Source organism: Oncorhynchus mykiss, chromosome 14, assembly GCF_013265735.2.
Source record: "Oncorhynchus mykiss isolate Arlee chromosome 14, USDA_OmykA_1.1, whole genome shotgun sequence".
NCBI classification, from domain to species: Eukaryota; Metazoa; Chordata; class Actinopteri; order Salmoniformes; family Salmonidae; genus Oncorhynchus; species Oncorhynchus mykiss.
Window position 1 is genome coordinate 11,370,820 of NC_048578.1, and position 143,151 is coordinate 11,513,970.

The 143,151-nt window shown below is 43.3% G+C and overlaps 7 protein-coding genes and 1 non-coding gene across 20 annotated transcripts; 4 read left to right on the plus strand and 4 right to left on the minus strand.

Annotated features, from left to right (window-relative positions):
• The first annotated feature begins 4,205 nt into the window (after positions 1–4,205).
• On the plus strand, positions 4,206–14,424 carry setd7 (SET domain containing 7, histone lysine methyltransferase). 2 transcript variants are annotated; one of them, XM_021561190.2, is made up of 8 exons: positions 4,211–4,926; positions 6,098–6,227; positions 6,348–6,549; positions 6,712–6,901; positions 6,996–7,077; positions 8,657–8,774; positions 12,422–12,579; positions 13,125–14,424. In XM_021561190.2, exons 1-8 carry the CDS (start codon positions 4,890–4,892, stop codon positions 13,312–13,314), a joined length of 1,107 nt encoding a protein of 368 aa, XP_021416865.2. In that variant the 5' UTR covers positions 4,211–4,889; the 3' UTR covers positions 13,315–14,424. The 2 variants fall into 2 exon arrangements, with proteins under 2 accessions (XP_021416866.1, XP_021416865.2); XM_021561191.2 differs by lacking the exon at positions 13,125–14,424 and having other exon boundaries at positions 4,206–4,926; positions 12,393–12,579.
• A 211-nt stretch (positions 14,425–14,635) lies between these two features.
• On the plus strand, positions 14,636–19,170 carry zgc:113425 (CD20-like domain-containing protein). 2 transcript variants are annotated; one of them, XM_021561195.2, is made up of 6 exons: positions 14,636–15,076; positions 15,216–15,275; positions 15,434–15,565; positions 18,121–18,267; positions 18,397–18,457; positions 18,594–19,170. In XM_021561195.2, the coding sequence occupies exons 1-6, from the start codon at positions 14,912–14,914 to the stop codon at positions 18,698–18,700; spliced, it is 672 nt and encodes a 223-aa protein (XP_021416870.1). In that variant the 5' UTR covers positions 14,636–14,911; the 3' UTR covers positions 18,701–19,170. The 2 variants fall into 2 exon arrangements, with proteins under 2 accessions (XP_021416870.1, XP_021416871.1); XM_021561196.2 differs by having other exon boundaries at positions 18,597–19,170.
• A 65-nt stretch (positions 19,171–19,235) lies between these two features.
• Positions 19,236–22,509, minus strand: LOC110488801 (ras-related protein Rab-33B). The gene is made up of 2 exons (XM_021561194.2): positions 21,994–22,509; positions 19,236–21,585 (listed from the first exon to the last, which is right to left on the minus strand). The coding sequence occupies exons 1-2, from the start codon at positions 22,222–22,224 to the stop codon at positions 21,085–21,087; spliced, it is 732 nt and encodes a 243-aa protein (XP_021416869.1). The 5' UTR covers positions 22,225–22,509; the 3' UTR covers positions 19,236–21,084.
• Positions 22,510–28,055: 5,546 nt separating this feature from the next.
• Positions 28,056–42,702, minus strand: LOC110488803 (N-alpha-acetyltransferase 15, NatA auxiliary subunit). Its single transcript, XM_021561197.2, has 20 exons — positions 42,257–42,702; positions 36,148–36,232; positions 35,718–35,822; positions 35,176–35,333; positions 34,959–35,093; positions 34,537–34,690; positions 34,314–34,433; positions 34,039–34,134; positions 33,782–33,888; positions 33,595–33,667; positions 33,351–33,520; positions 33,069–33,221; positions 32,833–32,961; positions 32,373–32,586; positions 32,009–32,202; positions 31,652–31,760; positions 31,462–31,560; positions 29,985–30,128; positions 29,651–29,748; positions 28,056–29,009 (listed from the first exon to the last, which is right to left on the minus strand). The coding sequence occupies exons 1-20, from the start codon at positions 42,308–42,310 to the stop codon at positions 28,800–28,802; spliced, it is 2,607 nt and encodes an 868-aa protein (XP_021416872.2). The 5' UTR covers positions 42,311–42,702; the 3' UTR covers positions 28,056–28,799.
• On the minus strand, positions 31,837–31,972 carry LOC118938776. The gene has a single exon (XR_005036033.1). It is a non-coding gene; the product is annotated as a small nucleolar RNA SNORA18 (small nucleolar RNA).
• Positions 42,703–55,598: 12,896 nt separating the features above from the next.
• On the plus strand, positions 55,599–75,985 carry si:ch211-235e9.8 (protein MGARP). 6 transcript variants are annotated; one of them, XM_021561199.2, is made up of 8 exons: positions 55,599–55,855; positions 58,742–58,842; positions 59,072–59,177; positions 60,354–60,374; positions 66,229–66,621; positions 72,555–73,128; positions 73,846–73,894; positions 74,148–74,936. In XM_021561199.2, the coding sequence occupies exons 1-6, from the start codon at positions 55,780–55,782 to the stop codon at positions 72,998–73,000; spliced, it is 1,143 nt and encodes a 380-aa protein (XP_021416874.2). In that variant the 5' UTR covers positions 55,599–55,779; the 3' UTR covers positions 73,001–73,128; positions 73,846–73,894; positions 74,148–74,936. The 6 variants fall into 6 exon arrangements, with proteins under 6 accessions (XP_021416874.2, XP_036798842.1, XP_021416875.2 ...); XM_036942947.1 differs by having other exon boundaries at positions 72,555–73,121; XM_036942948.1 differs by lacking the exon at positions 55,599–55,855 and adding an exon at positions 56,592–56,704 and having other exon boundaries at positions 74,148–75,985.
• A 344-nt stretch (positions 75,986–76,329) lies between these two features.
• On the plus strand, positions 76,330–82,885 carry LOC110488806 (ETS-related transcription factor Elf-2). Of its 2 annotated transcripts, none has more exons than XM_021561202.2 (9): positions 76,330–76,661; positions 77,331–77,414; positions 77,710–77,932; positions 78,809–78,922; positions 79,128–79,244; positions 79,367–79,456; positions 79,562–79,754; positions 79,993–80,220; positions 80,422–82,885. In XM_021561202.2, the coding sequence occupies exons 2-9, from the start codon at positions 77,340–77,342 to the stop codon at positions 81,029–81,031; spliced, it is 1,650 nt and encodes a 549-aa protein (XP_021416877.2). In that variant the 5' UTR covers positions 76,330–76,661; positions 77,331–77,339; the 3' UTR covers positions 81,032–82,885. The 2 variants fall into 2 exon arrangements, with proteins under 2 accessions (XP_021416877.2, XP_021416878.2); XM_021561203.2 differs by having other exon boundaries at positions 78,812–78,922.
• An 8,310-nt stretch (positions 82,886–91,195) lies between these two features.
• nocta (nocturnin a) lies at positions 91,196–118,367 on the minus strand. 5 transcript variants are annotated; one of them, XM_036942950.1, is made up of 4 exons: positions 102,086–102,164; positions 101,524–101,751; positions 93,222–93,533; positions 91,196–92,457 (listed from the first exon to the last, which is right to left on the minus strand). In XM_036942950.1, exons 2-4 carry the CDS (start codon positions 101,726–101,728, stop codon positions 91,562–91,564), a joined length of 1,413 nt encoding a protein of 470 aa, XP_036798845.1. In that variant the 5' UTR covers positions 101,729–101,751; positions 102,086–102,164; the 3' UTR covers positions 91,196–91,561. The 5 variants fall into 5 exon arrangements, with proteins under 5 accessions (XP_036798845.1, XP_036798846.1, XP_036798849.1 ...); XM_036942951.1 differs by lacking the exons at positions 101,524–101,751; positions 102,086–102,164 and adding an exon at positions 118,307–118,367; XM_036942954.1 differs by lacking the exons at positions 101,524–101,751; positions 102,086–102,164 and adding an exon at positions 94,915–95,163.
• Between the last annotated feature and the right edge of the window lie 24,784 nt (positions 118,368–143,151).

Sequence of the window (143,151 nt, forward strand, 5' to 3'; positions counted from 1 at the left end):
TTTTAATTCCTCTGCCTTTTGTAGCCTTTGTTCCATGTCCATATTCTTGTTTTTGTCCGCGTGTTTCGTTTCATAATGTCGTCTCAGATTATACTCTTTCAGTACCGCCACACTTTCTCCACACAGAAGACACACAGGTTTTCCAGCTACCTTCGTGAACATATACTCCGACTCCCACCTTGTTTGAAACCCCCGGTTCTCAGTATCCACCTTCCGTTTTGCCATTTTTGATGGGTATCTGAAAGTTAATTTTACTGTGATGCTGACGACTGCTGTGCCAATAAATATTGAAATGAAGCAGCCTACTGCTCGGTGCGTCACCTTTGCATTGTGGGAAATGTAGTATTGGTGCGTGTAAAAGATCTGCGGGCTGCCGGCTTGCTGCGGGCCGGTTCTAATAATAAATCAAGATCATCCCAGGGGCCGTAAAAAACCTTCTTGCGGGCCGGATGTGGCCCGCGGGCCTTGACTCTGACATATGTGGCCTACAGGGAGGAGGTGAGGGCCCTGGGAGTGTGGTGCCAGGAAAATAACCTCTCATTCAACGTCAACAAAACAAAGGAGTTGATCATGGTCTTCAGGAAACAGCAGTGGGAGCTCCCCCCTATCCACATCGACAGGATCGTAGTGGAGAAGATGGAAAGCTCCCAGTTCCTAGGCGTACATATCACTGACAAACTGAAATGATCCACCCACACAGATAGTGTGGTGAAGAAGGCGCAACAGTACCTCTTCAATCTCAGGAGGCCGCATAAATTTGTCTTGGCACCTAAAACCCTTACAAACTCTTACAGATGCACAATTGAGAGCATCCTGTCGGGCTGTATAACTGCCTGATATGGAATCTCCACAACCGCAGGGCTCTCCAGAGGGTGGTGTGGTTTGCCCAACGCATCACCGGTGGCAAACTACCTGCCCTTCAGGACACCTTTTTTATTTTTTTTTATTTATTTCACCTTTATTTAACCAGGTAGGCAAGTTGAGAACAAGTTCTCATTTACAATTGCGACCTGGCCAAGATAAAGCAAAGCAGCTCGACACATACAACGACACAGAGTTACACATGGAGTAAAACAAACATACAGTCAACAATACAGTATAAACAAGTCTATATCCGATGTGAGCAAATGAGGTGAGATAAGGGAGGTAAAGGCAAAAAGGCCATGGTGGCAAAGTAAATACAATATAGCAAGTAAAACACTGGAATGGTAGATTTGCAATGGGAGAATGTGCAAAGTAGAAATAAAAATAATGGGGGTGCAAAGGAGCAAAATAAATTAATTAATTAAATACAGTAGGGAAAGAGGTAGTTGTTTGGGCTAAATTATAGGTGGGCTATGTACAGGTGCAGTAATCTGTGAGCTGCTCTGACAGTTGGTGCTTAAAGCTAGTGAGGGAGATAAGTGTTTCAAGTTTGAGATTTTTGTAGTTCGTTCCAGTCATTGGCAGCAGAGAACTGGACGGAGAGGCCTACAGCACCCGATGTCACAGGAAGGCCAAAAATCATCAAGGGCAACAACCACCCGAGCCACTGCCTGTTCACCCCGTTATCATCCAGAAGGCGAGGTCTGTACAGGTGCATCAAAGCTGGGACCGAGAGACTGAAAATCAGCTTCTATCTCAAGGCCATCAGACTGTTAAATTCTGTTAAATAGCCATCACTAGCAGATTAGGGGCTGCTGCCTTATATACATAGACTTGGAATCCCTGACCACTTTAATAATGGAGAACATTATATGAATATGTATACATATTTTGCATTACTCATCTCATATGTATACACTGTCTTCTATCCTATTCTACTGAATCTAAGTCTATGCCGCTCTGACATTGCTCGCCCAATATTTATTTATTCTTAATTCCATTCCTTTACTTTAGATTTGTGTTTATTGTTGTGAAATTGTTAGATATTACTGCACTGTTAGAGCTAGAAACACAAGCATTTCGATACACCTGCAATAACTACTGAACACGTGTATGTGACAAATAAAATTTGATTTGGGTTTGATTTGAGAGTCTGAATACTAAAGTAAATGTAATAGTTCCATTTTTTTATTTTATACATTTGCAAAAATGTCTATACCTGTTTTTGCTTTGTAATTATATGGTATTGTGTGTGTATATTGAGGGGGGAGATGTAATCTATTTTAGAATAAGGCTGTAACAAAATGTGAAAAAAGTTAAGGGGTCAGAGTGCAGTCGTGGCCAAATGTTTTGAGAATGACACAAATATTATTTTTCATAGTCTGCTGCCTCAGTTTGCATGATGGCAATTTGCATATACTCCAGAATGTTATGAAGCGTGATCAGATGAATTGCAATTAATTGCAAAGTCCCTCTTTGCCATGCAAATGAACTAAATCCCCCCAAAACATTTCCACTGCATTTCAGCCCTGCCACAAAAGGACCAGCTGACATCATGTCAGTGATTCTCTCATTAACACAGGTGTGAGTATTGACGAGGACAAGGCTGGAGATCACTCTGTCATGCTGATTGAGTTTTAATAACAGACTAGAAGCTTCAAAAGGAGGGTGGTGCTTGGAATCATTGTTCTTCCTCTGTCAACCATGGTTACCTGCAAGGAAATGCGTGCTGTCATCATTGCTTTGCACAAAAAGGGCTTCACAGGCAAGGATATTGCTGCCAGTAAGATTGCACCTAAATCAACCATTTATCGGATCATCAAGAACTTCAAGGAGAGCGGTTCAATTGTTGTGAAGAAGGCTTCAGGGCGTCCAAGAAAGTCCAGCAAGCGCCAGGACCTTCTCCCAATGTTGATTCAGCTGCGGGATCAATCACCAGTACAGAGCTTGCTCAGGAATGGCAGCAGGCAGGTGTGAGTGCATCTGCACGCACAGTGAGGCAAAGACTTTTGGAGGATGTGCAGAGGTGTCAAGAAGGGCAGCAAAGAAGCCACTTCTTGGCCTCCCGGGTGGCGCAGTGGTTAAGGGCAGGGTACTGCAGCTCCAGCTGTGCCATCAGAGACTCTGGCATCAGAGACTCTGGGTTCGCGCCCAGGCTCTGTCGTAACTGGCCGCGACCGGGAGGTCCATGGGGCGACGCACAATTGGCCTAGCGTCGTCCGGGTTAGGGAGGGCTTGGTCGGTAAGGATGTCCTTGTCTCATCGCGCACCAGCGACTCCTGTGGCGGGCCGGACGCAGTGCTCGCTTGCCAAGGTTGCCAGGTGCACAGTGTTTCCTCTGACACATTGGTGCGGCTGGCTTCTGGGTTGGATGCGCGCTGTGTTAAGAAGCAGTGCGGTTAGGTTGGGTTGTGTATCGGAGGACGCATGACTTTCAACCTTCGTCTCTCCCGAGCCCGTATGGGAGTTGTAGTGATGAGACAAGATAGTAGCTACTACAACAATTGGATAACACGAAATTGGGGAGGACAAAAAAGGGGTAAAAAAAAAAGAAAAAAAGAAGCCACTTCTCTCCAGATGGACAGACGGATATTCTGCAAAAGGTACAGGGATTGATTGGTCTGCTGAGGACTGGGGTAAAGTCATTTTCTCTGATGAATCCCCTTTCCGATTGTTTGGGGCATCCGGAAAAAAGCTTGTCCGAAGAAGACATGGTGAGCGCTACCATCAGTCCTGTGTCATGCCAACAGTAAAGCATCCTGAGACCTGTGTGAGGTTGCTTCTCAGCCAAGGGAGTGGGCTCACTCACAATTTTGATTAAGAACACAGCCATGAATAAAGAATGATACATCCTCAGAGAGCAACTTCTCCCAACCATCCAGGAACAGTTTGGTGACAATGCCTTTTCCAGCATAATGGAGCACCTTGCCATAAGGCAAAAGTGATAACTAAGTGGCTCTGGGAACAAAACATTGATATTTTGGGTTCATGGCCAGGAAACTTCCCAGACTTTAATCCCATTGAGAACTTGTGGTCAATCCTCAAGTGGCAGATGGGCAAACAAAAACCCACAAATTCTGACAAATTCCAAGCATTGATTATGCAAGAATGGGCTGCCATCAGCTGCCATGTGGCCCAGAAGTTAATTATCAGCATGCCAGGGAGGATTGCAGAGGTCTTGAAAAAGAAGGGTCAACACTGCAAATATAAATAAAAGCCTTTGACACGTATGAAATTCTTGTAATTATACTTCAGTATTCCATAGTAACATCTGACAAAAATATCTGAAGACACTGAAGCAGCAAACTTTGTGAAAATGTATATTTGTGTCATTCTCAAAACTTTTGGCCATGACTGTACTTTACAAATGCACTGGATGTAGACAGGAGGAGTATTATATACCAGCTGAGCCAAAATGCTGCAATTGTGTTGGTAAACATCCACCCAAATTTCTGAAGTGTCCTGTTAGGGAGAAGGAGATGGAGGTGGCAAGAATAAGGGCTGTCCAGAATGTCTCCCATCCGTAGGCATTGAGAAGAGTGGAAGAAAGGCATGAAGTTGAAGAAGTAATAGTAGTAGGAGTAGAGACACAAGATGATGTTCCTTTTCTACAGAGGGATCCTGACATGTTCCATGTTAATTAAGAAGGTGAACTTTGTTGCGTTTACTTTGGTTATCAACTGCACAGAGCAAACGGAAATAGAATCGGAGAAAATTGGCATGATTGTGAGTGCAATTGAGCGTTTTTTGGGACTTGCGAACTTTTCTGCAGAGGCATTACAAGGAATCTTGTTGATGAATGCTCCGTCTCCCCGCAATGTAATATATTATTTTTTGTTTTCTTTCAACACCCGGTACAGTAGGTGGCGGCAATACACCTATAGGTGTATTCTGTCATAACACTTTAAAGAAGAAGAAGAAAAGAGCTGAGGGAAGCAGTGTAGTGGTTGATGAAGTGCAGAATATTACAAAATCGACCGCAACACGTCAATTCTCTGCGCGTGTAATCCACGGAAAGGGCCACTATGGACAGCGATGATGATATGGAAGAAGTGGTTGAAGGTACGGAAAAGGCTGACAAACGCATATGCGTCGTTTTTTGTGTATTTGTTACATATTTTCCGGTAAACTCTCCGCATAATATACCATGAACAAATTGATATTATGGTTTTTGACAGGGGTTGTGGGCCCGTAGCGCCCGGGACTTTATTTCCGATGGAAGCCCACTCTTCGGGCGAGCGAGGCAGCAGTAGCGACACAAAACTGGGCTGATGTGCTTTGACACTCACGTAGGCTACGTCGATGCGTTTGCCAAAATTGTAGACTTGACCTAAAGTTTGTCATATTAGGTGCTGCGCTAAATCCGTGACACTTTACTAACCGTAGGCCTACTTTCTTTTACATCACAAAATTGTTACTTTTAGAACATAGTTTTGTTATTGACGCAGTAACATTGTTTTTAGTGAATATCAGGGGTAATTCGATATGCATAGGGTCAGACGACCGCGTGCGTGCGAGTTCTTGTTATGTTGACATGTTGACAATTCCATATGTAGCTGCTGGCACCTGGTTACTTATATTTTGTTTGGGGTTGAGTTAAACTAAAATAATTAAATATAGCAGACAACCGTTAGGTTCGGCTGCAACACCCTGAGAACCAACTAGTCTTAAAGCTCCTACTCCATGGCCCAAATAGTAATTCATAGCAGTTGATGTGGTCCTGATAGCTCGCATAAAAAGGGTTCGATGGCATAGGCTACCCATTCAGTTAAAATGATCACAAGAGCAGAGAAAGGCCAGTGCATTTCGCAAGGTATAGTATTACCAACCCTGAAGTGGTGCTGCCATGGCACCAAGTGGTCAGGTTGCCCGAATATCATCAGACTTTGATCTGGATCAGGACAGCAAGCACAGCGAAGGGTGCATTTATCATCTGGACTCAACTTTTGAAAAACTATCTGGTCGTTTTCGCCAATTGGATAGGATTAAATGCATAGGAATAGAACAGGTGTCGCCATTCAAGTCGATAAGTCATCCATTCTATTTATTCTATGCATTTAATCCTATCTGATAACTTTTGAAAAACTGGGCCCAAATACAGTGAATTGGCAATAATGCAGACTCCTAAATGTGTGGTTCTTTTTCCGAGACGATTTGTAGCAATGGAGGCTGTTGAACTCCAGTGTAAACTGTCTTGTGCCTCTGTCCAATCCTGATGTGTGTGCGTATCCAGGCCCTCTGGATGAGGATGACCAGCCTCACGGGTTCTGTACAGTCACCTTCTCCTCCAGTGATCGCTTTGAAGGACATTTTACACATGGAGAAAAGAATGGGAAGGGCAAGTTCTTCTTTTTCGATGGCAGGTATGACAGAAAAGCATACACAGTCCATTCAAGTGTGACTGATCTCACTCGCTCGGTCAGGCTCTTATCAAGCTACGTTGCCTTGCCTTAATTAAACCTCTCCCTTCCTCCCCTCCACAGCACCTTGGAGGGGTTCTATGTGGACGATGCGTTACAGGGTCAGGGGGTATACTCGTATGAGGATGGAGGGGTCCTCCGTGGGACCTATATGGATGGGGACCTCAACGGCCCTGCACAGGAGTTTGACTCTGAGGGCCGGCTGATGTTTGAAGGCCAGTACAAAGACAACAGCCGCTGTGGGGAGTGTTGGATCTACTACCCTGTGAGTCATCATACTCACCTGTAACTTATGTTACACTACACAAGTTACATTGAGATGTTATAGGGAGGAGAACCTACCACTAAACTTGGTTGCTTTTCCATATTCAATAATGAAGAATGAAATGATTGAACACTCAACTAATTGCTGTGTGTGTGTGTCCAGGACCGTGGCAGTGTATTTGGGCAGGTGAACGAGGATGGCGAGATGACCGGTAAAGCGGTGGCGTATGTTTACCCTGATGGCCAAACGGCTCTCTACGGGAGCTTCGTGGAGGGGGAGCTGATCGAGGCTCGACTCGCCGCCCTCGTTTCCATGGAGACCACCAGACCACACTTGGACGTTTCATCTGACAGTAAGTGACATGAGACACAGCACAAGTAAACTGGTAGTCAAATATATAATGCTATATGGTTTCTAAAATTTCAGCATTTCCTGTTCTTTCTTAGGCCCTGTGTACTCCTATGATAAATCCACTTCCACCTGTATCGCTACCCACACTCTTCTTCCAGACCCCTATGAAAGCAAAAGGTAGGTACAGTGCATTCAGAAAGTATTCAAACCCCTTGACTTTTTCCACATTTTGTTGCGTCACATTCTTATTCTAAAATGTATTAAATAAATAAAAAGTCCTCATCAATCTACACAATACCTCACAATGACAAAGTGGAGACAGATTTTTTGACATATTTTTTTTAAACATTTTAAAACACCTTATTTACATAGGTATTCAGACCCTTTGCTATGAGATTTGAAATTGAGCTCAAGTGCATCCTGTTTCCATTGATCATCCTTGATGTTTCTACAACTTGATTGGAGTCCACCTGTGGTAAATTCAATTAATTGGATATGATTTGGAAAGGCACACAGTTGACAGTGCATGTCAGCGCAAAAACCAAGCCATGCGGTCGAAGGAATTGTCCATAAAGCTCTGAGACCGGATCGTGTCGAGGCACAGATCTGGAGAAGGGAAGCAAAACATGTCTGCAGCATTGAAGGTCCCCAAGAACACATTGGCCTCCATCATTCTGGGCCGGCAGGGCAGCCTAGTGGTTAGTAACCGGAAGGTTGTCAGCTCGGGGATTTGAACTTGCAAGGTACAAATCTGTCGTTCTGCCCATGAACAGGCCGTCATTGAAAATACGAATTTGTTCTTAACTGACTTGTTAAAGGTCAAATAAAAAAAATCTTAAATGAAAGAATTTTGGCCACGAAGACTCTTCCTAGAGCTGGCCGCCTGGCCAAACTGAACAATCGGGGGAGAAGAGCCTTGGTCAGGGAGGTGCCCGAGAGTGACCCACTCTGTGGAGATGGGAAAACCTTCCAGAAGGACAACCATATCTGCAGCACTCCACCAATCAGGCTTGCTTGGAGTTTGCCAAAAGGCACCTTGAGAAACAAGATTCTCTGGTCTGATGAAACCAAAATTGAAAACCTTGGCCTGGATGCCAAGCGCCACGTATGGAGGAAACCTGGCACCAATCCTATGGTGAAGCGTAGCCTGATGAAGACAGCCAATAATTAAATTTAATTAAATAGGTAATTACATTTTTGCATCTGAGCTCCTATTTTCAAGCGTAGCGGTGACCGCATCATGCTGTGGGGAAGTTTTTCAACGCCAGGGACTGGGAGACTAGTCCGGCTCGAGATCCTTGATGAAAACCTGCTCCAGAGCGCTCAGGACCTCAGACTGGGCCGACGGTTCACCTTCCAACAGGATAACGATCTTAAGCAAAAAGCCAAGACAACGCAGGAGTGGCTTCAAGACAAGTCTCTGAATGTCCTTGAGGGGCCCAGCTGGGCTCCCCATCCAACCTGACAGAGATTGAGAGGAACTGCAGAGAAGAATTGGAGAAACTCCCCAAATACAGGTGTGCCAAGCTTGTAGCGTCATATCCAAGGAGACTCGAGGCTGTAATCAATGCCAAAGGTGCTTCAACAAAGTACTGAGTAAAGGGTCTGAATACCTATGTAAATGTGATTTCTGTTTTCCATTTTTAATACATTTGTTTGTGCATAGACATCCTATGGGTTTACCTTCGGCTATCGCATAATAGGGAGAAGCTGATCTGAAGTCAGTTTTGCTGCTTCATTCCCTGTTGTGTCACAGGGTATTTGTGGCAGACTCACTGATCTCAGGAGCAGGAGAAGGCTTGTTTGCCAAGATGGATGTTGAGGCCAATGTTGTAATGGCCTTTTACAACGGAGTACGCATCACACACTCAGAGGTAAGAGGGAGACAGAGCTGTGTTTGTGTGTCAAATCAAATGTTACTTGTCACATGCTTTGTAAACAACAGGTGTAGACCAACATTGAAATGCTTACTTACGGTCCCTTGCCAACAATGTAGAGGGGGAAAAAATAGAGAAATAATAACGCAAGGAAATAATAGACCATGTATAATGATAACTTGGCTATATACATGGGGTACCAGTACCAAGTCAATGTGCAGGGGTACAAGGTAATTGAGGTAGATATGTACCGTGGTTTCTCCTTTAAAAGTTGCGAGCATACACCGTGAGATTTAGGTAATTTGTGGTTTAGTACCTGTACTCTTCATCACCACTTCATTGCTCCAGACCAGCGCAATGGGGAGTTAGAGCACTGATTATACTTTTGAGTGGCGCAACGGTCTAATGCAAGCTGTGTTGCTACAAATGCTAGTTCAATACCCGTGTTGGCCTCATGAGATGACTGTAGGTTTTTGGTTTCTATGCCTATAAATCATTCTAAATAACTATTTCTGTTTTTAACTGGCTTTATTTACAAATTAGTAACAATGTCTCACCCCATGTCCAAGAATGGCCTTTTTCTCGCTCATTTTACGTTATTTGAAAATGAAATAATCTCAAATATTTAAGGGGCATTGCACTAATAATGGCACTGACTAGGGAAACGTTCCTGCTGTTCTATTCTTAGTGCCAGTCTGCACATTCAAACTAAAACAATGTAACTACACTGCTCAAAAAAATAAAGGGAACACTAAAATAACACATCCTAGATCTGAATGAATGAAATATTCTTATTAAATACTTTTTTCTTTACATAGTTGAATGTGCTGACAACAAAATCACAACAATGATCAATGGAAATCAAATTTATCAACCCATGGAGGTCTGGATTTGGAGTCGCACTCAAAATTAAAGTGGAAAATCACACTACAGGCTGATCCAACTTTGACGTAATGTCCTTAACAAGTCAAATGAGGCTCAGTTGGTGTGTGGCCTCCATGTGCCTGTATGACCTCCCTACAACGCCTGGGCATGCTCCTGATGAGGTGGCGGATGGTCTCCTGAGGGATCTCCTCCCAGACCTGGACTAAAGCATCTGGACAGTCTGTGGTGCAACGTGGCGTTGGTGGATGGAGCGAGACATGATGTCCCAGATGTGCTCAATTGGATTCAGGTCTGGGGAACAGGCGGGCCAGTCCATAGCATCAATGCCTTCCTCTTGCAGGAACTGCTGACAAACTCCAGCCACATGAGGTCTAGCGTTGTCTTGCGTTAGGAGGAACCCAGGGCCAACCGCACCAGCATATGGTCTCACAAGGGGTTTCAGGATCTCATCTCGATACCTAATGGCAGTCAGGCTACCTCTGGCGAGCACATGGAGGGCTGTGCGGCCCCCCCAAAGAAATGCCACCCCACACCATGACTGACCCACCGCCAAACCGGTCATGCTGGAGGATGTTGCAGGCAGCAGAACGTTCTCCACGGCGTCTCCAGACTCTGTCACGTCTGTCACATGTGCTCAGTGTGAACCTGCTTTCATCTGCGAATTTTCCAATCTTGGTGTTCTCTGGCAAATGCCAAACATCCTGCACGGTGTTGGGCTATAAGCACAACCCCCACCTGTGGATGTCGGGCCCTCATACCACCCTCATGGAGTCTGTTTCTGACCGTTTGAGCAGACACATGCTTATTTGTGGCCTGCTGGAGGTCATTTTGCAGGGCTCTGGCAGTGCTCCTCCTGCTCCTCCTTGCACAAAGGAGGAGGTAGCGGTCCTGCTGCTGCGTTGTTGCCCTCCTACGGCCTCCTCCACGTCTCCTGATGCACTGGCCTGTCTCCTGGTAGCGCCTCCATGCTCTGGACACCGCTGACAGACACAGCAAACCTTCTTGCCATAGCTCGCATTGATGTGCCATCCTGGATGAGCTGCACTACCTGAGCCACTTGTGTGGGTTGTAGACTCCGTCTCATGCTACCACTAGAGTGAAAGAACCGCCAGCATTCAAAAGTGACCAAAACATCAGCCAGGAAGCATAGGAACTGAGAAGTGGTCTGTGGTCACAACCTGCAGAACCACTCCTTTATTGGGGGTGTCTTGCTAATTGCCTATAATATCCACCTGTTGTCTATTCCATTTGCACAACAGCATGTGAAATGTATTGTCAATCATTGTTGCTTCCTAAGTGGACAGTTTGATTTCACAAAAGTGTGATTGACTTGGAGTTACATTGTGTTGTTTAAGTGTTCCCTTTATTTTTTTGAGCAGTGTAATAATGGCATCTTTAAGCTTTCATTAATAAAATAATGATACAAATTTAGTTATGGATCCATAATGATTTACTATGGGAATAAATATCACTGAATTACAGAAATATTCTCATCCTCTATATGTTATTGTTGGTGTAGTCACGTATTTTTCGATATACTGTAGACCTACCGTAGGCGACATGAGTCTGTGTTGAGTAATGTGCTGTTAAAAGTGGTTTAGGTTTTATTTATTTAAAGAGCATATTGACGTTAGAAGCAATAGCCTACAACAATTTCACTACCGTTTCGCACTGCTCTGAGACAAGCAATCAATGAGAATTATTTTCACTGAATCTCCGTTTGGGTGTTGGTTAGACTAGAATTACACAATTAGGTTGTAGAAATGTTATGCTCTTAGTGTAACTTTTATTTAACTAGGCAAGTCGGTTAAGAACAAAATCTTATTTACAAGGACAGCCTATTCATTCCTCCCCGTCAGGGAATTGAACCCCGGTCTCCCACGAGCGTGCCCTACCCGCACGACACTGATTCTTTAGCTAAATAGCCAAGTAAAGTACTCCTGACCGTCACATTGTACAGCGCCATATTTTCCGTTCCATCCTAGAGGGTTTTTCTTGGAATAGAAATACCATAATATTAATCTAATGAATTAAGCAAGTACCAGTCAAACGTTTGGACACACCTACTCATTCCAGGGTTTTTCTTTAGTTTTACGATTTTCTACATTGTGAGGTCTTCCCTATTATTCTACAACTATGAAATAGCACGTATGGAATCAGTTAAGAACAAATTCTTATTTACAAGGACAGCCTACTCCTTCCTCCCCGTCGGGGAATTGAACGCCTGCGTGTCCGCATTCTCTAGTACAGTCATTATTGAAGGCTATCAAATGCTTCTCAAAGATGCCTTCTGGTGGTCAAACTAGCACCAACTAGCATTAATGGTACCAGTGGTTCACACTTAAATAACGTGCCATAGAATTCTGCGGCAACATGCAAGCTGCGCCGCAGCACGCTGCAACTTTTAAAGGAGGAACCACTGTTGGTAGGGGTAAAGTGACTAGGCAACAGAATAGAAAATACACAATAGCAGCAGTGTATATGATGAGTCAAAATAGTTCATGCAAATATGGTCAATGCAGATAGTCTGGCTAGCTATTTGGTTAACTATTTACGTGTGTGTTCATGCAAAACCAGCTTAAGCTCTAGGCGATGTTATGTAAAATTTTCACAAAGACCAGGTATGGGCAATAATCATTCACATGGCAAACCAAATACTGTGTATATAGATGTCTGTGCTAAACACAACTTAATTTTCAAATTAAATACTTGTTGTTTTTGTTGTTGTTGTTTGTGGTGTTGCCAACGGTGCTTCCCAGGTAGACACTAGGGATTGGTCCCTGAACGGGAATACCATCTCCCTGGATGAGGACACGGTGATCGACGTTCCACAGCCCTTCCACCAGATGGACAGATACTGTGCCTCGCTGGGACACAAGGCCAACCACTCCTTCACCCCAAACTGCAAATACGACCCGTGAGAATAATCCAAGCATAGCAGGAACAAATATGACCCAACTTGAGAGCAACATGATGTTCAGGAGGGTACAATGTTCTGAAGAGTAAAGATAGAAATGTAATGTATTCTATGGTTGGACGGTATGCAGATTTTCATACCATTTCTGTACCACACCGGGGTATACGGTGTAACCGAAAGTACACACAAGGTGTGCTATTAATAATAATTAAACGCACAAAACAATTTTGGCAACAGGGATCTTGAGATTGAATGTCTGCTGTAACCATGAAGCTTGATCTTTACATCTAACCACTTCGCAAGTAAGGTAGCAAACCAAATTCATAGCTGGAGCCCTGTGCTGGATATAATTGATTTCTTAGTTATACATCCCCCGTGAGGCGTGGGTGCCCCAAACCCACAATGTTTTTTTTTTTTACAGTATTAAAAATCATACCGTTGGTATAAACGATATATATCGTCCAAGCCTAATCTATTCTGTCATGTTCTATTCCAGTATATGTTCCATTATTAAAAACGCGTCTGTTGTTCATTTGTTTTCTCAGATTCGTCCACCCTCGTTTTGGACCCATCAAGTGCGTCCGCACCCTGCAGGCGGTGCAGAGGGATGAGGAGCTGACTGTTGCCTATGGTTACGACCACGAGCCATCGGGGAAGAGCGGTCCGGAAGCACCAGACTGGTACAAACAGGAACTGCAGGCCTTCCAGCAAAGACAGGCTACCAACGGGCAGTAAAAAAAACACACTACTACTCCACTCAATCTACCCCAACAACAACAACAACAACTACTACGATTAAGCACCTACTACTCCAGTCGTATAACTGCTACCCACCTCCCTGCCCTTTGCACAGGAGCAAAATGTAAAAAATAAAATAATTTCAAAATACCGACCCAGTTGGGGCAACTTTCCCGACCTGAACTAATGTTACCCTTACACCCAAACACCCTCTACCTTAACAGTGCTCTCAATGAAGCCCTGCTTCAACCTCCACCTACTCATTGATAACCGCCCTCCTCTAGACTGAACCCCTCTGCCTGAGCCCCCAGTCTTGCTACGGCTGCTCCTTGAGGACAAATAGCACAGATTCTTTCCAAACATTGAAGGATTGTTCCAGAGCTTGGCATCACAGGTGGAAGGTGTGATATGTCGCTTTGTACGGTATAGGAATGGGACACTGCTGTACGTGGGTGAGGATGTTATGGTGCTATGGAGATCAGCACTAACCCGGCCACACTTGTACTTAAACACAGGAACATATGGTTCACGTCAAGAGACCAATCAGATGTAATGTACAAGGTTTACTGCTGTATTTGCTGCTTTGTGAGTCTTGTTCTCCTCAGCCTGTCTTTTATACAACCTATGGACATGAACTGGTATGTGGAGTGTCCTTGATATTAGTTTGGTAATTGTGATGAAGTTAGACCCCTATTCCTTTTACTCTGCTGTGACAGGATGTGTACTGGCTGTTTAAACCTTGTTCCTGTGTCAATCTAAATAGGTTTCAAGACATTGGTGTTGCCAAATAATTTCCCCAACATCACCTGAGTATAGTTAGTATAAATTAGATTCTAAATGGCCTCTTGTGCCACTTAGAGTAAATTGACATGGTTGGCCTTCTAACCTTTTTTTGACATGCATTAAATACTAACCAATGATGTCTAGTTATTTAGTTACATTTATTTATCAACACTTTTCTCACCTTTTGGTTTGTGTTGTCAACTCTGCACATGATTCAGACCAATAAGTGAGCTCATCTTTGGAGACTGCTTCTCTTTTGGATAAAAAGGTAAACTGTGATGAAGTAGCCCAAACTAAACACAAATAAAGACTACATGAACCATCCCACTGTGACTTGCAAATATTTCTTTATTCTAACTTGCTAGTTTTAACAAAGAGTATGTGTAAATTATTAATGTATTGATTAATCTCGATTGGCAATAGTTAAGTAGTATTCAAAACCAGATTTGTGTTAGCTCATGAAACGCAACATCGCGAGAAGGAACTACCTCCTACCTACCAGAATGATGGCCGAGAAGGGGTTAAATATTTGCATTGTATTTCTTTGCTGTGCACCTGCGCGTAGGCGGGTTAATGGTTAACGCGCTGAAGTTCACCTGTCGTGCGTGAGTCAACAAACCAACACAACAGCCCGGAAGAAAGTCAATGAGCGGGCAGGGTGAAAGGACAGTTGACCTATTTAACAAAAGTATAATACATTATAAACATGTTGCAGTGAGAGAACTTATTGTGGAAGTCGGACTGGGTGTTTTTCTGTGAACTCGATAGGACAAAGGACTTTGGAAGCGCCAAAGTGAAAGTGCGTTGTGAGATGGACCGCTACCGGTATTTCATCTTTAACCAGCGCAGTGTCGTCGTTCTGGGCATTCTGCAGGTAGCATGTGCGGCGCTGTGCTTGGTGTGCGGATTCATTGATGCGTTTTTTCGGAAAAACACCACACTCAGTGAAACTAGGGCACCTGTGTGGGCGGGTTTGGTGAGTATGAGTGTTCTTTCATCGAAACAGATTTAATAATTCATCAAAATATAGAGGATGACACTTGACTATATTGATTTTGTGGTGACACATTGGACTGTGCCTGTTTGTCGTCATTCATAATGACTTCCTCCTATAGATTATGGCCTGCCCAGGTGCGCTGGCGCTCTTTGCTTCCCAAAGGAAAAACCCAGTATTGGTAAGTGTGATAAAGGTAGCCTTGGCTTGATGCTACGTTCCTCCTATTGAATTATAATTAAAGCACACCAAACATGACTGTTAATTTTGTCTGACTGAATGCCACAAAGGTGACAAATAATAATAAATCCTCTAATAGCGTGGTTTGACCCTGTTCAGGTGAATGTAATGATCGCTGTCTCAGTGTGCTCCTGTGTTTCCGTGGTGATGGTGTCAGGTTACGCCTTCCTAACTTTGACCTATGGCGAGAATGACAACGAGGTGTTCCACCATCACAACAACCTTGAAGTGGTAATACCCGACCCTACCACAAACGATCAACGAACTCTTTCACACACAGCCCCTAGTCTGGTCTGTGTGTCAGTCAGTTTCTGTCACAAAGGATTTAGTCTGGTATATCCAACCTGGTCTCACAGCATTTTGTATAGTTCTGTACATAAATTTGAGGCAATCTATTTTAGCCAAACTCAACGGCAGAAAGAAACAAAGATTTGAACGCGATTGAACTGTAAATATCACAGATAAGAGCTTAGTTACTAGTATATTTGTTTATATGGCTGTTTGTTTGTAAGTTGACCCTGAAAACCGTATTTTCAAAGACGAGTGGACGGAACAGTATTTATTCATTTTCCCCGCAACTAGCACAAAAACAATGTGCCTGATATGCAGTGAGTCCGTAGCACTCTTGAAAAGTGAGTGTTCAAATCAAATTTTATTGTTAAGCGCCATTATGACACCAGGCATAGTAAATTCGATCAGATGTATCCCCTGAACACAGAGGTGAGAACAAACTAGATTAACCAACTCAAATCCCAATATGAGAGGTCCACCAAAGTCCTTGTCAATTCCCTGACAGCCCAACAATGTGCAATGGAGTGTTCACTGAGGATAGCTTGGGTTTTGGGAAAACACAAAAAACAATTTTCAGATGCTGAGATGGTAAAATAATGCATGTGTGAAGTTGCTGACACCTTGCTTGAAGGTAAACAAAAAGATGAGCTCAGGGAAAATATCAACCATATCCCACTGTCAGATTCCACAGCAATGAGGAGATCTGGAATATTAGCTGAAGATTTAACTTCACAAATTGATGAGGCCATTCAGAATGCACCATGCATTTCATTAGCTGTGGATGAATCAACAGATAACACTGATAATACCCAGCTTCTGGTGTTTGTCAGATTTTATAACGAAACAAAGGAATTCTGTGAGAAGCTGTTGGGCTTAACAAATCTAGAAGCACACACACACAGGGAGAGGATATCCATGAGGTCATCAAAGGGATGCTGACAAGAAGGGGGAGAGATCTCAAGTCACTGGTCTCCGTCACCACAGATGGAGCTCCAGCCATGATAGGAAGAGGGAGGGGACTGGTTGCATGTTTGAAAGAGGACCACCCTGACCTGAAATATCACCACATCATTCATCAATCTGTCCTGTGTGTCAGTCTGGGAAAAGAGTATTCTGAGGTCATGACAACGATGATGAAACTGTTAAACCTTTTTGAGAGCAACATCACCCCTACAACACCACTTGACATAACTTTATTGTTGGAAGAGAACTGCTGCTGCTCATCCAGAACCCCTTCTTGGTCACAAATGTGACAAAGTTGTCTGAAGAAGGAAAACAGATCTTTAAATAAGGAGATGTTGCATCACTGCAAATGGAGTCGATTGAGCTGCAAGAAGATGTGGCTTTGAAGGAGCAGGCTGGTGATTTGTGATCCTGTCACATTCCGGGGAAGATGGTGCCCGCAGCTGATGTCCCTGTTCTCAAGAAACTGGCACTATACATCCTGACCATGTTTGGCTCCACATACAGCTGTAAATCAGCCTTCTCCACAATTAAGTTTATTATTTAAAAAAAATACAGCACCAGGCTCCCCAATGAACACTTGCACCAGTGTCTCAGAGTTTCTCTAACATCATTTGCACCAAAGTTCAAAGCAGATTATTTTTGTTAATATCCTTTGTTCTCCAGAAAACATGCACTTTATTTGATTTAAAAAACATTTAATTCAAGGCCCGTGTACAATGGTTCAAATAGTAGTTGAGTAACCCTGCTCTATTTAGTATGATATGTTACGTTTTGGCTGGTGTTTATTAATTTGTGATTGTCCATCACGCATTTCGTATGATATGTTACGAATTACAATTCATATTATATGTTACGAATTTGCCAAAAGTATTATGTTATGAATTTCAGCTAGGTGGCTAACGTTAGCTAGCTCGCTAGGTTAGGAGTTAGGGTTAAGTTTATGTAACCAGTGTTAAATGGCTAGCTGGTTAGCGGGGTGCGTGCTAATAGCATTTCAATCGGTGATGTCACTCGCTCTGAGACCTTGAAGTATTTGTTTCCCATGCTCTGCAAGGGCTGCGGCTTTTGTGGAGCGATGGGTAACGGTGCTTCGAGGGTGACTGTTGTCGATGTGTGCAGAGGGTCCCTGGTTCGAGGAGAGGGACGGAAGCAATACTGTTACATTTAGAAGTTAGGTTAAAGGAAGGGTTAGCTAACATGCTAGGTAGTTGCACAGTAGTAAGTAGTTGAAAAGTTGCTGAAATCCTGAAGTTGTATTGCTAGACGTTCGCGTTGTACATTTGCCTTAAGTAACCATCGAAAAACCAAGAATGTCAGATTGACATACAGAATAATACGAAATGCTCTGAGACCAGGTTGGTATCTGACACTTCCTCCCTGATAGCCTGGGGATGAGGTTACAAAGGATTTGACTAAAGCAGAAAGTACTCTCTCTAAATCCTAAGGAGGTACCTAAATACCCGTCTTACACCCCAAACACACCTTGGATGGTTCATCAATAATAATGTGTGTTTCTGACTGCTCTACAGAGGTTTATGCTGAGCCGGATGGTGAAAGGGGCCAATGCCACCATACTGTTGGTCTGTATCGTCAGCCTGGTCCTCTCCTCTCTCATCGCCTTTGTAGGCTGTCGCAGTCTGCCCCTCTGTGGCTGCTACGATGGTCTCACTGGCCTGGTAAGAACATGTAGTAGTGCTAAACTACACTAAACCATTTCACAGCACTAGATAATCATACCTGCTAATCATATGCAGTTGTCTGCCTAATCCTCCCATGTTTTCAGACTGTGTATGTGTGTGTTTCAGGAGATATTGGTCCCTCAGAATGACCCCAGCCCACAGACTGAGCTTGTGTGTACATGGCAAGGTAAGTTATCTAGGTGAGTGAGGAAGAGGGAAAGCTAGGTGGTCGAGCTCTGGCTAGTCTTAGGCTGAGAGTTTGCTACTGTATGTTGAGACACTTGTTTGGTATTGACTGTAGTGATAGTTGCTCTCTCCCCCAGCAGGTGGCGAAGACAGTGTGTTAAACTCTCCAGTGAACTTCAGTGACAGATGTCCTGAGGAAGAGGAGGCGCCTTCCAAACTCCCCCCCTACAGCAGACTCACCTGAGAGGAATCCTCTAGGCCAGTGGTTACCTAACCTCGTGAAAGGGGACTTCACAACGTTAGGATGAAAACCAGCAAACCCAGCTATAGAGGATTGTTATGTTAAAGTGAGTAGCTAGTTATATTATTGTCCACTAGCATTTCACCAAACAGAGAACCAAGAGGAGGCAGAATAACAGATGCAATATACCAAACATTTAAAACTGCCATTTCAAATATGTTTATTTTTTACCACTTATTACCCATCTACTTGTATGTGTAAATCCCTGTGTAATATACACATAGTTAGTGTAAATATGCCTTTTTTAATGAATTTGCCAAAGTTTCAGCTTGGAAGTGCCTTGTGGTATCCCATGACTGTTGAAATGTACATGGTCCTTCTGTGAGGCTGCTCACGTTTGGATTGTTGCCCTGTTTTATAGGTGATTTTTATATGCCATGTTATATTCAACTAAATAAATCTTCTGTAATGTTTTTTTTTGGTGATCTTTCTTTAACCGTCCCGTACCGCAGACATGTTTTCATGAAATAACAATGCCTTGAAATGTACAGAATGCTTTATTGTAAGGCTACACAACATTTGTAATGCAATCCATAAATCATTGCAAGGCTTCACTCCCTTTTTTGTGTTCCCAAAAGTTCAGACCTGATGTGTTCTGTCTCTCAACGCAATAAATGGCGCCTTTCTCAAACATACTTATCGGGGCACTTGAAAAGAGCTATCACGCAGTACACATACCTCTATCAAAAAGTCCAAAAAAAATAAACTTAAATGTATGAACTGCAGAGCACCAACACATTACAAAATAACACTAAAGACCATATGAAAGTAGAACAAGAGTGCAAAGCAATTGATAAAGCCTACAATTTTCTGTGTCTAGTGTTGTAGACCAATCTAAGCGCAACAGGTCAGAGTGAATATTAATCTTGTAATTAATTTCTAACTGTATCCTGAGAAAAGGCCATCTATCTGAGGCCACAGTACTTTAGAGCAGCTGATTAATGTGATGCGGCATCTGTGTTCTACTGGCTAGTCATTTTATGACAAGACTTACTGGTAATCTGACATACAGTACATAAACACAGTCACAAGTCTTCATTAGAGGGTCATTTCACTGGTGGGTTTTCATTGCAACTGTCCCATGTTCAAACAAGCAGAGGGGTTGTATTACAAAGCAGGATCAAGGAGTTAGCTAGCTAACTTGCCTAGATATCCTGAAATAATGTTAGAAGGATAATCTTGAAATGTGCCTGGTCTAAATGACTCAACTAAAACTCTTAGTTTAGCTTTCTTAAGTAACAAAAAGTAAATTGTAAAAAAAAAAAAATAATCAAAGTTAGCTGGCTAACTCATTGATCCTTATTTGTCGTATACCCCTCAGGTGTGTTAGCTAAGCTTAATAGGCAATGACACAGGTACTGTTCTTTAAACTCTTTTTGACACATTTTACAGACTTACTGTAAAGATAAAGATGCATTGATAGCAGTCATCCAATTGTGCACTCCGTCATCCATTTAGTATGATGTTGCATCCTGCAAAAAAAAAATATCTATACATTTTGGGGGGTCCAATTCGTACGATATGTTGCAAATTTGTTGTGCTTAAGATCCTGGACTGCATCTTTAACCAAAGCAGATTATGAAGAGGTAATAATGACAAGTTTTGCCCCATATCAACAATGATCTCATCAGGAGGAGTGGTAAGTGCAGCATCACGTTGTGTTTCACTCACAGTACTTTACTGCACATTTCTCTGATGTTATGCCACACATCTTTCTCACAGTCACACACGTAAAGCTGAAACTCACACACTTGCGATGGACCACAGGACCGGCTGTGATCCAAACACACACAAAGCAATGATGATGATAGTAAAGGCATTTGGGATGACAACACACTAGGGTAGAGCGGATTGAATACGTGTGTGGTTACTTAGAAATGTATTTGTTGTATTTTGTAATAGTTGTTTTATAGATGTGAGATATGTAAGACATGCAGCATAATGTAACTTTGCTTAGGAAACCATTTTATAGTTGTCTGCTTTATGCAGGGGCACAATTATAAACCCTATGGATGGGAATTTTGGTACAGAAACACCTGAGTGATGTGCACTGATATAGCCTGCTGTAAACTATGAGAGGTATGTGTGCATTATTCCTACATGTAAATTGAGTATATTGTACATCAATCAGGCAAACTCACAGTATTCTAGCTCAAACACAGTTCAGTGGAACCAGTCAACAATATTCATTTCAAACAAGTTCCCTTTTGATATTTTTCTTTCCCATATCACTGAGATGTTTACGTTATATGATAATAGTCCTTCCTTTATCTCCCCCTAACCTCCCTCTCTTGCTTCCTCCGATGCTCTCTCTCACCCCTCCTCTCTCAGCAGCTGCAGGTCCAGCTCACCTTCTCCTCGCCCTCGTCCCTCCCCCTTATCAGGGTTACCGTGTCCCCCCCTAACACCCCCCTGGGCAGCTGGCTAAGTATCAGAGGCTTCTGGGACTTCAGCTTGTGGGCCACCGTCATGAAGATGGCCTCCACGTGATCGCTGCTCCCCCGGATACTGTCACCGCTACCGTCGCTGCTGGGGTTCTTGGCGGACGTCTCGAACAGGGGCATAGAGTGGGCGTCTGCAAACTGCTGGGCCAAGTCCGTGCCCACCTGGACAGAGTTCTGCAGGTCACACTTGTTCCCCACCAGGATCCTCGGGACCTCCTGGCCCAGGGCGTGCTGCTTACACTCCTCGATCCAGGCCGGGAGGCTGCGGAAGCTGGCGGAGCTGGTCACGTCGTACACAAACACCACAGCGTGCACGTTGCGGTAGTAGTGCTGTACCATGCTCTTACGAAAGCGCTCCTGGCCCGCCGTGTCCCATAGCTGGACCTGGAGAGGGAAAGAGAGAGAGAGGGAGGAGAAAGAGAGTAAAAAAATATGACACTTAACAGCTTCTTGGATGTATTGAAAGTCCTCAAAAACTGAAACACAGTAGCTAAACCTAATGTCCAATGTGAAGGTGCTAGAGGATGAACTCAACTGTAATATGTGTATGATTCTACAGAGAGCAGTCGGTGCATCAGACAGATAGCTAGTTCTCTCTGCTGCCACTGCCCTTGAGATCAAATATATAGACGTATGAAATTGATGCCACAACAACAACCCCCCCCCCCCCCCCCCCCCCCCCATGTGTATGAGGTAACCTGCCTGCGTTCATGCCCATGGTGTTAAATATTGTGCGGTTTTAGAATAATCCAAACAAAAATGTTGCATGTTTTATGTCAACTAACAATTCACCTTGATTGTCTCGCCGTCAATCTCGATAAGTTTCTCCCGAAAGTCCACCCCGATTGTGGCCTCTGTTTTCTCCGGAAACTTGCCAGCACAGAATCGGTAGGTGAGGCAGGTCTTGCCCACCCCGGAGTCCCCAATCACTATGATCTTGAAAATCCGTGTCCGTGGTGGCGGGAGATGAGACGAGACAGTCAGCGAACTGGTGAATTCCATTGACGACTCCACACTTGCCATATTGATTAGTTATTAATTTTCGAGGGTATACTAGCTAGCTAGCTAACTGCCTAGAAACCAACAGAGCTGTTGTGGCTTGCAAAACTGCCCCTCCAAATGCTAGCTGGATGGGCTGTTAAAATTAGACAAGGAATCTCGGCCAATACAAATGCAACTGGACATTCGTGACAAATCTGTGAGCTCCAAATATAAATGTATGACCATGCATTAGTTTCGTACTGACAATTTCACGTTGCTAGCTAACGCAATCTTCTAACTCCCTCCCTGCCCTACGTTAGATATAAAGTCTCGTACAATGTTGACAGAAAACAAGACTCTCGCGAGAGGGAACCAAGAAAGTGAAAGCCTTTCTTGATTGGATCAGATTCGACACAATGGGCGTTGCTTACAACACCAGCCCGCCTCCCACCTCCCTACCAAGCCCAGTCAAACACTAAAACAAGCATTACACAAGTGAGAATAAATAAATTAACTACAGTGCTAAATATTTATACAATTAACATGAAATTATAATAGTTATTCAGATGTTTGAAAATATATAAAAGTGTGAAATCCTGTTAATGTTTCAGAAAGTGTCTTTTAACCTCAATTTCAAACAAACAGTGTGTCTGGCCAAACAGTGGTCAGTGCTCCTTACCAAAGTCATCTCCTGTAGTGAAAAAGGCATCAACATGTCCATGAGTACTCGTTCCCTCCTATTACAGTTTGAAAAAATGTTATAAATGACAACATTATCTTTATTGTCATGACTGGTGAAAGTTCACTAATTTCCACTCTGTCCTTGTTTTTATTGATGTTGAGTTGCAGTGACTTTTTGAACCATTTTTGAACCAACCACATTATTATTATCGACAGACAGACAGTAACCAACTAGACGTAAGGGGCAACAGGGTAGCCTAGTGGTTAGAGCGTTGGACTAGTAACCGGAAGGTTGCATTCTTGAAAATAAGAATTTGTTCTTAACTGACTTGCCTAGTTAAATAAAGGTAAAATGAAACGTACTTGAGTACAGTACTTCGTATACACACTATCATATCCCAGTTGAGTGATTTCTTTGCATAGACCCATGAGTTGAGGCGTGTTATTATAACTCTAACAGCATGGAGCTGGAGCTGAGTATCTCCCTACAGGAACTGGTCTCAAGATTTTATGGCAGGATACAAAGCAAAGTAATATTTGATTTATTCCACATTTTGTTGTGTTACAACCTGAATTCAAAATGTAATAAATAAAACAATTTCTCACCCATCTATACACAATAAAACGAGAAAACATGTTTTTAGAAATGTTTGCAAATGAATTAAAAGTTAAATACAGAAATATCTCATTAACATAAGTATAAGCAAGATTTGGCCTTATGTTTAAGGTTATTGTCCTGCTGAAAGGTGAATTAATCTCCTAGTGTCTGGTGGAAAGCAGGCTTTTCTCTAGGATTTTGCCTTTGCTTTGCTCCATTCCGTTTATTTAGTATCCTGAAATACTCCCCAGTCCTTAACGATTACAAGCATACCCATAACATGATGCAGCCACGACTAAGTTTGATGTATTGGACTTGCCCCAAACATAACACTTTGTATTCAAGAAAAAAAAAGTTAATTGCTTTGCCGCATTTTTTTGCAGTATTACTATTTGTGCCTTGTTGCAAACAGGATGCATATTTTGGAATATTTGTATTCTGTACAGGCTTCCTTCTTTTCACTCTGTCAATTAGGTTAGTATTGTGGAGTAACTACAATGTTGTTTATCTATCCTCAGTTTCCTCCTATCACTGAAATTAAACTTTGTAACTGTTTTAAAGTCATCATTGGCCTCATGGTGAAATCCCTAAGTGGTTTCCTTCCTCTCCGGCAACTGAGTTAGGAAGGACCCCTGTAGCTTTGTAGTGACTGGGTCTATTGATACACCATCCAAAGTGTAATTAATAACTTGCTCAACACCATGCTCAAAGGGATATTCATTGTCTGCTTTTTTGTTGTCATCTACCAATAGGTGCCCTTCTTTTCAATGCATTGGAAAACCCCCCTAGTCTTTGTGGTTGAATTTGTGTCAGAAATTCATTGCTAGACTGAGGGACCTTACAGATAACTGTATGTGTGGGGTACAGAAATTAGGTAGTCATTCAAAAATCATGTTAAAAACTATTATTGCACACTGAGTGAGTCAATGCAATATATAATGTGACAGTCAGATCAAACACACTGAGTGTACAAAACATTAGGAACACCTTCCTAATATTGCGTTGCACCCCCCTTTTGCCCTCTGAACAGCCTCAATTCTTCAGGGCATGGACTCTACAAGGTGTCAAAGCGTTCCACAGGGATACTGGCCCATGTTGACTCAAATTCTTCCCACAATTGTGTAAAATTGTCTGGATGTCCTTTGGGTGGTCGACCATTCTTGATTCAAACAGTAAACTGTTGAGCGTGAAAAACCCAGCAGTGTTGCAGTTCTTGACACACTAAAACCAGTGCCCCTGGCACCTTCTACCATACCCCTTTCAAAGGCACTTAAATATTTTGTCTTGCCCATTCACTCTCTGAATGGCACATCACGTCACAAGGCTTAAAAAGCCTTCTTTAACCTGTCTCCTCCCCTTCATCTACCCTGATTGAAGTGGATTTAACAAGTACCATGAATAAGGGATCATAGCTTTCACCTGGATGCAACTGGTCAGTCTATGTCATGCAAAGAGCAGGTGTACACTATATAAACAAAAGTATGTGGACACCACTTCAAATTAGTGGATTTGGCTATTTCAGTCACAGCCGTTGCTGACAGGTGCATACAATCATGCACACAGTCATGCAATCTTCATAGACAAACAGTATAATGACCTCACTGAAGAGCTCAGTGACTTTCAACATGGCCCCGTCACAGGATGCTATCTTTCCAATAAGTCCCTTTGTCAAATTTCTGCCCTGGTCAACTGTAAGGGATGTTCTTGTGAAGTGGGAAAATCGTCTGTCCTCGGTTGCAACAGTCACTACAGTCACCAAACTGCCTCTGGAGGCAACGTCAGCACAAGAACTGTTCATCGGGAGTTTCATGAAATGGGTTTCCATGGCCGAGCAGCCCCACACAAGCCTAAGATCACCATGCGCAATGCCAAGCTTCGTCTGAAGTGGTGTAAAGCTCACCGCCACTGGACTCTAGAGCAAGTGGAAAAGCGTTCTCTGGAGTGATGAATCACGGTTCACCATCTGGCAGTCCGATGGACGAATCTGGGCTTGTCAGATGCCAGGAGAATGCTACCTGCCCAAATGCATAGTGACAACTGTCAAGTTTGGTGGAGGATGAATAATGGTCTGGGGCTGTTTTTCATGGTTCAGGCTAGGCCCTTTAGTTCCAGTGAAGGGAAATCTTGACTCTACTGCATACAATGACATTCTAGACCATTCTGTGCTTCCAACTTTGTGGCAACAGTTTGGGGAAAACCCTTTCCTGTTTCTGTATGACAATGCCCCCGTGCACAAAGCGAGGTCCACATAGAATTGGTTTCTCGAGATCGGTGTGGAAGAACTTGACTGGCCTCCACAAAGCCCTGACCTCAACCCCATCGAACACCTTTGGAATGAATTGAAACACCAACTGCGAGCCTGGCCTAATCACCCAACATCAGTGCCCGACCTCACTAATGCTCTTGAATGGAAGCAAGTCCACGCAGCAATGTTCCAACATCTAGTGGAATGTCTTCCCAGAAGAGTGGAGGCTGTTGTAACAGCAAAGGGGGGACCAACTCCATATTAAAGGCCAATGTTTTTGGAATGAGATGTTTGACGAGCAGGTGTCCACATTCTTTTGTTCATGTAGTGTATTTTCCATGGAAACTAAGGGTTTGTATGGGACTACAAAATGTATCTATTCTATCTATTAGAGCAGACAACTTTCAGATTTCAATCTTTCAACCAAAAGTGTTGTTTTTTAGATTGTGACCATTCTGTCCCAAACCGCTCAGTTTAGCCTTCTTATTATAAAACGGAATGCACCAATTGTTTTAACATGGGAAATCTCTTTGGGTATATCGTGCTCCATCACTAAACTACTAGTTTACACAAAGCCGTATGATTCTCTCCTAGGTGACCACAGTAAGTACGTCAACACGGAGAAGTTATTCCAGACGTGTCATCGTAGAGGAGCCCTGGCTACTGGGGGAATGGCAGCCCTGCTGCTGCCTCAGGACAAGGACCCCTATAGAGCAGCCTTGGTAAACATCACCAGGCAAGGACCTGTTCTACACAGTCATTTCAGACTGAAGTTACTGGAGATCAAAGCTGGTGTTGATGGCTTCATGGTGTATGACCTAGGCTTGATAGAGCCCATGCAGAAAGTAAGTCCTTGATGTTGGACTCATTGAGCTGTTGTGCACAAGCTATACCTTTCAAGGAACTGTTGTCCTTCTCACTTGTCAGTCTCACACTATCTGTATCCCCTCTTTCTCTCCCACTTCCTCCTCAGCCCTTCCAGCTGCATACTCAGGGTGACAACCAGATGCACCTGCTTAGAGATGACCTCCTGGTTACCCCTGATGAGCTGCTCTGGATTCCAGCGGATAGTTACTCAATAACATTGTGCTACTCTATATTTGTACTACACAATGCTATACATTTCTCTGGAATACAATTCCACATCTCATGTACTGTCCTGCTCAAAACGTTATTCTAGGGTGGAGTAACCCTGACCGGCTTGAAGTATATTGCTGTAGGAAACCTGTTCATAGATGCTTGGCTCACAGGTGAGAATTCAAGGGTATGCATCATCCTGATGAACCATCGTACTTATTTGGAACGGATATGTGATTGAGTAATGTTGATGTAATGTTCCATGGCTCTCCCCTAGGCAGAGGTCACTTATATTACAGGGGACAGGTGGAGGATTCTGCCAGTGCAGAGTCCATGGTCCATTTCATCAAAGATGTCTGTGTAGTATTTTGTGACCAGGTGTGGCAATGGATCTGCCATCAAACACGGCTGGAGGATGATGGGAGGGTGGTAACCTGGGATCTGGTGACAAAGCTGACCCAGGAGGTCATGGGGAAGCTGAGGAGTGTCACACACTGTCAGGTAGGAGTGTCACACACTGTCAGGTAGGAGGAGTAGGACAAGCGCTTGAGGTTTCCAAAATAACTTTGAACTCCTTTAACATTCCACCATCCTAGAAATTTCTTCTGCCGTTCTCTTCCCCCTCCTCTAAGGAGGAACAGTGGTTGTTGATGGCTACAGACATGGGGAAGAGAGGTTTCCCAGTTCCTCACCACCGACAACACCAACCTCACCTCACAAGCCAAAAGGCTGGAGGGTGGGGCAGTAAGGGACGTGCCCAGGCTGAAACTTAGCATGGTATTTACACCCCTCATCTCATCCATGACCTCCTGGGTCAGCTGTCACCAGACCCCAGGTCACCATCCTCCGCCAGCTGGGTTTGTAGGCAATCATTGTAAATAAAAATTGTTCTTAATGGACTTGCCTAGCTAAACAAAGGTTCAATTAAAAAAACACCCCTCATAGTTCGTACAGCCCATGCATGTGTTCCTCTCTTCCTCTTGTTTTCCTCTCAAACTATGTCATCTTTCTTGGCATTTGGAATGCTGATCCTGAATCCTACAATAAAATACAAACTTCTGCAGGAAAAACAATCAGGAAATATATTTTTATTTAACTTTAGTTTTATTGAGAACTCCTTGGTGTTAGATTGGCGTGGTCTATGTGCAGAATTCAGTATGATTGAGAAGGCGCCCCCCCCCCCCCCCCCCCCAGAAAAAAGGGGGGGGGGGGAATAACTTGGATTAAGCCTTTTTTCAACATTTGATCAACAAACAGATCCCAAAACAAACATTTGTTTTATCATGGTGGTTTTATGAGACTTTCACATGGGTACAACTAGAAAGGAAAATACTGAGCGGAAAATAAAATAAAACCCAATAAATCTGCACATCAGTCATACAGCAGTCCAGGTGAGCTTTGAGTTCTGTCTCCCTGCATTCAGATCAGCTGTCCTGTCCCCTCCTGCAGGCCACGCCAGGAACTACCACTGCGCCCTCGTGGCCAAGCAGAGGACCGTTTGAGCTCAGTAACTGAGTGCATCGCTCCTACGCCTCCCCCAAATAAGTGATGTCTCCTTTTAAAAGTTCCACCTTTCTTTATTGGCACACGCCAGTCCACAAGTACAACCACAATCCTCCATCACCACCACTACAATTGATATCTTTCAACTTTTGCAAACTTTTTTATTCTTTGTCATTTTTAATATATAAATTACCTTTAAAAACGTGAGAAGCAGATGCACATACAGGAGAAATACAGGCGTGAAAACACAGGAGTAAAAACCTGACTTAACGGCAGCCACCCTAACCACTTTACACTCTTCTCATACTGTTTATTTTGTTTCAGTTAAAGAATAGAGTTGTCAACAGGGTTTAAAAAAAGTAAAATAGGCATTCGTTTTTTCCTCCTCTTCCCTCTGCGGCTCTCAGTCCAGGTCAGTGCACTGCAGGGGGCATTCACGAACAAACAACCTTTGCTGGGGTTTGTCACTGCCGACTGGCAGCGTGTGTGCTCCTCTACTCTCTCGCTCTCCTCTCACATGTCATTTGCCATGTCGTCGTGCTCGCCGGCTGACAGGTCTCCGTTGGCGTTGATGGTGGAGGCGTTGTCCTCGTAACCAGGGGGCATGAAGGCCAGGGTGTGGGGGTACAGCTTGTTACATGCGGCGCGGTACACCTCCGCTGCCTTCTGATGCCCGTCGCCCAGATTTCCATCACGCAGCGCCTCCAGCACCTCTGTGCAGATCTGATAGGAAAGACAATATTGGGTGTCTGCTTAGACTTGGGTCACACCACATTCACAATTGTTCCTTGCCTTTGTTTTTCCCGAATACTGTTTCAGGCATAGATGTGGTAAAGAGGTCAATGGAACTCGACCAAAACAATGGAAAATGCCATGGAAGCGAGTGGGGTAAAGATCCCAAATCTCCATTGCTCCCCAGCCAAATTAGCCTATGTTGAGGTAAAAATCGGAGTATTGGATGTCAACCGCAAGACATGTTCATGTCATTTTAACCAATCGACTGCATTATAGTTAAAAACAACAACTGACTACCGCCACTGATTTCTGTATGCTAGCTATTCAACCAGTTTATACGAACGGGAGCTAGCATTTAGCAGTCACTTCTCGTAAACCTAAAAAGTGACAACTTATAAATGTTATGCAGCGAAAACAGACAAATCAGACTTCAGTAACCACATTGTGGGTCTGTCAGTCATGACAAATTTGACGAATATCTACTATGTTAGATCAGATTTGTTGAATGTGCACCAATCCGTTGTCCTATCCCCCCTGGTCTGCGTTCCATTGACCTCTTTACCGCATCTATGGGACTACCATGCCAAAAGGTACTTGTTCAAATAAAAGCGCAGTGAGTAAGTGCTCACCGTGATGCTTCTCCCATTGAGGGACTCATCCAGCGCTGTAGCCAGCTCAGAGGCCATCTTGTCCGAGGACGGGTCCAGATAGAACATCATCTTAGCAGCTGCAGGAGGACAACATGGTGCTGATCAGTCACAAGTTCACACTGTGTGTGAGTGGTAATGGTACAGTCTCATGTGGGCTTGGTTGGGAGTGTTGGCTCAGGTAGTGTGTGTACGTACCAGCCACACGGTGTGGTATAGAGTTGGAGTGTTGGCTCAGGTAGTGTGTGTGTACGTACCAGCCACACGGTGTGGTATAGAGTTGGAGTGTTGGCTCAGGTAGTGTGTGTGTACGTACCAGCCACACGGTGTGGTATAGAGTTGGAGTGTTGGCTCAGGTAGTTCTTGTTGAAGCTCTGTGGGTTGCTCTCCCCAAACAGCCGCGATATCTCCTGCTTCAAAACAGTCCGCACAGCCTGTGGTAGGTCCTTACTGTCCGACACTGAGGAACACACCCATTACAGTGGTCACCAATCGGAATCAAGATTACTTTCGCATTCAAAAAGTAAACTTAGATCTACCGCTCAGACACATTTTTTTATCTTTTTTAAAACAATAACCTAATAAAAACAGTTCTGTACAAACCTCGTTGTTAAAGTAGGCGTAATACATTATCACAGCATATTGGCTATATGCCCGGTCTATTGTTGTTCTCAGACCAGATTATATTTCAAAACAAGCTTTGATTAGAAAATAGATTAATGTAACCTTTATTTAACTAGGCAAGTCAGTTAAGAACAAATTCTTATTTAGAATGACGGCCAACACCGGCCAAACCCAGACGGCACCGGGGCCAAATTGTGCGCCACCCTATGTGGACTCCCAATCACGGCCAGTTGTGATACAGCCTGGAATCGAACCAGGGTGTCTGTAGTGACGCTTCAAGCACTGAGCCACTCAGATCAGTTGGGTATAGCACTTGCGAAGCACAGCTGAGCATAAATTGAAATTAGATTTTTTTTTTACTGTACTGATGGTACCTGCATCTGAGGGTCATGGTGCTTTCAAGACAACAGGGAACTTGGGGAAAAAAACGAGGTCAAAACACTATGTCAATAGTCTTCAGGTCGGAGGTCTAGAAAGATGCCAGTTTCCGAGTTGTATAACCGTTCAAAACTATTTTTCCCAGTTGGACCTCATTCTTCACAGAGGTCAAAGATTTCAGATGTCCCACTTGTTTTGAACAGTCTCAGCAGAGGGAGGGAAAGAGCAGCAGAGGGTCTGCCTCTCACGGTCCCTGCTCTCTCCTTCCTTTCCTCCGGTGAGACTGACCAGAGGGGAGACACAGTCTTCCACCTCATGCACAACGCAGGGCTATCGATACACTTGGCTACTCATTCATTGCAGTGCAAGTGAAAGCAGGGAGAAGCATGTTGTTTTGTAATAGTGTTGAATAAAAACAGTGCTGGATATAAAAGTCAACAGGAACTTTTACGTTATTAAATCTTATGTAGGCTAGTATCAAACTTTGTCATGGCAGCGGCCATGGAAGCTCTGTGGGCACGGTGATTTGAGCCGTACGATTGGCCAGCGCAGTAGGCACACTCGATTTGGCCACAGATCTTAAAGTCCGCCAGGAAGTTGAGGAGTTTGTCTTTTCATTTTCCACTAGGAATGCCTCGCGATCGACCGGTTGGTGACCACTGCATTACAGCATAGAATCGTGTAGCAGAACACAGACAACTATTCAACAAAAGGGTTCAGAGACAGAGAGTTGTGGGTAATGACAAGGCCCCTCAGCCTGGCCGTTTGACAGAAGACCTACTCTACCGTACCTCCTTTGAAGAAGCGCACTAGACACTGGTGCAGCCAAGGGTGGGAGGGCTCCATGGAGAACGCTCTCTTCACTGACTGCAACATCAGCAGGTACTTCTCTACGAGAGGGAAAGAGACTTTGTTTTCACTGACAAAAGGTACCGGGATTCTTTGTGTGTCAGAATGTCAATCCGCGTCTTGTTCCTTTACCTTTCCTGAAGTAGATCTCAAAGGCCAGGAGGTGGGTCTCAATCTTGTTCTTCACCAGGTTTTTCAGGGGGGTTAAAAACTTCACTGCCTCCTCGAGTGGGTTCTCTACCTACAGGGGGAAGAAAACAAATGGGTCTTATTCCAAAAACAAACAAACACTCAGTCTCCTAATTGGTGTAATATCACCATGTTCTGCAGTGATATCCCACAAGGCTAATGGTAGTAGCCATGCGGGTAAAGCGTTAAACCACAGGTTTGTTCTTTCAGACATTTCCAACGACTAGGGCTCACTGGGAGGAGTCTGCCGGGATAGGCCTCAGTGATTCCTTCCATCTTCTACAGGCTCCACACACGCACCTTGGCTAGTTTGTCTGGTATGAGCTCCTCCTTGGGTCCTCCGATCTCCTCGTCGTCGTCCTCTTTCTTCTTCTTCTGGTTCTTCAGCTGTTTCTCCTTCTCAGCGTTCTTCTTCTCCTCCTCTAGTTGGGCTTTCTTCTGGGCTCGTCTCTGCTTGTTCCTCAGCTTCTTCAGCTCTTTGTCATTCAGGTTCTCTGTGCGACACATGGGTTCACTCAGAGATCACAACTACACCAAACCCCCCAAAAATAAAACATTGTAGGAAACATCAAATTAGTGATAATCAAAACAAGTGGCGGTTTGGGGTATCGCAGACAGACTCCCCCTCTCTCTCGCACAAACTGGCGCTGACACACACACGTACCGGCGTCGGCCTGGTGTTCCTTGTTGTCGTCGGTGAGGGGGTTGTCGTGCAGGCCGAGGTAGATCTGGATGGCGGTGCGGGCAGCTTTGTAGTAGAAGGGATGCATGCGCAGCACGTCCTCCAGCTTGAGCAGGTCCACGTAGGATCGCAGCGTCATCTTCCTCATGCAGTACGTGTGGAAGTCAAACTGGTCGTCCGTGATCTCCACAAAATGCTGATGGGACACAGAACAGAGATGGTTTATGATGAAATCCAAACAGAGCAGACCTGCACTACCACTGAGCCATCTATACAGGTTTAACCCTCAGTGAATCTGCATGAGCATCTCTAAAAACAGGGACCACATTGCTCTTTTTAATTTGAGCACATTTTAAGGGGGAGGAAATCTAACTTACTAATCACCTTCATCATAAAAAAATAATAATAAGTGCCTGCTTCCCACCCAAGTTAGAAAACGTACCCTCTCGATCTCATGGCACTTCTTGAGAGCGTCTCCAAACTTGTTCATGGACTTGTAGGCCAGAGCACATTCTGTCTGGTACCACATACACTGCATCTCATTGAGATTCTCTACCGCCGACGCACCCTCCTGAAACACAGACAGATAGATAGATAGATAACCCTTTGTGTGTGGCGCTTCAAGGCAACAAGCATTATGTGGAGTCTACACAGACAGCTTAACACACACTGACTGACCCGTGTGAACTTTGAGCACATCTCCTCAGCCTCTTTGACCAGGCCGGCCTTCAACATGTACTTGGCACATTTTGAGTTGATGAAGCGGTCAGCAGTGTCCAGAGCCTGGGCCTCGTCCATCCACCTGGCTGCTTCCTTTATGTTACCTGCATGCTAGAGACACAAAGATGGAGAGTAATAGTCAAAATCAACAGAGATACCTTAGCAGAGAAGAGCGCTATAATCACGTTGAGCCACACTAAAGTGTTCACCATGATGGCAGCTCTAGAAAGTGTGTGTTACCTTGTATATCTTGGCCTTGATGAGGAACAGTTCTATGAGCGTGGGTGTGCTCTCGATGGCGGTGTTGATGTAGTCCAGGGCTAGCGTCTGCTGGCCCACGTGGTCAAAGTGCTGCGCCAGGAAATACTGGACCCACAGTAGTGTGGTGGGGGGCTCCTCCTTACCACCATCTACACAGACACAATGACATTCTAATACTACTCCGATTAGATTTCATAACACATGAAAATCTGATTGCACTCACCATTTTGATTGAACATTCGACAGCTTTTCAAACACGTCTCGTATCCAACCACTAATTCTTCAACGATTGACACCTACACGGATGGGAACAAGGATACGCAAGATTACCCAGACTTCTCAGCCCAGGGCAGGCATGTTATTTCAGTGACTTGCTGGGGCCAATGGAATGGCGGTGGTTCTCCCTTTACCTTTTCCTTGTCGTGATACAGGGACTTCAGAGTGGTGAAGACAGGCGGACAGCCTTTACTGAAGTTGGTCCTCAGATAGCAGTCCAGGCATTCACGGAACTTCTCACCTGAAAAGAAAAGTGAACGGAGCTCAGACCCCATTCTCCAGCGTTCCACACACCACACGTTTCAACATGCTTGCGTCTACCCACCGTCGTCTTGAAAGGTCCTCATTCCAGGGATAATTACACAGTAATGATAACGGTAGGCTTATGTACCTGTGAGGAAGGTGAGAGGCAGCCTCCGGGGAACCAGTCCTTTGGGATACTTCACCCATGCCTCCTCATAGAGCTTCTGCCTCTCCTCTATGCTTGCTGGGGACACACAACAAGCCAACAGTCAGAGCATGGCATTCATACACCGATTCAATTCTGGTCACAAAATCTACCAAACACATTAGTCAATGTAGTGAGATGACTCATGCTAAAGAGGGGACTGGTGAGAGGGTCCAGTGGGAATGGGGTGGGTAGCAGTGGGGGGGTTCAAAGGTTACCTGGTTTCAGTGCTTTCTCCAGACCCTGGTAGTAGGCCCAGTTCTCAGGGTTCCTCTCCTGGAGTTGTCGGTAGACTTCTGTGGCCTCCTCCGAGCGATCTAGCTGCAGCAGCAGCTCTCCTGCAATGATACAGAATCATGTTAGATCTACACATCTCTTCCCCCCCCAGATGCAAACACTCAACACACAGGCATTCTTTCACACACCCATACACACACACACCTCTGGTCTCCTCCACAGCAAGCTTGTCACAGATCTGTTTCTCGTAGGTGGTGAGGTGCTCCAGTGCTTCCTTGAACAGCCCCGCCTCCCTGAGCACCTGGTTCTGGTACAGCAGCAGCTCACTATACTCGTAGTCCACTTTGTCTGGCGATGTCTGAAACACAGCACCACCAATCACATTTACTGAAACAGGCAGTGACCAATCAGATTTGCTGATACAGGCAGGGGGACGAATGAGATTCACTAATACATAACCAACAAATAAATTACTGACAGACAAGTTAAAAATCAGGTGTACTGCTCCAGGCAGGGTGCCCAATCAGAATAATTGACAGACAGGTGATACAGGAACACCACAGAGTAATCAACGATACTTCTTAGACTCAAAAACAGAGGTCAGAGAGAGGTCAAGGCCAGCTCACCTGTTGTGTTTTGCGGAATTCTTCGACGATCTTGGCGGCCATCTCAAAGTCTTCCAGCAGGTGGTAGGCCACGGCGTAGCCGATCCACGAGGCCCTCTGCGCTGGACGCAGCTGCAGGAGCTGATAGCGGGTCTCCTGCAGAGAGAGCGAGAGACAAAATTATACACAAAGCAAGAGGGAATAGTTCAGAGGAGACAGACTCTCTCCCGGTCCTCACCCTGTAGCCCTCCAGGTCTCTCATCTGGATTTGGAGCAGTGAAAGATCCCTGAGGATCTGCAGGTTGTCTTTGTCCCACTTCAGAGCGTTGCGGTAGCACTTGATGGCCTCGTCGTACTTCTTATCCGACCGCTGCAGCAGACCGTACACATGCCAGCCTGGGAGAGGATGGGTTAAGGAGGCAAAACAGACACCCTCGGAGAAAAAAAAAAATCCTTGCAAAAAAAACAAAAAAACATTTAGAGGACTGAAAGGACATGGGAACAGAAAGAACGTAATACTTATGGTGACAAATCAAAACAGTGGACCCTGTATTAATGCAACCAGGCCTAGACTATTAGCCTCAACAGTAACAATCAGAGCCAATCTAGCTCTCTCCCATTCCCTGACTGAATTACGTGGAGTAGACATGGCGCAGTAAGGGCTTGTGGGATGCAGTAGAAAGTTTGGGCTTATTATGAGCCTTTGGTGCATGTCCTCACGCCTCTGAGTAGGAACTTCATACAAAACCTCACCTCATTAGCCCTAGTATAGAAGGATACAGACATGGCTCTTGAGGTCGTTGCGCAGGCCTCGTCTCACCAGCTCATACGCATCCTCCTTCTTCCCCAAACAGTTCAGGGTCAGGCCTTTCATCGCCAGTGTCTCTGAGGGACAGATGATTGAGAGAGGGATTAGTGTTAGTCACAGCCTAAACACTACACCAGAAGAGGATTTACCATCACTCATGTTCTAAACTGAGTAAAGGATATGAAAAATGTCCACGGTCACCCAGTTTGGATATCAAACCTGGACCAGACGGTTGTTGAGTCATTAGCTAATACAGCCTGATAGCAGTACTGGTGGATGCTTAAAATCAGCATGTTGTTTGTACAACAGTATCTTCTAAATCAAAGAGGAATAGTCAACCACGAGACACTTTCCAACTACTGAATGACAAGTGAGAGTAGCAGCTGTTGAAGCGGGCCTCACCTCCATGCTCTGTGAACTTTGGGTTGGAGAGGATCTGTTTGCAGAACTTGAGTCCATTTCTGTACTGCTTGTGCTCGTAGCATCTCTGCAACAGGGGAGAGGTGTTGTCATCAAGGTTTTTGTAAAGCTTGTTCTTAGAGTTCTGATCTGAGGAACCCCCCAAATATATGGTTACAAAAATGTACGCAAATATTCTAGAGGGGTTGACAGTATACCGATGTTTATGCACAGATCGGTCTATAACGGCATTTGAATGTTTGGTTTGCTAAATGTGATACGCCGTGTGTAATGTCAATTTTTACAGTTTACTCTACTACAAGTCAGCTCTCTCTCCCCACAGACATGGTCCCACCCACTGTCACTGAAGGAGCGCATTTGTTGTTGCTTGACCACGAGACACTTTCGTTCAGTCTGCATGGTCAATGCAGCACATGCAACAATGTTGATGACAACGATGTTTCCACTGATCTTAATATAAATCCGCAAGCATTCTATAATTACTATATTAGTTTGTTTCTTACATCTGCAAACGGCTAGTTTGTATTTTCTTAGCAAGTTAAGCTAAATCGTGTTAGCCACTAAAGCTAATCGCTAGTTAGCTGGCTAGCGAACAAGCTTAATAAAAGTACTGAGTCAGAGCAAACGTAGCTAGCTAATACAGCCTGATAGCAGTACTGGTGGAGGCTTAAAATCAGCATGTTGTTTGTACAACCGTATCTTCTAAATCAAAGAGGAATAGACGAAGCATGAATATGTTGGCTATATGAATAAAGATTTAATGTAGGCAAAGATCAGAGTCACCTAGGAAACACTGATCACTTTGGTTCCTTCCCTGTCACAATAACTCGTCCATGGCATTTTTTCGTTCGCTGTCATGTCAAACACTGTATTGAAAGTACCCACTATTATTTATATACTAACTATAGAATTATAATAACCATTCTATTGCCATGATTCCAAAAGTTCACCCAAGTGTTTTGATCGAAATCGCAACATTTGATTAAAAATAAGGCCTAGTATTTTTGCCCATATCGTGGCGGTGTGGAAATAATCTTACATGAGTGCAGGAAATGCAGATATTTATGGAAATGCAGGAAATTATTTTAGGTTGAAGTTGAATTGAACAGTATAAAACAATCAGAATGGAGAAAGACCCATTGAAATAATTTATAAATATATGTGTCGCCACCCTAGGTTCACGCACTACTCAAAGCAAATTTAGAACTTTTATTAATCAAAAAACTGTACATTTTGAAAAATACCATATAAGATATGATATTTTGGCCATGTCGCCCAGTCCTAGTTGACTGTCTATATAGGGTTGTGCATGAACACTTGCAGGTAGATTGTCTGTGATAATATCCAGCAAGCAAGCACAGTAGCACGTCACAACCCCAATACAGTAATACGTCTCTTGATTGAGTCTGAAAAAAAATCAGCTAGCCTTCTTTGTGGGAATGTATGGTCAGATGGGTGTTGATATGCAGTGATTAGAGAATCGGTCAGAGATTCCTATCTGCCTGGGTCAGCAGTGGCCTACCAACCTGGTAACCAGCCTGCCAGCTCCCCACACAAAGATAATGCCCAGGAATCCCCACTGGCATAGGGAAGTGGCTACGATAGAACTTGGGAGTGCTCAACACAGCAACTAAAACAAACGTTTTTATAATGTTAAACAGAAAGAGTGGGAACAGAATTCACATCTATGCAAAACATTACACTTGTGGTGAGTATTTAACAGGGAAACTAGTCCCGCCCACCATCACCTTAAGCGCTTCCAAAAACAGCAGTGGCTATTCCCATTTGCCGAGTAAAATTATGCAAGGATCTAGCCGACTAAACGTAACTATTTACAATGGAGTAGAGGCGACTTGTGTGGGTGGACTAACAGACTCGATTTTTGGCTGAAATAGCCAAATCCACGAATTTGAAGGGGTGTCCACATACTTATGTGTATACAGTGCCATGCGAAAGTATTCGGCCCCCTTGAACTTTGCGACCTTTTGCCACATTTCAGGCTTCAAACAAAGATATAAAACTGTATTTTTTTGTGAAGAATCAACAACAAGTGGGACACAATCATGAAGTGGAACGACATTTATTGGATATTTCAAACTTTTTTAACAAATCAAAACTGAAAAATTGGGCGTGCAAAATTATTCAGCCCCCTTAAGTTAATACTTTGTAGCGCCACCTTTTGCTGCAATTACAGCTGTAAGTCGCTTGGGGCATGTCTCTATCAGTTTTGCACATCGAGAGACTGAAATTTTTTCCCATTCCTCCTTGCAAAATAGCTCGAGCTCAGTGAGGTTGGATGGAGAGCATTTGTGAACAGCAGTTTTCAGTTCTTTCCACAGATTCTCGATTGGATTCAGGTCTGGACTTTGACATGGCCATTCTAACACCTGGATATGTTTATTTTTGAACCATTCCATTGTAGATTTTGCTTTATGTTTTGGATCATTGTCTTGTTGGAAGACAAATCTCCATCCCAGTCTCAGGTCTTTTAGAAGACTCCATCAGGTTCTTCCAGAATGGTCCTGTATTTGGCTCCATCCATCTTCCCATCAATTTTAACCATCTTCCCTGTCCCTGCTGAAGAAAAGCAGGCCCAAACCATGATGCCGCCACCACCATGTTTGACAGTGGGGATGGCGTGTTCAGCTGTGTTGCTTTTACGCCAAACATAACGTTTTGCATTGTTGCCAAAAAGTTCAATTTTGGTTTCATCTGACCAGAGCACCTTCTTCCACATGTTTGGTGTGTCTCCCAGGTGGCTTGTGGCAAACTTTAAAATGACACTTTATGGATATCTTTAAGAAATGGCTTTCTTCTTGCCACTCTTCCATAAAGGCCAGATTTGTGCAATACGACTGATTGTTGTCCTATGGACAGAGTCTCCCACCTCAGCTGTAGATCTCTGCAGTTCATCCAGAGTGATCATGGGCCTCTTGGCTGCATCTCTGATCAGTCTTCTCCTTGTATGAGCTGAAAGTTTAGAGGGATGGCCAGGTCTTGGTAGATTTGCAGTGGTCTGATACTCCTTCCATTTCAATATTATCGCTTGCACAGTGCTCCTTGGGATGTTTAAAGCTTGGGAAATCTTTTTGTATCCAAATCCGGCTTTAAACTTCTTCACAACAGTATCTCAGACCTGCCTGGTGTGTTCCTTGTTCTTCATGATGCTCTCTGCGCTTTTGACGGACCTCTGAGACTATCACAGTGCAGGTGCATTTATACGGAGACTTGATTACACACAGGTGGATTGTATTTATCATCATTAGTCATTTAGGTCAACATTGGATCATTCAGAGATCCTCACTGAACTTCTGGAGAGAGTTTGCTGCACTAAAAGTAAAGGGGCTGTATAATTTTGCACGCCCAATTTTTCAGTTTTTTATTTGTTAAAAAAAGTTTGAAATATCCAATAAATGTCGTTCCACTTCATGATTGTGGCCCACTTGTTGTTGATTCTTCACAAAAAAATACAGTTTTATATCTTTATGTTTGAAGCCTGAAATGTGGTAAAAGGTCGCAAAGTTCAAGGGGGCCGAATACTTTCGCAAGGCACTGTATATAGATCTACTGAAGATATTTATTCAGTGTGTGCTCGGTTAAAAAAAGACCACTGATGCAAATCAAATGTCTCTTTACCATATGATCTTTGCTAGACGATTTAACTCAACCTGCGATTTATGATGGAGTTGAGCGGCGACTAATGTGGGCGGACTCAAACGCAGAGTTCACATAAAATTGTGTTTTGTTAAAAAAAAAAAAAAAAATTAATACTGATTTCAGCACCCAAAGAATAGCCTGCAATTAAACAGAACAATGTAGTTTGTAATTGCGGGCTATTCTTGTGGTGCTGAAACCAGTTTTGACAAAAATGTGATTTTATGTGAAGTTCAAGATCGAGTCCGCCCACACTAGTCGCCGCTCAACTCAATCATAAACCGCGGGTTGAGTTTAATCATCTAGCAAAGATCATATGGTAAAGACAAGTTTGCTTTGCAGCAGAGTGGTGTTTTTTTGGTACAGAGCAAACCCTGAAGAAATATCATCAGTCGGTCTATACACACACAGTAGTATGTGGACACCCCTCCATTTCAACCAAAGATTGAGCACACAGCCATGTCATCTCCACAGACAAAAAATGGCAGTAGAATGTCTTACTGAAAAGCTCAGTGACTTTCAACATGGCAACGTCATAGGACGACACTTTTCCAACCAGTCAGTTAGTCAAATTTCTGCCCTGGTCAACTGTAAGTGCTGTTATTGTGAAGTGAAAACATCTAGGAGCAACAACAGCTCAGCGGCGAACGGGACCGCTGAGTGCTTAAGTGTGTAAAAATTGTCTGTCCTCGGTTGCAACACTCTCTACCAAGTTCCAAACTGCCTCTGGAAGCAACTACAGCACAATAACAGTTCGTCGGGAGCTTCATGAAATGGGTTTCCATGGCCAAGCAGCCGCACACAAGTCTAAGATCCCCATGCACAATGCCAAGTGTGCCTGGGGTGGTGTAAAGTTTGCCATCATTGGACTCTGGAGAAGTGGAAACGCATTCTTCTAGAATGAAGAATCACACTTCCCCGTCTGACAGACGAATCTGGGTTTGGCGGATGCCAGGAGAACGCTACCTGCCCGAATGCATAGTGACAACTGTAAAGTTTGGTGGAGGAGGAATAATGGTTTGTGCTAGGCCCCTTAGTCAAGGGAAGGGAAATCTTAATGCTACAGCATACAATTAGATTATTTCACCCCTTTTTCCTCCCTAAATTTGGTGATATCCAATTGTGACCCAATAACAATCATCTCATCCCGGCAACTCCCCAACTGGCTCGGGAGAGGCAAAGGTCGAGTCATGCGTCCTCCGAAACAGCGCTTCTTAACACCCGCATGCTTAACCCGGATGCCAGCTGCCCCAATGTGTTGGCGGAAACACTGTTCAACGGAGGTCAGCCTGCAGGGTTGTCCCCGCAGCAATGTTCCAACATCTAGTGGAAAGCCTTCCCAGAAGAGTGGAGGCTGTTGTAACAGCAAAAGGGGGACCAACTCCATATTAATGCCCATGATTTTGGAATGAGATGTTCGACATGTAGGTGTCCACATATTTTTAGTAATGTAGTGTATTTTGCTGAAATAAATATAGAAGTCGTATGAAAAAATATGTTTGTAACCAACGGGTTGTAGTTCACACTGTAGGCGTGGGTTATTTTAATTTGCAGGCCCTAAGAGATGGCGAGCTAATTACACCACCTAACTGAATAATAACTACAACAATTGTTCAACACCATGCCCAGAAATAGGACAAACGTGTGAATGGTACTCAATATTCAGCAGAGAAAGTCGACTAAATGTGTGCAGTTCGTTGGCATCATAGGACACAAACTGTATAATTAGTCCCCATCTGATCTCTGGTTCAGCAAAGCGTGAGTGACAGCTAGTTGGCCGGCTGGCTAGCAAGGTTTTGTTAGCTAGCTAACTCTAGTAGTTGTACAATCAGTGGCAAATGATTGCATTAGCTAACACACCCAAGTTTGCAGTAATATAGTTGGGGACATCATGCAAACACGTTGTGCATGTGAAATGTAACGCGTACATGGTTACAGATAATCGTGTTGCTAAAATGCTGAGTAATGACGAAACACCTGTGCTTTTGGACGTAGAATGAGTTTGCAGATAGCTAGTTCGCGTAGCTAGCTAACTTATATAGCCGTAGCTAGCAAGCATTTGCCAACCGTGTTTTTGAGTCATACATTTATTTTAAACTATCACCCTACAACAAACTGGGACCACACATAAACCAAAGTTACCTAGCTATATGCCATGTTGCATGTTACCTAACGTTACCAGTTGCAAACAAACTGCTAACTAGCAGGCTAATGACAACCTGGCAGGCCATTTCGAGTGCCTCGAAACATGTTAGTCCACGAGTTAGCTAAAGTTAACGTTCGTTGAGCAGGCGATGGAAGGAACAGCAGATGTCAGCTAACAAGACGACATGATTGCATGCTGTTTTATTACAAGCAACGTTACTCCAATCAAATCTTTAACGTTATAGTTACTTGAAATGGATTTAGCTAGCGACTGCTAGGCATTTAACGTTACCAAAATTCTCTTGAAGAGAGCATTCTCCTTCGGCGGTAGAGTAATTGAGGGCATTCTGTAAACTGGCTACTCTTCTGTAGCTTCAAGCATGAATCGACGTTTCCTCTCTCTCCCCTCTCGGTCTTTTTGAGGCAAAGTTCCCGGAGTTGTCTTGCTCTATTTCGGGCTCTTCTTCCTCACGTGGTGACAGCCAAGGCCCCCTTTAGACCAAAATGGCCGAATACCTTCTCCCCCGGGTCAAGCTGTTCTCCGCGTCTGCGTGCGTGCTGTGCAAAATGATCGAAATGAAAAGTTGCAAATGTAACCAATCAATCAAAGACAGTTACAGAAGGGGGGACGTGTTATAAAGTATAGTGCATCGCTTCGGCAATAGACGTGATGTAAAATGGATTCTTTACTGATAAGGCTGCATTGCACTTTCAGCCCTTTTCTTAACTCCAGCCTTGGATTCTGGAAAGGTACCTTCATATATAGTCAGTCAATGAGAGGTATATTGCACTTAGCCAAAATAAACCGATTCTCCTTAATTTATCTATCCTGGGTCGGAACCGTGCTATGCCGGGAAAGGTGGTCAGCCAGAGCCCAGCGCGATATATGGATGGGAAAAAGTACCTCAATCCAGGGATGGAATACATAGTTGTACTCATAATCACCCCGAAATGATTAAGGGTAAATCTAGAAGATCGAAATAGTGCTGTTTTTATTTTATTAAACTGACGATTTCGCTAGCATAGCCGCGGGAGGTAGTGGTGGTGAGGGTGCAGCAGCACCCCCGAAAAATCTAAATAGAAAATATATATACTCAACAAAAGTAGTGCATTAGGCTTTTACTAGTATTAGTAGACTGATATAGATGTATGTATTGTGGGAAACAAACAAAAAAATCAGCATCTCTGCTTTGTCTAACAGGGTAGTTGTACAATTAAGAACAGTATCTTTCCGGATTCAATAGTTGGAATTGTAAGAGTTGTTGCCCTGTCCCTTTCTCTGGGATTATCATTCTAATGGAATCCAGAAAGAACAAAACCCTGTCCTTAAACAGGTGCAAGGTTATGAGCAAAAAGCATCCACAAAACATGCTATTTTATATTTTTCTTGACCAAATAACATGGAAAACAACCACTTTTTGTGCCGTATTAATTGACCATCCTTACAAACCACTTCATATAAAATGTACATGACTGTATTGTACACAACATAAGCAAAATTATATGGACACCTGCTCGTCGACATCTCTTTCCAAAATCATGGGCATTAGGAGTTGGTCCCCCCTTTGCTGCTATAACAGCCTCCAATCTTCTGGGAACGATTTCCACTAGATGTTGGAACATTGCTGCTGGGACTTGCTTCAACCACAAGAGAATTAGTGAGGTCAGGCACTGATGTTGGGCGATTAGGCCTGGCTCGCAGTCGCCATTCCAATTCATCCTAAAGGTGTTCGATGGGGTTGAGGTCAGGGCACTGTGCAGGCTAGTCAAGTTCTTCCACACCGATCTCGACAAACCATTCCCTTAATGGACCTCGCTTTGTGGATGGGGGCATTGGCATGCTGAAATAGGAAAGGGCCTTCCACTGCTCCAGAGTCCAATGGTGGTGAGCTTTACTGCACTTCAGCCCAGACTTGGCATTGTGCATGGTGATCTTACACGGTGCCTAAACCGGACGCGTCGCAAAATAAATGCACACATACATGTTATTCAATCATTGCACCTATACTGCTCGCACACGCCAAAGAGCGTCTGCGTTACCAGGCGCTAAAATAGATTTTGCTTCTATTTGTGACGCAGAACATGATGCAAGTCCTGCCTCTCCCATCTCCTCATTGGCTTTTAGAAGCATATACCCACATGCCATCTCCTCATTAGTTATACCTACATGGGTGATTGAAAGATGAACTGAGGTCGGTTGTGGTAATACACCTTATTATGAAAGTTAGTTGCCAATCACCATATAAAGTCCAAAGAGGAAAAAGCCTGGAAGGAGGACAGATGACTAATTAATTGTCGGAGTAGAGGACCTTGTGCATTTCAGGTAAAATAGCAACTCAATGTTTATATCCCAGGACAAATTATCTAGAAACTGCAAGCTAGCTAACTAAATTGCCATAAACAAGTTCAAACAGGTGCCATTAATACAGGTAACGAGTGGAGGACAGAGGAGCCTCTTAAAGAAGAAGTTACAGGTCTGAAAGAGCCAGAAATCTTGCTTGTTTGTAGGTGACCAAATACTTATTTTCCACCATAATATGCAAATAAATTCATAAAAAATCCTACAATGTGATTTTCTGGATTTCTTTTTCTAATTTTGTCTGTCATAGTTTAAGTGTACCTATGATGAAAATTACAGGCCTCTCTCATCTTTTTAAGTGGGAGAACTTGCTCCATTGGTGGCTGACTAAATACTTTTTTGCCCCTCTGTATCAACCTGTGTGTTGTGATCGTGTTTAGTGTGGGGGGGACAAAATCAATTTGAGGTCACAGGCGCATGGCAACCAATTTTATGAGGCTCCCAATGAACAGTTCTTGTACAGACATTGCTTCCAGAGGCAGTTTGGAACTCGTGAGTGTGTTGCAACTGAGGACAGACGATTTTTACGCGCTTCAGCAGTCCCATTCTGTGAGCTTGTGTGGCCTACCACTTTGAGGCTGAGCCGTTGTTGTTCCTAGACCTTTCCATTTTACAATAACAGCATTTACAGTTCCCCGGGGCAGCTCTAGCGGTGCAGAAATTTGCCTGACTGACTTCTTGGGAAGGTGGCTTCCTATGACGGTGTCACGTTGAAAGTCACTGAGCTCCTCAGTAAGGCCATTCTACTACCAATGTTTGTCTATGGAGATTGCATGGTTGTGTGCTCGATTCTATACGTCTGTCAGCAACAGGTGTGGCTGAAATAGCCGAATCCACTACACTGAACAAAAATAAACGCAACATGCAATAATTTAAAAGATTTTCATGATTTACATGAGTTAGGTCCTAATCTATGACTGGGAGGATATGCATCTGTTGGTCACAGATACCTTTAAAAAAATGGTAGGATTGTGGATCAGAAAACCAGTCAGTATCTCATGCCTCATGCAGCACAACACATCTCCTTCGCATAGAGTTGTTCTGTGGAATGTTATCCCACTCCTCTTCAATAGCAGTGCGAAGTTGCTGGATATTGGCAGGAACTGGAACACACTGTCGTACACGTCAATCCAGAGCATCCCAAACTTGCTCAATGGGTGACATGTCTGGTGTGTATACAGGCCATGGAAGAACTGAGACATTTTCAGGTCCAGGAATTGTGTACAGATCCTTGCGACATGGGGGCGTGCATTATCATGCTGAAACATGAGGTGATGGTAGCAGAGGAATGGCACGATAATGGGCCTCAGGATCTCATCACGGCATCTCTGCATTCAAATTGCCATCGATAAAATGCAATTGTATTCGTTGTCCGTAGCTTATGCCTGCCCATACCATAACCCCACCTCCACCATGGGGCACTCGGTTCACAACATTGACATCAGCAAACCGCTCACCCACATGACGCCATACATGTGGTCTGTGGTTGTGAGGCCGGTTGGACGTACTGCCAAATTCTCTAAAACAACGTTGGAGGCAGCTTATGGTAGAGAAATTAACATTCAGTTCTCTGACAACAGCTCTGGTGGACATTCCTGCAATCAACTTGCCAATTGCACGCTCCCACAAAACTTGAGACACCTGTGGCATTGTGTTATGCGACAAAACTGCACATTTTAGAATGGCCTTTTACTGTCCCCAGCACAAGGTGCGCCTGTGTAATGATCATGCAGTTTAATCAGCTTCTTGATATGACACACTTGTCAGGTGGATGTATTATATTGGCAAAGGAGAAATGCTCATTAACAGGGATGTAAACAAATTTGTGCACAAAATGTGAGAAATATATGCTTTTTGTGCGTTTGGAAAATTTCTGGGCTTTTATTTCAACTCATGAAACATGGATCAACATGTTGCATTTAGATTTTTGTTCAGTATAATTTGAAGGGGTGTCCACATACTTTTGTATAAATAGTGTACATATGCTGGTCATCTAGGTATGCACCTGTAGATTTTCCATCACCATGAAAAAAACAATGCACAACACAGTAATTGAGTACATTGAGACATCAAGTGGATTGTGATGAAGTGGCTCAGTTGGTAGAGCATGCTTGCAATGCTGGGGTTGTGGGTTCAATTCCCACGGGGGACCAGACCAGTAAGAAAATGTATGCAATCACTACTGAGTGAGTTACTCTGGATAAGAGTGTCTACTAAAATGGAAAAGGAATGCATAGACCATTTAAGTTCAGACATAAGTTGCATTTGCAAAGTATTTCAAGAAACTAGAAAATATATCAATCAAGTATTTTTATATTCCACAAGTATTATAAGATGAACTGTTTCCCCTTTACATCTGTAAGAACATTTCACGGCCCCTTGACCAATTAAAATCATTCAAAATATCTTGTCATCAAAACTCACGTCCATTGGCTCTCAAAGTTTTCTATTGCTCCATGCGACGCAACTTGGGTCGAGATCTGTTTCTTGCTTTGCTTCTAGGAACAGGACACCATTTAAGGAGTGATTTCTAGGGTAGTGATAAGTGTGGAGGTGGAGCAATTGAAGTTGAAAATTCCTGGTGTTTGTGACGCCCGCGTTTTGGTGCGATGGTGAGCGTGGTAAAATGGAGGAGTCACTGTCAGTCCGTTTGAGTTTTGAGTCAGAGTCTTTACCCAACATGTTCATGTTAGGATATATAATTTATCCTTTGAGCGTTTGTGGCGAAGCCACTGCTGTTTCAGGTGCAACGTTTATGGTCATGTCACAGTAGTGTGTAGGACGAAGATTCCAAGATGTGGGAAGAGTGCAGGAGGGCATGGGATAGAGGATTGTGTCGTTTCGGGGATAAGGTTGTGTCAACTGTAGGAGTGCGCATGTTGCTTGGGAGAATTTGTCGGCAGGTTAGTAACCCGCCTCTACCATCCGTTCTATTGGCCAACGTGCAATCACAGGAGAATAAACTGGATGAGCTCCGTTCGAGACTATCCTACCAGCGAGACATTAATAACTGTAATATCTTATGTTTCACCAAGTCGGGGCTGACTACGACATGGATAATATACAGTTGTCTGGATTTTCTGTGCATCGGGGTGGTGGTGTATATCTATTTGTCAATAACAGCTGATGTGCGATGTCTAATATTAAGGAAGTCTCGAGGTATTGCTTGCCTGAGGTTCAGTACTTCATGATAAGCTGTAGACCACACTATCTACAAGAGAGTGGCATTGAGGAGTATACTACCTCAGTCACCGGCCTCATCAATAAGTGCATCAACAACGTTGTCCACACAGTAACCGTACGTACATTTCCCAACCAGAAGTCATGGATTACAGGCAACATCCGCACTGAGCTAAATGCTAGAGCTGCCGCTTTCAAGGAGCGGGACACTAATCCGGACGCTTATGAGAAATCCCGCTATGCCCTCAGACAAAACAAAAACAGGCAAAACGTCAATACAGAACTAAGATTGAATCCTACTACACCGGCTCTGACGCTCGTCGAATGTGGACGGGCTTGCAAACTATTACGGGACTACAAAGAGAAACCCAGTCACGAGCTGACCAGTGACGCAAGCCTACCAGATGGACTAAATGCCTTTTATCCTTGCTTCGAGGCAAGCAACACTGAAGCATGCATGAGAGCACCAGCTGTTCCGGACAACTGTGTGATCACACTCTCCGTAGCCGATGTGAGCAAGACCTTTAAACATGTCAACATTTAAAAGGCCACAGAGCCAGACGGATTACCAGGACGTGTACTCAGAGCACGCGCGGATCAACTGGTAAGTGTCTTCACTGACATTTTTAACCTCTCCCTGACCGATTCTGTAATACCTACATGTTTCAAGCAGACCACCATAGTCCCTGTGCCCAAGAAAGCGAAGGTAGCCTGCTTAAATGACTACCGCTCCATAGCACTCACGTCAGTAGCCATGAAGTGCTTTGAAAGGCTGGTCATGGCTCACATCAACTCCATCAACACGGAAACCCTAGATCCACTCCAATTTGCATAATGCCCCAACCGATCCACAGATGACGCAATCTCAATCGCACTCCACATTGCCCTTTCCCACCTGGACAAAAGGAACACCTATGTGAGAATGCTGATCATTGATTACAGCTCAACACCATAGTGCCCACAAAGTGAATCTCTAAGCTAAGGACCCTGGGACTGGGTAAACACATCTGCCACGCTGATCCCCAACACTGGGGCTCCTCAGGGGTGCGTGCTTAGTCTCCTCCCGTACTTCCTGTTCACCCACGACTGCGTGGCCAAGCACAACTCTAACACCATCATTAAGTTTGCTGACGACAACGGTGGTACATTAGGCCTGATCACTGACAATGATGAGACAGCCTATAGGGAGGAGGTCAGAGACCTGGCAGTGTGGTGCCAGGACAACAACCTCTCCCTCAACGTGAGCAAGAAAAAGGGTATGATCGTGGACTACAGCAAAAGGAGGGCCGAACACACCCCCACTCCAGTGTAGTGGAGCAGGTCGAGAGTTAAGTTCCTTGGTGTCCACATTACCAACAAACTGTCATGCTCCAAACACACCAAGAATGTTGTGAAGAGGGCACAACAATGCCTTTTCCCCCACAGGAGGCTCGCTGTTTATTATCAATGCATAGTCACTTTACCCCTACCTACATGTACAAATTACCTCAACTAACCTGTACCCTCTCACATTGACTCGGTACCAGTACCCTTTGTATATAGCCTAGTTAATGTTTTTCATTGTTACTTTTTTTATTTGAATTTTACCCCCTTTTTTCTCCCCAATTTCGTAGTATCCAATTATATTAGTAGTTACTATCTTGTCTCATCGCTACAACTCCCGTACGGGCTCGGGAGAGACGAAGGTTGAAAGTCATGCGTCCTCTGAAACACAACCCAACCAAGCCGCACTGCTTCTTAATACAGCGCACATCCAACCGGGAAACCAGCCGCACCACTGTGTCGGAGGAAACACCGTGCACCTGGCGACCTTGGTTAGCGTGCACTGCGCCCAGCCCGCCACAGGAGTTGCTGGTGCGCGATGAGACAAGGATATCCCTACCGGCCGAACCCTCCCTAACACGGACGACACTAGGCCATGTTACAGTAATTTTTCTTAAGTACATATTTTTTGTATTCTACAATTTTTTTGTGAACTACAATTCCGACACTGTATTTGAACATTTTAGAAATGTCAATCATTGCTTGCGAAACGGGTTTCCAAACATATGCTGATATTCCCCTTATCTTTCATATCAGCGAGAAAGAATCTTTCAAATAAAGATACAGTTTTGCGCAGATCCATACGCTGTATGCCTTCAGTTGACAAACTACATTTCCTCCCCAGTTACGATTGCACACGTGTTCAGCATGCTAGACAGCTAATTAGCACAGGTGGCCGCTTATGTCTTCCGTAAACAAGTGCTGTTCAGTGGCAACCCGTTATTTAGTGCAGGTGGGGGGTGGGGTGGGGGGGACTTGCCTGTTTTGCTTGTTATTGTGGCATTAATACGTGTCACATATCAGTTTGCAAACAGTGTAAAAATATATATATATCATTGAGTTTATAAAGCCCCATACAAACATGGTCTCTTTTTTGTTTTCTTGAGTAAGGGAGCTCCAAAATGCAGGTGTTTCAGCCTAACTCAGTGCTTTCTGTGGTGGTGGGGCAAGCCAGCAGAAAATACGGAGCATTAATCCATGATTGGATAAGTGTTCTGTCACTCAGGGGGACAATACTTCACCGCCAAGTTTAAGGGTAGAGCTAAAAAATGAAAGCCTCTTGGTTGCTGCCATAGAGTTAGAAGTGCCCATCCAAGAAGGCTCAAGGTCATTCGCCACAGATAAAATGACATCAAATCACGTTATATCTACAGTACCGTTGATTGGACTAATCATGTCAACATCATATTTTCCAAATCTTAGCTAGCAGTCATCATCATGAATCAAGTCGACAATCTACTGGCAAATCCTTTTTAATCCTTGTCATATGAAGAGAAATGATAGATAAAATGTATCGGTGCTCATTGGCCATTGGACATAAACATTGCACAACAAGTTGGAAATCGCAAATTCAGCAATGAGTCGTTTGGATAGAATCAGTTTCTAACTGTAAGCATTGCACATTGCAAAGCAATCATTAGCCTGCTATTCAGTGGAGTAGCTGTGTAGTCCCAAGTCTAAGATTAAGGATCTCTTTTCCTAGTTTAAAATGATAAACATTCAACATTGGCCATACTGTCAATGAAGCATGATTTCTGCCGCGCTCAAAACAACTTAACTCGGAACTGCAAAATCTGACTTTAGTGAGTTCAAGACAACTGGGAACTCGGGAAAAATGAGCTACGACTGAGAAAATACATTTTGAACTTTATTCTAACTCGGAATTGTTAATCAGGAACTCGGGCCTCTTTCTAGAGTTGCGACCTGAAGATCACTGACGTCATCATGATTCAACCTTTTTCGAGTTCCCATTTGTCTTGAAAGCACCATAAATCCAGAGAATGGCAGACTTTGATGACAACATTTGCCCACGAACGACCTCCGCTCCACCTTCCTGTTCAAGTGAGTCCAAAAATGTATTGTATGCTAATGCATAAATAATGTCATATGCCAGAGAGATATGTATACTGTAGCAAAGAAAGTATTTCTATGTGGATGTTGTGTAGTAAGCTGTTAATAACCCATGTGCCTTACCCTAAGAATTTGGTCTATTTACCCCGCTTAATTTCACCTGTTGTTCTGACTTGGTGGTGAACAGGTAGCCTATAACCTGTTTTTGAGAAATGTAATAATCTAATATTGTAAGAGCTTTCATTATCTGCTTATATGCCCCTTTATTTATCCTACAGTTCTGAATTGGTGTACAGGGAGAACACTGTAAGAACTGTCCATGTTCTGAATTCTGCTGCTGTACATTTCAAAAGTGCTGAACAAATAGTTATATTGACTACGTCCGTCCTAGCTCGCTCATTAATGTCTTAAACGAAATTACGGATTGACGGTTATCCACTTGTCGTACCCTTATGTCATAGTTTGTACATTACAATTGTAAGAAGAAACCACATTTTTTTAAGCAAGTCAGCCACATCAGCTATGTTTTTTTTAAAGGCAGTAAATGAGGCTTAATGAACTGTTTCACTGCCAGACAAGGCTCATCTGATAGCCAGGTGGAGCAGTGGTAAGGTTTGTGGGCAACAGTTTGTCACCGTTATAGTGCAATGAATGTATTGTTTAGTGTTGTGTTGTGTAGTGGCTTTGCTGGCATGCATCCCACATGTTTTGTTCACAATTTTGCCACTGGTGCAGTTACATGGAGATATGGCTGTGTGGGAACACTACACAGAACCCTATAAAGGTGTGTAGTAATTTAACGCCTAGTGTAGGGTTGAGAAGCTACTGGAAGTGTTGTTGAATCCAATGAGTTGCGTTACCATTAGCTGAGGCCCAAAATGACTGCCTCGCCTGGTTCACCAACTACTTCTCAGATAGAGTTCAGTGTGTCAAATCGGAGGGCCTGTTGTCGGACCCCTGGCAGTCTCTATGGGGGTGCCACAGGGTTCAATTCTTGGGCCGACTATTTTCTCTGTATATATCAATGATGTCGCTCTTGCTACTGGTGATTCTCTGTTCCACCTCTACGCAGACGACACCATTCTGTATACATCTGGCCCTTCTTTGGACACTGTGTTAACTAACCTCCAAATGAGCTTCAATGCCATACAACTCTCCTTCCGTGGCCTCCAACTGCTCTTAAATGCTAGTAAAACTAAATGCATGCTCTTCAACCGATTGCTGCCCGCACCCGCCAGCCCGCCTAGCATCACTACTCTGGACAGTTCTGACATAGAATATGTTGACATCTACAAATACCTAGGTGTCTGGTTAGACTGTAAACTCTCCTTCCAGACTCACATTAAGCATCTCCAATCCAAAATTAAATCTAGAATTGGCGTCCAATTTCTCAAAAAAGCCTCCTTCACTCATGCTGCCAAACACCCTCGAAAACTGACTATCCTACCGATCCTTGACTTTGGCGATATCATTTACAAAATAGCCTCCAACACTCAACTCAGAAAATTGGATGTAGTCTATCACAGTGCCATCCGTTTTGTCCCCAAAGCCTCATATACTACCCACCACTGCGACCTGAATGCTCTCGTTGGCTGGCCCTCGCTACATATTCATCGCCAAACCCACTGGCTCCAGGTCATCTATAAGCCTTTGCTAGGTAAAACCCCCCTTATCTCAGCTCACTGGTAACCATAGCAACACCCACCCATTGCACACGCTCCAGTAGGTATATTTCACTGGTCATCCCCAAAGCCAACACCTCCTTTGGCCGCCTTTCCTTCCAATTCTCTGCTGCCGATGACTGGAACGAATTGCAAAAATCACTGAAGCTGGAGTCTTATATCTCCTCTCTAACTTTAAGCATCAGCTGTCAGAGCAGCTTACCGATCACTGCACCTGTACACAGCCCATCTGTAAATAGCCACCCCATATATATCCCCATGTATATTTTTTTTGTTGCTCTTTTGCACTCCAGTATGTTTTGCACATGTATCACGCCAGTGTTAATGCTAAATTGTAACTATTTCGCCACTATGACCTATTTATTCACATGTGTAACTCTGTTGTTTGTGTCACACTACTTTGCTTTATCCTGGCCAGGTTTGCAGTTGTAAATGAGAACTTGTTCTCACCTGGCCTACCTGGTTAAATAAAGGTGAAATAAAAAAAATAAAAAAAAAAACGCATCTTATGTATTAACATGCAAAAACATGTAACACTTTCATTCAATACTCTCTCAGACATAACTAGACCTTCATACACGTTTTTATTTTATTGCAAAACGTTACAGTAACTGGTTTAAAGTTGTACTTTATTTGAAGAACGCAGACTCATGTCGCTAAATAAAATCATACCTGTTTGAAATGGATTATTCTGTGTTCAATTACAATTATACTAGGCGCTGGTGATGGGCATTCCGGCGCTTTTCAGTGAGCCGTCTCGTTTCAGTGAGCTGGCTCGTTCGGCTCAGCTCACCAAAAAGAGCTGCTCTTTTGGCTCCCAAACGGCTCTTTTAAAAATATATATGTTCTGTATTTTTTCAAGTCAGAAAGTTTGCGTTAGTTTGACTATGATTGGTGTTAAAACAGTTCTAGTTAAATTATTAAATGAAATCATACTCTACCTTAACAAACCAATGCATTATTAAATACACTGTGGTTATGAAAAGAATGCTATTAAACATTTGTATTTAAAGTACTTTTGAGTGTTTTATTTTTTGAGAACATTTGAGTGTATATAAACAAAGTGAATGTAAATCTAACCATTCAAAACGAATACAATATGAACAGCATAATAGAATATTGCACCATATCTAAGAAAAATAAATGTGCATAACTGCAGCATCCCACAAATTGAAATGAAGAAAAGATGCTATTACACATGTGCATTTAAAGTATAACTTTAATGTACATAAACAAAGTGCATATAAATGTAACAATTCAAAATGAATACAATCTGAACATAATAATAGAATATTACACCATAAAGAATAAAAAATTGTGCAAACTGCAGCATCCCACTTAAAACATTAAACTGGTCCCTCTTTTCTCTCTGTTCATTATTGCCATGTTATAACCAGAAGCACACAGCAATGCTGACCATATTTTGCTTTTATGAGAGATTTGCATTCAGAAATGCAAGCTGCCTCACTGTCGAGGGGCTGATGCGGTTTCTTCTCTCAGTAATTATTGGTCCTGTTTTCGAGAAGACCCTCTGAGAGAACAGATTTGGCCACTATGCAGAGTCTCCCTGTCATGACTTTAGTAAACCGTGGGTAGACGGAGGCCTTGTTCTTCCACCAGCTCAGAAGATCTGCAGATCTTCTTCCTGTTTCCCTGGTGCCTGAGCCAGCGGACTGCTGGGGCTGTCCCTCCCTGCAGCGGTGGTTATTCTCTGAAGTGCCTCATCAATCGCTCTGGCATCACTGAAGGCTAACTTCTTAAACCTGTGGTCAAGTGCAGCAGTTTTTGATAGCATGTGATCATATCCCATTCTGTGGAACTTTCTGTCTATTGATGAACATAGGGTGTCCATCAACTCTGTCACATGTCGAGTGGTTACATTTGCTTCTCTCTGGCGGCTGGCTGTGATTCGCTGCAGACCCTTACACAGGAGTATCATTTGAGGATGTCACATAGCTGAAAAGAGAGAACAGTAACTTATTAGTTCAGGTTTATGTTTGTCTACTGATACTACATTCTCATCTACATATATAATACTGGATTAAATGATGTAGTAATAACTGCTTACTGTACCTCTCTCCACTGATCTCCACAGTGACCTGCTCAAAGGGTTCCAGGACTCTGCACACCTCCTCCTCCACCTCCCAATCCTCTTGGGTCAGAGCATCAGCAGGTGCATTGACAATGGTCAGGGTAGAGATGATGGCATCCTTTGACTCAAGAAACCACTTAAACATATAACATGTTGAATTCCACCTTGTAGTGCAGTCTTGTTCAGGCCTCAGCTCAGGCATCCCCATCTGGCTTTGTGTAGACTTTAGTTTTTCAGCACCTACTGTGGTCCTGTGGAAGTACTCCACAGCTTCTTTCACTTTGTCCACAGTGGTCTTCACCTTCAGAGCATCTCTTACAATCAGGTGGATTGTGTGGGCAAGACATGGATGATGGGTAAATTGTAAAATGTCCATGGCTTTGGTTATGTTAGCTGCATTGTCGCTAACACAACATACCACTTTTCCATCTACTTGCCATTCTCTGGCCACTCTCAACAGTTCCTCTGCCAAGTTCTCTGGTGTGTCTGTCACTGAACTCAAAGCAGTCCAGAAGACAGCTCGACATCAAAATCTTCAATGAAGTGACATGTAACCGACAGGTACGAAGTGGTTACCCTTGATGTCCAGCAGTCAGTGGTAAGGCAAGCTGCAGTAGCTTTTTGGACTCTTTCCCGCACTGAAGCCTGTGTGCTCTCATACAGTTGTGGAATAAGTGATTTTGAAAGGGTTTTCCTGCTTGGAATTGTGTTCATTGGATTTAGACTCTTGCTATAATTTAAACAAAACTATGTCCTCCACGATCGAAAATGGCTGGAAATCGGTGGCAATCGTTTTAGTCAATGAATTAGTTAATTATATGAATGTAAATATTTTGATTATTCATATATTAATTGTTTTATGAATAGATTCGGCACTTCTGATATGCGAGCCGGCTCCCAACGTTCACCTACAAGAGCCGGCTCTTAGAGCCGACTCGTTCGCGAACGAGCCATCACTACCACACATCCAGTGCTAAGCACAAGTGAGATAGGGCTCTGCTTCGTTCATCACAGGCTCGCATACCCTGTCATCTCCAGCCAGTCATTCTGCCCTCCCTCGCTTCGGCGCACGCTGCATTCCTCTGGTAGCTTTTGGATAGCGCATAGCGATGTTTCTCTGCAGAACGGCCTGGCAAAGATGTGGGCATTTGGCAAGGAAGTCAGCCTACCAGTTATCTAGAGATGGTGAGTATGACAAAATCGGTTCAAATGATAGCGAAGTCTTACCACATTAAAGTTGTAACGTTACATGATACAAGATGGCAACTGTGTATCCCTGTTGGCTTTTCTTTCCTCTGTATGTATAAGCTAAGGGTAGCCTATGGGTAGAGGAATATTCGTACATTTCAGAATATAACATTTTGTTCTCATGTGGTTTGGCTTTACTGAAACCGTCTCATCCCAAATTTGAAAGATGGCACCTGTTTTACAGTACAAGGGACGTGAAGGTCAATTGGAATGTTGGCCAATTAATTATGTTCTAAATCTTTTCATTGTGTTAATTTTGATATTGGAGCGTTAAATTGTTACATTACACGGTTTAAAGAGAAACTTGTTTTCTCCATGTCCAATCCACTCCCTCAAATTATCCAAACCAAACAAGATGGGCCCCATGTAATTTTGTTACGAAACGAAGTGCAAGTGTTACTATGCATACTCCGTGGTAGACTGTGCCAACAAATCTTTAATCCTATCCAATCGTGAATTACTTAGTTTCCTTGTCGGTACCAGCTTGTCACTTTTGTCGAGGACGATGGCCTAGGTGTGCATATCATACATTTTAACTGTAGTTACGAACCACGAGCTTGGAAGGTAAAAACTGGTTACATAACCTTATTGTTATTAAACATCCTTAATATTTGACCTTAACTAAATCGGAGGTGGCATACATAAGGTTCCTACTTTGGCTCACGTGGTAGAGAACGTGTCACTGGCGTCTCAATGTATGGACTGCGGACAAAAGCACGCGTCACCATACAGCGCCCTCTGCGGGACCACGCACCAATGAACTTGCATTCTTCTGAACAGAAAACGGTAACTGATTGAATTTCGACGCCGCTTTAAACCTTAATATAAAAGACATTCAATAGGCATAGATTCAAGCAATCAGACAACCATATACTGTGCTGACAACAACAGGTAACTGCCAAAATCACGTAAACAAGCTAGAACTGGGCGTTTTTATACGTGACCTTAAGCATGATGGGATGTTAATTGCTTAATTAACTCAGGAACCACACCTTTTTTTCAACATACTTCGCATTAATCAAGTGTTTCTTTTTATTTTGGTAGTTATTTACAGGTAAGCTTCTGAGAGAAAAACATACTAAGTGATCAACCCCCCCCTAGTTTCCCTGTGTGCTTTACCTTGCACTATTTTCCTTCACCTTTCAGTGGAATCTACACACTGTTTGTTGGCACGATGGCATTCCTCATTCTTTGCTGTAGCCCCTGCAGAAACTGGTTTAGCTACTCTTAGAAATGGCCCAAGGGCTAAGCAAAGATGGCAACATGACATGCCTTGTGCTTTTGCTCCAGCATTCTCCCCACTGACACACACACACAAATATGAGCTTGTCCCATGTCCTGCTGCCAAACACCATTGGTGGCATTTTAGGAGATTACGCAACACTGGCCCCTGATTTGCGTTTGTACAGCATACAACTCTACATTCACAAAAGGGACTCCTGTTATCGCAGTGGGACCCTTCCTGCCCACTCCCCTCCCTTGACCAGTACTGAGCCACAGAGCGGGTGTCATAGCTTAATCCTATGACATTGATCCACGGCCACTTGTGTTATCACAATCCCACGCCACTATAACCCTGGGACTGCAGTGGGGGTTGAACAGATTAGCTGGTCTAGAGCCTTGTTACAGAGGTAGGGCCACAGTGATTGGATCATAGGGATGAGAACTTTGAGGGTTAAAATTCCCCTGCAGTGACACTCCCTGTTTTGTCATCGGGGTGTTCCTTTTTGAAAGGAGAACCTACTAGTGCTCTTCCAATGAAACTAGTTATGTCTAGACTAAAATCTAGACTGAACTTAATTTGAGCCTAAATAACTGGTCCCCCACGTATGCTCACTCAATGTGAAAGGCTTGCAGGCTCTCCTGTTAGTTTGGGGTGTGCTTGTTTGCTGTACAAGTGAAACCGGGGAGTGACTTGCTGTACATTGTGTCCTCAACTGTAGCTACTTGACACATTTTTATTTTCACCGCGGCAAAGCTGTGACACTGTTTTTGTGCAAGTCTGTCTGCACGATGGCTGTATATGCATGTCTGTCTTCGAAGGGTTGTGTGTGTCCGTCACAAAAACAATCGTCTAGAGGTGCGTGTTTGTGGTGTTCTAAGTGGTGTGTAAGATTGTCCGCGTCGTATGGCGTTTGTGTGCCTGTCTGCCATGAGGGCAGCGCACTGACCTACAGCAGCGTTAGGAGGAAACGCTGACTCTGGTCCAGGTCTTGGCGTAAAGTAAGCAAAGCGCCTGGCTACACTTTTTTTCTGCCGACGTAATGGCTCTCCGGGAAAGCACAGTCAAAGTGAAAGAACTATGTCAAATGACAAAGCACCCCCTTGTGCTGATTATCATAAAAAATATGCTGCAGGAGAAAGATGAAAATTGGTGGTGGGTCATTTGACCTGCTGTTGAATATTGCTATTGCACTGACCTTCTAGGCAAATTTACGTTAGCTCGAATTCGACTAAACTTTTATTTTACACTAGCCTATTTCACTTTATTCCTTTTGCCTAGTGTTAGTCTGGTTGGCGTTCTACCAGCCGAGCACTGTTTTTCAGTTGGAGTCAAATGAGCTCTGACAGGCATATTCCTGGACACCTAAACCCATTCCACCTAATCCAATAAAAATCCAGGGCTCATGCTTCAACAAATCCTCTGTCCTCATGCTTCCCTCTCACTGCATTAGGTCTGTCCTATTGTAATCTTTTTAAACCAATCTTGTGGGGTCAAGATCAAATGTTGAATATCCTGTGACATCTACCGTGTTTCCTGATTACCTCTGAAGGCCGGGTGACCTTTACCTAACTGGTGACCTTTATTGTTTTTTGTTGTAGTACTGCCACGGCGACAGATGTCGTCGCTCCCCGGTGGTACTGGTGATAACATCATCTATGCCCTGCTGTGTGGTGGGGCCTTCGCTGGAGCTGTCGCCTATGTGAGTCTACACTTGTCCATTTTTACTTTGATCTGTTTGAGTTTAGATGACGTAGCTCATAGGGGGAAAAACAATACCAGACTGGCCTTTTCCCATAAACCTTGAACTTTATAATGTGCTCTTTTATTCTGTTACATGTCTAAAGTTGCCCTCAGAAGACTTATGTGTTTCATTGGTAGAGGAAAATATGTAACTATTTTGAGCATTGATCTTTTATTTCTTCTAACAGACGTACAGCACTGTGACCACAGACCACGCCAGATTCACCGACCGTGTAGCGGATATCAACGCTCGTCCTAAGACCGAGTGGGTTCCCAAACCATGGCCCCCCAAGAGTAAGTCTCACCTCACCCATTGTCTTACCTCACAACTTACCCACCCCACCGTCTTACCTCACAACCTCACCCATAGTCTTACCTCACAACCTCAACTAACCCCTCGTGTCATTCACCTCCCAGGTTATTGGATTAGACCCTGTTTGGTATGGGTCCAATGACTGTGACCCCCCCCCCCCCCCAGTTCAGTGGCCTCAGCTCTCTCTATTCATGAGTCATGGTTGGCAGTGCAGCTCGACGGCCGTCCTGTCTGTGTGAGGCAGAAATCCAAGCTAGGGTTTGTGGGACAGCAGGCCTGGATAATCCTCTACTTACGACCAAGGAATGTCACTGAGTGACCACGCACCTAAAACTATAGCCTGGCTATCCCCCCCCCCCCCGGGAGAGCCTTTCTGCTGCAGTAGACAGCCTGCTGAGTTCATTAGAATTCACACACACACTGATAGTTGTCTCCGTCCTCCCCCTGTCGTTGTCATAGTTTATTAATAACTGTTGACACAGACGGGACAGCCCAGTCAACTCTGTGTGCTGCAATAACAAGCAGGCAGTACTTTTGGCCAGACCACCATTGACTCTTAGCCAAGCAGGCCAGCCAGCCCCCCCCCCCCCCCCCCCCACGTTCTCTGGTCATTGCTGTCCAGGCAGCTGTCAGAGCCCTGTATATCGTTCTCAAGTCATCCCACTATCACACCTCACTTTTGCTATAATCACTTCCTGAAAACACAAACACACTCTCGTCCAATACCATTCTATTTATATGACCAGCTATTATGTCATCCAACAGTGGCCAGGCAGTTAGGTATTGATACTGGGAGAGGTCCATAATTGACTACTTCTGCTGTATAAACAGTTGAGATAAGATGTATAATTACAGTACCTTTTGTTGTCCAGTGGTAATGGATGTTTACTTTGGCAGGCTACAGCATAACCATAAACTCCCTACACAGCTTTCACACAAGCGCACGGCTGTCACGCTCATACAAGTGTGTAAAGATAAAACCCACCATGTCTGTATCATATATCATAACTGGGTACAGATCAGACATGCCTACTAAGACAACCAACCTCATTCATATACATACACGATTTATACACGTATCAGCCGGGTCACTATAATCATACACTCCATATAATCCACATGTAAACCTGTGACAATGCGTTTCTGTCTGTTTCCAGGCAGGGATGAGGAAGAGGAGGGTGAGTTCCTATGTGTGGCTTTTATAGCTAATGCCCTTGATTTATTTTAACTCACAGCTTGTTAAATAACTCTTTCTGAATGACCAATGAAACATAGTTTTTAGACTGACTAAGCGTACCTTGGCATGGATTTGATTTTTTTTTTTCACTCTCTCTCACTGATTGCCTTGAAATGTATCTGTTTCTCTATAGTTACACTCACAAACCTAGGCTTTCCTCTTGACGTGTTCAGAAAACGCATTCTGAGAACCAATGTTGGCCAAAAGGAGTGGATTCAGAAATGGGTGGAGTCTTCACGTATTGCATTTCAGTGATTTAAAAAAAAAAATGCTGTGAAATGCCACGACAATCTACTTTATGGTTATTAGTGACGTCTCCACTCATCATAGGGTTCCTTAGTCCTCATTGGTTATTCACTGCGGAGCACCAGTCACATCGATTCTTACACCCACGCTAGAAGGTCTCCCTGTTCTGGTTAATAACTGCCTGAGCCATTTGCCTCATCTGATCAATCTTCAGTCAATTAATTGATCAGCAACGAGTTCTAAGTGCTTTTAACCTTTTTAGTCTTTAATGTGTTAATGCATAGTGTAAATAGGATAACTGTCTGAGATTAACTCATTTATTTGAATTGAAACCCAGATAAAATGTCGGGTCTAGAACAGGTTCTACTCTTATAGTTTTCTGGAGTTGCTCTTGGCTTTCTGTCATTAGCTAGGTTTCCATCCAGTTCGCAACAGTCTGCAAAAATATCATTTGGATTTTCCCACCAGAGAAGTTTCCATGGGTTAAATTCCCATGTACAGACAACAAGTTAATTGGGTTTCCATCGCATTTTCAGATTTTTTTTGTGTGATATATAGCGCATGTTCCCACTCTGGTATTTGCATGTGCGCTCTAGCCAACCGCTTACAGATACAGTGCTGGTGTAGCCTACATGAGATTATTATGGACAATAGAGCAATATTATTTTAATTTGTGAAACTGCAGCCTAGCATCAATATTGTCATGTCACCAGAATAAGACCCTCAATATATATTGGAAAGGAGCATCAAGGTCATCACCTTGCACTTTCACCACCCTGTGAAGTTCATAATATATTTAATCTATAGCCTAATAAACTGCATGCTTTCCCGAGTCGTAGTGGGAGGACCTCACATTTAAAACATTTTTACTTCACCTTTATTTGACCAGGTAGGCTAGTTGAGAACAAGTTCTCATTTACAGCTGCGACCTGGCCAAGATAAAGCAAAGCAGTGCGACACCAACAACAACAACACGAGAGTTACACATGGAATAAACAAACATACTGTAAATGATACAATAGAAAAAGTTTTGCATTGTAGAGGAATTGTTAGTGTGTGCAAATGAGGTAGGATAAGGGGGTTAAGGCAATAATAGGCCATAGTGGCGAAATAATTACAGTATAGCAATTAAACACTGGAGTGATAGATATGCAGAAGATTAATGTGCAAGTAGAGATACTATGGTGCAAAGGAGCAAAATAAATAAATGGCAGTGTGGGGATGAGGTAGTTGGATGAGCTATTTACAGATGGGCTATGTACAGGTGCAGTGATCAGTGAGCTGCTCTGACAGCTTGTGCTTAAAGTTAGTGAGGGAGATATGAGTCTCCAGCTTCAGTGATTTGTATGTAGCAGCGACGAATATGTAGTGAGGGCCAGCCAACGAGAGCATACAGGTCGTAGTGGTGGGTAGTATATGGGTCTTTGGTGACAAAATGGATGGCACTGTGATAGACTGCATCCAATTTGCTGAGTAGTGTTGGAGGCTATTTTGTAAATGACATCGCCCAAGTCGAGGATCGGAAGGGTGGTCAGTTTTACGAGGATGTTTGGCAGCATGAGTGAAGGATGCTTTGTTGGGAAATAGGAAATCGATTCCAAATTTAATTTTGGATTGGAGATGTTTAATGTGAGTCTGGAAGGAGATTTTAGTCTAACCAGACACCTAGGTGTTTGTAGTTGTCCACATATTCTAAGTCAGAACCGTCCAGAGTAGTGATGCTGGACAGGCGGCCAGGTGCGGGCAGCGATCAGTTGAAGAGCATGCATTTAGTTTTACTTGTATTTAAGAGCAGTTGGAGGCCATGGAAGGAGAGTTGTATGGCATTGAAGCTCGTCTGGAGGTTAGTTAACACACTGTCCAAGGAAGGGGCCAGATGTATACAGAATGGTGTCGTCTGCATAGAGGTGGTTCAGAGAATCACCAGCAGCAAGAGCGACATCATCGATGTATACAGTGAAGAGAGTTGGCTCGAGAATTTAACCCTGTGGCACCCCCATAGAGACTGATCTAGAAGAAAAAGAAACGCACACCTATAAAGACAAGGTGCTGGCTAGCGGAGTAGAAACTTGAAAATAAAAGAGAGCCATATATATACCCTGATGAAGACAGCTTGGCTGTCGAAATGTTGGTATTACATTTTTGCATCTGAGCTCCTAGAGTGTGCGGCTCTCTTTTATTTTCAAACCCCCATAGAGACTGCCAGAGGTTCGGACAACAGGCCCTCCGATTTGACACACTTGCCAGCCGTAGAGAAATGCTTATTGAAATTCTCAATTTTCGTGGATTTATCGGCGGTGACAGTGATTCCTAGCCTCAGTGCAGTTGGCAACTGGGAGAAGGTGCTCCTATTCTCCATGGACTTTAGTGTCCCAGAACCCGGGCCAGGTTGATAAGAAAGACCTGCTCGCTGTGTTTTAGGGAGCGTTTGACAATGATGAGGGGAGGTCGTTTGACCGCAGACCCATTACGGACGCAGGCAATGAGACAGTGATCGCTGAGATCCTGATTGAAGACAGCAGAGGTGTATTTGGAGTAGAGGTCGACCGATTAATCGGAATGGCTGATTTAATTAGGGCCGATTTCAAGTTTTCATTACAATCGGAAATCTGTATTTTTTACGCCGATTCTGCCGATAATTATTATGATTTTTTTTACACACCTTTTATTTAATCTTTTTAACTAGGCAAGTCAGTTAAGAACACATTCTTATTTTCAATGACAGCCTAGGAACGGTGGGTCAACTGCCTTGTTCAGAGACAGAATTACAGATTTTTACCTTGTCAGCTCAGGGATCAAATCTTGCAACCTTACGGTTAACTAGTCCAACGCTCTAACCACCTGCCTCACAATCTAAGCAATCTAGATAGCCTGCCTGTTACGCAAATGCCGTAAGAAGCCAAGGTAAGTTGCTAGCTAGCATTAAACTTATCTTATAAAAAACAATCAATCAATCATAATCACTAGTTATCAACACAAGGTTGATGATATTACTAGTTTATCTAGCGTGTCCTGCGTTGCATATAATCGATGCCGTGCGCTTTCGCAAAAAAGGACTGTCGTTGCTCCAACGTGTACCTAACCATAACATCAATGCCTTTCTTAAAATCAATACACAGAAGTATATATTGCTTAGATTGTAGGATGGCCGGGGTGTCAAGCATGTCTACGTTTAGGTCACCTAACAGCACGAGCACTGAAAATAGATTGGGGGCAATCAATTCACATATGGTGTCCAGAGCACAGCTGGGGGCAGAAGGTGGTCTATAGCAAGCAGCAACGGTGAGAGACTGGAAAATACATTTTTAAAAGTAGAAGCTCAAATTGTTTGGGCACAGACCTGGATAGCCTGCAGAGTTCTGTCTTACTATCTCTGCAGTAGATTGCAACTCCACCCCCTTGGCAGTTCTATCTTGTCAGAAAATGTTATAGTTAGGGATGGAAATTTTAGGGTTTTTGATGGTCTTCCTAAGCTAGGATTCAGACACGGCTAGGGCATCCGGGTTGGCAGGGTGTGCTAAAGCAGTGAATATAACAAACTTCGGGAGGGGGCTTCCAATGTTCACATGCATGAAACCAAGGCTTTTACAGTTACAGAAGTCAACAAATGAGAGCGCCTGGGGAAGGGGAGTCGAGCTAGGCACTGCAGGGCCTGGATTAACCTCTACAACACTAGAGGAACAGAGGAAGAGTAGGATAAGGGTACGGCTAAAGGCTATAAGAACTGGTCGTCTAGTATGTAAAAGGAGCAGGTTTCGGGGCACTGTAGAATGCATGTCATCGCGTGACTCCCAAGTTTACTTCCAATATGATGGTTATTATATCAATATTTGCGCATAAAAAGCATTTTCATCACCATTTCTCTAATTAATTGTACAGACACACAAAGATCCCACCTTGTCTACGGTGTTTTGTCGACATTTGGGAAGTTTAGACTTGCTGTTTCATTCAGGCCTGTCAAACTAATTCTGACATGTACTTAACGTGCATAAAAGGGTTGACTGGAAACCTGGTTAATGCCAGAAAGATTGTTAGTGGACCATAAGCATCTGGTTGGTGTAAAACCTACTGTTGATGGTAATATTTGGAAGGACCTGTTTGGGAATGAGTTTGCCTGCACAAAATATTTTGGTTTCTCAAGATGTTAAACTTGAGACTAATGCTGTTGATGACTTTGATATATAGATTTTATTGGTGGTCCTTTGGATTCTGAAAGGAAACTAGTTTTTTTCCTATCTGATCCCACCCCACCCAGCTTCTCCCATCTGACCCTAACCTATCCTTTTGTCTGAAATACCTGTTAATCAGAACAGGGGGTCCCCCTCCTTGACACTACTCCTTTCCTATTGGACGATCCATCCCAAAACATGTCCCCCTTCTCTTTCACTTTTAATCCTCTGTCTCCCCTTACCTCTTTAAAACCTGTACCTCTTTATTAGAGGCTCTTTATTCGCTACCAAACAGAGACAACAGGTGATGTCATCTTAGTGCGCCCTTAAGGGGGTTATGCACCTAGAATGCGAACGCACTGTTAGCATTATCAGTGCATTGCACAAGGAAGAGAATCACGTAGGGAATTGATTATCATATTCTTGGATGTTGAACTTGAATTGTCAATAATGGTGACATTTTTCTGATTTTAAAGTTATTTTGATTAAAGGTTCTCTTCCTCCCTTTCCGCTAACGCTCCTATTTTTACTCTTTTCAGTGTAAAAGTAAATTGCCTACACGTCAGGGGACTTTATAGCCTACTGGACTGTTTGGATGAATCTGAAAAGGGGGAAATCTCTTCTACTTTCCTGCTACGTCCCATACATTCAACTATTGTCTGTTTCTGAAAGTTTCTCTGCTGGATTTCCCCATTTTTGATTTGATGAACTCTTGTATGTGGCCTCTTCCAGGATGGATTCATGTTAATGGGTACATTTTAAAATTAAATGTGCACAAACCACCTTGGTTGTCTCTGTGTTATTGTTGGAATTTCCAGGTACTGGTAGCTTTGATTGGATGGTAAGATTTGCCATCTTTATCCTCTCACCCTCTACCCTCTGACCTGACCCTGTCTACCTTCACTATGTCACTTTAATTTTGCCTGCCTCCCTCTGTCGTTTTTATTCTTCTTTCCCTCCCTTTCTGTCTTTGGGTTTGCATGTGGTTCTGTCGTGAATTCTCCTCTGCAGTGATTTGCTTTGCTGGGGTTTTCCCCTTCTAGGTGGAGTGTGGTATGAGCCGGAGGTGTGGTAAGAGGAGTGGCATGGGCATGTGTGACGTGGTGTATGATTGAGTGTGTAGTTGTGCACACGGCAGCTCAGGATACAGAACTAGATCAGAGCTGTACATGATCAGATATGACTTAGAGAAATGACTTTATGTGAATATTCTGTTATTGTAGGTGTTATGTAGGGTAATTCACATGCTCTGTAAATCCACTTATTTCTTTGAGTATTGTGTTGTAGAGCATGGCTTACTCGGGCAGTGTGGTGTTGGTGCCCTTCAAAGATCGATGCCATCTTTACTGATTTATACATTTTCCCTCCCTCCTGTTTTAGGTGAGGAAGCAGTAGCTGATGGAGAGGAGGAAGCAGAGGAGGCGGCGCCTGGAGAGGAGCCTGCAGCTGAAGAGACTGTAGAGGCGGAAAACGTAGCAGAACTTGCTGAAGAGACCGAAGCAGTCTCTGAAGAACCTGCTGTGGAGGCAGCAGTAGAGGAAGTGGCTGTAGTAGAAGCAGAGACTGTGGTGGAGGAGGTCGCAGAGGCTGTCGCCGAGGCTGCTGAAGTCATCGCCGAGGTTGCTGAAGAGGTCGTTGAGGTGGCCAAGGAAGTAGAGGCGGCAGCAGAGGAAGTGGTCATAGTGGCCGAGGCCGTGGAGGATGCTGCAGAGGCCATTGCCGTGCCCGCCTTCCCCGAGGAAGCAGTTGCTGTGGTAGAGCCAGAGAGCAATGGTATGGCCGCACAGGAGGAGGTAGCCCCCGAGGCTGCTGTTACTGCGGTGTAACGGGCGCGTACACTGTCCTTCACCACCAGCCCAACACACATACACACTGATAGACAAGCAACTAGAGGAAGGTTAGGTGTGCACTATTTACCCACACCATATAATACAGTACCACCTAAAACTGATCCCACCTTTTCCAAAAACCACTTTAGAGCTTGACTCCTGAGATGTAAAGGTTCTTCTCTGGAAAGAACACATTTTATTTATTAGAGTTTATATAGATGGCAGAGGTGTAATTAATGATATGACTGATTAAGTTAAAGTGAGAAGACTGAGTAGAATATTGTTATTTCCCCCCCCCCCCCCCCCCCCCCCTTCACACTAGAAGCTTCCAGACTTTGTGGGGTTTGATTACTTTATGAAGTTCAGTCTCTCCTGGCTATGTACAGTATAGTTGTTGTGATTCCTGGAGATGGTAAAAGCACTAAAAAGCTTTCATTGCTGAGGCTGTGTTTTCCTGAATTCCCAATCCAAACAGAACAGCAGATCGCCACAGTGAGACCCTTTAGAAAGTGGCAGTGATGTCATCAATGCTATCTCTTGCACAGTTAAGGATGTAACAGTTTCAACCTTGTGTCATTACAGTAAGGATAAAAACACACAGCTGCAAATCACTTCTCCCTCCAAATGACCTTTTCTCCCTTCCTCTCAAACATGGCCCACTCATCTTTCACCATTCTGTTTATGATCTCCACTGACCTAGCGTATCAACAATCTTTAACCTCTCACCTGCATTGCCTCAGAGGCCCGCCGTCGCATGCAACCAAAAACAGGAAAACACCTCAAATGAGACATTTGATTATTTTGTTTGTAATGTGTACGCCCAGTCCACGGCTAACCAATCACTACTACTCAGGGATTATTTGGAAGATATTACATTTACTGTACTTTTTTAAGCCTCTTTTAATATGCTTCTCTGCCAGATATCACTGAGTTGGTACACGCCGACGTAATGATGAAAGCTTTGTTTAACCTAACCCGCTGCACATCTCGTGCAGCCGTGTGATAGCTTCTGCTAGTACAGACAACCCTACCTGTGCACGCTCTGTGACTGTAACACAACAAACTGTTGCCGTGTGTTTTATTCTCCACTGTAAAACTGGAACTTTGAGGGAATGACCTCGTAAGGTTAACTTGATGAACTCAACCATGTGGTCATTCAGATTTTGCTCTTTTTTAAAAAACTGGTTCACGCAGTGAGTAGTTGTGTAATGGGATTTCATCGAGCCAAACAATAAAAGTATTTAGAGACTGGAAAGATCCCCTCCCGTGTTTCATTTGTCTGGATTTGGTTTGCTTGCGCTAACGGCTTTCGGCTGCAGAAAACCAGTGTCTTTCCAAAATAATGGTTTCCATCACAAGGAAAAATGACGAGACAATCTGCCTTCAGAATGTTATAAATGTGATAATTGCGTAAATATCAAAACACCTTTAACCAAACGTTATAATATATTTTGATATCATATACTATAGTTTTACCATTAAGGACCTGGGGATAAATCCACCACACCGACACGAGTTAATTCATCTCTGCACTGTTGCCCCACGAGTCGACAAATTATTTACTTTAGAGCAGTACACAAATCAGAATCTCCCTAGTTGTGAAAATATGTCAAGACCAATGTGTTTCAAATCAAACCATTATCCTGTTTGGTGTGTGTGTGTGTGCGCCTTTGTGATATTTGGCAGGAAGGCATTTTATTTGAGGTGGCCTCTTTTTATAAAGGGTGGTTGGCAACATGCAAAATGATGGTCTTTACATGTATATTCTGATACACTTATTTTAATGTCTGTATTCACATTTAGAAATGACTCAATCATACTTCTATTCTTACAAGGCATTTTGTGCTGCGTACATGCACTATGTGGAATTTTTATGCTCAGTTAAATGCTATTCCAGACACTAACTTCATCACTTTCTGTACCCTCATCTGCTCAATGCCTTTCTTTGCTATGCCTCCTATCTGCACCCATGCCACTGCTGGTTGGAGGTGCTATAGCAGGACTGGCTCAATGGAATGGAGTCAAACGTGGTTTCCATATGTTTGAAACCATTCCATTCATGCCATTCGGACCTTAAAATGAGCCTGTCCTATAGCTTCTCCCACCAGCCTCCACTGTGTAGGGGTTGAAATTCTGCACCTGTAGGCTCCATCCTAACCCACTCAATACCACCCATTCTCCTGCGGTCACTCAGTGCTCTGGTGGGTACATTCTTTCCATTGTCTGCTAGCCTGCATTGGTCAAATGCATTTCTGCTTTGCATTATTCACCAAAAATGTGCCCCCCCAAAATGTACATGTCTTAGTTGAAATGTGGGAATTTTGGAAAACGAGATGAATGCAATAGAGGTCAATGCCACAATGCATGGTGAAGGTCTATATTCACCTCCAACTGGACAATATTGATGCAAATGCAAGAAATAGTCTCAACCCATTCGGATTGCCTTTTTCTCCCTGTAGAAGCTCTAGCTAACGCCTGTCTTGTCTTTCGTTTTTGCAAAAATGTTTGACTTTATTTGTACAACTCAAGCTACCCTTTTCGGATGAGTCTCACTGAGTCTTTCAACTAGCATGGCTTCCCTGTAAGTCATTGACTTCTGTCTGGCTAATGGCTAAGTGGTGTTTGTCTGCACATGAAGTCAAGTGATGGTAACGTTTCTGGTTAAACTGCACTTTTCAAACAAGAATGTGTCACCATCTCTTGGGATTTGTACACAAAATACTACAACTTCCATGTTGGCATGGCTAACTGCTTCTGTTTTTCTCGGTCGCCTTTTTACACATTACATTGGGTGAGTGTGGTACAGTGACTTATTCCACATTTTGTTATGTTACAGCCTTATTCTGAAATTGATTAAAAAAATAATAATCTAGACACTACTCCATGATTAAAAACAGGTTTAGAAATGTTTGCAAATGTATTAAAAAATAAACTGAAATATCACATTTACATACAGTACCAGTCAAAAGTTTGGACGCACTTACTCATTCCAGGGTTTTTCTTTATTTTTCCTATTTCCTACATTGTAGAATAATAGTGAAGACATCAACTATGAAATAACACATGAAATCATGTAGTAACCCAAAAAGTGTGAAACAATCAAAATAGATTTGAGATTCTTCAAAGTAGCCACCCTTTGCCTTGAAGACAGCTTTGCACACTTTTGGCATTCTCTCAACCAGCTTCATGAGGTAGTAACCTGGAATGCATTTCAATTAACAGGTGTGCCTAGTTAAAAGTCCATTTGTGGAATTTCTTAAATGGTCAAATAACAAAAGAGAGAGGACAGTCCATCATTACTTTAAGACATGAAGTTCAGTCAATCCGGAACCTTTCAAGACTTCAAGAGCAGTCACAAAACCCGCCAAGTGCTATGATGAATCTGGCTCTCACGAGGACCGCCATAGGAAAAGGAAATCCAGAGTTACCTCTGCTGCAGAGGATAAGTTCATTAGAGTTGACTGCACCTCATATTGCAGCACAAATAAATGCTTCACACAGTTCAAGTAACAGACACATCTCAATAACATATGTTCAGAGGAGACTGTGTGAATCAAGCCTTCATGGTCAAATTGCTGCAAAGAAACCACTACGAAGAAGTGACTTGCTTGGTCCAAGAAACACAAACAATGGGCATTAGACCAGTGGAAATCTGTTCTTTGGTCTGATGAGTCCAAATTTTAGATTTTTGGTTCCAACCGCTGTGTCTTTGTGAGACGCAGAGTAGGTGAACGGAGGATCTTATGTGTAGTTCCCACCGTAAAGCGTGGAGGAGGCGGTGACAATAGTAACCAGCATGGCTACCACAGCATTCTGCAGCGATAAGCCATCCCATCTGGTTTGCACTTATCATTTGTTTTACAACAGGACAATGACCCAAAATATACCTCCAGGCTATGTAAGGGCTATTTTACCATGGAGAGTGATGGAGTGCTGCACTAGATGACCTGGCCTCCACAATCATCTGACTTCAACCCAATTGGAATGGTTTGTGATGAGTTGGATCACAGAGTGAAGGAAAAGCAGCCAACAAGTGCTCAGCATATGTGGGAACTCCTTCCAGACTGTTGCATTCCTCATGAAGCTGGTTGAGAGAATGCCAAGAGTGTGCAAAGCTGGCAAGAGTGTGCAAGGCAAAGGTTGGCTACTTTGAAAAATCTGAAATATAAAATATATTTTGATTGAACTTTGGTTACTACATGATGCCATATGTTATTTCATAGTTTTGATGTCTTCACTATTATTCTACAATGTAGAAAATAGTAAAAATAAAGAAAACCCCTGAAATGATTAGGTGTGTCCAAACTTTTGACTGGTACTGTAAGTAGTTAGACCCTTGACTCAGTACTTTGTTGAAGCGCCTTTGGCAGCGATTATAGCCTCGTCTTGTTGGGTATGACGCTACAACTGCCGGTTATGGGGCCAACCCTCAGGACTTTGGGCCTCTTGTCTGACTTTCTCGCTCCCTCCAGCCCCACGACAATGTACTCTGTATTACAGAGAATAAGACAACTGTATTTGGGGAGTTTCTCCCATTCTTCTCTGAAGATCCTCTAAAGCTCTGTCAGGTTAGATGGGTTGTGTCGCTACAAGCTATTTTCAGGTCTTTCCAGAGATGTTCAAGTCCCGACTCTGGCTGGGCCACTCAAGGACAATCAGAGACTTGTCCTGAAGCCACTCCAGCGTTGTCTTGGCTTTTTGCTTAAGGTCGTTGTCCTGTTGGAAGGTTTTCCTTCACCCCAGTCTGAGCGCTTTGAGGCAGGTTTTCATCAAGGATCTCTCTGTACTTTACACTGTTCCTCTTTCCCTCGATCCTGACTAGTCTCCCAGTCCCTGCCACTGAAAAACATCCCCACAACATGATGCTGCCACCATGCTTCACTGTAGGAATGGTATTGGCCAGGTGATGAGCGGTGCCTGGTTTCCTCTAGATGTGACGCTTGACATTCAGGCCAAAGAGTTCAATCTTGGTTTCTTTTGACCAGAGAATCTTGTTTCTCATGGTCTGAGAGTCTTTTAGGTGTTTGTGGCAGATTCCTTGTGCCTTTTCTTGATTAGTGGCGTCCGTCTGGCCACTCTACCATAAAGGCCTGATTGGTGAAGTGCTGCAGAGATGGTTGTCCTTCTGGAAGGTTCTCCCATCACCACAGAGGAACTCTGGAGTTCTGTCAGAGTGACCATCAGGTTCTTGGTCCCCTCCCTGACTAAGGCCCTTCTCCGCCGATTGCTCAGTTTGGCCAGGCGGCCAGCTCTAGGGAGAGCCTTGATGGTTCCAAACTTCTTCCATTTAAGAATGATGAAGGCCTCTGTGTTCTTGGGGACCTTTTAATGCTGCAGAAATGTTTTGGTACCCTACCCCAGATCTCTGCCTCGACAGAATCCTGTCTCGGAGCTCTACAGACAATTCCTTTGACCTCATGGCTTGGTTTTTGCTCTGACATGTACTGTCAACTGTGGGACCTTTTTATATAGACAGGTGTGTACCTTTCCAAATCATGTCCAATCAATTTAATTTACCACAGGTGGACTCCCAAGTTGTAGAAACACCTCAAGGATGATCAATGAAAACAGGATGCACCTGAGCTCAATTTCGAGTCTCATAGCAAAGGGTCTGAATAGTTATGTATTTGTTTTGTATTTTTAATATATTTGCTCATTTAAAAAAAAAAACTTTCTTTGCTTTGTCATTGTGTGTGTTGATGGAGGATTTTTATTAGTTTAATCCATTTTGGAATTAGGCTGTAATGTAACAATGTGGAAAAAGTTGAGCGGTCTGAATAATTTCCGAATGCACTGTATGTTGATTGAGTTGGAGATATTGAGTCTTTTTGTAACATGAGTGTGAGTGATGTATCGGCGCTTGGTTTTATTTTTCAGTGGCACCAGTCGCTATGGCTGCAGCCTCTGCTTTGGCGGTGACAACAGTCGCTGAAGTAGTTTTAGAAGTCAAGGAGGCTGCCCCTGTAGAGGCCCCAGCTGCAGAAGAAGCCGCTCCAGTCGAGGCCGCACCCATAGAAGAGGCTCCAACTGCAGTCGAAGAAGCTCCAATTGAGGCTGCCGCAGCAGAGATTGTGGAGGCAGACGCTGCTCCTGTGGAGGCAGACACTGCTCCTGTGGAGGCAGACGCGGCCCCTGTGGAGGCAGACGCGGCCCCTGTGGAGGCAGACCCCTGTGGAGGCAGACGCGGCCCCTGTGGAGGCAGACGCGGCCCCTGTGGAGGCAGACGCGGCCCCTGTGGAGGCAGACGCGGCCCCTGTGGAGGCAGACGCGGCCCCTGTGGAGGCAGACGCTGCCCCTGTGGTGGAAGAGACGCCAGCTGCTAAGGAGTACATTGTCGTGGTGCTGGACGGAGCGAGCAAGTCAGACAAGAAGCCCAAAGTCCTGGGGATTGGCCCCATGACCGGCAGGATTATCCCAGACGAAGACGAGGCCCCTGCTGCTGAGGTAACAGGTAATTTGACAAATTAACAGGATGCAACTGATCAGGTAACCTAGCCTAGCAGCAGGTAGCCTAGTGGTTAGAGCGTTGGACTAGGAACTGAAAGGTTGGAAGATCGAATCCCCGAGCTGACAAGGTAAAAATCTGTCATTCTGCCCCTGAACAGGCAGTTAACCCACTGTTCCTACGCCATCATCGAAAATAAGAATTTGTTCTTAACTGACTTGCCTAGTTAAATAAAGGTGCAAAAAGAAAACGTCTGATCAGTTGGATGAGTAGATTATTAAAAAAATAAGACTGACACTTTATAAATGCACACACAGGCATTCAGGATTTTGTTGAAAAGGATCTATTTGAGCTAAATGCAACCGATGATGCGACCAGTCATACTGGTACACATAGTTGTACAGATGTAGGATCTTAACTTGACCCGTTTCTCACAGCAGGAAAATAATCCCGCAGCAAACGGAATGGTGGATTATAATTCATGGACGTTTTTGGTAGGGGTTGGTACATTTTTAGTTGGGGCAAATTAAGTCTGAAATGTTTAAAAAGAAATTACAAACTTCAGAAGCCTTTTTTAAGCCTTTTAATAGACTACACGTTTGCATTTTTGTCCTGCAACAAACCGGGTGATCCTGTATCAAATTTAAGATTGACAGGCTACTGCCATTTCAGTGTTAGTCAGAGTATTGTGATCTAATGTGATCTCACCACGTTGGTCTTCAGGGCAAGCGACGGCTGCTTAGGATACAGATGCAGTTGAACCAACTGACAGGTATTGAACTTCTGTAGTCACTTCTCTAAGTAGGCATCTATTCACCAGGGGAAAACACTACACAGGTTTAGGTTAGATTACAATACACAAGAAACATGTTCCTTTTTGGACATAGTCTAACCTAAAACGATAGTGTTTTCCCTTGGTGATTAGATGCATACTAGTTTATTACTTTTTCTGTCTGGTCTGTCATGCACCAGTCTTGATACCATGTGTTTTTATTGAACTTTTCTTCTCATTCTATTCTTCACAGTAAGCACTTGGAGCCCCTGGATGATATATCTACTCTGAGGAAGACAAGGGATGTGCCTTCCCCCACACTTGAACCCTTCCACACATTTTGACCCCTAACCCTTGACAGTCTACCCTTGATTTTTATCTGTAGTATAAAACTTTTCTCCCTGTCTTGCATCGGGGAATTGTCTGTGTATATGTTCAGATAATGCCTGCTTTATGGAAACAAACATCTGATATATTATTCTAATGTACTCCACCTGTTCCAAGAAGAGGTACATATTCCTCTTGTATCACATTGGAGATGTTTAGAAATGGTCCATCTATGTAGGCTTCACAACTGAACCTGTGTCACTGCAGATAGTCAGTCATATTTTACAATGCATTACTCTTCTCACCTTTTTAGATGCGCACAGTCACAAAACAACTGTGAGTTTACTACTGGTTCATCTGCACAACCTTTGAACGGAGACTGTCTTTCTCTCAATGGGAGTTATATTTTCTTAGTATACAGTATGGTTGCAGCTGTGAAGGCTAAGGATACTCTCACAGCATAGTATGTCATAGTTTACTTCACCCAAGAAACCTCACACTAGACTCACTCCAATGGTGTTTTCTGATTCTCACCATCCAAGGCAATACTACACATCCGCTGCTCAGCCACCAATTGCCTCATGGCCGGGTAGGAATGTGACCAGCATTCTTCAACTATCCTCATGTTCTAACTCTTTGGGCTGATTCCAATGTGAACATCACAAGTATTTAACTCAAAGGGAATGCGATCAGACTGCTTTTGGAAATCAAATCAAATCAAAAAATCACTCTTTCTGAGTCACTGACTTGTTTTTGGGAGACCAGATCAATTAGGCTACCTTACCAGCTCAGTATTCCTCCAGCTTGTGATCTACAGACCTTTTATTAATGCAGTGTTACAGTTGAACAAACCTTCGCAGTTGCATGCCAGACATGTGATTCATATTGGGAAAAGAGCATGACAACGAATCAGTCAGGTTTTTACAGTCGGTGATGTCTCTTCAAGCTAGACTCCATTGCGTAGTCCATGATGTCGCTCTTCAAGATTTCATAAGGCAGACATTTTCATCTCTCTTTTAACTTTCTCCCTCCCCCTCTGTTGTAGAGCCTTTCTCTGCTCAGCACCATGGCTATAGAGTACACAGCTGTTAGATAGTCCATTTATTTAAGTGACCCACTATAGCTTATTGTGGTGAAAAGCTGAATCTGAAATAGGAAAAGCCATGAGTTGAGTGTATAGCATGTTTTCCTAGGCTGGTATAAACAGTTGAGTGTTGTGCTTGTTGTCATATGAAAACAGTTTTTACTCTGCAGTCAGGCTTGTGTGGTGACATACGTTAACTCAGCGCTTGATATGGCTCAGTGAGTGTTTTTAAAGTTTTTTTCAGCTTTTCAAATGAATGATTTACTAGTTAGTTTAGATTCCCAAATACATGTTCGTAACTTTGTCAGAACCAGTTAAAATAATCTGCAGGCCCTACAAGGCTTTCACTGTAGACATACTCTACATATTTGTTGTAGGACTAGTTATCTTCTCACTTTCCTCACATATTATATTTTATTTTTGAAATGTTAGGCATATTTGAAATGGTACCGAGACCGTTGATAAGAAGTGAATGTAGAATCATTCCTAATTAAGTAGTGGGATAATTCAATGTGTCTGTCCTAATGTTTGCAGGCAGGTTTTGAATGGGCTATATAGTGGCTTGTCCTGTGAGTGGAGGGCTTCACGCTGTGCATCTGGCCTAGCATGGGCTACAAACTGTGACTATTTGAAACATTGCTGTTTTTCTGAAATAAAGGAATATTTCAGTTTTGTCTACAGCTTTATTTTGTGTGTGTGTGTCAACTTTGAAACCTCTCTGCTATTGAAAATACACCATGACAAATTATGTCCTATATGTGAGCATTCACTATCGTTGTCGTAGTAAACCCCAAAACCGCATTGCTACCATATATATAGTTAAAATGGTGAAATACTCAGGCAGTTATGCAGCAATCACAAAGGATGTATTCATGCAGCAATTTATATTTACAGAAGTGTGTCTGAAATCATTTATTTATCGATAAATGACTTTTTGTAACGCCAGGGCCACGTTTGGATGGGTCCACTGCCAGGGGACAGTAGCGCGATGCTCTGACGTCATCGCGGCCAATGTGTCATCGCTAGCGGGCTACAGAATGTTGGCCCGACTTCCGCCAGCAAAGAGACGGCGCGCAGGAAAGTAGTGAGATCGAAACATCCTGTAAAATAGGACTAACTTCAAACAAATGCAATATACGGAATTTCAGTATTGTTTTGTCGGTGAAAATCAACATAAGAGCACATAGCAAGCTATTTGGCTGAAATATTGTGCTTGCTACAGCAAGCTTGCAAACACTTGAGAGTATTCAAATTAAGGAGCGCGTCGACGTCGGCCTGGTCAATTTGGCTAGCCAGCTAGCTTACAGAGCTAGACCTATCTTGAAGTTATCGACTGCAGGACAAGCAACATAAGAGGTAAGGAACGTTTTTGCCAAATTTTACTTAATAACATGATTGGATCTGTGGAGTTCAACGGGCAAGGATGGCCATATGACAGCCAACCGTAGCTAGTTGGCGCTGCTAACTATGTAGCTAACAAGCGAGCTATGTTAGCCGCTAACAAACGAACTAAAATATTATTGAGCATTTCCTGCATTTCCTGTGTAGTAGTTAGTTCGGCAAGTTAACTTAACGTGTCATCTCTCTGAACACACCTATCTACCAATCAATGTACATTAAAGCTACAATGTAGAACCTATAGTTAGCTAGTTCGCTAACGTTACTAGTTAGCGGGCTAATGAAGCTACCACATAGATACTGCACAAATGATGTAAACATTGGGGTCACGCTTGTGAACGTGAAGTGCTTGTGAACGTGATGCGCAAAAAGCAACTATCGCGTTCTACAGAGTGTAGAGTTTCCTCAGCCCTATTGCTGAACATGGTCAATTTTTGTCCAAATTGACGTTTGTGTTCTTGTTACTGTTGCAGTGTAAGCTAGCCAGTTTCGTTTCTCCGTTAGCTGTGATGAGTACGCTAGTGCATACTTCAGAAATCAGAGCCCTATACAGAACTGTTCCTAGTCTGTGTGATGGACTGTGGTTGGGGAAGAGGCTGGCTCTGATTCCCTGTTTTATTTCCATAGGAATGAGTGATGACCTCTGTTGTGGTGGCAGACGGTGGAGGGAATATGGTGGAGTACGTCACTGTCATGGAAGAGACTGAGCAGGTAAGAGAAAACCGGTCCTAACCTTCCCTATGCAACATTTAAAGGGTGTTTTAATTGGAATACCAGTGCCACACACAATCCCATTCCAAGCTTAAAGCTGGGTCAGGGCTGATAGAAATATCTTATTGACATGAATAATATTGTGAAGTGAACCAATGAATAACATGTTTTTCTCGTGACATTGGCGTCTCTGTTATCTCAACGTTATAAATGATTCAACAAATGTTCAAATACATACAACACATGATGTATGTTTCAACTTGCGCTTCCTTCAATGTATCTGTTCATTCTCCAGAGTCAGGAGAACCTCGGTGAGGAGGGGGAGGTGGTGCAGGAGATAGTGGAGACTGTAATAGGGGAGGATGGGGAGGAGTATCCTGCTGTGGTGGTGGAAGAGGTGCCCAGTGCCCAGTTGGAGCAGTGCTACGCTGCCCAGGTGTTGGTCTACGATGACGGGACCTATCTGATGCAGGACGTGGGAGACGAGCAGGAGGTGGTCACCGAGGTAGTGGAGACAGGTGAGAGGGAGGGTGGTGCAGGACTGGACAGCAATATTTTTTTGTTGCTGTTAGAGGGTTTGGATAGTGTTTTTTTGATTGAGTGATTGCTTTAGAGGAGTGTGGGTGTAAAAGGCTCTAGCCCTGTACTGGCCCTCCCGCACTCACCTATCGTCAAACCAATCATGTCCATGCAGAGCTATACGGAGCACTCTGCATTGTTACAAAATTTGGAAGGTGCACAGCGATGAGGTGCTCGAGTTGGCCTCCGCAAGCTCCGCAATTGTGTCACACCCCACGTACAGAGCCTCTGGATCCCATTGCCTGAACAAGCCTAAATTGGCTTTTAGACTTTCCAATATGACAAGTATTATTTTCTTTTAGGACCATCTCAAGAAGGACATCTAGTCGTGAATGAACTGAGCCCACTGGGAGAGGGACAGAAGTCATGAGGTTTGAGGGAGGGGACAGCTTTTTAGGATGTTGACCAATGACCATCCTCAAGATAGATCTTCTGTAGGCAGTAGTTACTATGCACAACTGAATGCGGGAGGGTTGTGAATGAATGAGATGAAGAGCGGCGAAATAGAAGACTTAGGGTGATATCTGGTACAGGCTACGTCACTCCTTCTCTCCAACGCTACACGGTTTACTATCAGTGTCCCAAAAGTACAGGTTCACTTAGCCTAACCTCTCATTATTTAATGAAAGGAAACATCCATCTTGCCCAGCTAACTGCTTCCAAGGGTGAACGTCTGTGGTATCTACTGCTGTAGGGCCCCAGGCATAGGAAGATACGGTTGAATACTCATTGAAACAAAGTAATTGAACGAACATTACATTGAAATGAAATGTATTTTCATCACTCCTTTAACCCCGTCTCCTGTGTTGTTGTAGTAGAGGTGTCGTCACACGGGGGCATGGTGTGCTTTGATAAGACCTTCGAGGCGGCCGAGGCCCTTCTTCACATGGACTCCCCCAGCAGTTTCCATGGAGACCGCAACAACACAGGTAACAACTCAACCCATCCTCCATTGGCCTTGCCGGGGGCCAGGCATTATAAGTGTGTGGCGGGCCATGATGTCGGGCTGAAAAATATGAGCGTAAAATGTGTCAGCGTTCGTTCTACCATAAAAGTTACCATTTGGCAGTCTGAGTTGAATCTTCACACTGCTCTGTGGCTGTAATGATGAACTATTGTCTGTCTGTGTCTCAGTGGAGGACGTGATGATGGAGACGGTGGTGGAGGTGTCTACAGAGTGTGAGCCCATAGAAGAGGACAGCTTCCCTATACCCCCTGACTATGAGCCTCCGTCTGCCAAGAAGAAGAAAGGTCTGCCTCAGACACAACCACATGCGTTCTTGCCATCTGTCACTGTGTGCAACCCAGTATTAAAAGTTAAGTTGTATATTATATAAAATGTACGAAGTTATGTTTGGTTGGTTTCCTTGCAGGGGGACGGAAGCCGAAGACACAACAGCCTCAGCCTGACACCAACGGCAACATTGACCTGGGGATCAGGCAGAGACCCAGAGAGGGAAAAGGTAGCCCCAACTCAAGATGGGGCCATATCCCTTCAGTAGATAGCCGGTGTGTGAGCGATCCTCTGTATGAATGACGTTGGTCTTCTCTCTCCCTCCGTCCTCCAGGGAGCACCACCTACCTATGGGAGTTCCTGTTGGATCTCCTCCAGGATAAGAACACCTGTCCCAGGTACATCAAGTGGATGCAGCGGGACAAGGGCATCTTCAAACTGGTGGACTCCAAGGCCGTGTCCAAGCTGTGGGGCAAACACAAGAACAAACCTGACATGAACTATGAAACCATGGGCAGGGCACTCAGGTAACTATGGGATACCATTCTACTATATTGGCTAGCCAATTCCTCACTATAGTTAGTGTGTAAGGCTTACTGTTGACCCAACATATCTTTACTATTTTTATGCTAAGGAATGAGTAATGCAATTTTTGATTTGTCTTTTTAAAATGCATGCATTTAACCTTAAGTTCCCCTTTTAAAATGCATGCAACTGTATGCCACTTAGGTTAGGTAAACTGAGTGTACGGTTGTTCCTGTCCAGGTATTACTACCAGAGGGGGATCCTAGCCAAGGTGGCGGGCCAGAGGCTAGCCTACCAGTTTAAAGACATGCCCAAGAACATCAGGGTGATCGACGATGACCGGGAGGAGGAGGAGGGAGATGAGGGGGAACCCTCTGAGCACCACCAGACACTGATTATTGACCCTGCCACCTCCACCCAGACACAGCAGAACTACATCACTGTCATACCCACCTCGTCCGGCAACAGGTGAGGCATGATTGGAGAAGTCATGAAATAATGAATACATTTTTGTTGCAATTTTTTTCCCCCAAGAGAAAATCTGTGGTATTTATTTGAAAAAGTGTTAGGAGCAACAGACATAAGAGAGAACTTGCATGTGTGAGTCTGTCCATTTTCATCCAAATGCACTGTGAAGTAGTTACATCTTTGTTTCTGTCTTATGTACAGGACCATGCGTTTGGCCATGCCCATGGTCATGACGACGACACTGGGTCAAATGACCCTCAACTCCTCCACCGTCTTCACCACCCAGGCTCCCATCACCCTGGGCAACACCCACGCTGGCGGGCCCAAGCTGGTGATCCAGACCCTGCCCGCCATGATGCCCGCCGGGGCCAAGAGCGGAGAGAAGATCACCATCATCACCATCCCGGCGGCCCAGCTAGCTCAGCTGACGCAGGGCAACCTTTCAGCCCAGCTCTCAGGCCAGTTAGCTCAGCTCATACAGGCTAAACCAGTCACCCAGCTGGTGCAGGCTAAACCAGTCACCCAGCTGGTGCAGGCTAAACCAGCCCCTCCACTCATACTGGCAAAGCCTGTGACTGTGACCCAGCAGCCACCTGCCGCCTCCCCTGTAGGTAAACCACAGCTCCCTCCCACCACCACCATCACAATCCCTGTACCTACCCCCTCTACACACCCTGAAAAAGAAGCCATCTCACCCCACACAGCCCTTCCAGAGTCCACCCCTTCAGTGAGCACGGAGCTCCCCCAGTCTAGCCCGGGAGACCCCTCTGACTCGGAGTCGGCACAGAACCCAGTGGACCCTGAATCTTGAACTCGAGGCCAAGGTGCCCGACAGCTACTGACTCCATATTGACCCTGTGTTTTGAAGTGGAGTCTTCCCTTCCCATCCTCCAATCACTGGGCAGTGGAGCTGTAGGACCATACAGAGGAGGAGAGCTCTGAACCTCAGCTATGGAGCTCCTAGTTACCAGGGAGCTAGTCTTCAAACTGGAGCTGCAGTGCCATCCCTCCCTCCACATCAGAAAACCAGGAAAAGAGATGAGGATAAAGGGACTTTGTATACATAATACATAGATACACTCTCCTACGTATTGATTTGGACAGTGAAGCTGAAACTTTTAATTTGGCTCTCTACTCCAGCATTTTGGATTTGATTAATTATTTCATGTGAGGTGACCGTACAGAATGTCACCTTTTTTTATTTGAGGGTATTTTCATGCATATCTTTTTCACCGTTTAGAAATAATCACTTTATGTATATAAGAACACCTGTCCCAGGTACATCAAGTGGATGCAGCGGGACAAGGGCATCTTCAAACTGGTGGACTCCAAGGCCGTGTCCAAGCTGTGGGGCAAACTTGAAGGTGTTATACATATTTGGTCAAATTCAGTAGTATGTGTATTAAAGTAGTCAAAAGTGTAGTATTTGGTCACATATTCCTAGCACACAGTGACATCAAGCTTGTGATTCTGCATTTGCACTATGCTTTGGCTGTGTTTCAGAATGTTATGTCCAATAGAAATGAATAGTAAATAATGCATTATCATTTTTAATTGAAATATTACAGAACGTTTCTGAACACATACCTTAATCTCGATGCTACCAAGATTACGGATAATCGTGAATAAGTGAGAGTGTGAGTTAGAGGCGCAAATATCATACCCCCCAAAAAGTGATGGTGAGAGGTTAGCCTTTCTTGGGGGTCTGATCTTTGTGCCTCTAACTTATCATTATTCACAGTTCATTCAAGATTATCAGTAATTATGGTAGCATCCACCTTTTAATGTAGAAGTGTTCAGAAACAAATTCAATTTGTATTATTTTTTTTGACTCCAAAATGACACATTGTTGTGCCAAACAGAAATGGTAAATAGTCTGAAACACAGCCAAAACAAACTGCAAATGCATCCAACAAGTTTGTAGAGTCACAAGCTGATGTAGTCATTGCATGCCAGGAATATGGCACCAAATACTAAACTTATGTATATTAACTACTTATGATACCTTCAAATGGACTGTTTTCATTTAACGGTAAAACAGATATGTAGGAAAATACCCTCAAAACAGGTGACATTCTGAACGGTCCCCTCATATGAAACATTTCATCTCAAATTTGAAATGCTGGAGTATAGAGCCAAATGAAAAGTTTTAGCTTCACTGTCCAGATAAATATGTAGGGGAGTGTACATGCTTTAGAAGCTCTTTGGATCTCAAACGATGGGCAAGCCTTAGATTGTACATTGAACATGCTTCTTTTAATCAAAAACATAATATAAAGGAAGCCTGAAAGATTTGTGTAAACTTTTTGATACTCTTCAGCAGGTTACGTACGATGTATTCTAAGTTCAATGCAAGTGTAGTTCTTTTTGTCTCGTAGTTGAAATCTTTGGGTTTTCCTCTGACTGGTTGGTTCCCATCATCTGGCTATGGAAAGTAGTCTAGTCCTCCACAGCACTGTCCCTCCACACTCAATGTTTTTTTTGTGTTATTATATATATTTTTTACTGTTCAGAAAAGGGAGCGAAAGGATGTTTGTGTTAAGGAAAGACAGATCCAGATGGTATATTCCCACATTTTGAAGCATATGCTATTTTCATGTACTCTCAAAGTGTATTGATGTAGATTTTACTGAAGTATGTATTATAAAAAAAACATGAATTGAAACATCTTGTCTTGGTCAATACTTGTTGGCAGTGAATCTCTTTCAGACGGAGTTGAAAAACATAAAGGACTAGGCGAACCAAAACTATGTGTGGTAGATCACCTGGGTGTGAATGAATGGTGACGTTTCACCAAGTAAAATCATCAGAAAATCATAGCTGCTGTTCTGTGGTCAGTTGCGGGAAAAAGTACCCAATTGCCATACTTGAGTAAAAGTATAAATACCTTTTTTAATGGAAAGTTACTCAAGTGAAAGTCAGCCAGTAAAATACTACTTGTCTAAAATTATTTGGTTTTATGTATCAAAAGTAATTAAAACTGCTCATATACATTTAAAATTCCTTATTAAGCAAAGCAGACAGCACCATTTGTTTTGTTTTTAAAGTGTATGGATAGCCAGGGGCACACTCCAGCGCTAAGACATTATTTACAAAAGATGCATTTGTGTTTAGTGAGTCCGCCAGGCCAGAGTCAGTAGGGATGACCACCTGTTCTTTTGATAAGTGCTTCAATTTGACTGTCTTGCTAAGCATTCAAAATGTAACTTTCGGTTGTCATGGAAAATGAATGGAGTAAAAAGTACATTTTCTTTAGGAATGTAGTGAAGTAAAAGTTGCCAAAAATGTAAAGTACAGATACCCCAAAAAACTACGTAAGTAGTACTTTCAATTATTTTTTACTTTACACCACTGTAGAATGGCAACCCACAGCTGATGTTTGTATTGTTCTTCAAACTCAGCTGGATACCTTTTACTGACAATGGCCTTGTATTCTATATACAGTGCATTTGAAAACTATTCAGATGCCTTCCCTTTTTCCACGTTATTACATTCTTATTCTAAAATTAAAGAAAACATTTGTCAATCTATGCCCCATAAGCAAAAACAGGTTTTTAGAAATGTTTACAAAAAAAATGTATACTGACAAGATATCCCTATTTGGTAAAAGAACAAGTCCATATTATGGAACCGCTCAAATAAACAGAGAAATGACAGTCCGTCATTACTTTAAGACATGTAGGTCAGACAATCTGGAAAATGTTTGCAGTCACAAAAATCATCAAGGGCTATGATGAAGCTGGCTCTCATGAGAACCACCACTGGAAAGGAAGACCCAGAGTTACCTCTGCTGTAGGGAATACGTTCATTGGAGTTAACTGCACCTCAGATTGCAGCCCAGAGTTCAAGTAACAGACACATCTCAACATGAACTGTTTAGAGGAGACTGCGTGAATCAGGCCTTCGCGGTTGAATTGCTGCAAAGAAACCACTAAAGGACACCAATAAGAAGGAGAGACTTGCTTGGGCCAAGAAACACAAGCAATGGACATTAGACCGGTGGAAATCTGTACTTAGGTCTGATGAGTCCAAATGAGATTTTTGGTTCCAACCTTCGTGTCTTTCTGAGACAGAGTAGGTGAACAGTGTCATGTGTGATTCCCACCGTGAAGCATGAAGAAGGTGTGATGGTGTGGGGGTGCTTTGCTGGTGACACTGTCAGTGATTTATTTAGAATTCAATGCACACTTAACCTGCATGGCTACCACAGCATTCTGCAGCGATACACCATCCCATCTGGTTTGCCCTTAGTGGGACTATCATTTGTTTTTCAACAGGACAATAACCCAACACACCTCCAAGCTATGTAAGGGCTAGTTGACCAAGAAGGAGAGTGATGGAGTGCTGCATTAGATGACCTGACCTCAACCAAATTGAGATGGTTTGAGATGAGTTGGACCTCAGAGTGAATGAAAAGCAGCCAACAAGTGCTCAGCATATGTAGGAACTCCTTCAAGACTGTTGTAAAAGCATTCTAGGTGAAGCTGGTTGAGAGAATGCCAAGTGTGTGCAAAGCTGTCATCAAGGCAAAGGGTGGCTACTTTGAAGAATCTCACATATAAAATATGTTTTGATTTGTTTAACACTTTTTTGTTACTACTTTCATAGTTTTGATGTCTTCACTATTATTCTGTCCAAAACCAAGCCATGAGGTTGAAGGAATTGTCCGTAGAGCTCCGAGACAGGATTGTGTCGAGGCACAGATCTAGGTAATCTGATGGTCAGTCTGACAAAGCTCCAGAGTTCCTCTGTGGAGATGGGAGAAACTTCCAGAAGGACAACCATCTCTGCAGCACTCCACCAATCAGACCTTTATGGTAGAGTGGCCAGACGGAAGCCACTCCTCAGTTAAAGGCACATGACAGCCCCCTTGGAGTTTGTCAAAAGGCAACTAAAGGACTCTGACAATGAGATTCTCTGGTCTGATGAAACCAAGATTGAATGCTTTGGCCTGAATGCCAAGCATCACATCTGGAGGAAACCTGGCACCATCCCTACGGTGAAGCCTGGTGGCATCATGCTGTATGGATGTTTTTCAGCGGCAGGGACTGGGAGACAAGTCAGGATTGAAGGAAAGATGAACAGAGCAGTAGAAAGAGATCCTTGATGAAAACCTGCTTCAGAGCACTCAGGACCTCAGACTGGGTCGAAGGTTCACCTTCCAACAGGACAACAACCCCGAGCACACAGCAAAGACAACGTAGGAGTCGCTTCGGGACAAGTCTCAATGTCCTTGAGTGGCCCAGCCAAAGCCCGGACTTGAACCTGATCGAACATCGCTGGAGAGACCTGAAAATAGCTTGGACGCTCCCCGTCCAACTTGACAGAGCTTGAGAGGATCTGCAAAGAAGAATGGGAGAAACTCACCAAATATAGTTGTGCCAAGCTTGTAGCGTCACACCCAAGAAGACTCTAGGCTGTAATCGCTGCCAAAGGTACTTCAACAAAGTACTAGGTAAAGGGTCTGAATGCTTAAGTAAATGTGATAATTATCAGATTTTATTTTCCAAAATGTCTAAAAACCTCTTTTCACTTTGTCATGATGGCTTATTGTGTGTAGATTGAAGAGAAAAACAAACAATTTAATACATTTTAGAATAAGGCTGTAACGTAACAAAAAGTGGAAAAAGTCAAGTGGTGTGAATACTTTCCGAATGCACTGTACATGTCCTATCCTGGCCTCAAGAACATCTGAAACTACTTGACACATGAATGGTATGGTAATGCACACAATATTGGTAGTAACTGAGAAAATATTCTAATTTACAGCAACGACCTGCGGAATAGTTACAGGGAGATGAGGGGGGGGATGAATGAGCCAAATTGGTGCAGACATTCTGTGCAGTCGTATACCCATCATTGCAGATGGAGGAGAAATGCTAAGGACTTGGATCACTGCACACTGTGCTATTTGGTATTAATTTACCTGCTGGGCTCCGTCATCTGTTATTTCCCAGTGTTATGTCCTCTCACAGTATGGCCTGATGGGATTGGAAGGGATCAGGTGAGATCAGGGTTAGAAGCCCCATGTAACTTCCTGTCCACCCATTCCCTCACACTCATCCTATTCTGACTCACCATTGTGTCCAGAGTCATGCTCAAGGGCAGCAGACTTAAGGGCTAACCAGCTGAGGGGTCATTACCACACACACGCACTTACCTATGGTCAGCCTCCGATGCAACTAAATGTTTTCTTTATTATCCAACTCTGTGTTGTCCACTGCCCCTGTGTGTCTGTAATAAACATGAAGTTGTATATTATATGAAGTGTACTAACTTATATTTGGTTGGTTTCCTTACAGGGGGAAGGAAGCCGAAGACACAACAACCTCAGCCTGACACCAACGGCAACATTGACCTGGGGAGACTTGGAGAGGGAAAGGTACCACAGAAACCCGATTACTTATGCAGGGTGTGGGGGTCTTTCTCCAGTCCCTGTGGTGCTGGTTGGAGGGCTGTGATGGGCTCAAGTCCCTATCAAAGTGCCCAGTTTCACACAGTGACAAATATCCCTGTGAACAGTGTACAAAACTAAGAACACTTGCTATTTCCATGACATACACTGACCAGGTGAAAGCTATGATCCCTTACTGATGTCACTTGTTGAATCCACTTCAATCAGTGTAGATAAAGGGGAGACAGGCTAAATAATGATTTTTAAGCACTGAGACAATTTAGACATGGATTGTGTATGTGTGCCCATTAGAGGGTGAATGGGCAAGACAAAATATTTAAGTACCTTTGAACAGGGTTTGGTAGTATATGCCAGGCGCACTGGTTTGTGTCAAGAACTGCAATGCTGCTGGGTTTTTCACACTCAACAGTTTCCCGTGTGTATCAAGAATTGTCCACCACCCAAAGGATATCCAGTCAATTTGATACAACTGTGGGAAGCATTGGAGTCAACACGGGCCAGCATCCCGTTGGAACGCTTTTGACACCTTGCAGAGTCCATGCCCCGATGAATTGAGGCTGTTTTGAGGGCAAAAGGGGGTACAACTCAATATCAGGAAGGTGTTCCTAATGTTTTGTACACACACATATAGATATATATATAGTACCTGTCAAAAGTTTGGACACAGTCTACTCAGAATTCCTCTGTCCAGTGTGTGTTCTTTTGTCCATCTTAATCTTTTCTTTTTATTGGCCAGTCTGAGATATGGCTTTTTCTTTGCAACTCTGCCTAGAAGGTCAGCATCTCGGTGTCGCCTCTTCACTGTTGATGTTGAGACTGGTGTTTTGCGGGTACTATTTAATGAAGCTGCCAGTTGAGGACTTGTGAGGCGTCCGTTTCTCAAACTAGACACTAATGTACTTGTCTTCTTGCTCAGTTGTGCACCGGGGCCTCCCAAGGGTTTTCTAGTGATCAATTAGCCTTTTAAATGAGAAACTTGGATTAGCTAACACAACGTGCCATTGGAACACAGGAGTGATGGTTGCTGATAATGGGCCTCTGTACCCCTATGTAGATATTCTATTTTAAAAAATCTGCTGTTTCCAGCTACAACAGTCATTTACAACATTAACAATGTCTACACTATTTCTGATCAAGTTGTTATTTTAAATGACAAAGAAAATGTGCTTTTCTTTCAAAAACAAGAACATTTCTAAGTGACCTCAAACTTTTGAACGGTAGTGTATATATATATATATATATAAAATAATTTTGGGGGAATTCAGTCAGGTCTCAACCTACTGTTGAGTTAGTAGTAGAATACACAAGGTGCAATTTCGAAATGTGCATTTTCTTATGTCAGTCACTCAATTAGCATGTCAATTCAATATTAGGAAGGTGTTCCTAATGTTTGGTACACTCAGTGTATGCTGTCAAGCTGCTGGTTCTGCTTTCTACAGTACATGGCAGTATTGTTAATAGCCTGCTGTTGTTGCCTGATAGGTGCTGTGGACTAACTGCCCAACCAAAGGCTGCAGAAGTGAAGTGGGAAGCTAAAGTCGTGCATGTTTTATTCTCAATAGAGATTTGAGGGGGAGGCCCCAAGACAACGTGGTGCAGAACAATGGAGACTGAGCTCCAACCATATATATATATATATACAGTGCCTTGCGAAAGTATTCGGCCCCCTTGAACTTTGCGACCTTTTGCCACATTTCAGGCTTCAAACATAAAGATATAAAACTGTATTTTTTTGTGAAGAATCAACAACAAGTGGGACACAATCATGAAGTGGAACGACATTTATTGGATATTTCAAACTTTTTTAACAAATCAAAAACTGAAAAATTGGGCGTGCAAAAATATTCAGCCCCTTTACTTTCAGTGCAGCAAACTCTCTCCAGAAGTTTCAGTAAGGATCTCTGAATGATCCAATGTTGACCTAAATGACTAATGATGATAAATACAATCCACCTGTGTGTAATCAAGTCTCCGTATAAATGCACCTGCACTGTAATAGTCTCAGAGGTCCGTTAAAAGCGCAGAGAGCATCATGAAGAACAAGGAACACACCAGGCAGGTTCGAGATACTGTTGTGAAGAAGTTTAAAGCCGGATTTGGATACAAAAAGATTTCCCAAGCTTTAAACATCCCAATGAGCACTGTGCAAGCGATAATATTGAAATGAAAGGAGTATCAGACTACTGCAAATCTACCAAGACCTGGCCGTCCCTCTAAACTTTCAGCTCATACAAGGAGAAGATTGATCAGAGATGCAGCCAAGAGGCCCATGATCACTCTGGATGAACTGCAGAGATCTACAGCTGAGGTGGGAGACTCTGTCCATAGGACAACAATCAGTCGTATATTGCACAAATCTGGCCTTTATGGAAGAGTGGCAAGAAGAAAGCTATTTCTTAAAGATATCCATAAAAAGTGTTGTTTAAAGTTTGCCACAAGCCACCTGGGAGACACACCAAACATGTGGAAGAAGGTGCTCTGGTCAGATGAAACCAAAATTGAACTTTTTGGCAACAATGCAAAACGTTATGCTCGGCGTAAAAGCAACACAGCTGAACACACCATCCCCACTGTCAAACATGGTGGTGGCAGCATCATGGTTTGGGCCTGCTTTTCTTCAGCAGGGACAGGGAAGATGGTTAAAATTGATGGGAAGATGGATGGAGCCAAATACAGGACCATTCTGGAAGAAAACCTGATGGAGTCTGCAAAAGACCTGAGACTGGGACGGAGATTTGTCTTCCAACAAGACAATGATCCATAACATAAAGCAAAATCTACAATGGAATGGTTCAAAAATAAACATATCCAGGTGTTAGAATGGCCAAGTCAAAGTCCAGACCTGAATCCAATCGAGAATCTGTGGAAAGAACTGAAAACTGCTGTTCACAAATGCTCTCCATCCAACCTCACTGAGCTCGAGCTGTTTTGCAAGGAGGAATGGGAAAAAAGTTCAGTCTCTCGATGTGCAAAACTGATAGAGACATACCCCAAGCGACTTACAGCTGTAATCGCAGCAAAAGGTGGCGCTACAAAGTATTAACTTAAGGGGGCTGAATAATTTTGCACGCCCAATTTTTCAGTTTTTGATTTGTTGAAAAAGTTTGAAATATCCAATAAATGTCGTTCCACTTCATGATTGTGTCCCACTTGTTGTTGATTCTTTACAAAAAAATACAGTTTTATATCTTTATGTTTGAAGCCTGAAATGTGGCAAAAGGTCGCAAAGTTCAAGGGGGCCGAATACTTTCGCAAGGCACTGTATATATATATAAATAAATAAAACCTGTTGTTATATTGTCGATTGCCACAACATCATCAGCAGAGCTGGGTCACAGTGGAGGAGATGGCCTGAGACCGTCAGAAGTGGTGAACAATTGTTGCTAGCCTATGCACTAGCCGGAAAGACAGGGGATGAGTGAGAGAAATTTTTCTGAATGTTTGTGCTTAAGCATTTAGTAAGTACACTGGGCAAATTTGACATCAATGACATTGTCATAAACAATATTAACAGGGCTGGGAATTTCCAGCGACCTCACGATACCATCACGATCCTTAGGTACGATATGTATTGATATGTATCTGCTGCAGAGAGACATGACAAAACTAGTTTTAAATCAGTCATGGAAGTACGTGCTGAAAACATGTTGGCTCACAAAAATAAGCAAAACAAAAACAATGGTCACATACATTTTACTGTTTCAACGGGTCAGCCATAGCAGAGCTACTGGATATAATGACCAGATGTCGCCGCCCTAACAACGGGATTCGTTGTCCACAGAGCAGAATGGTGGGCTGTCAAACTCCTGCCTAGTCCTCTCTTTGGATTGGTGGATACATCTTGTTATTTGAATATTTGATGAGGGTTGTTGACGTCAACTGCCTGTAATCAATGGAGAGTGAGATGTTACGCTACCCTCCTGAATATTCATAGACTGTCTCAAATTACAACATGTTCATCTTAGATAAAGAGTGTTGCCGGGATGTCACGTGCATCACATTTATCAGGACAGTCGTAACAACCTAAGGATTGCAACATTTCTATTAGATCAAATAAGAAATTCATTTTTATTTTTGACTAAATTCGACACATTGCCCCCGCATACAATAACTTAACTTAACAATTAATTATCTGCCTAACGTGGACAGATCTTGGGCGGAATAAACCCTCTCGCGGCGCCCCTGGAGCAAATTAGACTTAAGTGTCAAAGTGCCATGCTCAAGAGCACATCAGATTTTTCACCTTGTTGGCTCGGGTATTTGAATCAGCGATCTTTCGGTTACTAGCCCAACGCTCTAAGATGGAGAACAAGCTATAGGATGAAAAATACCGGAGTTTTGGCCCAGGTAAAGCAGACCAGCGCTAACTTAAAAAAAAAATGTGTTTTTACAAATTCATATTTGTAGTCAAAGTATGGCATTAATATCATCCCAAAATAATTTGAGATATGTAACTGTATCGATCCCCCCCCCCCCATCACTAAATATGAACATTCAGAACTAACCAAAGTATTAAAACACTAAAATAAAGAAGTAAACATGACATGAACAAAAACAAGATGTCAGAATGTAAGTATTTTATTTTGACATGCTCATTGGCATTCTTGTTGCCACAGCACTGAAAATAATAGCAGTTACAGTATTGATAGGATCCTATTCTCCAATTACTTTAAACCAGTTATACACCTCATATGAAGAAAAACGATAATGAGGGATAACATCTCACTTGACAGAAAACAAGTACTGGTTTAAAAAATAAATAAATAACTACTCTCTGGTGTCAAGTCTGCAGAATCAAATTTCAGCACCAGTTCAAGTAAAATAAGCATTCACTTCTCCAGTATCACACATGTTGTTTGATCCAGTCGATTCTTCCAGGACTGTCCTGAACTGAGACCCTATTGCACGAAGCCTCGGATAGGCAACCTACATCAGCCTATGAGGTTGATCCCGTGGCTCCCTGAAGCTGACATCACAGAGCAGTGAGAGGTGGTCGGAGGGGTAGTGGTATGAGGGCAGGCGGTCAGGTCCTATCTGTTCCTCAGTGGGTATGTCCAGCAGGGTGTCCACAGTGAAAGCACCGTGAGAGTACCAGATGTAGTCCAGGGTACTGCAGCTCTCCCCTGAGGGACGGATCTTCCAGGTAGTGTAGGCCGGCTCCGTCTGCCCATCTGCACTCAGCAGCTTATAGGCGGAGTCCAGACCCAGGGGGGAGGAGATAAAACGCCTGTACACGTCCTCTGAGGGCTCAGCGTTAAAGTCCCCACACACTATCAGAGGCACCCCCTCTGTCCCACTCCCTCCCCCAGGTCCCCTACTGACTGGGTCTGACCCAGCCGCCCTCGAGGTGATAGCCTTTAGGCTCTGCAGCAGGTCAGCCCCTTGGGCCCCCCTCAGCCTTTCCCAGCCACTCCTCGCCTTCAGGTGGGTCACAGCCACGCACAGCCTCTGGCCCGTCTCCCGGCAACGCAGCGTCTGCACGATGGCCACCTGATTGGTAGGCAGCATCATGGCAGAGAGGCGCAGGTGGGAGGTGTGGAGGAGGCTGAAGCGTGCACGGCGGTAGAAGAGCGCACAGCCGTCAGGGCCGTTGTTGCTGGCCACTTCCAGGCAGGGGGACCAGGGCTTGGGAAGGAATGTGCTGTGGTAGCCCAGGCTGGCCAAGATGGGCTGGAAGGTGTCGTAGTAGTGGTCCACTTCCTGGAGACACAGGATGTCAGGGCGGTAGGTGAGGATCTCTTCCAGGATCAGGTACTTCCTCTCAGCCCAGTTCAGAGCATCCAGAGGACATTGCACAAAGCCATCCTTACCCTCCCCTAGAGCTGAGAGGAGGAGAGAGGACGGTTACCAGACATTAGCAGTAGACATTACTGTATAGCGTTGAACACTTCTCCCCATTTCTGATCGAAAGCCATTGTGAGCACTGAGCAGTATTATGGTCTGAAGTCTTGAGAGCTAGAATCTTGGATATTCATAGAGTGTACAAAACATTAAGAACACCTGCTCTTTCCATGACATACTGACAAGGTGAATACAGGTGAAAGCCCTTATTGACACCACTTGTTAAATCCACTTCAAATCAGTGCAGATGAAGGGGAGGAGACAGGTAAAAGAATGATTTTTAAGTCTTGAGACAATTGAGACATGGTTTGTGTATGTGTGTCATTCAGAGGGTGAATGGGCAAGACAAAATATTTAAGTGCCTTTGAACGGGGTATGGTAGTAGGTGCCAGGCGCACCGGTTTGTGTCAAGAACTGCAACGCTGCCTCGTTTTTCACGCTCAACAGTTTTCCATGTGTATCAATAATGGTCCACCACCCAAAGGATATCCAGCCAAACTCAATACAACGTGTCAACTGTGGCAGGCATTGGAGCCAACATGGGCCAGCATCCCTGTGGAACGCTTGACACCTTGTGGAGTCCATGGGGGGGGACTGTTCTAAGGGCAAAATGGATGGGGGATGGGGGGGGGGGGGGGGGGGGGGGTGCAATTCAATATTAGGAAGGTGCTCATACAGTACATGTTCTGCTCTGGTAGTCTTCTGTATTCTATAGTACTCTATCATCTATCAGAGATCAATTTACCTTGAGCTAGGATGTTCCATGTCATGACCCGTATAGATGGTGTTTGCTGTTGCTCATTGTTCCTGTATTGGTGCTGGTGTTTAGGGTCTACAGGGTAGACCAGGTCCCTGTGTGGCCGGGCCGGCCGGTTCTGGAGGATCTCCTCGCACTCCCTGAGCAGCTGGTCTGGGTCGGCCTGCTCCAGGCCCTCCGGGTCCTGGTCTGAGTCCTGGTGCTCTGGGTCGTAGTCCTGCTGGGCCAGTGGAGCACTGTTCAGGGTCTGGGCCAGGGTACCAAACAGCCTGCTGCTGCTACTGCTGCCCATCAGACACACTGAGGACAAGGAGACAACATATTAGAGAAATACAAAACACTGCACACATACAGTGTGCGCACATAATCACGCGCACACACACAGTAAAACATGAGTCCTGTCATGTTACCCTGCAGTCAGCAGAGACTGTCTCTCTCAGGCTCTCACATGAAAGACCATGTCTGAATCAGACTGTAACCACTTGTATATGTGGCATGCAATATGCTCTTAGGTGGACGAGTCAACAGCGAAACAATGCCCACTGATTAAGGATAGCACATTCACAGGACGACAGACAGGCAGACACTCCCTCGTGAGTTAGGCTCCGACTCATCCTCTGCGTTCCTTGGAAGCCATTTTGTGAGCAAGAGCAGCTAGAAAAAGAATAGTTAGACAGAGTGGATCTAAAGAAAGATATACATAAATAAGCTTGATAGAACTGTGGTCAAACCGATCATCTCCATCCTTAGACTACGTACGTCACTGTGGTTTAGAGAAATCCTCACCACTGTTTTGTCTAGGTGTCGGAGAACAGCAGCACTACTCTCTAGCTCTATTCCTCTCGCTGTTTTGATGACTCCTTCACTGTCTTTCTCCTCCTTGTACTTCAGTTTCTTCTGATTTTTTTTCGCCCTCAGTCGTTTTTTCGGACAATCCGAGTGCTTCCACTTTAGTTCTCTGCTGCTTTCAGTTTGTCGTACTCAGTCTCTCTCCCCCTCTGTCTCAGTCCCTCCCTCTGTTTCTGTGTCAGTGTGACATTCCAGCTAATGACAGCGTGACTGTTTAGACACAGTTAGTCTGTGTGAGACTGATGGGAGGACAAGGGAAGGGAGAGAAAGGAAAGGAAGGGGGAGGGGAGGATATGAGGTCATCACCATGGCTTGTCATATGTCAGTTGGAGCTGGCAGACTGATGTATCCGGACACAAAGAAAACACACAGGGGAGTGGAAGGTGGACAGTAACACACTTGAGTCGCCCACACACACACACACACACACACACACACACACACACACACACACACACACACAAGGTTTGGAGTGCAGGGGTGCAAGGGTTGGCGAGTTACTCAATACCCAGGACACAGTGTTCTAGTGCAGGATCATGTTTACACACCATAAACTTCTCCAGAGAGAGAGAGAGAGAAAAGCAGGGAGGAAGAGCACAGTATTTATTTGCCACCATTTGCTGACCTCTAGCTGCAGTTTTGATTCTGGAGTTATTACTTATTCCCATCTGAAACATATTTTTTTTACCTACAGACACCTTTCAGATGTGAACACATATCTTCACATCTTACAACTATTTCTTAGAGCTCTGTTAAATATGGTCCAGACAATTTTCTCAGTCGAACACTCAGTTTTTCCGATTGAGTTGAGAGATGATAGACAGTTACTCACAAAGAAAACGTAGAGTCGATGGAGAAGAATCACACACGCCCTCTTTTTAAAATCTTGCTTTTTGACTCACGCTCGACCCAGTGTCCAGGCTCTCTCCATGGAGCTACATAGAGCACTCTCGCCTCTCCTCTGTTTCTCTCTCCTTCTCCAGGGGTTCTTTCTCCTGAGAGAGATTGGACTCTTCTGAAACTGATGTATTGACGTGAAAGAATGTTCCGGAGCAAGCGGATGTGACTGGACTGCTCAGTGTGTGTGAGAGTATAAGAGACTGGACTGTTCTGTGTGTGTGTGTGTGTGTGTGTGAGTGTGAGTGTGTGTGTGAGTGAGAGAGAGAGTTTTCGAGAGATGGGGATTCTGCGAGCTACCGAGCATTCCTGAATAGACCAGTGTCAAACCCAGTCTCCTCTCTTCATCCCCACACTGCTCATTTGGCTGCCACAATGGCTTATTAGAACTGTCCCGTGAGGGTCACACACATGGCATACAACCACTCGCATAGAGATATGGCACACAAACACCACAAATTACCAAATGAAATGAGATTAGTGTGGCTTGTCCTTAGTTAATCTGTGTGATAGAGGAGAGACTCAACTGAGTGGAATGTGATTCAATAAGCTGACTCAGTCTGCTGCTCATAGAGCACATACACTGGAATGCTTCAGGGCCCCATTCAGCACGAGTATTCTACATGTACACTATGTAGAATGTACATACGGTATGTGGCATCAGAGAGTAGGCGTTTCCCAAACATAAGGTTAAAAATAGCTGGAAACACCGGTGGAGTGGACATTATGTTTCTGACTCAACTGAGAAAGAACATGATTGTATCTGTGTTTCCAGTTGGCTATACTTACTTTACTTACCATCTCCCTAGAGGACAAAAGCTAAAAGAAAGGAGACGAAGGAAACCGTTTCAATAATTGGTATCTAGGCCTACTCAATTATACTGTAGACCTAAAATCTGTTGTTCTCCATAAAAATACTGCATTGACAGCACAGCAGGCCAGGCCGATCTACGGGCCTACATTTAAACTGGAGAGCAGAATCTCTCCATAGGAATGTTGGTGACATCAGCGTTGAATGAGACAATCACATGACTGCTCCAGGCAATTATCAAATGAAGGATGGGAGCATGACAGAGGCTAGGTAGCCAGGTAGACTAAAATTAAAACATTTGGGAAGCAGGGGGTCTGGCCCCCAATGCCCCTTGAACTCCTGTCCATGGACAGGAGGGAGATGTAAGGGGAACAGCAAAATAGCCTGGCCCCCTCATTTTCAGAGTGTTTCTGAGTGTGTGCTTGTTTCAAAGTTGTCACTTGCACAGGATACAGCAGGTGTAAAACAGTACAGTGAAATGCTTACTTGCAAGCTCTTTACCATCAATGCAGTAATAAAACTAATAATATAGGTAAGAAAACACAAGAAATATGAGACAATAAAAAAAAAAAACTGTGTGCATTCTTAAAGCTGGACTCCTTAATTGAAATAAAGTGGTCAACCGGCCTGTGTTTCGGTAAACAGCTGAGGGATGAACCTGGAGAAATATTCAAAGTGAGAGCTATGTATGCAAGAACTGACCATCTATGATATCACAATTATAGTTTTGACCATGTTTTGGAGGCAACAGTATTTGTTTACACTTACTTTGTTTACAAACAGTGGCGTATAACAATAAAATATTTTGGGTTCTGATAAGGTACGACAGTTGAACTAAGCTCATGAGACATTTAAGTTAAAATCTTCAAGAACAAAAGTCCAAAATAGATGTAGCAACTTAGGATTCTAGCTTTAATAAGGAAACCTCTCGAGTCGTAACACAGTTATGCACCACTAATCTCATTAAAACAGGCAGCACTCAACCTCAACCTCAGCACTCAACCTCTTTTGGTTTATACTTTATACCCCCCATCATCATTAGATAAGTTTAACCCACTGGTGGAGTCAAACCAATAAAATCATTTAATGGTAAATCCTCGGGAATAGTGGGTTAATTTAGATGAAACCCCCTCATCCACACTCTAGACATTAATATATCAGTGTACTATTAGCTGAGAGGTACAAGGGCTTCTCTCACCATGACCTGATTTTACGGACATGACAGAACCTAAAATAACTCAACCCTTCTGATCTCCTCCTCAGTCACCATGGGTAGGAAAACGTGTGCTGCCAGTTTTAATGAGATTAGTGTTGCATAACTGTAATGAGGTCGCCATTTATTTTTTGGTCTAACCTTTTGTCTTGTTGGAGCCATTTAGCGGAGTGGTTGAATAGAGATGGCCTAGGAAGCATACCTTTTTTTATACTACAGTAAATGGTTATAGGCTAGACCGGGGATCTTGAGCGGAGGGTCGGAACATCATAAATCATTTGTACACTGCAAGTTGACTGCAAGTAGCCCAAACAGATATAGTATGACAAAAACAATGATTTCAAACATGCTTACATTGGGAACAGATATCCTAAATTAAAATCACTGATCTGATTTCCTGGTGATTTTACAGTCTTAAAAAGGGTAGGAAGCATGAGTTTGCACTATACACCATTTCTCAACATCATATGGAGAATCTACTCTGTGCTCCCGAGTTCATATGCTAACTCTGTAGCTAGCTCAAGCGCTTCACGGACTTTGTGGCTGTGTTATCTAGTGGGAACTCATTAGCACGGCAGGCTCTTGTGCCTTCTTGCGCTAATTGTGTAGTACCTTGTCTTTTCTCTATTTTGTTTTGTCAACTTTTTGGCATGTTCTCTTTGAAGTAGGCTATGGGAGTTCTGTAACCTTTCCCACCTTGGCTTAGTGCTAGTGCGCTATTTGACTGACATCGGGAATCTATCTATTTTGGTTCTCTCTCACTATATAGCTATTGGATTTCCCTCACCGACTCTCCCTCGGCCCGGTGAAGCACCTGCCTCCCCTGGCTTTGGTAGCCAACTCAGCCTGCCCTCTTTCACTATTGGATGGGCCCCAACCAACAATCTGTAAGTCTCTGCTCTCTCTTTGCTTGTGGCATGTGGTTATGTTTTAGTTGTGTTATTGGGCCCTGGCTTGCCGACCATAACCGTGATGGTTGGCTAGGCTGGCTAATATCTAGTTGGCTAAAAAGTCTGTCCCACGGTAGGGTAAACAAGGTACCAAGGATCACGTCAGTGCTCGGTTGTCTCCACCAAGTCTGTCCACAAACAATTTGATTTGCTGGTTTTAAGCATTATCTCTTTGTTGACTGTTGCGAGGTGTTATCATCCTTCATCAGCACCGGCCTGTACCCTACCTGCCCTAAGCTCTCTCCTGGCCCCTTACACTAAGTCTGAATTTGTCCTGCAAGGTGACCTAAACTGGGACATGCTTAATTAAACTACCTGACCAAGTCCTAAAGCAATGGGACTCCCTAAATTTCTCTCAGATTATTACCAATCCCCCAAGGTGACTCCAAACACCCAGAAAATGCTACTCTCCTCGATGTACCTATCATGATTATTTGTGAGGATAACTAGTCTGGTGTTTTCTGTAATGACCTTAGTGATCACTGTTTTACAGCCTGTTTGTGTAATGGCTGCTCAGTGAAACGTCCTGCTCTGATTTGTCATAGACACTTGCTAAAGAAACTTTCATAAGCAAGCCTTCCTTCATGACCTGGCCTCTGTAAATGGGTATAGAATCAGCTTGATATCTTCAGTGATAGTTAACAAACACACCCCATAAAGAACATTTTAATTAAAAACAGGTTCAGACCCTGGTTTGATCCGTGATCTGGCAGAGTTACTCCACCTCAAGAATTGCATTTGATGAAAGGCTTGGCACATGCATACTCAGGCAGACTGGCTCTCGTTCAGGCAAATGAGAAATAAGTGCACTCAGGCTATCCGGAAGGCAAAAGTTAGTTACTTTAAGGAGCAGTTCTCTCTCTGTGGGTCTAGCACCAAGAAGTTCTGGGAAATGGTTAAAGATCTGGAGAATAAACGCTCCTCTTCACAGCTGCCGATGTCCCTTAAAGTTGATGTGGTTGTTACTGACAAGAAGGACATGGCTGAGCTCTTTAAAATCACCACTTCATTAAGTCAGGATTCCTATTTGGCTCAGCCATGCCTCCTTGCCCATCCAACATTTCCTCATCTCCCACCCCTTCTAATGCAACAAGCCCTGATGCTCCTCCCTCTTTTTCCCCTGCCCTACTACAAAGTTTCTCCCTGCAGGCGGTCACTGAGGAGCTCCTTAAACTTGACCTCCTTGAACTTGGGAGTATGGCTAGACAGTACACTGTCCTTCTCTCAGCACATATCAAAGTTGCAGGCTAAAGTTAAATCTAGACTTTGTGTCCTCTATCGTAATCGCTCCTCTATTACCCCAGCTGATAAACTAACCCTAATTCAGATGACCATCCTAGATTATGGAGGTAAGGGTACTCTCGAGCAGCAGGTAAGCGTGCTCTCGAGCAGGCTAGATGTTATTTACCATTCGGCCATCAGATTTGCCACCAATGCGCCTTATTAGATCACATCCCCGCACTCTATACTCTTCTGTAAACTGGTCATCTCTGTATACCCATCGCAAGACCCACTGTTTGTTGCTCATTTAGAAAACCCTTAGGCTTCACTCCCCTTATCTGAGATATCTACTGCAGCCCTCATCCTCCCACATACAACACCCGTTCTGCCAGTCACATTCTGTTGAAGGTCCCCAAAGCATACACATCCCTGGGTCGCTCATCTTTTCAGTTTGCTGCTGCTATCGACTGGAACGAGGCGCAACAAACAAACACTATCTCAATCTTTTCATTCAAAGACTCAATCATGGACACTCTTACTGACAGTTGTGACTGCTTTGCCTGATGTTTTGTTGTCTCTAACTTCTTGCCCTTTTGTGCTGCTGCCATGTTGTGCTGCTATCATGTTGTGTTGCTACCATGCTGTGTTGTAAAGTGTTGCTGCCATGCTATGTTGTCATTTTAGGTCTCTCTTTATGTAGTGTTGTCTCTTGTCGTGATGTGTGTTTTGTCCTATATTTTTATTTAATTTATTTTTATTCCCAGCCCCCATCCCCGCAGGAGGCCTTTTGGTAGGCCGTCATTGTAAATAAGAATGTGTTATTAACTGACTCTACACTGTAGAATAATAGTGAAGGGATCAAAACTATGAACACATATGGAATCATGTAGTAACCAAAAAAATTGTTAAACAAATCAAAATATATTTTATATTTGAGATTCCTCAAAGTAGCCACTATTTGCCTTGATGACAGCTTTGCACATTCTTGGCCTTCTCTCATATCACCATAACCCTAATTGCTCAATGGTATCTTGAAACATACTAGACAGGTGATACAAAATCAATGAGGCAGAGGCAAACCTGTACGCTAGGAGGAAATAGCCTACCCATACAAAATGTCATTTTATTTCTATGGAATACCCTCTGACTGTTTTTACTGGTCCAGTCCTTTGCGGTGAACAAGCTGTCCAGGACAAGCAGCGTGAGGGAGAAAGGCCACAGGAAAGGAGACGCCGAAGAGGTCAACCCTCTTCGGCGTCTCCTTTCCTGTGGCCTTTCTCCCTTGATTCCTTACCGTTCAAAAGACATGATACTAGCGCTACGTTTTTTCTGTCTGTTGTGAATTGGCGTGCCGCATTTTACATTTATCCCGGACCATTTTAAAACTAGGCTACTTGCGGATCGGACCGTTAACCATGTTTAGGCTACACCTTGTTCAGCCATGTTACCTCATTAGATAGCTATAGCTAACAACCTGGGGCGTAGTCAGCAGGATGCAATGTTTTGTAACGTTCAGATTTAAGCTACATAGAACAAACATGCCTCTCTGGCATGTTAAACAAAGAATAACTTTGGCTCTACTCATGGGATTTCTATCTGCAACGTTTAATTAAGAATGGTTTGCAACTGGTCGTGGTCCTAGTAACATTACCAGTAGCCTATATGCAAATGTGCCATTTGGTGGCACATAAAGAAAGAAAAAGGGATAGCTAAAATGTTTTGACTAAATTCCTCTTCCCAGTATACTAACTTTATTTTGAGTTAATGTGGAGCCAATGACTCAGACTTGAGCACTGGGACTCGGACTTCAGCCATAGGGACTTGTGACTCAAGCACAGGAGACTCAATTCGGACCAAGGTTTAGTGACGCAACAACATCGCTGTTCATTAGCCCCCATTCTACCTTTGGACATCAATAAAATAAATAAAGTGCCAAAAATTAAGTCTTGAACTAACTTTGTTATGGAAGTGACATGGGGCAAACAAACTAAAAGCAATCCAAAAAACAAACCAGTTCCCTCTCTCTCTCACACACACACACACACACACACACACACACACACACACACACACACACACACACACTTTGGTAATGATTCAGCCTCTACTATATATTTACCACGTTCTGAATGTCTGAGGATGTAGAAGCGCATGAGACTTCACATAGGCCTAATCGGTTTGAATAATAATTCTGGCCAAACAAGTGAAATACACCCCTCCCAACCGTAGGCTATATCGTTCCGAATGTTATTTAAACAGAATCCAATAAAATTATATAATTGTCTTTTTTTTTTAAACAGACACGAGAAAGGTCTTATAAGATGCCTCCTGAACACTGAAAATGCCTACCTGGTATAGAGCTCACTGACGCGGGCGATGAGCCGCGTGATTTCACCTGTGGCTTGCCGCCTTCTCCTCCGGTGTGACAGTGCCGTGGAGCCGGGAGGGATAATTTCTTCGGAGGTGTCTGTTTCTTAGCTGCCGGCCTCAGGGAGGAGAGACACAACGCTGCCAAGTCTCGGTGAAGGAACGAACACCGACGAACCGGATACATGTCTCGCCCCGGTTCTGTCACAACTAGTGTTGCCAAATGAACGAGAGAGCGGTGAGAAGCTACCCTAACAACCTCACTTCAGTCCCAACACTCGATAGTCCTGTCAAATAATAACTATTTGCATAAATAGAGATATCATTATACGGACACAAAATGTTGGTCACTGCGGCATTCTTTCACGTTTGTATCAGTAACAAAGTAGCCGGCAAATGTTTCATCATATTTCTGACAGGCTCTTTGAACTAGAGTTTCGAGGGTGGATAACGAAGAAGGAGGATTTCAAAACCCTAAATACAGAGGCTGGAAAATATCTTGTCAATACAAATATATCCTTAGTAATTATTCGTTTAAAGATACCCGTAATCAAACCACATTCCGCATTTGATTGAGAGATTTAAAGCAACTTCCCCAAAGAATTCCCCTGATTCAAACTGCCAATGGATTGATCTGTACAGTAGAGTTTTCATGACAAACCAGGAAGAGGGCGGGTTTAAGGGTAGAGGGAGGGTGTGGTCTCACCTCTGATCTAATCAGAGGCCAGTGCGCGTGTTGGAAAAACAGCATAATGACGCAAATCTCTCCAAACAAAACGCCACCTCCCACGCCCACATACTTATGCAATGTCCTGTTATGTCAGCAACTGGACGTTTGGACTAGGCTAATAGCTTTCTAAAAACAGATTTACCCACAACGTAACCTACACAAGCATTGTAATACAAATAGTGAAATAAACAATATCAAATAAGGTAGGCCTAGTGAGCAAAACAACCGTTTTACAAGGCATACTTAGGGCTTTTGCATTCAGACATTTCCTATCAGTAACATATCCATTAAAGTTGGGCATGCCACATAATCTATGACATTGGTTACCAGACTTGTGGTCGGTACCCCATGTGCGGTCCCCTGATAATTGAAATGTTGCCTGATTGAGAAAATCTGTAAACTTATCAAACAAATGAATAACCGTTTTCTCTTTAAATGGGTTGACACCTTTTAGTGTCAACTAAGGACCTCTTAAACTATTACAATATGCTTTCATGTCATGATTATCTGCTGGGGCAGCCTGTGGGACCTGAAATGGAGTAAATATGCCCTAACAAAGTGGAATTAATAACTTATTATCTAATGTTGTTATATAACTTACCAGGTGTGTCAGGGGTCTTCAGTAGGCAAAGTTTACTCCAGTTAATCATTGATCAGGGGGAACATTTACATACACACCACCCGGACAGGGTTTTCTAGTGCAGCAATTCTGCCTTGAAATATCTGCATTTATGTAACATTGTTATGAACAGTAGAATAGACCAAACAACAACAAATAACAGGTTTCTTGTTGCCTGCACATGTACAGTACGCTTTGCTGTAGAGAACAGGAGCTAAAGTAGAGAAAAAGTTCTATCCATGTTGGCACATAGGAGATGGATGAGCGTTATATATATTGTGTGTGTGTAATGCTGACAGGTTTGCGGCTAAATTAAGACACATGCCCATGTCTCTCTCTGTCCGTTCTAAACACAGGGCTGCAGGTGGTAAAACTGATTACATTTTAATCTGGTTTCATTGAGGGGGACAATGGCTCTAAGTACAGCCGCTTGGCAGAAAGAGACTGAGATTAAAAAGAAAGAGAGGAAAATCTCCCCAGCGATAGTATCTCTCTCAATCAGGCCTATTAAATTATGAATTATGAAATTAATGGGTTAAAGAGGAGAACTAACACACACACACACACACACACACACACACACACACACACACACACACACACACACACACACACACACACACACACACACACACACACACACACACACACACACACACACACACACATTTCCCTCAATGGAACATGAGTGAACCTTAGCCCCAACCTGCACCGTACAAATGTACGGTGCATTCGGAAAGTATTCAGACCCCTTGACCTTTTCCACATTTTGTTACGTTATTGTTTCTCTCAAGCTATGTTGGGTTGGATGGGAGCCTTGCAGCACAGCTACAGTGGCAAGAAAAACTATGTGAACCCTTTGGAATTACCTGGATTTCTGCATAAATTAGTCATAACATTTGATCTGATCTTCATCTTAGTCACAACAATAGACAAACACAAAGTGCTTAAACTAATAACACACACATTATTGTATTTTTCTTGTCTATATTGAATACATCATTTAAACATTCAGTGTAGGTTGGAAAAAGTATGTGAACCCCCAGGCTAATGACTTCTCCAAAAGCTAATTGGAGTCAGGAGTCAGCTAACCTGGAGTCCAATCAATGAGACGAGATGGAGATGTTGGTTAGAGCTGCCCTGCCCTATAAGAAACACACACAATTTGAGTTTGCTATTCACAAGAAGCATTGCCTGATGTGAACCATGCCTCAAACAAAATAGATCTCAGAAAGATTAAGAACTGTTGACTTGCATAAAGCTGGCTTTCAAACGTATCTCTAAAAGCCGTTGATGTTCATCAGTCTACGGTAAGATAAATTGTCTACAATTAGAGAAAGTTCAGCACTGTTGCTACTCTCCATAGGAGAGGCCGTCCTACAAAGATGACTACAAGAGCACAGTGCAGAATGCTCAATGAAGTTAAGAAGAATCCTTGAGTGTCAGCTAAAGACTTACAGAAATCTCTGGAACATGCTAACATCTCTGTTGAAGAGTCTACGATAAGTAAAACACTAAACAAGAACGTGTTCATGGGAGGACACGACGGAAGAAGCCACTGCTGTCCATTAAAAAACATTGTCGCATGTCTGAAGTTCACAAAAGAGCACCTGGATGTTCCACAGTTCTTCTGGTAAAATATTCTGTGGACAGATTAAACTAAAGTTGAGTTGTTTGGAAGGAACACACAACACTATGTGTGGAACAAAAAATGCACAGCACACCAACATCAAAACCTCATCCCAACTGTAAAGTATGGTGGAGGGAGCATCATGGTTTGGGGCTGCTTTGCTGCCTCAGGGCCTGGACAGCTTGCTATCATCAACAGAAAAATGAATTCCCAATACTATCAAGACATTTTGCAGGAGAATGTAAGGCTATCTGTCCGCCAATTGAAACTCAATAGAAGTTGGGTGAGGCAACAGGACAACGACCCAAAACACAGAAGTAAATCAACAACAGAATGGCTTCAACAGAAGGAAAATACGCCTTCTGGAGTGGCACAGTCAGAGTCCTGACCTCAACCCGATTTAAAATGCTGTAGCATGAACTCAAGAGCGGTTCACACCAGACATCCTAAGAATATTACTGAACTGAAACAGTTTTGTAAAGATTAATGGTCCAAAATTCCTCCTGATCGTTTTACAGAAAATGTTTGGTTGAGTTTATTGCTGCCTAAGGAGGGTCAACCATTTATTAAATCCAAGGGTTCACATACTTTTTCCACCCTACACTGTAAATGTTTACACAGTGTGTTCAATAAAGACATGAAAACGTATAATTGTTTGTGTTATTAGTTCAAGAAGAGTGTTTTTGTCTATTGTTGTGACTTAGATGAAGATCAGATCATATTATGTGACCAATTTATGCAGAAATCCAGGTAATTCCAAAGGGTTCACATGCTTTTTTTGCCGCTGTATTTTCAGGTCTCTCCAGAGATGTTAGATCAGGTTCAAGTCCCGGCTCTGGCTGGGCCATTCAAGGACATTCAGAGACTGTTCCTGAAGCCACTCTTATATTGTCTTGGCTGTGTGCTTAGGGCTGTTGTCCTGTTGGAAGGTGAACCTTCGCCCCAGTCTGAGGTCCTGAGCGCTCTGGAGCAGGTTTTCATCAAAGATCTCTCTCTACTTTGCTCCGATCTTTCCCTCAATCCTGACTAGTTTCCCAGTCACTGCTGCTGAAAAACATCCCCACAGCATGATGCCACCAGGCTTCACCGTAGGGATGGTGGCAGGTTTCTTCCAGATGTTACACTTGGAATTCAGGCCAAAGAGTTCAATCTTGGTTTCATCAGACCAGACAATGGTCTGAGAGTCCTTTAGGTGCCTTTTGGCAAATTCCAAGAGTCATGGTCCTTTTACTGAGGAGTGGCTTCGGTCTGGCTCTTCTACCATAAAGGCCTGATTGGTGGAGTGCTGCAGAGATGGTTGTCCTTCTGGAAGGTTCTCCCATCTCCACAGAGGGTCCTTGGAGCTCTGCCAGAGTGACCATCGGGTTCTTGGTCACCTCCCTGCCAAGGCCCATCTCTCCCCTTTGCTCTGTTTGGCCGGGTGGCCAGCTCTAGGAAGAGTCTTGGTGGTTCCAAACTTCTTCCATTTAAGAATGATGAACGCGTGTTCTTGGGGACCTTCAATGCTGCAGACATTGTTTTGGTACCCTTCCCCAGATCTGTGCCTCAACACAATCCTGTCTCTGAGCTTTACTGACAATTCCTTCAAACTTCATTGTTTGGTTTTTGCTCCGATATACATTGTCAAATGTGGGACCTTATATATATATATATATACAGGTGTGTGCCTTTCCAATCATGTCCAATCAATGGATTTTACAACCGGTGGACTCCAATCAAATTGCAGAAACGATCAATGGGAACAGGATGCACAGAAGCTCAATTTCGAGTCTCATAGCAAAGGTTCTGAAACCCTGTTTTTTGCTTTGTCATTATGGGGGATTGTGTGTAGGAAAATGAGGAAATGAGGAAAATGGTATTTAATACCTTTAAGAATAGAACTGTAATGTAACAATATGTGGAAAAAGTCAAGGGGTCTGAATACTTTCCAAATGCACTGTATGTTAACCCATGTTTTGCCCATGCCCCACACATGGCTGTCCTCTCATCACCTCCCCACTGGGCACAGTGTAACAGTTGTTGGTGGAAGAAGGTGAGGACCAAGATGCAGCGTGGTAAGTGTTCTTCATTATTTTAATAAACTGAACACTAAATACAACAAGGAACAAAAGCAACAACAGAAACAGCTCCGTCAGGTGCAAAACACACTAAAACAGAAAATAACTACCCATAAACACAGGTGGGAACAGGCTACCTAAGAATGGTTCTCAATCAGAGACAACGATTGACAGCTGACTCTGATTGGGAACCATACCAGGCCAAACACATAGAAATACAAAACATAGAACAAAACAGAATGCCCACCCCAACTCACGCCCTGACCAAATCAAAATAGAGACATAAAAAGGAACTAAGGTCCAGACTTGACACACAGACACCATTTTAACTTCTAGTTTTGATTTAGTTTAGTCAGGTTGAGTTATCAACTATGGTGAATTAAATGTGAAATCATCAAAAAATATCACCGTCATTGGATTTAGGTTTAAAGCTACAGTTCGGCATTCAACACCATAGTACCCTCCAAGCTCGTCATCAAGCTCGAGACCCTGGGTCTCGACCCCTCCCTGTGCAACTGGGTACTGGACTTCCTGACGGGCCGCCCCCAGGTGGTGAGGGTAGGCAACAACATCTCCTCCCCGCTGATCCTCAACACTGGGGCCCCACAAGGGTGCGTTCTGAGCCCTCCCCTGTACTCCCTGTTCACCCACGACTGCGTGGCCACGCACGCCTCCAACTCAATCATCAAGTTTGCGGACGACACAACAGTGGTAGGCTTGATTACCAACAACGACGAGACGGCCTACAGGGAGGAGGTGAGGGCCCTCGGAGTGTGGTGTCAGGAAAATAACCTCACACTCAACGTCAACAAAACTAAGGAGATGATTGTGGACTTCAGGAAACAGCAGAGGGAACACCCCCCTATCCACATCGATGGAACAGTAGTGGAGAGGGTAGCAAGTTTTAAGTTCCTCGGCATACACATCACAGACAAACTGAATTGGTCCACTCACACAGACAGCATCGTGAAGAAGGCGCAGCAGCGCCTCTTCAACCTCAGGAGGTTGAAGAAATTCGGCTTGTCACCAAAAGCACTCACAAACTTCTACAGATGCACAATCGAGAGCATCCTGGCGGGCTGTATCACCGCCTGGTAGGGCAACTGCACCGCCCTCAACCGTAAGGCTCTCCAGAGGGTAGTGAGGTCTGCACAACGCATCACCGGGGGCAAACTACCTGCCCTCCAGGACACCTACACCACCCGATGTCACAGGAAGGCCATAAAGATCATCAAGGACATCAACCACCCGAGCCACTGCCTGTTCACCCCGCTATCATCCAGAAGGCGAGGTCAGTACAGGTGCATCAAAGCTGGGACCGAGAGACTGAAAAACAGCTTCTATCTCAAGGCCATCAGACTGTTAAACAGCCACCACTAACACTGAGTGGCTGCTGCTAACACACTGACACTGACTCAACTCCAGCCACTTTAATAATGGGAATTGATGGGAAATGATGTAAATATATCACTAGCCACTTTAAACAATGCTACCTTATATAATGTTACTTACCCTACATTATTCATCTCATATGCATACGTATATACTGTACTCTATATCATCGACTGTATCCTTATGTAATACATGTATCACTAGCCACTTTAAACTATGCCACTTTGTTTACATACTCATCTCATTTGTACATACTGTACTCTATACCATCTACTGTATCTTGCCTATGCTGCTCTGTACCATCACTCATTCATATATCCTTATGTACATATTCTTTATCCCCTTACACTGTGTACAAGACAGTAGTTTTGGAATTGTTAGTTAGATTACTTGTTATTACTGCATTGTCGGAACTAGAAGCACAAGCATTTCGCTACACTCGCATTAACATCTGCTAACCATGTGTATGTGACAAATAAAATTTGATTTGATTTGATTTAAAGTTTGGTGAAAAAAATATGAATTTCCCTGGCATTTGCAAATCCAATCAGTATTCCACTTTGAGTTAACGTCATCACATTTAATTTTGTTGTTGAAAGGATGTAGAAACAACATTGAATCAACCCGTTTTTGCTCAGTGGGTCACTTCTCTTTCACTTCTACCTCCTCTCTTTCTCCTGCAATCTCTCTTCCATTCTTTCCTGCGGATTTAGGGAGAGAACCAGCTAAAACGAGAACAAGCTGTAAGTGAGATTTATACCTCGGTCTCACCTTCTCTTCCCTCATCACAGGATGAGCAGGCAGAGCTCCGCTCCCCTCAGCATGCTAACAGCTTACAGTACCTGAGCAGAGCTTTCTGTAATTAGTATCTTTTTGAAGCCTGTCTGGGAGGGATTGCTGCTGTGCTGAGTAGGAGAACAAGAGGACTTAGAGGGCATACAGCAGATCCTTACCCTAACGAGCACGCTCCACAGCACTGACTCCAGTAGAGAAACCTGCTACCCGCAAAATGTGTGTTAGGTGTTTGAAGAATGTGTTTCCTTTGAAAAGAGAGATTATGGTTCAGCCACTCTGTGCTAATTATTACTTGTCGGTTTGACACAAGAAACATGCATTCAGTCTTCTTCTTCCGTCCCAAAAGAGCTTTTAGATCTTAGGAAAAATGTGAAAAAATTAGACTGTTGAGGGGAGGGGGGGGGGGGAGGGGGGTGTTGAGGGGGTAATTGATGAGGAAAACATTTTATTTAATACATTTTAGAATAGGGCTGTAATGTAACAAAATGTGGAAAAAGTCAAGGGGTCTGAATACTTTCCGAATGCAATGTATGTTTACTTATGGTTTGACCACGCCCCTCACATGGCTGTCCTCTCATCACCTCCCCACTGGGCACAGACATCATTATAATGTCTAGTTTTGATTTACGTCTGGTTTTGATTTACATTACGGTGCGGCAGGTAGCCTAGTGGTTAGAGCATTGGGCCTGTAACCGAAAGGTTGGTTGATCAAATCCCTGAGCTGACAAAGTAAAAATCTGTTGTTCTGTCCTTGAACAAGGCAGTTAACCCACTGTTCCTAGGCCGTCATTGTAAATAAGAATTTGTTCTTATCCGTTAACCCATTAAATGGACCCCATTTAGATCGATACACATTGAATGTGATCTGACATTACTATTAGAGATTTGGTTGACTTATAACAACTAACATTAGCCTAAATGTATGAAAAAGAGGAACTGAGCATCTAACCGTTGGAATGAAGAGCTTACCGTCTCTATATGAGTAGAACGGAAGGTGTTCAGTGGTGGTTATAATTTGCATGGATAACAGCTATCACAAATCACACTTAAAACTGCTAGACTGTGTGTCAATTTTGATATTTGATATTTTATAGATGATTGAGCACTGTGTGTGTGTGCCGCAGTTTACGTGCAGTTTTAGAAATTATACAGGTTATATCTATACTCAGCACTGGGTGGCGCTCCAACCCCACATTTGACTAACATTCTGATAACTGCTCAGAAAAACTGAAAACACTCTTGCATTATCAAGTGCCACACCAGAAAAGGGTGTTTCCTACATAACTATACCATGTGGTATGCTTTTTGTCAAATGACAAAGTAGACCTAAAGTCTTGATATGTGTAATTTGAATTGACAGGTACATGAACACCCACCTGATATGTACTTCCAGGACTGAAGCTGTGTCTGTGGCACAATGGTCATTTATATCTATCTCTCTCTCCCTCTCCCTCTCCCTCTCTCTCTCTCTCTCCCTCCCTCCTCTGTTGGACTTTCTATAATTCCCTGTATTACTACCCCATCGCTCTGAAGACGTCTGAGATCCAGAGAGAGATCAGACATCTGTTCATCACACACAGGCATAGATATGGAATAAACTCAATTCAATATGAACATAGAAACAGTAATAAAAGTGATGCCCTGAAGCAGCTCTCCTAACAGACACAGATAGCTAAGGCATACGTACAGACAGACACAGGATTGTACTGTGAGACTATCGATTATTTTTCTCTCCGCTGTTAGACATTGCCTGCATTGATTAATTCTCCCTGTGCAGCGGAGGTGTTGGCTGAGTGAGGATGTTGCCTGAGGGAGCGGAGAAGAAAAGATTCAAAAACAGAAAGCAGCCATGGGTGCCTACTCCTATCTCCTGTTGAGATGTGGTGTGGCCTGACGAGACTAGAGTGGGCTGCCAAGGTCGCAGGGGGACACTTTGTAACCTTTCCACACTGAGAGATGGATAGTTTCTGAATTCAAGAAAGCTTTTTGGAAGACAGATGCACTCTCGGCTCCTGCTATCGCCTCTCTCTGCCTCTCTCGCCTCTACATTTGAACGTGTCTCTTCTCCTGCCGTTCTTCTCTGGTGGAGAAGTTCTTAACCCAGAGGCGCCTGAAAGGAAGATGACGTGTTGTGTTGTAGCTCAAGGCTGGAGGCTACAGAGGCTCCTTCCAGGACAGACTCAGCTCCTCGTACATACACTCACAACCAACAGTTTTTTGATGAGTTTGACGTCTTTCCGCTTGACATCTAAATCAAAAGGGTTGAGCGCTCTAAAAGCCCAGGCAGAATCCACAGGGGATAACTTTGATCTTTTTGTGTCTTTCCACCTCCTCTCTCTTTTTCTCTTGTTTCCTTTTTTCTCTCCCCCTCCCTCTCTGTGATTGATTGATTTTTCACGGTAGTGTGTGCAGGTGCTAACACGACCCAACCCATCAACCCTTCATCCTGCCCTGCTCCCCCCCCCCCCCCCTCTCTCTCTCTTTCTCCCTCCCCCTTTCTCTTTCCCTCTTAACATGGTCCCTGTTCTCCTCATCTGATGCAGAGAGCTGAGAGGACAGGAGGAACAAACAGGAAAAAAATCAATGCTGGAGTAGATTAGCTATGAACAGTGTATGTTTCAAGACGTGTTTGTTTTTGGTGTGTGCGTGCGTGCAGTGGAGGTGAGTGGTGAACAGGTGTGAGGGACAGCTCAATGAGTGTATTAAAAGGGGAGAATGAATATGTCATAGTATATGTATGTGCGTGTATTTGTGTGAAAGGTGAAGGAACAGCCTGGTCATCAGAAACACATGCCGATTCCGGATGTTTAAACCCAGTAACCATGCGAAATGAACCCTGTAACCACACAGAATTAATTAGACGTTCATCCACATTATGTCAAACCTTAAGCTATGAGATCAGGTTGCAGCGAAATTAACAGAAGAAAATGAGTGCTATTTAACTTTGACCTCTGATGCTCTCTGTGCTCTGTGCTTTGGCCTTCAGATGCTGGTAAGGAAGAGGATTGTCAAAGAGGAGAATACACATTAGCAAGTCATTTATTTCCCAAAGTAGGTGACGCTCTGAGGCATTGACACTTGTACAATTTCACACACACACACACACACACACACACACACACACACACACACACACACACACACACACACACACACACACACAACCAAACCTACATATTCATATTATCGCAGACCAGGATCCCAGCCCATATTTCCTCCTTCTCTCCCTCATCTATCTCCTTGTAAGGTATTATGAGCCAGTGTCCTGTGGGCTCTGGCTGCCCTCTGTTTTGTATTCAGGGTTGTTGTAAATTAACCAGTAGAGTATGTTTTTTATATAACAGCCTCCATGGGCTAATGAGAGAGGACCGAGGACCGATGCACACACATGACACATACATGCATGCCAGAGTAAGCTGGTGGGAGGAGCTATAGGAAGACAGGCTCATTTGAATGGCTGTAATGGAATTAATGGAACAGAGTAAAACATGTGCTTTGACACCGTTCTATTTATTCCATTCCAGCCATTACAATGAGCCCGTCCTCCTATAGCTCCCCCCACCAGCCTCCTCTGATGCATCCTTACACACACTTTGATTTAGCAATAACATTTTCTCTCAGTTTTACCTGCAGCCTGAGTAGGCTATTTATCAATTAATATTATAACTGAATTTTGTTCCCCAAGAATAGATAATCTTCTAGGTTTACAGGAAGAGTAGCAGATACGCCATTGCTCCAGGCTGCTTATATATTACGGTAAACTAACCACTACTCGTCTTGCAATCTTCTCAAACTCACTTTTATCCTCAAGCCTTTCTTTCTAGAGTACCCTCCCTCTCTCCGTTCCTCTCCTCTTCCCTGCCTCTCTCTGTATCCTCTCTCTCTTATCCTCCTTTACCTCTCTCTGCATCTTTTCTCTCCGTTCAGGGAAAGGAAATAGCACATAAACACATTCAGTGTTATGAATTAAATATGTAAAATAAATAATGTATTCTTCTGTTATTGGGTTTGCTTGTCATCCTTTTATGCAAACTGTGTTGTGAGGCGACTATTGAGTTGTGTTGCAGGCCCATTAAATTTGATTGTTGCCGCGGTTACATGACGTTTATTAAAATGTCCCTGGCTGGCTCTGCTCTGGCATGTGTTAAGTTGGTTATTTTTAGAGGGTGTTAATGGCTTACAAATTGTAGCGGGTTGTGGAACAGACGGCAGAACTTTGTAATAAGACTTAATGGAAGATGAACCTTTCAGATTTGCTCTGGTTTCAGAAGTGCTGTGTGATCCTCTCTCTCTCTCTCTCTCTCTCTCTGTGTGTGTTTGTCTATGTGAGTGTGACTAGGTGTGCCATTCTCTTTGATCCTGCTCTCTCCCTTTTCTCCTCTTTCGTCTAGATAAGTAGCTGTTTATCAAACCAACCGGATGGAGAAAAAGAATGATACTAGCATAGAAATGACTGTTAGCGATTCGGGAAAGAGGGGAAAGTTTTATTCCTCAGACCGCTGCTCCCATAGGGCGGCGCACAATTGGCCCGGCATCGTCCGGGTTTGGCTGGGGTAGGCCGTCATTGTAAATAAGAATTTGTTCTTAACTGACTTGCCTAGTTAAATAAAGGTTAAATAAAAATACAATAAAAATAAAATGAATGTTTGCAGGAAAACATAAAGACGGCACGATGCTAGATTCTCATTTGAAAGCGTCACTCAGAGATGTGGATGTTTGTCTGGCACACGTATGCCAGACAAACGAAGAAGAAGGATTTTTAGGACAGGGACTCTGAAGAGGTTGTGGCCTTTCCCAGTCTATTGGTGACAACTATTGGTCAAACGTAAGGGACAATATCCTTTTGATAAGAGATGCCATTGAATGTTTTCAGTACATCCTGTAGCATAACACAGCCCAACGCATTGCCTCACAAATATGAAAGCTGACACAGTAACAGATTTCCATTTATTTGAAGTTTCCTCTTCTCTCTATGAGCTTGCCCAGCCAGCCAACTGCCCTTGACTCCAACACCTTCATTCTGTGACTGTTCGGGCTGCTTTCCTTCTTTGTGAAACATTGAAATGTACTTGTGCTACAGAAGATTGTTATAAGTGTGAATTCAAAGATTTGTTTGAGTGATTCGGCCTCTCCCATTCCTCTCTTTCTCTCTCCCGTCATATCCATCCCTCTCTCCCTCTCTCTCACACCTTGCTCTTTGTCTCTCTCCTGCATCCTCCGTCTCTCCTCCTCTCCATCCATCTCTCTCTCAGCAGGGTGCAGCCAGGCTGGTGGGGTAATATCTGCTGTGGAGTTGGCTGGCGGATCCTGGTGTGAGGTAGAATGAATGCGGACACAGAGAGAGCACAGTGTGTTTGTCTCTGGCTGCACTCTCATCTACGTCAGCCTCTGTAGCATTACAACAATAACACACCTCTCCTGCATTCATCAATAACACTAAAGACAACATGGCACAGATGTCAAACCATAATATTTATGATGAGACCGTGTTGAGATAGACTTAGGGGCCCTGCAAATGGAAGTTCAAAGATTTAATTTTAATTTGACAAGAATACATTGTTTTGAAACGTGAACCTTGACTTTTATAATCAGATGGCGTGTCTTTGTATTGGTGAGTGTTCTGTGTGCGCACACACACACACACACACACACACACACACACACACACATACACACGCTCCCCTCCCCCCACCACACACACACAGACAATCAACTCCTCTCTGTTTCAGGTGTCTGTTGTTTTTCCCTCTGAGTTTCCAACTCATTTAACTTGATCAGTTCATTAAGGCCCCCTAATGAGTGCTTAATTCTGAGAGAGAGCAGATTGCCTCGACTGGCTCACAATCTAATTGGGAGGGGAGAGAGGGCAAACCAAAAAAGAAGAGAGAGAAAAAGAGAATGGGAGAAAGGGGAAGTGAGTGATGTGAAAAACAACTTTCAGAGATTCTCAGAGACATGCTGATTGAAAACCAAGCAGACTGTGTTTTCGTATGTGTGTTTGTGTGTTTTTTTTGTGTGAGAAAGAGAGAGAAAGAGAGATATGAGCTCATGCTGTGTGTGTGTGTGGTGTGGGAGGGTGTTTTTAGGAACATATTGGTTCCCGTGAAACGAAAACATTCAATGAGACCATTTTGTGGATGGTTTCTATTCAGCGGTAATTGACCCTTGAACTAACTTTCAGAGAACCCTGCCTGTTTCTCAGATACCAAGGTCACCAACGTCACACAAACACATTCAACTCTGGACCCCCGTAAGGTCAGAGTTCCACCCCCCCCCCTAAAATAAAAATAAAAATAGAATGCATCAGCCAGACAGCCACTCACAAAGAATAGACTAGTGATTGTTGTCCATGGTGCTGAAATTGCTACATGTCTATGCGGCTGCCTTTCGAATCAATGAAAGGCTTTCTGTGGTGCCAGGGCATGTAGCCTATCGCTTTGGTTTTGCTAATGGATAAATATTTATTGGTAGAACTATTTGAACATAATTTTCATTTTCATGTTATGCCTAACATTTCACGAAGCTTTAAATAATATTGCCAGGCTGCCATTTAGACTGCTGTCTGGCAGCAATAATGTCATTAATGTTTCAGTAATTCAAGTTGGAAATTCAAACATTGCAGATTGTAAAATGTATTTTTGATGCAACAGCATATTAATCAGCTATGGATAGATAAAAAATAAAAAATCATATTCAACTGTCCTGTACAGAACCTGCATTTTGTGAGCCTTCCTTCCACTCTCTCCCAGCTTGGATAAAATGGTTTTATGCACAAAAACAATCTATTAAAACTCGATGTCTGTGGTCTCATGGAAATCAAATTAGCATATTTTAAAAATCTGTAAATTTAAGCTAGAGATATATAGATATTTGTTTGCATTGGGTGCGTCTCAATCTCAAAATGCGTCTCAATCCACAACATCCGCCTATGTATCACTTCCGGATCTGCTGTAAAAGGTGACAGAGCTAGAGCGGTGTTTGTCAGACCATGAGACATCCAGAAAATCGGTCTTCTCACAAAATCGTCTATAGTGTACGAACGGTTCGGCTGCCTTGGAGGATCACATCGCTCACGTCCGAGTAGTCCTGGAATGCCTCCAAGCTAACCAACTGTTTGGCAAGGCTGAGAAGGTCCAGTTTCATCAGGAGACAGAAATCCTGTCATTTCATTCCTCTCTCTGGTCTCCCTACTGCTCTCCAGATCACTGAGGCACTATTCCAGCAGGTCTTCCCGGCATTATGGCCTTCCGGGGGACATCATCTCAGACCGTGGGCCCCAATTCACATCATGGGTAAGGAGAGCCTTTATGGAGATGCTTGGGATCAAGGTCATTCTCATTTCTGGGTATAGGCCTCAGTCCAACTGGCAGGTGGAGAGGATGAACCCGGAGCTGGGGAGGTTCCTGAGGAGTCACTGCCAGGACCGGCAGGGAAGGTGGGCCCGATTCCTTCCCTGGCGGAGTACGCCCAGAATTTGTTACGTCACTCCTGCACCAGGCTGACTCCCTTCCAGTGTGTTCTGGGTTTTCAGCCAGCTCTGGCTCCCTGGACCTCGGGCCAGACCGAAGCTCCTGCGGTTGATGAGTGGTCAGGCACGCAGAGGAAGTGTGGAGCGAGGCTCGCGTGAGACTCCAGCGCACCGTTCACCATCAGAAGGAGCAGGCAGACTGCAACCGCAGTGAGGCGCCCGTGTTACATCTTGGGGATAATGTCTGGCTCTCTACCAGGAATCTCCCACTCCGCCTGCCCTGCAAGAACCTGAGCCCCCAGTTTGTTGGGCCATTCGAAGTTCTCCGGAGGGTTAACGAGGTGATGTATAGGCTACAACGTCCCAGTGACTACCGTATCTCACCTTCTTTTCATGTCTCAGGCCGGTGGTTCCTGGTCCCTTGGCCGATGCTGTCCCCCACGACACCTCTTCTCTCCCTCAGATCCCTACTGGACTCCCGACATCGTGGGGGTCGGGTCTAGTACCCAGAGGAGTGGTATTGGATTCCAGTGGAGAACATTCTGCATCCCAACATCATCCATGATTTCCATCTTCGCCTGGACCGGCCCGCTCCTTGTCCTCGGGCCGTCCCCCTGGTTGGCGTCATCCTGCGGCTGGAGCCGCGCGCCAAGGGGGTACTGTCATGACTACTTCCGCTCCTCCCCTTCATTGTTTGACTTCGCTGATTTACTAACCACCAGTCCTGGGAACCATCATTATGCACACCTGGCTTTCATCATTACACCCACCTGCGCTTCATCTTTAAGCACACCTGGACTCCATTACCTCACTCATTACCTCCCCTTTATCTGGAACTCCCTTAGGTTCCTTCCCCAGGAAGTATTGTTTCTGTTGTTCATGTCTAGGCGCTACTCCTACGTTGTATCGTTCCATGTTATTTGTTATATTAAACTTACCACTTGCACCTAACCTACGTTACACTATATGTGACTCACCACCTGGATTCGGTCTTATGTAGCAACATTAGAATTTCTGTTTTTTTACATTGGATAAAAGTAGAGACTCAGAGCTACAAAATGGTATATCATTCACTGCATTTGAGGAAGCAATGGGAAAGTAATTCTGCTTTGAAAGTTGATCAACTTGTGACCTCACTTTTGAGAAAACTGTCTGTAAATGGTTTGGTATTTCTAATGGAGAGCAATTCTTTGTCTACACCCATTCAGCAATGTTTACACCTTCTTAAGCCTTAGCCCCACCCATCTCTTTAAGGGTTGATCTAACCGTTAGGTACTAACTTGCCAGCTACTTACAGACATCTAAGAGAGAGAGAGAACAGCTCACTGAACATTACTCGCCCTATCGCTCTATCTGTGGTTTCGCGTTCAGAGCGCACACTGGATGCTCTGGGCAATAAGTAGGGTTGTTTCGAAAGCTCTGACCTCACAACTACAGTCAAACACCCATGCTAAATGGCTAACATTGGCTAGCTACCTCCAGACACATAATGAAAGAACACCCCAGAACACCCCTAGCAGAGCTGGTTAGGCTTTTTTCATGTTATCCAGAGCGTTGGTGACTGTAACATTTACTGACACCGGACATATTCAATGGGTGTTGAGCGTGAAAAAATGCATCAGTTATTCTGTGCTCTGGCACACTAAGACGAGAGTATTTTGTTAAGAAATGTAGCTAGATAGCTAGCTAGGTAAAAAATGAATCCCAACGCATGATGTAACATTAGTTAGCGAGCCAGCCAGCTAACATTAGCTAGCTTGCTAACAGTACACTTGAACTTGAAATTAAGATACTTGGGTGGAGTCTTTTGTTAAGACATGTTGCTAGCTAGCTAAACAATGGACCATAATCACAACTCATGACATTACTACCCTGCATGAATCTGCAGGTAGCTAACCAACCAGGTTCTATGGCTATAACTAGTCAAGCAAATGTGTCTGCGATACGAAGAATAAGATAATATGCATAACGTTAGCTAGCGACCCAGCTAGCTAACGTTAGCTAGCTAACAGTACATTTGAAATGAAACCACTTTCTGTCAACATTAGAAACGTGTAATATCTGAAAATCTTACCAGTATACATCATGGTTGGACACGTCTTCTGTCTGATGTCATGCATGGTTTCCTTAGTTTGAAGATGTAATCCAGACTGGTGCTTTCTCCATCTCCTCAGCTATTATACTTGAATTCCACTGATTTCAAAACTCCGTCCTCCAGAAAGTGGAGAGCATACACATGACGTTAGCTAGCGAACCAGCCAGCTAACGTTAGCTAGCTAACAGTACACTTTAACTTGACATTAGGTTTATGCAGTTTTACTACACAATACATAAAAAAAGCCACCTTTGACACGATTACCTAAACATACTGACCAGCTCCAATAGACAGACGTGTGCTATATGGTAGACCAATCCAAACTCATCTCTCGGCATGTCCAGCCCACTCATTATCTCAGCCAATCATGGCTAGCGGGAAGTTTACTCACTTTGTCTGTGGCTAAACCAACTAGGCTCGAAATGTAACAATTTTATTTGTATTTACAGACAAGTTTGACATTAAGGCACATGAAAGTTCACATGTTCGAGAAGGCATTTCTGCCAAAAAACGCATTTTGCAAAAAACATTTTTTACGTTCAAACAGCTCTCCTGTGAATATGTGACTTGTGACATACGTCTAGTTTCCTGAATTGGGTCACCTATATAGCATTTAGTTGCTGTTTACATGCTTTTAATTTTTTTATATAAAAAGTGACACATCAAATAGCCTAACAATGAAGAAGAAAGTAGTCAGCTTGAGGATGAATTCAGCCACTATTTATTGTTGGGTTTTGTCTGGCTAATAGCCTACAGAAATGGGATGCGATCAAGGTAAATTAAATGTAATCAAATTAAATTAAATCCAACTTGAGATACTCCCCTGGTCTCCTGAAGAGCTCCTTGCTTATTCTATCTCTCTCCCTTTTCTATTTCTTTCTCTTACATCTCTTTGTGTCTGTGCTTATCTCTCTCTTTTTTTCTATGTAGAGGCTTATTACCTACAGTATGCTACTGTGTCACTTGCATTTGTGAGCAAATGTTTCCACCACAGCCTGTCGGTCCAGGTTGCTGGCCCAACTTCTATAGGCCTGCTGAGTATTGTCAACCCAGACAGTCTTTCCCGATACATTGTGCATTGTATGTCCCTTGCGCTGCACACAATTGAAACTTTGTCTTGAATGATCCCTGCCAAGATGTACCAGAGATAAGGGACTGTTGATATTGCAACCACACAACTCAACTCGGGGGCTGCGCGGGCGTCCAGTACGCCAGTGCATCCTTTTAGAAACACAGATAGGATTATCATCATGACTCATACGTCTGTGTTGATTCTCTCTAGCCTAGCCTCTCTAGCCTTCTAGCCATCGCTGATCCATTTTTCATTTTCCGTTGGTTTTGTCTTGTCTTACTTCACACCTGGTTTGAATCCCATCAGTTACATGTTCTGTATTTAACACTATGTTTCCCCCCATGTCTTTGTTGGTGATTGTTTGTTGTATGTTTTGTGCAAGTCATGTTCTGGTGTGCGATGGGTTTTGTACCCTTTTATATTATTTTTGTATATATTGGTTATTGGAGTTTTTTAGCATTTATACTCCGTTTATACCAAGTTCACTCTCTTGCGCCTGACTTCCCTGCCACCAGCATGCACCCATTACAGAGAGACATTTATATTTTCTAAGTTACTGTTGAGTAGCTCTAATAAGTTGAGTCAGTTGTTTGCAATTAAAGGGGTAATTGATGATCTACCCAGCAACTACTTGATCTATTCTGATTGGTCAGATGTTCGTTAACTTCTTATGGTATAGGGGACGCTTGCGTCCCACTTGGCCAAAAGCCAGGGAAAATGCAGCGCGGCAAATTCTAATAAAATGATATAAAAATCAAAATTTCATTAAATCACACATGTAAGATACTAAATTAAAGCTACACTTGTTGTGAATCCAGCCAACATGACAAATTTTAAAAAGGCTTTTCAGCGAAAGCATAAGAAGCTATTATCTGATGATGGCACAACAGTAAACAAAGAGGGTAGCATATTTCAATCCTGCAGGCACTACACAAAACGCAGAAATAAAATATAAAACATGCCTTACCTTTGACGAGCTTCTTTTGTTGGCACTCCAATATGTCCCATAAACATCAGAATTGGTCCTTTTGTTTGATTAATTCCGTCCATATATATCCAAAATGTCAATTTCTTTGGCGCGTTTGATCCAGAAAAAAACAGCTTCCAAATTGCGCAACGTCACTACAAAATATTTCAAAAGTTGCCTGTAAACTTTGCCAAAACATTTCAAGCTACTTTTGTTTGGCCCTGTCCTGGGGTGTCCTCGGATGGGGCCACAGTGTCTCCTGACCCCACCTGTCTCAGCCTCCAGTATTTATGCTGCAGTAGTTTATGTGTCGGGGGGCTAGGGTCAGTTTGTTATATCTGGAGTACTTCTCCTGTCCTATTCGGTGTCCTGTGTGAATGTAAGTGTGCTCTCTCTAATTCTCTCTTTCTCTCTTTCTTTTTCTCTCTCGGAGGACCTGAGCCCTAGGACCATGCCTCAGGACTACCTGACATGATGACTCCTTGCTGTCCCCAGTCCACCTGGCCGTGCTGCTGCTCCAGTTTCAACTGTTCTGCCTTATTATTATTTGACCATGCTGGTCATTTATGAACATTTGAACATCTTGGCCATGTTCTGTTATAATCTCCACCCGGCCCAGCCAGAAGAGGACTGGCCACCCCACATAGCCTGGTTCCTCTCTAGGCTTCTTCCTAGGTTTCGACCTTTCTAGGGAGTTTTTCCTAGCCACCGTGCTTCTACACCTGCATTGCTTGCTGTTTGGGGTTTTATGCTGGGTTTCTGTACAGCACTTTGAGATATCAGCTGATGTACGAAGGGCTATATAAATACATTTGATTTGATTTGATTTTGTAATACAACTTTAGGTATTTTAAACGTTAATAATCGATCAAATTGAAGACTGGTCTACCTGTGTTCAATACAGGAAGACAACAAGCCAAGCTACTTTTCAAGTCTTGCACAACTCTCAACAGTGTTGCGCAGTCCCTAGATGGCCATACTTCTTCATTGCACAAAGGAATAACCTCAACCAAATTCCAAAGACTGGTGACATCCAGTGGAAGCGGTAGGAACTGAAAGTTACTAAAAAATATTGTTTCCCAATGAGAACCCAATGAACAGACAGAGACCTCAAAAAAAATATTTCTGAACGGTTGGTCCTCTGGGTTTTGCATGCTACACAAGTTCTGTTATACTCACATACATGATTCAAACAGTTTTAGAAACTTCAGAGTGTTTTCTATCCAAATCTACTAATGATATGCATATCTTATATTCTTGGCATGAGTAGCAGGAAGTTGAAATTGGGCACGCTATTTATCCAAAAGTGTAAATGCTGCCCCCTATACCTTTAGAAGTTAATGTGGAAGAGAATAGAAAGTAGTTGCCCCCAATGCATGGCTGTGAATTACTGGTGTATATAAACTGGAGCAGAGAGGGAGAGGTGAAGCGAGAGGGTCCACTCCCATCAAAATATGTCCACAGGGAAATACAGCGATAAGCAGACTGATAACTAAACCGATAAGCAGACCGCCTTTTGGACATTGATTCCCATTGTTAGGGTGGAGACAAGACCATCTTGTCATTATATACGGTCTCTTTGACTGGAGACAGCAGCCAAGATGGACAAACATTGTTTTCAAAATAATCTACTCACGTTCGCATACACCGTTTCATGGTGGTTGCCATCTGCTTTACAGAGCGCACAGGAAGCAGCGACGACCTCATCACATCATCCAGAAACATGACAGACATTGGATTAATATAAAACGTAAACATCTTCTGCTGTGAGTAATGACATTTTTTTTTGCCTCAAAGGCAATTACTTCAATAATTCAATGGATACTTTTGCCACAAAGCTGATAACGAAAGTGCATTTTAAAATGTGACTTCTCTGTGGGTCTGTCTATGGGAATTGTCCTTTTGGGCTCAACTTCAGCTAAACTACAGTACTGAAAGTGCCATTTGACCACAGTGGAAAGTGTGCTTCCAGAACGGATTCTTGGCCTCCTGTGAATGTGGTCAGTTCATCATTAATTACTGTCCATCCAGTGTTAATCTACATAGATAGTCATCAATCTACCTTCTAAAGAACCTTCAAAGTACACAAATAAAGAATTGAAGTTGAAGACATCAGATGGGTCTATTTCCTGCTGAAAAGCTCTGGTATGTGTCTGGCCAATGGTGAATGCATTGTGATATTCAATACTTACTCATCTTGTAAGGTCATTTCATCCACATAGAGAATAGAGACACCTGTGACCTCCCTTTACCCGATCACATCTTCAAAAAAATATCTTCAGAGAGAAAGAGAGAGAGAAAGGGAGTTTGTTCAATAGGTAAAGGAGGGAAATTACTGGTAGAGAGAGTACAGGTGCCACACAGCAAATGGCGGTCCCTTTGAATCTCTGAAATTGGAATCTGAATGTCTCTCCTTTGCCCCAAGGGAAATAAACACTGCAGCTAACTCACTCTCCAACCAAGGTGCATGAATTGAGGAGCAAACTAAAGTGAAGAGGAAATCCTTGGGCCCAAGGCAGAGGAAGGTAATTCAAGTCATGGTACAATCGTGTTGGATTGAAAGGAAGAATAAAAATATGAATAATCACAGAGAAACTTCCATTTCATGTTGTACCAGGAACTGCAGCTAATTGCTCCGTGTGTGGGTGGAGGAAAGAGACAAACTAACTCAAGCTCAAGCCTATTATGTTTTGTGTTTTTATATTACTTTTTATTTCTATTTTTTTTATTTTTTTTTATTCAGTTTAGTTTCAGTTAGTTTTCCGACTTGATTTACTAGTTTTTATTCAGTTTGATAGAAACATTCCTATTTCGTTTTTAGAATATTTCAGTTTTAGTTTTAGGTTAGTGTTAGGGACAGGAAGTAGCCTATGCATGCGAGGCTAGCAGCCATTTATGTGTTCTCGGTTGTATTTCTTACATTAGCTAGTGATAGCTAGTAGTCTCCTGTAAGCTAGTGATAGCTATTGGTTTCCTATTAGCTAGTTGTATCTAGTAGTCTCCTGTTAGCTAGTGATAGCTAGTAATTTCGGAAAATTCCAGACATAGAGCAACAGCACTAGCTCTGGGGAGGCTGTCGGATTCTCTTGAACATTTCAGATTATTTTAGACTGACAACTCTCCCAACAAATCACGAGTTTGGGAAGGCGGGCCAAGCTTGAAAAATAAAACTTTTTCTGTAGCCTGTAGACAGACATCTCAGAACATTGCGATTTGAAACCAAAGTTTGCAGGCAAAACCTTGCAGTGGTTTTAGTGAAGGTAGATGATGCAAACTAGCCACTTATGAAAGGCACTCATTAAAAATAACCTCTGCGTTCTCCATCTTGCGAGCTAGCTACTACTTTGTGTACAGTGGAGATGTTGATGGTAGGACAAAAAGCGGTTAAGGCAGTTTTGTAACTGTCTAAGGCAGTGATGCACTTCTCTGTTCCATAGAGATGTATAGAGATCATTACATTGCAATAACCCAATTTTGCAAGGACATTGCCATTGAGGGTTTCTACCATTTTGAAGTAGCCAACTGGGTGGGGAACCTATGGATTGGGAGCTATCAGCCAACGATCAGAGCATTGTCTTCTTCAAATTGGTTTTCCTAGTTTGTAGATGGCTTTAAGCAATACACCACCATCTATTGGCCACAATAAATTAATTACACACAAGGTTTGATTCAAGCCTACAGCACTGCAGGTGGTGGTAAGGCACCATTATTAGCATTACACTTTTTTCAAACATCAAAAGAATAAGAAAATTGATTAATTTAAACTGGAGCAAAAACTTACAAGCAAAAATGAAAGCAGGAAGCACCAGTGACTCGGTCTATAAAACAGTGGTCAGATGAAGCAGATGCTAAACTACAGGACCGTTTTGCTAGCACAGACTGGAATATGTTCCTGGATTCTTCTGATGGCATTGAGGAGTACACCGCCATGGATTAAAGGCAACATTCACACTGAGCTAAAGGGTAGAGCTGCCGCTTTCAAGGAGCGGGACTCTAACCCGGAAGCTTATAAGAAATTCCGCTATGCCCTCCGTCGAACCATCAAACAGGCAAAGCTTCAATGCATGACTGAGATCGAATCGTACTACATTGGCTCCGACACTCGTCGGATGTGGCAGGGCTTGCAAACTATTACAGACTATGAAGGGAAGCATAGCCGAGAGCTGCCCAGTGACATGAGTCTACCAGACGAGTTAAATAACTTTTTAACTCGCTTCGAGGCAAGTAACACTGAAACATGCATGAGAGCACCAGCTGTTCCGGACGACTGTGTGATCACTCTCTCCACAGCCGATGTGAGTAAGACCTTTAAACAGGTCAACATTCACAAGGCCACTGGGCCAGACGGATTACCAGGATGTGTACTCCGAGCATTCGCTGACCAACTGTCTTCACTGACATTTTCAACCTCTCCCTGTCTGAGTCTGTAATACCAACATGTTTCAAGCAGACCACGAATGTCCCTGTGCCCAAGAACACTAAGGTAACCTGCCTAAATGACTACCGACCTGTAGGACTCAAGTCTGTAGTCATGAAATGCTTTGAAAGGCTGGTCATGGCTCACATCAACACCATTATCCCAGAAACCCTAGACCCACTCCCATTTGCATACTGTACCAACAGATCCACAGATGATGCACTCTATTGCTCTCCACACTGTCCTTTCCCAAAAGGAACACCTATGTGAGAATGATATTTATTGAGTACAGCTCAGCGTTCAACACCATAGTGCCCTCAAAGCTAATCACTAAGCTAAGGACCCTGGGACTGAACACCTCCCTCTGCAACTGGATCCTGGACTTCCTGACGGGCCTCTCCCAGGTGGTAAGGGTAGGTAACAATACATCCGCCACGCTGATCCTCAACACACGGGCCCCTCAGTGGTGCATGCTCAGTCCCCTCCTGTACTCCTTGTTCACTCATGACTGCACGGCCAGGCTCGACTCCAACACCATCATTAAGTTTGCCGATGACACAACAGTGATCACCAACAATGATGAAACAGCCTATAGGGAGGAGGTCAGAGACCTGACCGTGTGGTGCAACAACCTCTCCTTCAACATGATCAAGACAAAGAAGATGATTGTGGACTACAGGAAAAGGAGGACCGAGCACGCCCCCATTCTCATCGATGGGTCTGTAGTGGAGCAGGTTGAGAGCTTCAAGTTCCTTAGCGTCCACATCACCAACAAACTAACATGGTCCAAGCACACCAAGACAGTAGTGAAGAGGGCACAACAAAACATACTCCCCCCCAGGAGACTGAAAATATTTGGCATTGGTCCTCAGATCCTCAAAAGGTTTTACAGCTGCACCATTGAGAGCATCCTGACCGGTTGCATCACTGCCTGGTATGGCAACTGCTCAGCCTCCGACCGCAAGGCACTACAGAGGGTAGTGCGTATGTCCTAGTACATCACTGGGGCCATGTTTCCTGCCATCCAGGACCTCGATACCAGGCGGTGTCAGAAGACGGCCCTAAAAAATGTCAAAGACTCCAGCCACCCTAGTTTTAGACTGTTCTCTCTGCTACCGCACGGCAAGCGGTACCTTAGCGTCAAGTCTAGGTCCAAGTGTCTTCTTAACAGCTTCTACCCCCAAGCCATAAGACTCCTGAACAGCTATTCAAATGGCTACATAGACTATTTTCATTGACCCCCCCCCCCCCCCCCCCCATGCTGTTGCTACTCTCTGTTATTATCTATGAGTAGCCACTTTAATAACTCTACCTAGATGTACATAATTACCTCAATTACCTCGACACCGGTGCCCCTCGCACAATGACACTGTACCGGTACTCCCTGTATATAGCACCGCTATTGTTATTTACTGCTGCTCTTTAATTATTTGTTGTTCTTAGCACTTACTTTTTGGGGGATTTTCTTAAAACTGCATTATTGTTAATGGCTTGTAAGTAAGTATTTCACTGTAAGGTCTACACTTGTTGTATTCGGCGCATGTGACAAATAACATTTGATTTGATTTGAGTGGACAAAACACCCACCGGTTTTAATTGGCTGATCTCTCAGTCCGTCACCATCCAGTTTAAGCCATAGAACCTACCCCTGTGCGCTGCATCCGGGGGCCAGTACTGTTTTTTTGTTTGTGTGCAACAAAGAGAATTTATGCAATATGGATATTCTCTTTCTCTAAATAAACTGCCGTTTCTCGCTGATTCACAGCAGCTTTTATAGTATTTTCTAAGAAGAGTTCTAAGAAGTGCAACCCTTTTTGCAAGCTGCCAGTGGCACGCCATCTCCCACAGAGATGGGTCCAACAATCTCCAGTGCTTTACAGTAGTCGTAGCCTTCTGCATCATTGCCATTGGTATGGAAAAGACTGTGCTTGTACTTTTTACTGCAATAGCGTTCTGCACAACCACGACATCATTCTGCCTTTTATGGCGTCTTTACTTTTTCTATTTGAATACATTAGTGTTCACTGTACATCACGTTACAGGATGGCTAGCAGAGCTACGCTGGCTAGCCATTAGCATCAACGGTGATGTCAAAGTTGGTTTAGTAGTTTAAGAACTCTGTGGCGACATGTTCCTACTACCTCGGGTTCTGGGGAATTATTTCCATGGTGCACCATAACAAACACTTTTCCGCCTTGACTTGAAGCCAAGCCTCATAGTCGTGTGAGTTACTCAGAATTTGATTTGATTATCATGCCACTCAGTAAATCCACACCCCCTAAGTCCTAAAACAGTTGCACACTGTAACCAGGATCTATGTGCTAACCATACATCTGCGTCTACTTCTGCATTGCTTGCTCGTTGGGGTTTTAGGCTGGGTATCTGTATAGCACTTTGTGACTGCTGATATTTAAAAAGTGATTGATTGGTTACAGACACCATAATGGGACAGATACAACCCTGTGCTCTCTATACATCTCTATGGTTGGAACATTGTCACATTGCGTGAGGCAACCCGTCTGTCTAGAGACTAGGTAACTAGTGATAGTGAAGCTAGACTTATTTGAAACATCACCATCTCCTGTCAGCATTTATCTGCCAGATTCAGAAGCTTGAAAACCCCATTAGAATAGAAATGATTGAAAACCTCATTAGATTTTTCTTCAAAGTTTTGAAAAAAATTAAATAAAACTGAACATAATTTATGATGTTTTTTTAAAAGATTTTTGGAGTCAAAAATGATAGTTTCAGTATAGTTTTAGTTTTTCAAATGGGTTTCTTAATTATTTTATTTAAGTTACTAAATCATTTTTTCATGATTAGCTTTAGTTAAAATTTTAGTTTACTATAATACCCTTAAGGTTACCTGAAGTTGAAGTTACCTCAAGCCTGAGACAGTTTTTGAAGCGCAACACATACTAACAAGAAAACGAAATTACCACGTTTATCATAGCCAGGAAGGACTCAGCAGGAAGGCTAGGATACAGCTCCACACCTGTAGGATTGGCTGTCGTCAGCAGGAGACACCAACAAAGAGAAGCCTGAAGAGAGTTTCAGTTCTAACAAACCTTTGGTATTTGGTATTTTATTAGGATCCCCATTAGCTATTGCAAAAGCAGCAACTACTCTTCCTGTGGTCCACACAACACATGAAACATAATACAGAATGACATAATACAGAACATCATTAGACAAGAACAGCTCAAGGACAGAACTGTGAGTTGTGCCACAAGGTGTTGCTTTATCTGTTATTTGAAACCAGGTTTGCTGTTTATTTGAGAAATATGAGATGGAAAGAAGTTCCATGCAATAAGGGCTCTATATAATACTGTACGTTTTCTTGAATTTGTTCTGGATTTGGGGACTATGAAAGACCCCTGGTGGCATGTCTGGTGGGATAAGTGTGTGTGTGAGAGCTGTGTGTAAATTGTCACTGCAAACCATTTGGGATTTTCAACACATTAATGTTTCTTATAAAAAGAAGAAGTGATGCAGTCAGTCTCTCCTAAATTCTTAGCCAAGAGAGACTGGCATGCATAGTATTTATATCAGCCCTCTGATTACAATTAAGAGCAAAATGTGTCACTCTGTTCTGGGCCAGCTGCAGCACTGGACCACACGACTGGACAATAATCAAGATTAGACAAAACTAGAGCCTGCAGAACTTGCTTTTTGGAGTGTGGTGTCAAAAAACCTTAGATTGTAACCATTAAATCTATATGTTTTGACCATGACAGTTTACAATCTAAGGTAACGCCAAGTAATTTAGTCTCCTCAACTTGTTCAACAGCCACACCATTCATTACCAGATTCAGCTGAGGTCTAGCACTTGAGGAATGATTTGTATCAAATACAATGCTCTTAGTTCTAGAGATGTTCAGGACCAGTTTATTCCTGGCCACCCATTTCAAAACAGACTGCAACTCTTTGTTAAGGGTTTCAGTGACTTCATTGGCTGTGGTTAATGATGCGTATATGGTTGAATCATCAGCATACATGGACACACATGCTTTGTTTATTGCCAGTGGTAGGTCATTGGTAAAAATAGAAAAGAGTAGAGGGCCTAGAGAGCTGCCCTGCGGTACACCACACGTTACATTTTTGACATTAGAGACGCTTCCATTAATGAAAACCCTTTGAGTTCTATTAGATAGACCACGATATGGCAGAGGTTGAAAAGCCATAGCACTTACATTTTTTCAACAACAGATTATGGTCAATAATATCAAAGGCTGCACTGAAATCTAACATACAGCTCCCACAATCTTCTTATTATCAATTTATTTCAACCAATCACCAGTAATTTGTGTCAGTGCAGCACATGTTGAGTGCCCTTCTCTATAAGCATGCTGAAAGTCTGTTGGTAATTTGTTTACAGAGAAATAGCGTTGTATTTGGTCAAACACAAATTTTCCAACAGTTTGCTAAGAGCTGGCAGCAAGCTTATAGGTCTGCTGTTAAAACCAGTAAAGGCCGCTTAACCACTCTTGGGTAGCAGAATTACATTGGCTTCCCTCCAGACCTGAGGACAAAGTCTTTCCTCTAGGCTCAGATAAAAAATATGACAGATAGGAGTGGCTATGGAGTCAGCCACCATTCTTCAGTAGCTTTCCATCTAAGTTGTCAATGCCAGGAGGTTTGTCTTTATTGATCGTTAACAATCATTTTTCCACCTCTCCAACAATGTGCTGTAAGTGTTACTATAAGGGCACAAGGCTAGACCCAAATACAGACACAGGAGGCAGATGGTTGAGCTCCGATATTTATTGTAACAAAGGGGGTAGGCAAAAGGCAGGTCGGGGACAGGCGAGAGTTCATAAACCAGGTCAGAGTCCAAACAGTACCAGGCGTTAGGTAGACTCGAGGCAAGGACAGGCAGGGGTTTAGTGAACAGGTTCGAGTCCAAACAGTACAAGGGGATAGGCAGGCTCAAGGTCAGAACAGGCAGAATAGTCAGGCAGGCAGATACGGCATCAGGACACGCAAGGGTCAAAACCAGGAGGGCTAGGAAAAAACAGAGACTGGGAAAAATAGGAGCTAGGAGAAATGCTGGTTGACTTGGCAAAATAAGACGAATTGGCACAGAGAGACAGGAAACAGCGATAAATACACGGGGGACTAATGGGGAAAACAGGAGACACCTGGAGGTGAGTGGAGACAATCAAAAAGGTTAAACAGAGCAGGGCGTGACAGTTACTGTACAATATCTTCAGAAAGTATTCATACATTTTGTTGTTACAAAGTCGGATTCAAATTGATTTAATTGTAGTTTTTTGTCAACGATCTACACTAAAACCTCAGTGAAAGTGGGAGTTAAATTCTAACATTTGAAAAATTTATAAAAAAGAAAACACTAATATACAGTATCTTGATTAGATAAGTATTCAACCCCCTGATTCAATACTGTACATCTTAGGTTCACCTTTGGCAGTGATTGCAGCTGTGGGTCTTTCTGGGCATGTCTCTAAGAGCTTTGCACACCTGGATTGTACAATATTTGCAGATTATTCTTTGTAAAATTCTTCAAGCTCTATCAAGTTGGTTGTTCATCGTTGGACAGCCATGTTCATGTCTTGCCATAGATTTTCATGCTGATTTACATTAAGTCAAAACTGTTACTAGGCCACTCAGGAACATTCAATGTCGTCATTGTAAGCAACTCCAGTGTTTATTTGACCTTGTGCTTTAGGTTATTGTCCTGCTGAAATGTGAATTTCTCTCCCAGTGTCTGTCTGTTGGAAAGCAGACTGAACCAGGTTTTCCTCTAGGATTTTGCCTGTGCTTAGCTCTATTTTGTTTATTTTTCTTATAAGAAAAACTCCCTAGTCTTTGCGGTTGAATCGGTTGAAATTCACTGCTCGACTGAGGGTCCTTACAGATAATTGTATATGTGGGGTACAGAGATGTGGAAGTCATTCACAAATCCTGTTAAACACTATTATTGCACACAGAGTGAGTCCATCCAACTTATTTAGTGACTTGTTAACCACATTTCTACTCCTGAACTTGCCATAACAAATTAGTTGAATACTTATTGACTCAATACATTTCAGCTTTTCGTTTGTAAACATTTTAAAAAACAGAATTCCACTTTGACATTATGGGGTATTGTGTGTAGGCCAGGGACACCCCCCCACCCCCCCAAAAAAAATCACAATTTAATGTGTTTTAAATTCAGGCTGTAACACAACAAAATGTGGAAAAAGTCAAGGGGTGTGAATACTTTCTGAAGGCACTAACATACCTGTCCAATTCAGGGGGGTATTCCCTTACAGTACAAACAGATGTTCACGGTTTCACTCATACAGAATCATTAAGCTTGAAAATTGTATTTAAAACAAAACACTTAAACTACCAGTGAACCGATCTTTGAAATCATATCCCAATAGGATATATAAGTAAATACGGTAGTAGATATGTCTTTCATCTTCTTGACTAGATTATAAATTGTTGGCAAAACATTTCCATACAGACTTGGTGAGCTGAACACTTTCCGAGAGATAAAACTAAAAACTCAACATCCCAAACTGTAGATAAGCATTTCTTAGTAAACTTTATCCATTAAGGTTTTTCATTTTCTCCACTTTTTAAGAGACAATCTGACATCTGACAATCGACCTTGATATGTCCTCTAGTTTCTAACTGTTCTTCAGACCGTCATAAATAGTCAGTCCCAATCCCCTTCAGATAGCAGGGGTTTAGTTCCCAGATTAGTTTATAATTCTCCCTGTGCACTGCCATTTGATCCAGCATGTTGGATGGCATTCTAGGGTAATGGGCTATAAGCTGTTAAAACTCAAAGAGTCTTTCTTCTTAAATGAGAAGCTCAGGGGCTACAGCCTCATCTAGCTTTTCCTCCTCCTCTCCTCCTCTCCCCCTCCTCTCCTCCTCCTCTCCCTGGGTTTGGGAGCACTCTAGCACTCGATTAAAGGGCTCAGGTTGCTGTCCACATGGAGCATTCGCCTCGCCTCGCCCGCCTCTCACCTGTTTAGACACCAGCGTTTTCAGGGAATTAAAATCTCAGATGTGACGGCCCACTCTCCCCTCCACTGGTGGGCGATGATGATTCTTCTTCTTTCTCCCTTTCCCTACATCTCTCGTTGTCTTGTCTGTCCTTTTGTTCTCTCTCTCTTTTCTCAATATCGTCTTTATTTTTTGCCTCTCTACCTCTCTATGTTATTTCTCCTCCTCTTCTTTTTGAGCGGCAGCCATTCAAGTGGTTGTGTCCTTGAGCTGAAAGCTGCTTGGCAGCGATAGAAACAGGAGAAAGCCAGCAGGTCAGAGTGGGACATGACTATCACTATCACTATCATTACCTTCCCACAGCTGACACTTTCAACAATGCCCAAAAACTAACGACACAACACAGAAAATCAGTAGATTTTAAAGAGAGGATACACAATCTTTGTATATCACTATCTGTCTTTTTCTGTCTCTCTCTCTATCTCTTGCTCCGTCTCTTTACGGCCATTCTCTTTCCATCTGTCTTTTTCTGTCTCTCTCCCCCTCTCTCTGAAGTTTCTTTCCAAGTCAAGTTGGGAAAGATTTTCTCAAAGGCATACATTATTGAACAGGAATGCATTCTAAGTTCTTTGAGTGATCACCAGTTTTTGCCAGAGTACTTTTTCCCAAACGGGTCTTTTTCCCTTTGACAGCACACTGAGTTGCGAGTTAGTTCTCCGACAGCCAAATCACAGCAGTAAGGCTGAAGGGAGGTCAACTTCTCCAACGTGAATAGGAACGACGGGAAAAGTTGAAGATCACCGAGTGATTATAGAGCAATCCAACCTGTCAAAGCTCAGGGATCAACTCTGAACGCTTTTTTAGAAAGACCAGGACGGACTGTGCAAAATATGACACATTAAACTAAAGCCTGTAGGAGCTTGCCTGTTTCAAACTTGAGCTATTATGGTGTAATAGTTGTTTTTTGTGCACGGCACCCATGAGGTGAACAGTGACAGTATTACAGTAAACAACCCGAGGCAGTGTGATTGATGTGTGAACAGGTGTCGTATTAGCAGGGGGGAGAACATTGTGTCAGGTCGCTAATTTAAACACGACAACATAAACCACATATATGAATGCTCGGAGGGAAGAATCATGTCAGTCTCAGCGCCATGCCAAACGCTAACAAAGACAACCCTAATTGGGACATCAGACTTTGTCTCATGTCAAGATAATTCTTTGTCTTATTTGACACATGCAGTAAGTAAATGTAAGATCATGTGACAGTATTGAGTTGAACTTAATGGTGATAAAATGTCACCCTAAAGGGGCTTGTGTATCCATTTAATTCCTGTGTGTTGTGTTGATCCAGGTGTCTGAATGGTAACAGTCTCCAGTTTTATCCAGAACAGCTTTTCCTTGGAACGCTGAGGCTCTACAGTCTGTAAGTCTAGTGTTTTAATGTCTTGTTGAAGATGTGAATGATCACTCTTTAATCATTCAGACCAGGGCCCGGTTTCCCAAAAGCATCTTAAGGTTGAGTTAATCGTTAGAACCATAGGATCCTATGGCGCTAACGATGAACTTAGCCTTAAGATGGTTTTGAGAAACTGGGTCCAGTTCAGTTCATGAGCGCAGTAACTTAAGGGAACAAGGTAAAGGGGCTCTGGCAGACCTGTTGAGCACAAAGCAGAATCCATCAACCAGAATCTATCGCTAGCAGAACCTCTACAGTCTGGGACTGCAGCTGCTCCTCCACTGACAGACTGAGTGTGATGATGAACAAACTCAGATGTGTGAAGTTGATGTGTTGTGTGTATATGATGGTAATGGCGGTGATTATAAACATTTGAAACTATTTCTTGCATTTCTACACCGTTTCTTTAGAGGGGGAATCCCTATTTATTAACAGAAACCTCCTAAAATTCGTAGGTTCTGACACAATAAATTATATTGAACTCGAGTACTCAAAAAAATAAAAATAAAACGTGGTGATTTATCTAGGCCTATATGCCAACAGTGCGCAACGAGGCCTAATTTGACATAACCATTACAGATAACAAATCCTAATTGATAAATTTCCCCATATATATTCAGTCGATAAAAAAACAAGTGCCATTTTTAAGATTGGTTTATTGAAACTGCAATATCAACTAGTTAAATTATATTGTGGAACACAAGTTTCTAAAAGGCAGTAACCTCAGCAGTGGAGCTTGCTCATAGAAGCCTATGGCTGTGCAAGGGCCTTACAATTTACATTTGAATCATTTAGCAGAAGCTCTTATGCAGAACGACTTACTGACTTACTGCATTCATCGTTAGATACACTACCGTTCAAAAGTTTGGGGTCACTTAGAAATGTCCTTGTTTTTTTTAAAGAAAAGCTTCTTTTTTTTTGTCAATTAAAATGACATCAAATTGATCAGAAATACAGTGTAGACATTGTTAATGCTGTTAATGACTGGAAACTCCTATTTAACAAAAAGAAGATTCTAAATAGGCGTACAGAGGCCCATTATCAGCAACCATCACTCCTGTGTTCCAATGGCACGTTGTGTAAGATAATCCAAGTTTATCATTTTAAAAGGCTAATTTATCATTAAAAAATCATTTTGCAATTATGTTAGCACAGCTGGAAACTGTTGTCTGATTAAAGAAGCAATAAAACTGGCCTTTAGACTAGTTGAGTATCTGGAGCATCATCATTTGTGGGTTCGATTACAGGCTCAAAATGGCTAGAAACAAAGAACTTTCTTCTGAAACTCGTCAGTCTATTCTTGTTCTGAGAAATGAAGGCTATTCCAAGCGAGAAATTGCCAAGAAACTGAAGATCTCGTACAACGATGTGTACTACTCCCTTTACAGAACAGCGCAAACTGGCCTAACCAGAATAGAAAGAGGAGTGGGAGGCCCCGGTGCACAACTGAGCAAGAAGACAAGTACATTAGAGTGTCTAGTTTGAGAAACAGACGCCTCACAAGTCCTCAACTGGCAGCTTAATTAATTAATACCTGCAAAACACCAGTCTCAACGTCAACAGTGAAGAGGCGACTCCGGGTTGAAGGCCTTCTAGGCAGAGTTCCTCTGTCCAGTGCCTGTGTTCCTTTGCCCATCTTAATTATTTTATTTTTATTGGCCAGTCTGAGATATGGCTTTTTCTTTGCAACTCTGCCTAGAAGGCCAGCATCCCGGAGTCGCCTCTTCACTGTTGACGTTGAGACGGGTGTTTTGTGTCTGTTTCATCATGGTTCTTACAGTTAAAGTGAAAGGACAACATTTGCTCGTGGTGCACAACACCCTGAGTGCATCGGACATGAAACAACGATGCAAATGTAACAGCACAACAAAATAGATCAAACTCGTGCTTTCTAACTGCACTGAACCAAAAGAGTGGCGAGCGGGAGGAGAGCAAAGCTTTCTAGTGGGCAAAACCATTCATCTTGGGGTGAGGAGGTGCAAAATACAATCTGTTAATTATTATATAATATATACATGGACATATCTATTTTAATACAGACTAGCTCAAAACATGACTAATCATTGAAAATGACAAATTACCCAATGGGTCATGATACTTTTCTGCAAAAAGTATAACTTGCACCCTTAATCTGAAAGTGGGGAGGCAGCGGCTCCGTTTGCTCCATTGCTCAGGCACCTATGGTGGTGATGATGGTGTGAGGATGATGAATAATCAGCATATGACACTGAGAGATGTGTTGATATTCTGGGTGTATCCACAGAGGATTGTGGAGATGGATGGAGGGATGAATAGGAGATGATGAAGTCTGTCTTAAGGGAAAGAGAGAGAGTGAGTGATGAGTGTGCCAGTAGAGTAGAATGATAATAGAAAAGTCAAGATTGATTTTCTACGCTTTGCTGTTTTGAGTGTTGAGACTCTGAAACTGAAAGAACTTCTGGACAAACATAATTGTATGAATAGAAGTGCATACAAACAACACATTCTCAGGACACACTGAGAGAAGTAGAAAATAACTTGCACGGTTATAATCGGGTTTGTACAGGAAGAACAAAGACCAAACAAATAAACAAACAAATAAACAAACAAAGACACAACACCACAAAGCGCTGTGTGCTGTGTACAGAGCAAGACGTGTGTGTGTGTGTGTGTGTGTGTGTGTGTGTGTGTGTGGGCAGCCTAGGAAGCTATCTATATTTGTGAGACTTCACTCACGTTGACTGTTTGAAACATTCCGTTTGAAAAATCACTAGGCGTTTGAGACTTCAGTTCCTCCACTATTTCTAGTTCCACCCACAACACAAACACAATAAAAACATGAATAAGGGACACCTGGACAGTGCTTCATAGGTACTCCCTCCTCAACCCTGCCCCACACCCCCATTTTTACACCCACTGCTCAGTGTCGTCCCCCTGTTTACCTCAGAAGGTCTCCCCTCTAGTCCCCCTCTCCCCCTGAAATATAGTCCCTCTTTCTAAGAGCTGTTTGTTCCTTTCAACCTCAAAAACGTTGTTGTTTTTCACACTGTTCTTTCATCTGCCCATCTCTCTATTTACCCAAGCTTCTATGGTAGTGAGATCTATCGATGCAGTTCAAATGCTGTCCTTTTCTCTTTCTGTGTTCTGTCTATCGCCATCTCTCCTCTACCCCCATCTCTTCCTCCCCCTCGGTGTGGAAAAAGGACAAATGACATTTCCCTAGATGCCACGTTTATAATTATTTAAGTAGGACTTTCGCTGATGAGGGGGGTAGTGGGTATCGAAGCCTGGCTCCATAGAGAACTATATATTACACTTATCTGTTCTCTCCCAAATTACAGTCCATTGGGCTCTATTTCGGCTAGCGTTAATGTGGCGCTAGTGTCAAACGCATGTTAGTTTGCAATTTCGTCATGTAAAAACTGGCTAACTGGCATTTTTCAGCCCTAACGCCAAGGTTGATCATTTACTTGCCTTAAAACAGCTTGCTTGCACTGAGGTGGTAAGGGTGGCAATATTTTAAGTGTGTCAATTTCAGTCAGTGCTACTGGTGATATTAAAGACTCACTAAAAGCTGGTCTTCCAACACACCGACAGTGTTGTTGCGCAAAATAGTACGCAGCATCATCTGGATGTGTAATAACATTTACCAAAGCTACCATTTCTGCCAAGCCTTCTAGGCATACAGTTTGATGCATATGTTCCATAAATCACACCGAACGCACTGCAACTGCCTCTGCAATGCAATGCTGCAAGGCAAACACAGCGTTTCATTGGAAATAAATGTAATTCTGGTGTACCAAAATGCAACGACGCTGTCAGTGTGTTTGAAGCGTTAGTGGTAACATAATTGGTTATGGCACTGACTGCCAGCAGATGAGCACAGTAGCCTAATCACTAGGTTATAACCAATGCTCTATTAAAATATCACGAGCAGCAAAACAGTCAACAGATAGTGAAGTTCTTTCTTCATTTTGGACATTATTTTCATCCATGCAGCTTGTGTGGACACCTTGGTCTTATGTGTGATGCCCATTGAATGAAAGGTATCAGTGACTGTAGCTTTAACGTGGAAAAGTCACTGACAGGGGATACATTATGATATCATGCTCTGATCCGATCCTATTTAGAAATATTGTTGCCTAGACACACCCACAACTTGTTTATGCATCAAAACCCAACCCTTTAGCGCCACCGCCAGCTACTGCGCACAATTCTGGTTGTGAAAATAGCAAAAATATTTCTGACATGTTTCAAGTTTTGTTAGTTGTATGTATGCACGGGATAAACATGGTATACACCGTCCACGAAATGCTAACTTGCAGGTTCCTTCTCAACAATGCAACAATACATGGCTTAGTAGAATAGAATACATTTCTGAGCATAAGTGTGTTGGGTCCTTAATGATGCTGCGTGCCTTCCCCATTTTGAGTAGATGTCCTGGATAGGTGGGAGCACGATCCCAGTGACATACTGGGCCATCTTCACTACCCGCTGGAGGATCTTGCGGTTGTGGTTGGAGCAATTCCTGTACCACGTTGTGAACCGGTCAGGACGCTCTCGATGGTACAGTGGTAGTATCTGGAGAGCACCCAGGGTGGCATGCCGAATTACTTCAGCCACCTTAGGAAGTATAGACGCTGTTGCGCCCTCTTGACAAGAGTGGTGGTGTTGTTGGTCCATGTCAAGTCCTCTGTGATGTTGACGCAGAGGAACTTTAAACTGCTGACTCTCTTTACTGTAGTCCCGTTGATGTGGATCGGGGCATTTTCCATCCTCTGCTTCCTGAAGTCAACAATCAACTCCTTTGTTTTGCTGACATTGCAGTAGGGGTTGTTGTCCTGTCACCACAATGCCAGTTCACTTACATCCTCCCTATGGGCTGACTTGTCGTAGTTGGTTATCAGGCCTACAACTGTGGTGTTGTCAGCAAACCTGATGTGTTGGTGTTGTGCAAAGCCCACAGTCGTGGGTTAACAGGGAGTACAGAAGAGGGCTGAGAACACACCCCTGGTGGGCCCTTGTGTTAATAAGAATCAGTGTGGAGGAGGTGTTGTTGCCAATCCTCACAGCCTTTGGTCTGCCCGTCACGAAGTCCAGGACCCAGTTGCAGAGGGTGGTGTCATGACCAAGGGCTCTGAGCTTGGTGTCGAGCTTGGAGGGAACAATAGTGTTGAATGCTGAACTGTAGTCAATGAAGACCCCCAAACCCATAACACTATGGCCAGCGCTAAGATTTACCATTGTGTTAAATTTGTTAAAATAGAGCCCATTAAATCATTGATCTTAGATAGACATCTATCAACTAGGAAGGGAGAGAGGGATGTTGACAGAGTAAGACAGTCTGATAAAAAATACGTTAGCTATAGAGAAAAAGAGAGAGTGTCATGGTACGTATTTCGCTGGCAAAAAAGTATTGTGTGCCATCAATATGTCTAGTTCTCACAAACACTCAGACAGACACAGTGAGTCTAGAGCAGAGGCTTCTCACATCTCAACAGACAACCTACTGTTCCAGTGGTATGAGAGGACGACTGGCATCATGCCCTGCTCAACTCGGACAGCAGGGGGCACTGATGGTCTATCACACACTGACTAGGAGGGGGTCTGCTGAGTTCATAGGGCTGTGCCTTACGCATACACTTACACAAATAGCATATAGTATACACCCACACACACACTAACGCAGGCACACGCAAGAAACCACCTAAACCCAGACACAGGCAGAGACACAGACAGAAACAGACAAACGTACATACATAGACAAAGTGAGCCAATACCATGTAATAAGGCATAGTATGTCTTGGGTATATTGGTTGTTTTGGATGTTTTAGGTAAAATGTATGTTTTGGATGTTTTAGGTATATTGTATGTTTTGGGAATATTGGATGTTTTGGATGTCTTCGTGCCCCTTGAAACATCAATACACACAATCTCAGACTGCGCATGTGCAGGCTGTCATATCAAAGGCACTTCCTCGATATCATGTTGTTTTTGACGAAATGAAAACATGTAAGTTTGTCACTTTCACAAGGTTTTAGTCGTGACAGTTTCAGCTACTGAAGACATTGGCTCCAATCTAGGTTTTGCCTTTAGACTTTGAGAGAATGAACAGCTAAGGATAACTTTTTCACTTCTCCCATTGACCTGCCAAACACCAAACCCTGTTCTGTTGAGTATTCTTCGTGAGGCATTCCCGGAAGTATTAGCCTGTTGGGCCTCTGGGTTTGAAAACTCTGCGGAAATGCGATCCAAGCAAAGGTTTCAAACTTCAACGTGAATAAAATAAACACTTCTCTCTTTCTCAACCTGGTAAGACCTTTTCTCCTCTAAGCTACAAACAAACAACCAAACAAACAAACTCAGAATAATTCAAATGCCAGGATGTAGATAATAAACAGATGATAAACAGAGGCTGTGTTAAAAATAATGATATGGATGTATCTAATTGGCTGCTCTGTCCATTACATCATTCTGCCCTCACTCCCTCAGAAAGTGATAAGGAAAGCCTATTAAAAGGAGGCGCGGCGTGGAAGAAGGCAGCTGACAATTTGCCGTGCCAAAAAGGGAGAAATTATGTGAAAAATAAACTAATTGGGTTCCCATCAATTGTGCTGACAGCCTGTGCCTTGCAGCAGGAAATTATTCTGATTTTTGATGCACACAAACACACACAGACCGAGACACATGTACAGACACACACAGACAGATTACTTGGAGCTCAGTGTGATAACGCTAGAAAGTCACGCTACACTACCACTGACCCACATGCATTAGCTCACCAAGACCTGTATCTGTGTGTGTGATCTTGTGATGACACAGACCTCTGTCTCATCCCCTGCCTGTCCACACAGCTCCCAGAGTCGTGGTGACCAAACTCTCCTAATCAAAGATGGCACTTGTGACCTTCAAGGCAATAGACATGAGACTTCTCCCACAACCTCGCTATACTCGAAACCCTTAACATGCTACACACACATCCTGCCACTCTCTCCTATACAACCTCTGTCGCCCCCTTGTCCCCTCGTATATTCTCTATACACCCTACCTAAACGGACTTCCTAATGCAACCTTTAATGTCATAACCTTTCGGTGTTAGTGTAAAAACATACCTCTCCTGGATCCATTGCAATGAGAAAGCAGCAGGGGAAGTGCGTGCCTGTCTATTGACAGCGGCTGCAGTGAATCACAGTGGCTGTATTTCTGGATCTCTGGATCTCAGCTGTGAATGAAAGCGGTCTCCTCAGCTCGACCGCAGGCGGAGAAGGATAGGAGCGTAACAAACCCACACTTTCTCATTAAGACATACTGTGTGTGTATGTGTACTGTATGTGTGTGTGCATTTATGTGTCAGCCCTGCCTGGGACTAAATAAGCGTGACAGACAGAGACAGCAAAAGGAAAGGAAAAGAGAAGGAAAGGAGAGAGGAGGAGAGGAAAGGAGAGATCGAGTGGCACTATATATGAAGACAGATAATCATTGTCTCGCTCAAACGATAATGAACTTGGAGCTCTTTTTTCATTGCTTTCATTGCTATGGCCTAACCATACGGTGGGGCTGTGAGTGACATATTGGGGAATGGCTTTTTAATGAGACCCAAATGGACATGGAGGTAATTTGAGGGAAAGGGGAGAGAATATGACCTCATCATCATTTCAACTTCCCAAGTACTTATCATCAACATTAACTACCATAGAAAGAGAGCCTCACACCAACACACACAGACTCATAAGGCAGGTTTCCATTGACCCAGGTTTATTAGACAAAAGCGATGTCACAGAAAAAAAATCATAGCAACGTGTTGGAAATGGCAGATATTGGAGAAATGTTCGTAAGAGCAACAATATTTTTATCGGTTCGGGAGGGGTCAAATAATTTTGGAGTTATAAGGGGCACGTGATGCCAACACTTTTAAAACAAATTTTTAGGGGGTGTAATTGTCTGCATCATATCCAATTGTGCAAATATATAATATATATATATATATATACACACACAAACACACACACACACACACACACACACACACACACACACACACACACACACACACACACACACACACACACACACACACACACACACACAAATACATACATACAGTTGAGGTCGGAAGTTTACATACACTTAGGTTGGAGTCATTAAAACTTGTTTTTCAACTACTCTAACAATTTCTTGTTAACAAACTACAGTTTTGGCAAGTCGGTTAGGACATCTACTTTATGCATGACACAAGCACATTTTCCAATAATTGCTTACAGACAGATTATTTCACTTGTAATGTACTGTATCACAATTCCTGTGGGTCAGTAGTTTACATACACTAAGTTGACTGTGCCTTTAAACAGCTTGGAAAATTCCCGAAAATGATATAATGGATTTAGAAGCTTCTGATAGGATAATTGACATCATTTGAGTCAATTGGAGGTGTACCTGTGGATGTATTTCAAGGCCTACCTTCAAACTCAGTGCCTCTTTGCTTGACATCATGAGAAAATCAAAATAAATCAGCCAAGACCTCAGAAAAATAATTGGAGACCTCCACAAGTCTGGCTCATCCTTGGGAGCAATTTCCAAATGCCTGAAGATACCACGTTCATCTGTACAAACAATAGTACGCAAGCGTAAACACCATGAGACCACGCAGCCGTCATACTGTTCAGGAAGGAGACGCGTTCTGTCTCCTAGAGATGAACGTACTTTGGTGCGAAAAGTGCAAATCAATCCCAGAACAACAGTAAAGGACCGTGTGAAGATGCTGGAGGAAACAGGTACAAAAGTATCTATATCAACGGTAAAACAAGTCCTATATCGACACAATCTGAAAGACCACTCAGCAAGGAAGAAGCCACTGCTTCAAAACCGCCATAAAAAAGCCAGTCTACAGTTTGAAACTGTACATGGGGACAAAGATCGTTCTTTTTGGAGAAATGTCCTCTGGTCTGATGAAAAAAAAAGAGAACTGTTTGGCCATAATGACCATCGTTATGTTTGGTGAAAAAGGGGAAGGCTTGTATACCGAAGAACAACATCCCAACCGTGACGCTTGGGGGTGGCAGGATCATGTTGTGGTGGTGCTTTGCTGCAGGAGGGACTGGTGCACTTCACAAAATAGATGGCATCATGAGGCAAGAACATTTTGTGGATATATTGAAGCAACGTCTCAAGACATCAGTCAGGGAAAGTTAAGACTTGGTCGGAAATGGATCTTCCAAATGGACAATGACCCCAAGCATAATTCCAAAGTTGTGGCAAAATGGCTTAAGGACAACAAAGTCAAGGTATTGGAGTGTCCACAAAGCCCTGTCCTCATCCTATCGAAAATGTGTGGGCAGAACAGAAAAAGCATGTGCGAGCAAGGTCTACAAACCTGACTCAGTTACACCAGCTCTGTCAGGAGGAATGGGACAAAATTCACCCAACTTATTGTGGGAAGCTTGTGGAAGGCTACCTCAAATATTTGACCCAAGTTAAACAATTTAAAGGCAATGCTACCAAATACTAATTGAGTGTATGTAAACTTCTGACCCACTGGGAATGTAATGAAATAAGTAAAAGCTGAAATAAATAATTCTCTACTATTTTTCTGACATTTCACATTCTTAAAATAAAGTGGTGATCCTAACTGACCGAAGACAGGAAATTGTTAATAGGATTAAATGTCAGGAAATGTGAAATACTGAGTTTAAATGTATTTGGCTAAGGTGTATGTAAACTTCCGACTTCAACTGTACATATACACATACATACATATATAATACAGTGCCTTGCGAAAGTATTCGGCCCCCTTGAACTTTGCGACCTTTTGCCACATTTCAGGCTTCAAACATAAAGATATAAAACTGTATTTTTTTGTGAAGAATCAACATCAAGTGGGACACAATCATGAAGTGGAACGACATTTATTGGATATTTCAAACTTTTTTAACAAATCAAAAACTGAAAAATTGGGCGTGCAAAATTATTC

Excerpts from the sequence above, each read along its gene's own strand:
- setd7 (XM_021561190.2), top strand. The coding sequence starts at position 4,890 with ATGGACAGCGATGATGATATGGAAGAAGTGGTTGAAG. Across the intron at positions 4,927-6,097 it reads TATGGAAGAAGTGGTTGAAG|GCCCTCTGGATGAGGATGAC; the intron begins GTACGGAAAAGG and ends GTGCGTATCCAG. Across the intron at positions 12,580-13,124 it reads CCAAACTGCAAATACGACCC|ATTCGTCCACCCTCGTTTTG; the intron begins GTGAGAATAATC and ends TTGTTTTCTCAG.
- zgc:113425 (XM_021561195.2), top strand. The coding sequence starts at position 14,912 with ATGGACCGCTACCGGTATTTCATCTTTAACCAGCGCAGTGTCGTCGTT. Across the intron at positions 15,077-15,215 it reads CACCTGTGTGGGCGGGTTTG|ATTATGGCCTGCCCAGGTGC; the intron begins GTGAGTATGAGT and ends TTCCTCCTATAG. Across the intron at positions 18,268-18,396 it reads ACGATGGTCTCACTGGCCTG|GAGATATTGGTCCCTCAGAA; the intron begins GTAAGAACATGT and ends TGTGTGTTTCAG.
- LOC110488801 (XM_021561194.2), bottom strand. The coding sequence starts at position 22,224 with ATGGCAAGTGTGGAGTCGTCAATGGAATTCACCAGTTCGCTGACTGTC. Across the intron at positions 21,586-21,993 it reads TTGACGGCGAGACAATCAAG|GTCCAGCTATGGGACACGGC; the intron begins GTGAATTGTTAG and ends TTCCCTCTCCAG.
- LOC110488803 (XM_021561197.2), bottom strand. The coding sequence starts at position 42,310 with ATGCCCTCAATTACTCTACCGCCGAAGGAGAATGCTCTCTTCAAGAGA. Across the intron at positions 32,587-32,832 it reads AGTGCCATGAGATCGAGAGG|CATTTTGTGGAGATCACGGA; the intron begins GTACGTTTTCTA and ends GTGTCCCATCAG. Across the intron at positions 31,561-31,651 it reads TGAGATCTACTTCAGGAAAG|AGAAGTACCTGCTGATGTTG; the intron begins GTAAAGGAACAA and ends TCCCTCTCGTAG.
- si:ch211-235e9.8 (XM_021561199.2), top strand. The coding sequence starts at position 55,780 with ATGTTTCTCTGCAGAACGGCCTGGCAAAGATGTGGGCATTTGGCAAGG. Across the intron at positions 60,375-66,228 it reads CAGGGATGAGGAAGAGGAGG|GTGAGGAAGCAGTAGCTGAT; the intron begins GTGAGTTCCTAT and ends CTCCTGTTTTAG. Across the intron at positions 66,622-72,554 it reads GGTAGAGCCAGAGAGCAATG|TGGCACCAGTCGCTATGGCT; the intron begins GTATGGCCGCAC and ends TTTATTTTTCAG.
- LOC110488806 (XM_021561202.2), top strand. The coding sequence starts at position 77,340 with ATGACCTCTGTTGTGGTGGCAGACGGTGGAGGGAATATGGTGGAGTAC. Across the intron at positions 77,933-78,808 it reads CACCGAGGTAGTGGAGACAG|TAGAGGTGTCGTCACACGGG; the intron begins GTGAGAGGGAGG and ends GTGTTGTTGTAG. Across the intron at positions 79,755-79,992 it reads ACCATGGGCAGGGCACTCAG|GTATTACTACCAGAGGGGGA; the intron begins GTAACTATGGGA and ends GTTCCTGTCCAG.
- nocta (XM_036942950.1), bottom strand. The coding sequence starts at position 101,728 with ATGTATCCGGTTCGTCGGTGTTCGTTCCTTCACCGAGACTTGGCAGCG. Across the intron at positions 93,534-101,523 it reads GTCAGTGAGCTCTATACCAG|TGTGTCTGATGGGCAGCAGT; the intron begins GTAGGCATTTTC and ends CCTTGTCCTCAG. Across the intron at positions 92,458-93,221 it reads ATGGAACATCCTAGCTCAAG|CTCTAGGGGAGGGTAAGGAT; the intron begins GTAAATTGATCT and ends TCCTCCTCTCAG.